Source organism: Lonchura striata, chromosome Z, assembly GCF_046129695.1.
Source record: "Lonchura striata isolate bLonStr1 chromosome Z, bLonStr1.mat, whole genome shotgun sequence".
In the NCBI taxonomy this organism is placed as follows: domain Eukaryota; kingdom Metazoa; phylum Chordata; class Aves; order Passeriformes; family Estrildidae; genus Lonchura; species Lonchura striata.
The window spans coordinates 62,919,790-63,061,112 of NC_134642.1; the positions used below are offsets into that span (position 1 = coordinate 62,919,790).

General features: G+C 46.9%; 4 protein-coding genes across 4 annotated transcripts; all 4 read left to right on the top strand.

Annotated features, from left to right (window-relative positions):
• Positions 1–11,924: 11,924 nt before the first annotated feature.
• Positions 11,925–42,096, top strand: LOC144248280 (3'-5' RNA helicase YTHDC2-like). The gene is made up of 26 exons (XM_077790281.1): positions 11,925–12,099; positions 12,728–12,818; positions 13,192–13,385; positions 14,985–15,184; positions 15,791–15,957; positions 24,751–24,853; positions 26,024–26,180; positions 28,373–28,480; positions 29,570–29,718; positions 30,108–30,243; positions 30,600–30,726; positions 31,686–31,751; positions 32,538–32,722; positions 32,873–32,969; positions 33,046–33,133; positions 33,233–33,313; positions 33,755–33,837; positions 34,771–34,876; positions 35,014–35,133; positions 35,487–35,759; positions 36,253–36,379; positions 36,823–37,028; positions 38,265–38,460; positions 39,568–39,677; positions 41,110–41,399; positions 41,798–42,096. Exons 1-26 carry the CDS (start codon positions 11,925–11,927, stop codon positions 42,066–42,068), a joined length of 3,906 nt encoding a protein of 1,301 aa, XP_077646407.1. The 3' UTR covers positions 42,069–42,096.
• Positions 42,097–44,484: 2,388 nt separating this feature from the next.
• On the top strand, positions 44,485–50,345 carry LOC144248324 (serine/threonine-protein kinase PAK 3-like). Its single transcript, XM_077790407.1, has 9 exons — positions 44,485–44,506; positions 44,673–44,785; positions 47,808–47,855; positions 48,021–48,133; positions 48,323–48,440; positions 49,187–49,286; positions 49,571–49,767; positions 49,864–50,001; positions 50,244–50,345. The coding sequence occupies exons 1-9, from the start codon at positions 44,485–44,487 to the stop codon at positions 50,343–50,345; spliced, it is 951 nt and encodes a 316-aa protein (XP_077646533.1).
• Positions 50,346–51,759: 1,414 nt separating this feature from the next.
• Positions 51,760–59,584, top strand: LOC144248325 (serine/threonine-protein kinase PAK 3-like). The gene is made up of 15 exons (XM_077790408.1): positions 51,760–51,805; positions 52,186–52,299; positions 53,179–53,367; positions 53,801–53,811; positions 54,282–54,319; positions 54,758–54,771; positions 55,923–56,012; positions 56,356–56,419; positions 57,047–57,095; positions 57,260–57,372; positions 57,562–57,679; positions 58,426–58,525; positions 58,810–59,006; positions 59,103–59,240; positions 59,483–59,584. The coding sequence occupies exons 1-15, from the start codon at positions 51,760–51,762 to the stop codon at positions 59,582–59,584; spliced, it is 1,383 nt and encodes a 460-aa protein (XP_077646534.1).
• Positions 59,585–60,998: 1,414 nt separating this feature from the next.
• On the top strand, positions 60,999–68,823 carry LOC144248326 (serine/threonine-protein kinase PAK 3-like). The gene is made up of 15 exons (XM_077790409.1): positions 60,999–61,044; positions 61,425–61,538; positions 62,418–62,606; positions 63,040–63,050; positions 63,521–63,558; positions 63,997–64,010; positions 65,074–65,250; positions 65,594–65,657; positions 66,285–66,333; positions 66,499–66,611; positions 66,801–66,918; positions 67,665–67,764; positions 68,049–68,245; positions 68,342–68,479; positions 68,722–68,823. Exons 1-15 carry the CDS (start codon positions 60,999–61,001, stop codon positions 68,821–68,823), a joined length of 1,470 nt encoding a protein of 489 aa, XP_077646535.1.
• Positions 68,824–141,323: the final 72,500 nt, after the last annotated feature.

The following is a 141,323-nucleotide window of genomic DNA, read 5'->3' on the forward strand; positions in this document are numbered from 1 at the left end:
GTGCCCACTGCTGGATGCAGCCCAGGCAGAAGTGGTGGTGACAAAGCAGTGCACAAGTCACATCCTCTCCGTGCCTGGCACCGAGGTCTGCCAGGAACAGGCTGTGCCCAGCACCAGAGAGGCCTGGCTTGATCCTCTCGGCCGTGACCTCTCACTCAGTAGAGTTCAGGCTGCAGCCAGAGTGGCCCTGCCAATGCCTGAATGGAAGCAGTGAGAGACACAATGTCTGTTGGAATCGTGCTCTTCCCAGCCTTCATTCTGGATTAATTGCTGAATACTATGGATGCCTTGAGGGCACTGAAGGGCTGCAGTTCAGTTCAGTTCAACAGTGATGTGGGAAATGGATTTGTAGAGACAAAGCCCAAGTTCTGGACCATGGCAAGTGAGGACCTGAGAGAGATTGTTTTACAAAGACAGAACTGATCAAAAGGCCTTTTCTTTGATGTCTCAAAAATAAATAGAACTGAAGTAAGGGAAGTGGAAGTGGAAAAGACAGAAAAGTAAGAAATGATGCGTCAGCAGATGATAGGAGAGGTTACAGAAAGGGGGCAGTGGCAATCACCCGGATCAGCAGCCAAAGGTCTGGGGAACTATCAATGTCAGTAAAGCAAGAAATGCCCATTTTCACTGCAGTTAATTTATTAAACAAATATCTCTCAATATAATTTGACATCAGCCTTACTTCCCTAAATGTGTATAAATACATAACTTAATTCATGGGATCATTAATGATCACAGCAGCAAACAGCTGTCTGGTTACAAATGTACCATAATGCTTAAACCCCTGTGTAAGAGAAGGGTGACCTTTTTGTTCGATGCAGCTGCAGATAGTAATTTGTTTCAAGGAAGTTTGTTTTTTACAGCGGTAATAGGCAACAGGCTGTGAATTGCTGATAACACGCATTCCTAAGCTTTTACAGCAGTAGTAGGCAATAGGCTTTGCATTGCTTAACTGATAACACGCATTTCTAAGATAACACGTATACTTGAGACTGTGAGAATCCCCAGATCAAAGGACACCTGTGAGGAAGACAACCAGCCTTCATCCCACGACCACTAGAAGGCAGAAAATGACCACCTAGCAACAGAATGCGACTGCGCAGAAGAAACGAGTGAACTAAGGAAGAAGATAAAAAGAGCGAACTAGGGGATCACAGGCGCGGCAGTTCGGCGGAGCGGTTGCTCCCCTCTGTCGCCGCAGCGCTGCTTTTTACTTTGCTCTCATATACTCTATTAAATGAATTAAATAAATTCTATTAATCGGATCAGATGGCCTCTTGTGCTCACTCATAACAATTTGGTGCCGTGACTCGGATTGCGGATTTGGAGGACCCCTCTCTGGGAGAGGCGCCACAACTCCGCTCTTTCGAGCGGACTCAGACTGGGGGTCTTGTCCTCATCCCGACCGACGAACCCAAAAGCCTTGAGAGGAAAGCAAAAAAAGGGAAGCGGGCCCAAGATACCCCTTAAATTTTGTGCACAAATCCGAACGAAGACGCAGGACGCGTAAGTATAAGGGTTCCGTTCGGGCGGGGTCGGGATCCCGGAGTGTGGCGAGTGTGTGAGTTGCATGAGAGGGGAGCCGGCAGCCGGACTCCCCAAGTGAACGCAGACCCTCAGTAGTGCGGTTCCCAAAGCCCGCGAGGGCCTGGGCCACAAACCAGGGGAAGTGATTGTGATTCTTTGATTATTTGTGTGTGTTAGAAGGCACTCTGGAGGAATGGGGCAGGGGAAGAGTAAATCCCCCTCCCCAGTGGGGGTAAAACTCCCTTCGATTCCTAAGGACAGTCCCCTAGGATTCATGTTGACCAATTGGGAACACTTCCCAAGAACGAGGGGAAAGGATAAAGCAAAAATGATACATTACTGTATAGAAGTGTAAGGAGGGAAGGAAGTTTCCAAAAATACATTCTGGCCCATATTCGGGTCCTCAGAAGAATAGGTTAGACAAGCTCTAAACATCTGGGTGAGCACTAAACAACCCCCTAACCCAGAGGAGAGTGACTATGCTAAGACCTGGGTGAGTCGACCAGAGGTGCTTGTGTTCAAACTTTCCGAAAAACCTAAGGGGAAAAGAAAGGGACGACCAGAGGAACTAATAGTAGCCCCACCCCCTTATGTTCCTCCTGTACCACGAGCACCCCCTCTCCCCTCATCGGATGATGAGTCTGACTCAGATTCTGAACAGCCTGGCCCAGTCACCCGGAGCAGGGCAAAAGGCAAACTGTTTCCCCTGAGGGAAATGCCCATGGGAGGGCCACAACCAGGAATAGGATTCATTTCTGTTCCCTTGAGCTCGGGAGATGTGAGAGATTTCAAGAAGGAGATGGGAAACTTATTAGAAGATCCTTTAGGTGTGGCAGAAAGAGTGGATCAATTTTTGGGCCCCAATATATACACTTAGGAAGAACTGCAGTCCATACTGAATATCCTATTTACGGTTGAAGAAAAGAACATAATTAGGGCAGCTGGGATGCGGGTCTGGGATGCCCAGCCGGCACATGCTCAACACCCAGCTGACACTAAGTGGCCTCTTCAAAATCCTAATTGGAATAACCAAGACCAAGATCATAGGGTCAATATGCGGGACTTCCGAACCATATTAATTAATAGTATTCAGGAATCAGTCCCCAGGGGTCAAAATATCAATAAGGCATTCAATGACAGACAGAGGGAAGATGAAACACCCACTGAGTGGCTAGAGAGGCTGTGAAAGAACTTCCAATTATATTCAGGATTAAGACCGAATGATCCAATGGGGCAGGCAATATTAAAAGTGCATTTTGTATCCAAGTCTTGGGACAATATTAGAAAAAAGATACAAAAGATGGAGGATTGGCAGGATAGGGATTTGGCAGAGCTGCTGCGGGAGGCGCAGAAAGTGTACGTCCGGAGAGAGGAAGAGAGTCAGAAGAGGCAAGTTAAAATGATAGTTGCTGCGGTAAGGGAAAGTAGGAACATAGAGACAGGACAGAAGAAGTCTACTCGAGACAAAGCGGGTAATAAAGAAAGGGGGGGGGAGAACAGAAGAAAAGACTTGTTATTATTGTGGCAAAAAGGGACATTTCAAGAGAGAGTGCAGAGTGCGGCTTAGAGATGAGAAAGAATTCAAGGCCGACTAGGGGGGTCAGGGGCTCTACTTTATGGGGACCCGGAGACATCAAAAAGAGCCCTTGATAAAATTAAAGCTAGGTCCCCAAAGCCAGGAAATAGAATTCTTAGTCGATACAGGGGCGGAAAGATCTACCATTCAATTCCTGCCCCAAGGCTGTACCCTGTCAAAACAGACAGCTATGCTAGTAAGGGCAAAAGGGGAACCGTTTGAAGTACAAATTATTAAAGAGGTAATGGTAGAATCAGAAACTAAAATGGGGGTGGGTGACTTCTTATTAGTCCCTGAAACAGATTACAACCTATTGGGGAGAGATTTAATTGTTGAATTGGGAATTCAAATCGAAGTAGTAGAAAAAGAATTGAAAATCAGGCTTTGCCCTCTACGATTGGAAGATGAAGAGAAAATAAATCCTGACGTATGGTACAATCCGGGAACCGTAGGCAAATTGAATATGACTCCATTCGCGGTAAAGATCAGAAACCCTGAGGTCCCGGTGAGAATAAAACAGTACCCTATTTCACTAGAGGGAAGGAAAGGATTGAAACCCGAAATTGAAAGATTACTAAATAAAGGATTATTGGAACCATGTATGTCGCCTTTTAACACCCCCATACTCCCAGTTAAAAAGGCAGACGGATCCTATCGGCTGGTGCATGACCTTAGGGAAATTAATAAGCGAACCGTGGCTCGGTTCCCAGTAGTGGCAAACCCCTATACCCTTTTGAGTAAATTAGGACCTGAAAACGAGTGGTATAGTGTCATAGACCTGAAAGATGCCTTTTGGGCCTGCCCTCTGGACGAATCCAGTCGAGATTATTTTGCCTTTGAATGGGAAGACCCTGACACGGGGAGGCGACAGCAACTCAGGTGGGCGGTATTACCTCAAGGATTTACGGAATCTCCCAATTTATTCGGGCAAGCCCTAGAACAAATTTTGCAAAATTATAAAACAGACCCAGAGGTAAAGCTAGTTCAGTATGTGGATGATTTGTTAATAGCAGGTAAAAAAGAAGACAAAGTCCGGAAAGAAAGTATCAAACTATTAAATTTCCTGGGACTGAAAAGATTAAAAGTTTCTAAAGCAAAACTACAATTTGTAAAAGAAGAAGTTAGATACCTAGGACATTATTTGAAAAAGGGAGAAAAGAAAATTGATCCAGATAGAGTACAAGCAATCCTATCCCTGCCTTCACCGCAAAATAAACGACAAATTCGTCAGATATTAGGACTTACAGGGTATTATAGGCAGTAGATTGAAAACTATAGCGGAAAGGCAAGATTTCTGTATCAAAAACTTACCCAAGATGGGCACCTTAAGTGGACAGAGGAGGAAAAATCTAAATTCCAAGAATTAAAAGAAACTCTGTTCCATGCTCCAGTCCTAAGCCTCCCAGATTTAAAGAAGCCCTTCTTTTTATTTGTCAATATTACAGATGGGGTAACTTATGGAGTACTTACCCAGGACTGGGCGGGGAAAAAGAAACCTATTGCATATCTATCTAAAATTCTAGACCCTGTAAGTAGGGCATGGCCGGGCTGTTTACAAATAATTGCAGGCTGTGCAGAGTGAGTAGAAGAAACAAAGAAAATCACCTTTAATGCCACTCTGAAGGTGTTAACTCCACATAACATACGGAGTGTGATGCAGCAAAAAGCAGACAAATGGATATCTGATGCCAGGCTCCTAAAGTATGAGGGGATTCTATTAGAAACCCTAATTTCACTTTAGAAACCACCTCATTGCAAAATCCAGCCTCCTTCCTCTTCAGAGAGCCAGAGACTAACCCACTGACTCACGACTGTGTGATCACTATAGAAGAGCAAACTAAAATTAGACCTGACTTAGAAGAAGAGGAGTTAGAGACTAGAAAAAAGCTGTTTGTAGATGGATCATCCAGAATAGTAGAGGGCCAAAGAAAATCAAAGTATGCCATAGTAGGGGGACCTGACCTAGAAGTAATTGAGTCCAGAGCCCTAAAGAAAACATGGTCAGCCCAAGCCTGTGAAATATACGCCATCCTAAGAGCCTTAGAATTATTAAAGGGAAAAGAAGGAACCATTTATACAGACTCTAAATATGGGTACGGAATAGTACATACATTTGAAAAATTATGGGAGGAAAGGGGCCTTGTGAATTCACAAGGAAAGAACCTAGTGCATCAGAGATTAATAGTAGCCCTCCTGAAGGCCTTGAGAGGCCCTGCAAAGATAGCTGTAGTTCATTTAAAAGGGCATCAGCGGGGAATGGATTACCGGAGTAGGGGTAACAACGCGGCAGACCATGAAGCGAAGAAGGCTGCAATTATCAAGGCACTGACCTTGAGCGAGAGAGCCAGGAGGGATCCTACAAATACCCCAGAGAATCCTGGGTTAACCACCCAGGATAAATTTGTATTTACTGTAGAAGAGCGGGAGAAACTTGCAAAATTGGGGATAAAAGAAGAATCGGGGAAGTGGCTGTTAACGGATGGGAGGGAAGTTCTGCCTAGGGCCGTAGCCCAGCAAATGCTTACTAAATTACACCAGAAAACACACTGGGGCGCTCAAGGGCTGGTAGACCGCTTTGCCACCCATTATATGACTGTGGGTCTCCATGATCTAACAAAAAGTATTACTAAGGGTTGCCCAACCTGTTTACGTGTAAATAGGAAGAATTTAAGGAAGCCACCCTTGGGAGGGAGACCCGTGACAAAGAGGCCTTTTACAAATTTACAAGTAGACTTTACAGAGCTTCCCAAAGTGGGGAGGATAAAATATCTTTTAGTTATAATAGATCATCTAACACATTATGTGGAAGCAATCCCCACCGCTAGGGAGACAGCCCGAATGGTGACAAAGGCCCTGCTAGAGGAAATAATACCCAGGTATGGGGTCCCAGAAACAATAGACTCCGATAAAGGCCCCCACTTCACTTCAAAAATAACACAGCTGCTGGCAGAAGCCCTGGGCATAAAATAAGAACAACATACTCCCTGGCACCCCCAGAGTTCCGGGAAGGTAGAAAGAATAAATGAAGAAATTAAAAAACAACTCACTAAATTGGTACTAGAAACTAAGTTATCTTGGATAAAATGTCTGCCACTAGCATTATTAAATATTCAGACTCAACCACGATCAGACATAGGGCTTTCCCCATTTGAAATGTTATATAGGATGCCCTACTCCCTAGAGAAAATTCAATCTAATCCTAATATCACTGACCAAAGTATTAACAAATATTTTAACTGTTTTAATGAAATACAAGAAACAGTTATGGGAAAAGGGGATGTGGGCCCAAAGACCACCATTAGATCTTGTATTACACCAGGTACAACCCGGCGACTGGGTTCTCATCCGAAGCTGGAAGAAAGATTCAATCACCCCAAGGTGGGACGGACCGTATCTGGTTTTAATCACCACTGATTCCGCAGTTCGTACGGCAGAAAAGGGATGGACCCATGCTAGCAGAATAAAGGGGCCAGTGGACCCGACTCGATTCCATGCAACTTCCAGAAAGACGAGCTGGAAGATTGATGGGAAGCCGGGAGATTTGAAGCTAACAGTAAAGAGAACCCTCAAGTAATCTTAATGGACACTGCCAGTTCCGGGGACATTTGGGTCGGGAATGACTGGGGATTGCAAACACAACTGATAGGAGAAACAAAACCCCCAGGATACTGTAAGCATTTAGAAGACTTAGCTCAGCAGCCCTATTATCGGCCCATCCGACTCGAAAGGGAGCAGAGACCTTGAGAAGGGGAGGGTCATGCCAAGCATGAAGATATTAGAATAAAATGTAGCTGGTTAAATTGTGATTGTTTCCCTTTTGCTTGCTTTTCTTGTAAAATTTGTAAAAAGCTGTAGTGGGCTCACTATAGAAAGGGGAGGGCTCCAAAAAGTGTGTGTCAGCGCTGCTGGCTAGAGCAACGCAAGTTAACCTCTGAAATATTGAATTATAAGGTCGCCACTCGGGAATTGACTAAAGAATCTCCCGAGTGGTGGGAAATTTTTGTAAAGGGAATAAACCCTGAATTCCATTGCTACCACTCCAACGAGCTTTCAAGTCCATTTCTTACGGACATAGTCCAGGTCAAGTGTCGCAGGCTAGTCAAGAGACTTAGGTGCGACACCCCACAATTAAATGAGAAAAATTAGAACTCCCGGAGGTCAAAGTGGGAGAGAGGAAATAATCCCGCCCCTAAAGAATATCTCTGCTGTCAAGAAGATGGCCTACCCTATAGCTTATAGCAACCAAGTTGACAGGCGAGACAGAGAGGTAGCTAGTGGGGATGAAAGACCCTCCCAAATCGTAAGAAAAAACCCTGACCACCATAGGCACAAGAATGATGACAATAGAATAAAAAAAAGTAGGAATGTAAAATTAGGTATGATAAGCAACATCCCCTGCAGTGTGTACTACTCAGCCCTAAAGATTCTTACATTTGTGATGATATGCTTTCCTCTCCAAAGTGTTGCTACTGAAACCCATGAACCCTTTAAATGGACAATAAGTAAGTGGGAAAATCATAATACTCATTATAACCTGCAGACTGTGATAACCTCTGGGGCACCAAGCTTTAAAGCTGGAGTATGTAACATAACCAAGAATCCAAGCTGTAGGCGGCTGTTAAATTTGACAAGTTTCTATATGTGCCCTGCTTCAAATTTAGGGAGGTCATATTGCAACCTCCCCGGGCATTACTACTGTGGTTATTGGGGTTGTGAGACAATAGCATCAGCATGGGCCCCAGGAGGAGGGTCGGATAAATACCTAAGGGTAGGATATGGACCAGCTAAATGTGTAAAGCCACAAGAATAGCCATGGACAGGGAAAGATTTACTGAAGAACTGTACTTTCATATACCTCAATGTTACTCATCCAAATGACCCAGGGTGGCTATTGAGAAAGACATGAGGAATTAGGCATTAAATAAAGGGACACAATTTGAGAAACCTAATACTTATTAAGAAAAAACCTATTCCCTATGACCCTGCACCAATTGGACCCAACAAAGTAATAAGTGACATTAAAACTAAAACAATTAACTACACAGAGACAGAGGTTATTACCAGCCATATTAACATAGATAAGTCAAGTGTTCCTAAACCCGAGCATGCCACCTTGTAGAAAATAATGCAAGCCACATTTGGCATTTTAAATTATACATACCCAAATCTAACAGAGGGTTGCTGGCTCTGTTACATGATGAATCCACCCTTTTATGAGGCGATAAGATCCTCTGCCAAAACCAGAAGAATTAATGGGACAAACCCAAGAGAATGTCTGTAGAAACAGAGAAAAAATAGCACCCCAAGAATAACCCTAGCACAAGTAAGAAAAAAAGGAAAATGTGTGAGAAAGGTACCCGCAATAATGCAACACTTGTGTGAGACGACAATCAGCATCAAGAGAAAAGATAAACTAGCAGAATGGCTCCTGCCAGCGCCCAACACCAAATGAGTATATAATACACTCAAAACCACCCCTTGCTTATCCATAAGGCTTTTCAATGAAAGTTCAGATTATTGTATACAGGTGTTAATTGTCCCTCACATATCATATCACCCAAAGGAATATATACTAGAGCATCAAATAACTCCCAAACACCATCTAGTCAAAAGAGAACCACTCACAGTATTAACAGTAGCAGTCTTACTTAATGTGGGTGGAGTTAGAGTAAGAACGGGGGTAGCCTCCCTAGTAAATCAACAACAAGGTATGAAAAATTTACGAATATCTGTAGATAAAGACTTAAGCAAAATCGAAAAAGCCATAGATGGGTTAGTAAAATCAGTCAGATCCCTCTCTAAGGTTGTGTTACAAAATAGACGGGGACTTGATCTATTATTTTTACAACAAGGGGGGCTCTGCGTTGCCTTACGAAAAGAATGTTGCACTTATGCAAACCACACAAAAATTGTGGTTGATACTATGACTGAATTACGCAAACAAATAGAGCAAAGAAAAAAAAAGCAAGAAGCTCAGCAAAACTGGTATGAATCATAGTTTACTCATTCCCCTTAGTTAACAACTCTTTTGTCTACCATTGCAAGACCAGCAATTCTGCTCATCTTAGTGCTAACTTTCGGACCCTGCATCTTTAATAAGCTTATTGCTATAGTAAAAAGTAAGTTAGAGGCCGCTCATTTAATGATAGTAAAATCAAAATATGAATCACTCACTCAAGTAAAAGCCGAAAACTATCTAAAACTTAATAGAAAAGAATTAATGCAGTTCAATGAACAAAAAGAAGGATAAAAGAAAAGGGGGGAAATTGTAAGAGAAGGGTGACCTTTTTGTTCGATGCAGCTGCAGATAGTAATTTGTTTCAAGGAAGTTTGTTTTTTACAGCGGTAATAGGCAACAAGCTGTAAATTGCTGATAACACGCATTCCTAAGCTTTTACAGCGGTAGTAAGCAATAGGCTTTGCATTGCTTAACTGATAACACGCATTTCTAAGATAACACGTATACTTAAGACTGTGAGAATTCCCAGATCAAAAGACACCTGTGAGGAAGACAACCAGCCTTCATCCCACGACCACTAAAAGGCAGAAAACGACCACCTAGCAACAGAATGCGACTGCACAGAAGAAAACGAGTGAACTAAGGAGGAAGATAAAAGAGCGAACTAGGGGATCACAGGCGCGGCAGTTTGGCAGAGCGGTTGCTCCCCTCTGTCGCCGCAGCGCTGCTTTTTACTTTACTCTCATATACTCTATTAAATGAATTAAATAAATTCTATTAATCAGATCAGATGGCCTCTTGTGCTCACTCATAACACCTGCATACTGGAATTCCTTTTTTGTTTGGGTTGTTTGGGGGTTTTGTTTGTTTGTTTGTTTTGGGTTTTTTATGGGTTTTCTGCTTCTTTTTGTTTTTTGGGTTTTTTTTTTATTATTCAAGGAACTGAAAAGATAAATATATCTTGTGCTCTTTCATTAACTTGATCTTGAAGAATTGGCTTACCAGTGATCCTTGCATCATATTTCAACAGCTAGCAAGTCTTACACCACTTAAAATATTTTAAAAATCCCAAACAAACAAAAACCAGAAAGACTAATTATTTTACAGTCAAACCTGACACAGTCTAACACAGTGCATAATAGATACTACTTTTTCACCAACATCCTTTGCAGTTCTTTTTCTCTTAGAACTGGCATATTTTGTGGAACATAAGAGTGTTTACAAGAGATAAAATGTTCTGCAAACTGAAAAGAAGTCAGCAAAAGTGACTCTAGGGAAGGTAAAATAAGAATGCCTAATTGTATTTAAACATGCAGATGTATTTTTTGCGTAAAACTGTGCTGCCTCTTAATTCTTCTTATAAAAAATACATGGGCATTTGACGTATGTTAATACAAGAAAATAATTCTTATTCCAGGGGTTATTTGTTTTGAGTAAACATTAGCCAGAAGGTATTTCTGAGGCCAATCATGAAAGCAGAATTTTTAAATACTTACAGGTTGTTATTTCTAATACGAAAATCCACAGCTAGTAATTTTTACTAGGAGAATACGTATAAAGAATACAATCTCCATGTCTAAGAGCTTGGTCAGGCACAATTCTTTGCTCATTCATATGCTGAGTGCAGACTGCGACTCAGTATTCAGCAGGGCTGCAGCAGGCAGTGCATGCCTGACCACACTCTCCTATTTTTTCACCCTTCTAATAGCATTGGAGAGTCAAAAAAGCAATGAAAAGAGAAGGGCATGTATTAAGGAATTTGTTATGCAGGATGCACTCAGGCTTCACACCATTTAGCCATACAGATGAGCCCTAACCCAACAGTTATCTCTGTGCACTGCTGTATTTACAGGATTGCAAACTGAGAGCAGAATTGAGCCGAGGAATCTTTTTTCAGAATCATGGGGCTTTTTGTCTGTAGGAAGGCAAGCTGATGCTGTTAAGAGGTAGAAACTGTTAAGAGATCTGGGTTCTTAAGTAAAGATGTGACTCTTTCAAATTAGTTATGAACTCTCATTTTTCCTTGTTGATACCAAGGATGATAAGAGGAATGCTCATCTTATTCAGCTGACGTGTTTAATTTTCCCTGTGATGTGCTTTGAGGTGGCAGTACTGAATGTCTCAGGAACAGCTATGAGGAACTAGCATTTTGTACTTTGATTGAAGATACATAGTCAGATACCTGAACTGAAAAACTGAAAAAAAAAATTAAAGTAACCTTAGAACAGATCAATTGTTCCGCTCCAGTGTAATCTCTCAGTGCAGAATTATGCTGAAGTTAGCTTTGTAAAAGCCTTGCTGGAGGTCGCTTAAGAGCTATTTTTCAGCTAGCTACATCAGACAGTGTTTATTTTCTATTTATTTAATTGCCCATTTCAACTGAGGAGTAGTAGCTTATTCTTCTTCCAAGTACTCTCCTTCTGACCTAATGATGTTTCCGAAGCAGCAGCCTTCAGTACCGAGGCCTGTGTCAGGCCCAAGTGGATTTGGTTAAGTTTCTAGCTCGTGTCTTCAGCGTGGAGTCAAAGGACAGCAGGAAAAGCAGGGCAAGTAACACTTTACCGAGCGAGGAGGCTGAGGCCCGAGATGACCCTCGCCGCAGCTACGTTTCACACCATGCCATGAAAGCAGGTAATTTATGACGGGACAGGGAGCAGGGCCGCGTTCTGCCCGCAGCCACACGCGCAGCGCGGTGCTCGGGCAGCCGTGCCCCCCGAGCGGCGGGAAAAGCGCCAATTTCCTCCCGCCGGGGCCGGCTCGGCTGCGGGCGGCTCCAGCCGGCCCCGCCCCGCCCCGGCGGCGCCCCTCGGGCCGAGCGGCTGCGGCCCCGGGTCCGGGCGGTGTCGGGGCCGTGTCGGGGCCATGTCGCGACACAGGCGGGTCCCGCGGCGGCAGCCCGGCGGGGCTGCGGGGGACGGGGCTGCCGCCGCCGCGGTGCGCGCCCGGGCCGAGCCCCTCGGGGCCGCCGGCGTGGACGAGGTGGTGGCAATAGCGGCGCAGCTGGCCCTGGAGCGGTTCCGGAGCGGGGACGAGGCGGGTGCGCGGCACGGCCCGGCCCGGGGGCAGCTGCGGGTGTGGGGAGGGCGCTGGCAGCGGGTCAGGGAGGGGATCCTGCCCCTCTGCCCGGCCCTGGTGAGGCACGGCTGGGGTGCTGTGTCCATCTCTGGGCTTCCCAGCACGGAGACAGGGAGCTGATAGAGCGGGTCTGGCAGAGACCACTGAGATGAGAGGTCTCTCATCAGGAGAGCTGTGGGAGTTGGTCCTGTTTGGCCCAGAGAGGACTGAGAGGGGATCTCACTAATGCATATGAATATCTCCAAGATGAGTCCCAGGAAGGCGGTGCAGGCTTTTTGGTGACAGGACAAGGAGCAATGGCCATAAATTCAAAGAGAAGTTCCACCTGAACATGAGGGAGAGCTTCTTTCCTTTGAGAGTGGCAGAGCACTGAAACTGCTGCCCAGAGAAAGCATTGAATTTCCCCCTCTGGAAACATCCCAAACCCTAGATGTGTTCCTCTGTCACCTGCTCCAGGTGACCCTGCAGGGGGGTTACACTGGGTGGTCTCCCTTCCAATCCTAAGAATTCTGTGGTTCTGTAACATTGAGTTGTCAAGATTACTGCCTGTTGCATTGTTACTGTCTTTTCATTATTATTTATCATTCTAGAGATGGAATTTCCTTCTAGTTTCACTAGTACTGAAAGAGCATTTGTTCACCGGCTCTGTCAGTCTCTTGGACTGGTATCTAAAAGCAAAGGGTGAGTCGGGGTACAGTTTTCAGTTCTTTGGTGCAGATGATAGAATTTCAAGACTAATGATAACCTGATTGATGTTTTCAACATCCTCAACTTGCTACAAGGAATAGTGTTAGAGAAAAAAGTGTAAAAGTAGCTACACATATGAGCATCTTTGTTCATTGCTGTATGCATGCTTGAAAAAGCTTGTGACATGCATTTTGGGACAGCTTGATTTTATACTCTGTGGATTTAATGGCTCCGTTAAAAAAGGTTCTCACTGTGATTTCTGTTTTTTTTTCCAAAGATTTTGCTTAGCATCTCATACCCTGACAGATAAAAGTTAACCTAGAGTAGGTTCCTTTTTCCTAAAATAAGTTTCCCCTCCCCCCGACAGAAAAGGAGCCAATCGATACCTGACTGTAGGGAAGAAGGATGTGTCAGAGGCACACGCAGTCATGACTTGTGACTTGGCTCTCTGTACGAAACACGCCGTTCGGAGCCTAATTCAGCGCTTTCCCGTCACAAATAAGGAACGCGCGGAGCTCCTGCCAAGGACAGAGCGAGGAAGTGCCTGTGCTGTTGAATCTGGTACGTTCAGCATGTGTTCTGATTTGGACTTGTCCATCGACACCACTCGAAACTACCTGCAACCCAGTGACAAAACAAACCTCTTCCTGCTCTGTCCGCTCTGGTGTCCTAACAGACACCTTCAAACAAATGCATTAATTTTCCTTACTTTTAAGGTCTTTTATAACTGGTGCTGTGAGGAACTTGGGAAGTCATATCATGCACATTGAGATGTCCACCTTGTGTTGTGTTAATTTAGAATCTTTGAGCCAGTTCCAGCCAAATCTTTTTGGAAGCACATTTTGAAATGTGGCTTCACAGAAGTAACTATGAGGTGGGGTTGAAGAGTCAGTGTTACTGTGATGCCATAAGAATGCCTATATTAGAAAATGAGGTTGTCTGTTCTGCTTATAGAAATTAATGTCCTTGATAAATCAAAAATTTCAGTTTTTACTTCTTCATCTCTACAAAATAGATTTGGTCCTTAAGAGACTACTGTCCAGACTTCTTCATTTCTTGAATATGGAAGAGTTCACGGAAAGACAAACTTCTGTCGAAATGTTGGGGTTTTTTTTAAAAGCAAGGTTTTCATCTAGATTATTGCTTTAGCAGCTACAAGTGGAAGAGTTGCACTGTGTTTCTGTGTGCAGAGATGGGTGTAGTGAACAGAAAACATTTGTACCGGTATGCCTTGTTTAATTGCATGTTTTTGATACGTGGTGTCTCTTCTTGAAGCGCTTTCTTTGCTGTTATTTCCAATTGTTTTAGTTGTTTAATAGGATTGTTATATGAACCAGAGGGAATCTGTAATAAAAGTACTGAAATGCAATGTCTTAGGAATGTAAGGGATAAGTTAATGAACAGTCTAATATTTGCCTTTCTCTGCATCTCAAGAATGTATTTTTAGTTCTCCTGATCTTTTAGTCTGTTTGTCTTGGTACAACAGAGCTTGAAATTTAGAATATGAATCTGTTAATGGCATTACATATGTATAACTGAGTTTACAGCAAACTTTTCATTCTGCCAGAGAATAATTCTCAAGGAATTATAGAGTAGCACTTGCAATGATGGATGTGAAGTAGCTCCCTCAGAAGATGTGCCTGTTTTTTGGCTACTTATGCACTGCTTTCTAACACATCGCACTGCTGCGTGGGGGCCAGGGCTCTTGATACAGCATGCTTGCATTGGTATGATTTCAGGCAAATGTGTGGAATAGCTTAAAGGTTTAACTCTGTCAGTGTGTATTTCTAGGGGGAACTGCAGGTGTGAAATGTGGGCGCAGATACAAAGGCCACCAAAATACGCCAGGCTGATATTCTCTGGTTTAGTTTGTTTCTCCTTTTGCTCTTTGTAGGCTTTTTTGACTTGGAGCAATGCTCTGGAAGAGTCTGGTTTTCTTCAAAATACCTATGAAAGTAATATCTGTTTTGAAAAATATCTATTGCAAGCACTGCAGGACATGCTATAAATATGACGTCTAAATGTGTGATGGGTTTGTCACTTTACCCACAGGGATGCATAAAAAGCCAGCAATGTTAATTTTTAAGTACAATTTTTGAGCAGTGTTTTTGTGACCTTCCTCTGTGTCTGCATAAATGACCTTTTAACTTGTCTTCACAGAAAAGAAAGAAGTAAACAAGACAAGTGGTCGACTTAATGATGGTATCCCCCAGGTCCCAGGGAAAAGAGGGGAATCAGAGTTTGATTCCTTCAGGCAGTCACTACCAGTTCTTGAAAAACAGGAAGAAATTGTCCAAACCATAAAGGACAATAAAATTGTTTTGATTATAGGAGAGACTGGATCAGGAAAAACGACGCAGGTATGTTGCTTCAATGAAATAAAAACTATAACAGTATTTATTCTAAACTAATGCCAATTGTGTAACATTTGTGATATGGGGTACTTTGATGCTATTTCAAGGCTTTCCTTTTCCTGTGTGATTGAAAATGTTGTTCCAATTTATTTTCTTGCTTTTGAAACACTAAGCCTCTAGATAGGTACTAGAAGCAAAAATGATTCCTTACAATTTTCTGGTAGATACCATTTTTACATTAAAATAATACAAAATATTGAAGGGAAAGTAGCTGTGATGTTTGTATAACCCTTTTTCTTCTAAGGCTAGTTCTGTTCTTAGTATCCAGAGTAATCTATTTTTTGTGTTAAAATGTGAGATTATCTGCAGGGCTTTGGTTTTTTTTTTAGATTTCTCTGAAGAAGGAGGGAGGAACTGTAAGGTTTTTCTTTAAAAAAAACCTAAATAGGTTATACTTAGAAATTTACTTTCTGCTGATTCAGATATGCTTGCTATGATAATTGTAATGAAAAGTCTTTTGCAATGTGCAATATTGATATGCAGTTAATGGTTTCCCTGTGCTAACAAAGCTGTGACTTTCTCAAAAAGCAAATTTGAACCACTTCTTTACAGATCCCTCAATTTATCCTTGATGACTGCTACAAGAATGGAACTCCCTGTCGTGTGTTTTGTACTCAGCCAAGACGTTTAGCAGCTGTTGCAGTGGCTGAAAGAGTGGCAGCAGAAAGAAGAGAGAAGATTGGCCAGACAATTGGTTACCAGATCCGGTTAGAGAGCAGGTACCAATGATATTTCTAAGTGTCGGTTGATCTTGTATTGGTCTTATGAATCTTGTGTACATTGAAACTGCAGCCTCACAGGTGGGATATGTTACTGCAGGTAAGGAATACGTAAGGGTGAAAAGGATGGCTTTCTTCCTGTGTTTTGCAGTTTGATGTAGAAGGCTGTCTTACAGAACTGAATCTCAGGTATTTTCTGTTGATTTCTTCTGCATGGAAATCCTTGTCTGATTTTCAGATCAAGTCTACACTTTCTTCTTTCCCCCCCCCCCCCTCTGCTTTTAACATGTGTGGATTCAAAAGGTCTGCAAGCTTTGAAGGTAGGTGTGAAAACCAGCATGCTGTAACAAATGTTATGTAGTGAGAGTTGATAGGAGCCATAAAAGGGAAAACAAAAAAATTGGAATGTGACTGATGAAGCTGAGCATTATTTATCAGTCTAGTCTGGATTAAATGTATTCTTCTTCAGCTGCTGTGTTTAAAACATGAAGTGATGTAAAAGTAGAGATTTCAGTATCACTTGATGAATTTGTCTGTAAAGCAGAGCATGAATGGATTGTTTGGGGTTTTTACATCTTTGCACCGTGTAGCGAAATGACATTTAAGGGAAAGGCCAGCAGTTGAGATAATGAGTGACCAGAAGATGGCTAAAGGTTGTGTTGCTTGAGTGAACAAAGATAACACATAGCTGGTGAAAATGAATGCACTTGAACAATGAAGCCACAATAAGAATTCAAATATGTGTATGAAAGCTCACAAGGATATTAAGAGATTAGAAGAGCTGGTGAAGATGTGTCACAAGTAAGCTGGATGATTAATATATGGAAGTACTATGCTGGCAGAAGAAGAGCAAACTCAGGTGAAAATGGTAGAATTACTGGAAGCAGTGCAGAAAATCCAGAAAAAATGACGGGAGACAAGTCCATTCTATAATGTCAACAAGTCTCAGTTTATTTCAAGCACACATGTATAGTTATACCTGTTATAATGAAGCTTATGCATATTGCAAAATTTAAGCTCATCATTGGTGTATGAAAAACAGGTCAATCCCGCCTTTGGAGCTTTCTAAGCTTGCTTTGTTTTCCCTTACATTTATCTTTTGCTGAACATTCTACTGTTGGGAACCAGCTTAGCCAAGGACATAAGATATTATTGCTACATCTGCTATTGCTGCACTGTGCAATTTTCAGCTACTGCTTCACTAACTGCATGTAGTCATGTCCTTTCTCACTAAGCCATTCATCCACAAAACTCTCCATATTTCCTCCGTTTTTGTTTTGGACCATTAAGTTAGTTGTCCACATCTTTTGAACCATGCGTTCTACCAGCTTCTGAAGACAGTTAAACAGGCAGGGCAAAATCAGCAAGAGTAGTAAAACAACAATCAAGATTCCTACTACATACATGATAAAAGTTCTTAGCCAAGGACCGATCCCTAAACTTTTAAGCCATTCTTCTATCCCCAGACCATCTTCTTCTTTTAATTGATGAAGGCCCTGTTGTAGTTCTTTAATCTTAGCATGTATTGATACAGAATGATCAGAGAGATTCATGCAACACATTCCTTCAAATTCCTCACATCCATGTCCCTGGGCTAACAACAAAAAATCAATTGCTGCTCTGTTCTGTAGTACAGCATGATTTACACTTTGTACATCCATAGCAAGCATAGCTAAAACCTCTGATGTTTTGTTAAGTTCATCTTTAGTCCAGCATCCCAATTGTTCAGCTAACACCATAGCCTTTCTGGCAGCTTCTCCTGGTAACAGGGTTGCCACTATTACCTGTTTTAGGGTCCCTATACCTGACCCATACTTCTTTGCCCTTTTTGCTTATTTCTTTTTGTCCATAATGTCTCATTGCAGGTGGTGCCTCTGAATCCCCAAATACACACAAATGATTAAGAACAAAGAGCACTTTCATTAATCTTTCCTGAACATCTCCAATCTCTCTATGTTTTTCCAGATATCTCTTCAAAGTTCCATTTGCCTTTCTACAATTGCTTGTCCAGTGGGAGAAGGTGCTATTCCTGTAATGTGCTTAATTCCCCATGATTTTAAAAATCTATTCACGTTGCCACCAATGTATGCAGGACCATTGTCTGTCTTAATCTGCTTTGGCACTCCCATTACTGCAAAACAACTACACAAATGCCTTATAACATGTAATGCTTTTTCTCCAGCTTGAGCTGTTGCCCAGATGTATTTACTATATGTATCTATAGTAACGTGAACATATTTCAAGCGACCAAAACTATTTACATGAGTAACATCCATCTGCCAGAGTTCATTAGATGAAAGACCTCGTGGGTTAACTCCCCATCCCATGCCATGACCCCCATTATGATGACTACAGATAGGACAAGCTCTCACTATAGCAGTGGCATCTGCATGGGATATTCCAAACTCCCGTTGTAACCCTTTTGCGTTCTGATGAAACATAGAACGTGCCTCCCTGGCAAGCATTTGCCCTGATAAAGGAGAAGTTTGAGTCACTGTGACGAGCTTATCTGCCCGGGCATTACCCTCTCCTAAGCCAATTTCCCATTTGTGACTTCTTATATGAATGATAGCATAAGGATGTTCTCGGATTTTTACTGCTTTTTGAAGTTGTATGAACAGTTCAAATAGTCTCTGATTTTGTACTTCCTTGATAGCAGCATCCTCTATTCTTTCCACAACACCAACTACATACAAGGAATCTGTAACAATATTCAAAGGCCCCTTCAGGACTGTTAGAGCCCAAACCACAGCTGCTAACTCCAAGGTCTGAAGGGTATCTGAGTCATTTGCAGTAAGAATTTCATGATTCCAGACTCCCTGCTCCTGCCATGTAATTGCTGCTGTTCTTGACCTCTTCCCTGCATCTGTGTATGCTGTTATTGCACCAGGAATCGGCTCCTTTTCTCTCTGTGGCCGAACCATCCAACTCAATTTTCCAATCCACTGTAATGGAGGATTTTTAATACTTTCAGTTATGACAGCACCTCCTATTCCTAGCAGAGCTTCCTGCAGTTCTTCACTATTAACCAAATACCATTGTAAAGAGTCCTTTTTCATAGGAATCTGTATTAGTTCAAGCTCTCGCCCATCAACCTGCAAAATTCTCTCACGACCTCGTTTTATCAAAGCTGCTAACAGTTCAATTTTTTGAATTAAAGTCTTTGTTTGCTGAAGTGGAGGGGATAGCCATTCCAACACCCTTATCTCCCCCGTTTTTGTTTCTAGCTGGGTTAAAGCTTCCAGCAAATGTTTTTCACCACACCATATAGTGAGATTAAGCGGGATTCCCAGTATTCGCCGATGTACTAGACCCTGAACCACACAGTCTGTAATTTGCTGAAGAGTTCTTTTCTGCTGAGGATTAAGGGTCACTGGTGCTGTTGGGTCTGTGCCCTTCACTAAGGGTCTAAGAGAATCTAACAGTTCATTTGGAAGGCTTTAAGCCATTGTAAATCACCTAGTAATTTCTGAGCATCATTTAAAGTAACAATCTGAGTTTTCAGTTCTAATTTCTGAGGCGTTACCAAGCTTTGAGACAATATCCATCCCAAGTATTTCCAAGGAGGAGATAACTGTATTTTCTCTGGGGCCACAACAAGCTTAAAACGTCCCAGCAAGTTTTGTACATGTTTAACCTGTTGACTCGTAAATGATTTAGGCTGAGCAATCAAAATATCATCCATATAGTGATAAATGATAGCTTGTGGCCACTGTTGCCTCAATGGTTGTAATGCAGAATCTACGTAAAGTTGACATAAAGTAGGGCTGTTACGCATACCCTGAGGCAAAACCGTCCATTCAAATCTTTGATCTGGACCTTCTCTGTTCAGAGCTGGCAAAGTAAATGCAAAGCGCTTTGTATCCCTGTCATGCAAAGCTATTGTAAAAAAGCAATCTTTGAGGTCTATTATCCATAGAGGCCATCCTTCAGGTAGCATTGCTGGATTAGGCAGACCTGGCTGTAGTGCACCCATTGGCTCCATCTGTTTATTAACCTCCCGCAAGTCATGTAACAAGCGGTATTTCCCTGACTTTTTCTTGATTACAAAGATAGGGGTATTCCAAGGACTTGTAGACAATTTCAGATGCCCTTGTTGATATTGTTCAGTGACCAAGGCATGAGCATGTTGCAGACTTTCCCTTTTTAAAGGCCATTGCTTTACCCATATAGGCTCATCACTTTTCCAAATTATGGGAATTGGGAAAGTCCAAGCAATGGCTATTATCCCAAAGGGTGCTCCTTTGTCAGGACAACCCCTAACTGTGTTAAAATGTCTCGCCCAACTAGGCATTGCACCGTAGGTGGTAACTGAACAACAGAAAATATTGCCTTTATGACTTTACCATCTATTGAGACAGTAAGAGGTGGCGAGCGACTTGCAAGAGTTAAACCTCCAACTCCTGTTACTGCTGTAGCAGCTGGCTGTAAGGGCCAATGTGCAGGCCAACACTGTGGTGCAATAATACTTGAATCAGCACCCATGTCCAGCAAACCTGTAAGCATGCATTTTGTCCCTTATACTCCAACAAAACCTCTTTTCTTGGTCTGTCATTCAGATCCAAAGTTAATAGAGTCAAGCCTCCTGTAGATCCAAATCCATCTCCTCCACGGCTTTTCCGTGAGGATACAGCCTTAGTAATTTGCTCCAGAGGAACCAATTGAGCGATCCTTTGTCCTTTATTAATCCGAATAGGAGGAAATGGAGTGTGAACCATAATTATAATTTCACCAGTATAGTCTGCATCAATGCACCAGGCAGCACAAATAATCCAAGCATAGAGGCCGATGATCTTCCCAATAACAAAGCTCCCATTGTCCTGCCCTCTATTATAATAGGTCCATTAACTCCAGTGGGGACCTTCTGCGGCTGTGGTGTCATTAAAGTCACTTCTACTGCGGCTGCCAAGTCCATCCCGAGGCTCCCTCTTGTGGCTGGACGCAAGGTGTCGCTGTTGGAAAGGCTGGAGCAGCTATTTGTGTCGGAGCGCGGCTGCTCTTGTTCGCGCTGTTTCGGGCGTTTCCCGGTCTCCTCTTACAGGCAGCAATGTTATGAGTATCCGATTTGCACTTAGGACACCATACTCCAGCAGCAGAGCATTCTCGCCGAACGTGTCCTGTCCCTCCACATCGGAAACATCTCATACGGCTGCTGTAAACATTTCCCTGGGTTGCTACTGACGCTTGGAGGGGTGCAAGAGCAGCTAACACTTGTGTCTGTGAAGCTTTTGCCTGCTCTTTCAATCCCTCCCCCAGCTCTTTAATAGCCTCAACTAAAAATGCCTGCTGCCCCGTTGGTATAGTAGCCATCCTCTCTAGTGCATCTTCTATAGTCCAATTAGCTCCTAATGTGTTTAACACACTTCTTGTAGAAGCATTACAATTTTGCAAAGCACACTGCTTCAACAATGATCCACGCATAAACTCAGGCACTCCAGCTCTCTTTATTGCTGCCGCTGCCTTATCAATAAACGCTCCAAAAGTCTCATCCCTTCCTTGTTTAATTCCCATATACGCTGGCAAACCTCCTGGGTCTTTCACCTTATCTATAGCCCTTCGAGCTAGTCGCATTGCCTCTCGACACTTCTCAGGTCCTAGCATAGCTTGTGCCTCAGTGTGAAAATATGGTCCTAAGCCCATTAATTCATCTACAGTTACTCCATGAAGGGGATCTCCAGGCTGTCTTTGTATAGCTACAGCTTCATTAACTTCTGCCTGCCAGTGTGCACCAAACAAAAGCCTCTGATGTGTCGAGAAAATCAGCTTAGCAAGACTTCTACAATCTCCTGGTAGCAATATATTAGTACTCCAAACATAATCCAATATCTGCCTAGCCGGTTCACTAGTAACTCCAAATTGACTCACTGTAGCTCGCAACTGTGACAACAACTTCCAATCTAAACGGTGTAATCTGAGCTGTTAACCCTCCGCCTGCCTGCTGCTGAAAAATTACAGGACAAGCCAGTTCTGCTGCTAGTTCCAAAGCCTGCCCATCTCCTTTGTCCAGCTCCTCTCTTGCCAAAGTCGCCCAAACTTCCCTCCGTTCCCTGGCCAGAGCCTCCGTTAGGTCAGACTCTGCCCTAGGGGTCGGCTTACTGACAGACAAACTTTGACAAACTGTCGATTTCTGTTCTGAGGGGGCTGGAGGAGCCGTGGGCTCGCAACGTGACTCTGTTTCCGTGTCCTCAGGCACAGGTCGCAATGGAGGTAACTCCACTGTAGACACAGCAGGTGGCATGGAAACACCAGGCAACCAATCCTCCCCGCTAAAACCTCTATTTTTCTCTAGTGCTGAAGTTCTCTGCCCGGCAGCTTTCTTTTCTGCCTGATGTTATAATAACTCATTGTGAACTACCTTCCACCACTTTCCCAACTTTTTAGCTGTCTTATCATCATCTAAAACTTCCTCCCACAGTTTATCCCCGAACTTACGCCACTCAGACAACTCATGTACTGTATGAGGATTTACAAAGAACCCCTTAGAATACCCATATGTTAATAACCCTGGCAGATCTTTTTGCAAATCAATGCCTTTAATCTGCCTTCTCTGCAAGAATGCAGTAAATAAATCATATGCTGCTTGCCTCTCCATACCTATATTGTCAGCGCTGTTGCAGCCCTCCGAGGTCGTCGGCAGCACATATCGGCCAGGCTTGCCTCTGCAGTCACCTGGGACACGGTGCACTCTATTTCAATTCAGCACTTTTGCCGTCCTGGCTGCATCGGGACCCGAACCCTTTTTCGTCACTCCACCGTGGTGCCTATCACGTCGATCGGGTCACCATTTTGTGGAAAAAATGACGGGAGACAAGTCCATTCTATAATGTCAACAAGTCTCAGTTTATTTCAAGCACACATGTACAGTTATACCCGTTATAATGAAGCTTATGCATATTGCAAAATTTAAGCTCATCATTGGTGTATGAAAAACAGGTCAATCCCGCCTTTGGAGCTTTCTAAGCTTGCTTTGTTTTCCCTTACATTTATCTTTTGCTGAACATTCTACTGTTGGGAACCAGCTTAGCCAAGGACATAAGATATTATTGCTACATCTGCTATTGCTGCACTGTGCAATTTTCAGCTACTGCTTCACTAACTGCATGTAGTCATGTCCTTTCTCACGAAGCCATTCATCCACAAAACTCTCCATAGATATTAGGAGATTAGAAGAGCTGGTGAAGATGTGTCACAAATAAGCTGGATGATTAATATATGGAAGTACTATGCTGGCAGAAGAAGAGCAAAGTCAGGTGAAAATGGTAGAATTACTGGAAGCAGTGCAGAAAATCCAGCTTGAGAAAAATCAATACAATTACTCCAGGGAAACACTGAAAGGGGGAGATAACAATATTTTGAGCTGTGGACAAAAGAAATTTGGAGTGGAGATGTTGAGAGGTGTTTCTAGTAACACAGAAACGTAATTTTTAAGGTTTTCTTAACTGTCCTCCAGAGAAAAGCTTAGAGTACAGTACAGAGGAACTTTTCAGCTCTTTTAGGATGGCAGTAGCAGAGGGAGTAGTGAGAATTGCTGTTGTTATTGGGACAGCTAACTGTGCCCCAGGTATAGAATTGTAACATTTCAGTATTTTCACCTCCTGAAAAACCAGAGGATCAAGCAGATGCCTCTGTGATTTAGTCAGCTGTAATGAATTGTGTCTTCAAGGCAAGGCTGTGGGGAGGCTTCTGTGAGGAGGTGCCAGAAGCCTCTCCCGTGTGTGACAGAGCCGGTGCCAGCCAAGGCAGACCTGCCTCTGGCCAAGGCTGAGCCTATCTGCGATGGTGATAGTGCCTCTGGGACAGTGGGGAATGGGGGAGGAAAACCTGCACAACAGAGGCAGCGGTTCCGGAAGAGCAGTGAAAGCATGTGAGAGAAGCAGCTCTGCACACAGGAAGGTCAGTGCAGGAGGGGAGGAGATTCTCCAGGTGCCAGAGCAGCCCATGGTGCAGCCCATGGTGAGGCAGCTGTGGCCCAGCAGGCCGTGGAGGTCCGTGGTGCAGCAGGGATCCTCCTGTGAAGGATTCTGTGTTGGAGCAGGTAGATGCTTGAAGGAGATTGTGATCCTCTGGGAAGTCTGTGCTGAAACAGGCTCCTGGCAGAAGCTGTGGCCCCAGGGAGGGAGCCACACAGAAGCAGGTTTGCTGTCAGGATTGTGACCCTGTGGGGTCTCACACTGGAGCAAACTGTTCCTGAAGTACTGCACCCTGTGGAAAAGGACCTGTGCTGCAGCAGTTCCTGGAGAACTGCAGCCGATGGGAAGGACCCATATTGGAGAAACTCGTGGAGAGCCCACTTTCCCGTGGGAGAGACCCACATTCTCCTTATCTTTCTCTGGGGCCTGGGAGTCATTTTTTTATGTTTCCTCTCCCTTGCCTGTGGAGAGGACAGATAGAGTGGCTTGGGTAGGCACCTGGCTCATCCCACCACATGTAGACAAGTACAAAGGCTATATCCAAGCACAGGCTGAGGAATTGGAACCTGGTTTTCCACATGGAATTTTCTAGTAAAATGAATGACATGCAGGGTTTCTTCACAGTTTTCTTTTACTTCCTTATTTATTAAAATTGAATCTTATTCTTTCAATTAATACATTGTCCAGAGTTTTGAGATGCAAGCACTACAAATTGTTAGGAAATGTCTGGGAAAAGGCATAGTTTAAAAACAAGTGGTGTGCATTAATCTTTTGAGGAGGGAACTGTAATTTCTCTTCTGGTCAGCAGCTGCATTAATTTTTGATCCATGGAAAGCTTTAAATGGTGCAAACCCCTGAGTTGTCTCTGTGATGTGATCCATAGGGTTTCTCCAAAGACGCTGGTAACATTCTGCACTAATGACATGCTCCTTGGCACGCTGATGGCAGGAGACAGCACTCTCTCCACCGTGACCCATGTTATTGTGGTGAGCATCCTGTGGTCTTTCATGTGGGGTGGAGCAATATGTATTGCTTTGGAAAATGAGGTCTTCATTTGTTTTACTTAAATTTGCTGAGCACTTTAGGTGTTTTTGTTTGGTAGAATCTGAATCAACTTCAAAGACTTTCTGAGTCCTCAGAGTAGAATGCATGTTTTGTGCAGTTTGGTGTTTTTCTGTGTGTTTGCGTTTTTCCTGTAAAAATATCTTATTTTCATGCCAATGGTTAAGTGTGGAATCAGGAGGAGTGGAGAGGGACAGAAGTGTAAATATTTCTGAACTTCCATGGTCAGCAGAAAATCCTTAGGGAGGCTTACCTTGATGTGGTTCAATGTGATTGTGTCAGATTTTCTCTTACCATTTGTTTTAGCAATACAGGTTTTCAGTCCATTTGTTTGCCCAGAGTTTTCTAGATAATGTGGAGTCTAATTGCTAGCAAAGTATTCAGATTGTTCATTTGTGATTATGTCAATATTCCTATGATGGAATTGAATAAGTAAAGGGAACTAGAATGTTTTTGGCAAGACTTAAGTACTGAAGATGAAAAGGTAAGTTTAGGTGCCTGCCTGTTTATCAGAGTTAAAAAAGCATGAGAATGATTTATACATTCTTGATGTCAGCCTACAAACTTTGTATTTTGAGTCCTTGTTTCCTTCATTCATAATATAAATCAAAACAGAAGAATGAAAAAGATGATTAATCAGTTATGTGCCTTAACTTACAGGCTTTGTGTATGACTTGTCTAAGCAATTTGTCTGTTTTTCTGATTATGTGGTGTCATACATTTTTTTAAATGCTTATCAGTGGTGAAGTGAGAATTTATTAAAATAAGATTTGTAGTTTGTGGTGTTTTCTTGAAATTTGGCTTCAAATACAAAATCAGAGAGGTTTCAGATACTCACTTTAGCCTCTAAAGTTAAGGTGCTTACAGCTTCAGCATTGTAATGCACTCAGCGCTGATAAAAACTTTTTGAGGCATTTTTGTTTCTTTATGGATAGTTTTTTTAAAAAAACCTATTACTTAAACTAGACTCACACATATTAAGGCCTCTGTAATGTGCCACCAAAACATGTATTTTTTTTTAGAGAAGTTTGTTTTTGTTAGAAGTTGTGAATCTGTGATGGTTTTTTATCTCTTTTTTTCCCCTTTTGTTACAGGATGAAGTACATGAGAGGGATAGGTTCAGCGACTTCTTGCTAATAAAACTGAGAGATGTGCTGCAAAACCAGAATAATTTAAAACTAATTCTCTCTAGTGCTGCTCTAGATGCAAATCTCTTTATTAGGTATTTTGGAAGCTGCCCAGTAATACATAGTAAGTCTTGATCTTAACTCTTAAGTCTGAGTATACCTGCCCTGAGACTCACAGATCTTACTAAACTGTAGCAAATTATTCTGAGTAAAGGCACATGATTAATACACTGAGAATTCCAGGAATCCTTGTTCTTTCTGTATGCAGGTTTCTTGTTTCTTGACTGTTTGCACCTCATTCAAAGTGAAGTGTTTTAGTCACTGGGAGTTCTGTAAATGCAGGTACATCCTGCCCCCCTCCACTCTTAATTGAAGAAGGAGGAAGAGGTCATTGAAGTTCTGTCTTCATGCTGATACAGGACTTAGGAGCTACATGAGTGTGATATATATCAGTGCATTCCAGTAGGATCTTACTGTTCAGGCTTTTTGAAGGTTGTTACTGGTTACTGGATAAAACACAAATAACTGTACCAGTTCAGTTCAGAAATACAGGCTTAGGCAGATTGAGTTTCACATGAAAAAAGAATCACATGATTCTCTGATTTAAGGAAAATTAGTAGTTGTTCATCTAGGTAAATATTCAGAAAAGACATCCAGTTTCGCTTAGTTTGTTTGCAGACTCAGTTACCTGCAGTTAGACTACATTCAAATGCAAAGAAAAGTTACCATTATTTGCTGGTTTAATTTCATTTGACTGATCTTAAGTAAAGGCAAAATGTAAATGCGTGGGAGATGGGGGGTTTTTGTGGGTTTGCGGTTTTTGCCCCACCCTCTTGGCTTGCAGGTTTTCTGCATGGGTGACCTCCTCTGGCACCTTGCAATCCTCTTACTTTTTCAACAGTAATGTCCAACTTTAATGTGTTTTGAAAGGTAGCTTTTAAGAGAAATGCTTTATCTGGCAATCAGGTAGACTCTCTGCATGTCAGCCTTTTTAAAAAAAAATCTCAATGGTTTTAGGAAATGGGATTGCTTACTGGTTTATTTTAGCAAATGTTTGTGAGGAGGAAACCTTTTTTTCCTTCCTTTTTTTGCAGATGGAACTGTTTAGTTCTCAGTTTTGAATTTTTGCCCAGTTGAATAAGGTTTGCAGCTTGTTGGAGACAGGAATCTGGAAATTACACGTGATTTCATGTTCTCTGAATTTTTTTTGCAAGGGAGTGCCTCAGTTGTGATTGTTGTATGACTTTCCAGTTTAGTCTTTTTGCAGCTTCCTGTTCTTTCAGATCGGTCAATTTGTGTTGGAAAATCTGCTGGCAATCTCTCCCAGTCTTTCCAGTTTACCACAGTGTTTGTGCTGGTTATGTAACAGGCCAATAACAATTCAAAATATGTTTTTTTCCCGTTGTTTTTTTTTTTTTTTTTTTTTTTGTTAATTTAAGAATTAAAAGAAGTAGCTTTTTCTGTTAATGTAATATACAAGGTTTGAGTCTCCTTCAGCAATACAGCTGACAAAATCCTGACCACAGAAACCACATCTTGTAGCTGTGGATCGCTGTAGTACACAGAGTTTGTGATCAGTGTTGGAAGGCTTCCTCTGTGACCAGCTTCTAAAAGTATGTGAATTGTGGATTGTTCTTTCTGAAGGAAATTCCTGAGTGTTCCTGAGTCAGGTTAAGGAACAAGAAATCAAAATGTAGAGATTTTAATCTTCATGCAAAAAGCATCCTGCAATGTTGACAGATAAGGTCTAAAAAACAGTCCTGTTGAAAAAGAAATCAGGATAAATTATCAGAAGGTAAAGGCCACTGGGATGTCTCATCTGTCAAGAAGTATTCAGTAAAGAAAGCTCAGCTTTGCTGAATTAGTAGAGGACATGGATATAAGGCTGCCTTCTCACATGATTCTCATGAAAAGAAAGTAGTTCAGTAGTTCAGTAGTTCAAAGATGTACTGTCTCTGTGTGGAACCTTGCAAAAAGCTGTATTAATTGCTTATTAATTAATTACATTTTTAATCCAGATGGCAGATTTACATGGCAAGTTCTTGTTTGTAAGCCTAAACAAAAACAGCTGTTTTCTTTTTCTCGTTTAAAAAAAAATTGTAGTTAATAACTGTCAATCTTCCGAACATCTCCTGCTGGAACACTTCATAAAATTGAAGAGGTTATGGAGAAACAAGGTGGCATTTGATTTTGGAAATGTTTTGTTTTGTACAGTTTTGAGAAAAATAAACTCCAGTGAAGGTAGTTTTTTAAAAAATTAATTCTGTAAGTGAAGCTGGTGAATATATGATCTTTTACGGATTTTTTCTATTTTAGTCCAAGGGAGACCTTTTGAAGTTAAAGAGATGTTTCTGGAGGACATTTTACGAAGCACTGGGTATACAAACAAAGAGATGGTGAAGTACAAAGAAAAGAAGCAGCAAGGTCAGCGGACTTGTTAATTCTAAGGGTTGGCAATGAGAATCATTGATTGAACAAACAATTAACAGGATTATTTTCTGTTGAAATTCCAGAGTCAGGAGATTAAATGAGTGTAATTTAGATGACAGCAAGTATCTTTAAGCTCTCAATATTTACATTATGGAAATAGTTTATGCAATTAAAGAAAAAAAAAATCACTTTGATTCAGTGGTTGCATTCTGTTTTCACTCAGTTGATAAATGTCATCTTTTTTCTAATTATTATGCTGTAGAGTTATATATAACTGGGGGCTCTGCCCACATGAATACTAAAGAAGCATAGGATGTCTGTACCTTTGGGTGCAAATTAAAGTGCAGCTATTAAAGCAGGCATGATTTTGTACATCTTGCACTAAATGGACAAGGTATTCCCTTCAGTAACATTTTTCACTGCTTTCTTCAGGCATGGATGCATTTTTTTAAGTGTTAACACTCTTGAGCTAAACATCATTGGTTTTAAATTAAGTAGATACTGCTTCAGAAGTTTTCCTGGCAACTGAAAGTAATGATCCCAGTGATTATTTAAAGAAAAAGTAGAAAATGCAAACCCCAAAGCTATAACATTCAATATCCAGTCCTAACTGGATATTGATCACAGTGCTCATCTCTGATCACTGGGGTCAGAAAAGTTCAGTTAGGACACTGGTGTTTTCTGATGTTTCTTCCACTAGTGTAGAAAAGTAAGTTGTTACATGCAGGGACTATATCACTTGTCTTCAGAATTCCATTTGTGGAAAAAGATCTGGCCTGAGATTGTGTAGAAGGTGATTACTTAAGGAAGATACTTTGAATGCAGTAGTTTGGAATAATGGAGGTTTGGGGGGTTAAACAGCAAAGTGTTGGGTTTTACCTTGTTTTTATAGCCCGGGTGCAGTGCACTTTGGGTACCCTTAAACATGTCATTTATGTTGGACTGGTAGGAGCATTCTAGACTAAAAAAAGATGTTGAATGGGTAAAACTTGGTAAAACCTGCTGTGACTAACTTTTTTAGTAGAAGACAATGGATAATAAATATGACTCTAAAACTTTCTTGGGGAATACTTTGCATTCTAGAAGAGAAACAGAAGAACACTCTTGCTGAGTGGTGTTCAGCTCAAGATAACACTAACAAAGGGACATCTCGGAGACAAAAATCGGTTCCAAGGACAAATGAGGAGTACAAACGGTTGGATGATGGCGGTGACACAGTATTTAATCAACTGGTAAGTTTTTTCTTTAGTCGGAAGAGATGTTACAGGTGTTTATATTTGTGTTGTATTACTATCCATTTAAAATCTGTTTTCTAAAGTTCTGTCGAGTCTTTCAGGACATTAACGTATTTTAAAGATTACTTGATGAGGATGAACGGCTCTAGCTGAAGTGTGCTCTTCAGTTCGGGTGGTTGCACACAGCTTTTCCTCAGATCAAATGGCTCGACTGCCATTGTGTTCGTACTTGCGTATGACAAAATCAATGCATGAACTGATACCTGAGTGCTGGGTTTCTGTTGCTGCTGGGAAAAATAACCATTGCAATTCTTTGTGGGTAATGTATGAGAATAAAGACAACTCTTGGAAAAGATTAAACTTTCAATATTGTTTTTTATCTTCAGACTGAAAAAGATGTGAATTGCCTTGAACCGTGGATAGTAAAAGAAATGGATTCCTGTCTTTCTGACATCTGGTTGCATAAAGATATTGATTCGTTTGCTCAGCTGTTAAATCTTATTTTAACTGAAAATGTCAGTGGTAAGTTTCATGTGTTATTACATAAGAAAAAAGCAACCTCAGATGTACTTAGATTTTTATGGCTACTTTTATCTCCAGTTTCAAATGGTGTTAACCTTTGCATTCTGATGCTGACTGAAAAAATGATAGGGCTAGCAGAAATAATGAGTTGTTTAGTTAGTTGTTGTTTTGAAGTATTGACAGAAGTGTGTTTCTAAAACAGTGTAGAATTCATATGAACTAACTTCAGAGATAAAGTGAGGAAACAAATTCTCTTTGGGCTGGAATTTGAAAGCAATATTTGTACTATATTTAGATGAAAAAATAACATTTCTACTGGGTTTGCTGGATTTTTTTTTTTTTTTTTTATTTCTCAGTTGATTATCGGCACAGTGAAACTGGTGCGACTGCTCTGATGATTTCTTCAGGGAGAGGCTTTTTGAGTCAAGTAGAGCAGTTGATCAGCATGGGAGCAAGTATCCACTGCAAATCATCTAATGGCTGGTAAAAACAGAGAAACCAAAAGATAGATTTATTTGTCAATATAGGAGAGAGGAAGAAAATTCTTTATCATCTAAATTAATTTGCTAACTTATCACACTGCTGTAAGAACTATAGATTTTGACAGCCTCAACAATTTCTAACTCCTGATAATCACATTGTTTTCTGTAAATTCTAAATTGAATTCTTAATTACATGGTCTTGATTGTGAGCTATAAACTTTGCTTCAGTAGGTCTTATTTAAGATACTGGTTAGTAGAACAACTGTAATCTACTGAATTGGACCAAAATATTTGGCAATTGCTATTTTCATGGAGTTACACATATCAGAAGATCTTTCTGTTATGTTTCTAAATATATTGTAGCATGTAAAAATATTTGTGAATCTGTAGAAACTCAGGTTTTGTGGTCATGGAGTATGTCTTCATATAAACAGGGAAGTACAGTAAATAATTGTAGTATGGAATGATAAGAATTAGGATTCCAGGGGTCTGATATTTGGTACTAACATTTGAATAACTTGGGGAAGAAATGCAATTTAAAGATAAAAGAGTGAACTGCATAGTGAGAAGGACAGCTTCTGAAAGACATGAAATAGCCAGATGTTATGCCTGGGGTGTGACTTTTTGAGATGACTTCAAGGATACTGCAAACAGGCAGGTCTGATCTCTGCACCATTTTTAAAGGAATGGCACCTTCTTCCTCCTCACTTCCTTGTGCATGTTTGCTCCTGTGTAAAACTGACATTCTATTGTGGTAAAGAACTGTAGTCACCTAAAAGTCAGCTGTTAACACCTATGAAGCACTTTCAAATGGGAAGTTGCAGATCCAGCAATAACAGTACTGATGTCAATACAGAAATGGGTACAAAAGTCTGATGTCAATTGCCTCTCCTGATGTGCTCTTCATATGCATCTTTTGAAGTGAAAAGTCTAATAAAAATACTTGTGCAACTATTTCAGGATGGCTGTGGACTGGGCTAGGCACTTTGGACAGACAGAGGTTGTTCATCTGTTGGAATCCTACAGGTAAGCTGTAACTGTTTTGCAGAATGAGTTGTATATGATATACATAGAGTTGTGATGGGAAATTTGAGATTTGTGTTCTTCTAATCAGAACAGGTTTTAGCTTTTCATGCTCTAAAATCTGGACTTAATAGCAATACCTTTTTTTAAGAATAGGAGTATTTCAAAAAATAAACAGCAAAAAAGTTTGTACTCAATAGCATATTGTTTATGCTTGCACAACTTGCTAATTCTATACTATGTACCATTTTCTTTTCACATGCTTATTTTGGAAACAAATCTGTAATGTGTTTTTATCTATATTTTTTATATGCAATAGGCATATTAAAGAAAATTTGCAGAAGTAATGTGTACACTAGGCCATTCAAGAATGATTTTCTGATTAACTTACAGTTATCATACTTGTGGTAGTGTTTTGTAAAGATTATCTCTACTATAATTTCTTTTAGTGTAGTTTCTGCTAGTGGGAAATTTTTGGAGAAGACGTATCTCTCAAATATTTTTACTTGAACAGATAAACGAGAAGTATCTTTATACTTTCCTTTGCTTATGGTTGTGTTTCAATGAAGTTGAAGAAAACTAAAGTTACCACTAATAAATAAAGTGGCATCCTTCATTGGGTTAACATTGGAATCAGTAAACAGTAATAGTATGGTGATTCCCTTCTGCTACACTTAAACATCAGAATTCAAGACCAATAGTCATGTTGGTCTTGATCTAAGTTTGAGTTGATGGCTCAATGCAAACCCGAAGGGGCAGCCTTGATTCTGGTGTATTTTCCTGTTACAGCGCTTCATTCGGATTTGGAAACATGGATGAAAGTTCCAGTTCCCTGGTCCAAAAGAGTGCTAGTGACCTTAGTGCAGAGGACAGAGAGCTACTGACAGCTTACCATCACAGTTTTGATGATGAAAAAGTGGATCTGGATCTGATAATGCACTTACTTCACAGCATCTGTCATAGTTCTGATGCAGGTAGGTAAATACCTAACCAGTGGTTGTGGATTTGACTTCTGATAATCATGCTCTTTTTTCAGCAATCCACAGACGTTAAAACCTTCTGAGTGCTATTCGGCATGTATTTGAATTTTCTGTTTAACTTTGCAAACCCACTTCCTTTTTTAGGAGCAATTTTAATATTTCTTCCTGGGTATGATGAGATAGTGAGCCTGAGGGACCGCATTGTTTTGGATGACAAGAGATTTTCTGATAATGCTCACAGGTAAAACCTTTAGTTACTGTGGCTTTTCATTGCTTCTTTTAAGGATCCTTAAAATGTTCCTTTTGTCTTGCATTAGATACCAAGTTTTCGTGCTTCATTCAAGTATGCAGACTTTGGACCAGAAGAAAGTGCTTGAAAGTCCACCTTTTGGCATCCGCAAAATTGCAAGTATTAGAGGACTTTTTCCAATGCCACAATGACCTATTTTGCCATTGCTTTTGCAGTTATTATAGTTTTGGTGGTTTTGGGTTTTTTCTTTGCAGATTCTTTCTACTAATATTGCAGAAACCAGCATAACAGTCAATGATGTGGTGTTTGTCATTGACTCAGGCAAGGTGAAAGAGGTAGGACTGCCTTAAATTTTCCTAGTGTGATTCTAAAACACACAGTGTATAAATTTTGGAGAACTTTTTTTTTTTTTTTTATTACTTTACAGTAAAGTGAGAAAAAGCTTTTACTAGCTGAGACCTAGTGCCTGTCAGGCAACAGTCCTTTCTGAAAGGCTTCAACATGCATTTGTTTTAAGACAAATACTGTAAACTATCCGTCTAAAAAACCTTGAAAATCTTGAATTTCAAAAATTGCGGAGCATTGAGATACTAGAAAGGAGATACCCTCATTAATTCACTTGAAATTGAGAAGGTACCTTTGTCTCAGAAGCTGCTGTATATATTACTATTTCATACTTTTTAGAAAACTCCTGTTGGTAATCTAACTAACTAGTAACTTGTATTTCATGTACCCTATTAAGTTTTCAGTTTGTATTCCTTTCTTTGTTTTTCTAGAAGTCTTTTGATGCACTGAGTTGTGCTACAGTGCTAAAAATGGGGTGGATTTCAAAAGCCAGTGCTATCCAGAGAAAAGGCAGGTAATAAATGCCTCATAGCGGTTCCCATTTTGCAGATATGCACAGTCCTTTATGTTTAGAATAAACCACACAACACAGTAATTGTTTCTGGCCTATTCTGGTGTTGTGTTGCATAGAGGCCAACACTGGTTCTCTGCAGACGAGTAGGTGTCAGCATGTATTTCCTTGGAATAATCTCCCAAGTTGTAGAAAAGTGATGCTCAGGCATTTCCCAAAGGTCTGGGTTGTTTTCCCCCCATTAATTTGTTCTCCTTCCTCTTTCTCCCACGTAGCACCCGCAGTCACAATGTCCAGTGGGATGTTTTCACATCATGTCTATGGGCAGAGGACTGCCTATTTCACTTTCTCCAAGCTATCCATGACTTAACAGGCCATGATTATATTCTTCCCAGCACTGTGGGGGAGGGCTCAGAAGTTTATGTAGCAACAAATGCCTGTTTAATCAATCATATTGGCATTAAGCTGCATGTATGCACATAGATGTATATGACTGAGAGAATTTGCTCATTCCTTCCTCATTCGCTCACAAGTTACTTCATCTTTATTCTACCTTTTACTCCAAGCATCACTTCTGTTTAGGGGATGTGAGGGGAAGCAAGAAAGTTTGCAACTGGTTCCTTACAACAATGGATGATTGAGATTTGGACTGGTCTTAGGTTAGCAAAAAACCCACAGCACTTTACATTAGAAAAGCCTTGTTTTTCTTTCTCCAGATTTCTCAGTGTTGGGTTAAAATTACAGTAAAAAATTGCCACACTCTCAAAAATAATTAATGATTAGGAAATTCTCATGTTGCATGTGACCTAACAACACTTTCTTCATGGTAGTGCCTCTTCTTTTCCATTCTGAGTTTCTGTGTCTGTTTGTTGGCTTTTGGTTTTGTTTTTAGAAAGAAATCCTCATTTTCACAACTTCCCATATTTTATTTTCAAGGGCTGGGCGCTGTAAGCCTGGGGTCTGCTTTCGTCTCTTCAGCAGGCTCCGATTTCAGAATATGTTGGAATTTCAATCTCCAGAACTTCTAAGACTGCCGCTTCAGGTGCATGTTCAGTTAGAAACGATAACTTTAAAAAATACAATGTCCTCAAACCATACTACTAATTGCAACAAATCATGTGTTTGGCAGCTGCTTCCAAATCTTGGTAATCTTTTTTTGTTCTGCCTTTTACCTTGCAGGAGATCTGTTTGTACACAAAAATTCTGGCTCCAATTAATTGTCCAATTGTAGACTTTCTTATGAAAGCTCCTGATCCTCCGCCTGCTGTAACTGTGAGAAATGCTGTGCATATGCTTAAGGTCAGAAAAGGAACAGGTTTAGATGGTAATTGTGTTTGATCCCAAATTTGTGGTGTAGCAGTTTACTGACTTCAGTTTGTACTGAAGCTGTTTTTAATTACTTAAGGATGTTTTGAAGTTTTGCTTGTTGTCTGTTTTCATTTTGTGTGTGGGGATGTGTTTTTCCATGTCAAGGGAAGAGAGTGCTTCAAAGTCTTGTCTCTGTTAATAGTCTGACTTGCTTCTTCAGTGTTTGGAAACAAGTCTAGTTAATGTCCATTATTCACATCCTTTTTGCTTTCACTGTAAATTGATTTTGTCCACTGTACCCATCCTCCTCTCCTTTATTTGTTTGTTTGCTTGTTTATGAACAGACCATAGATGCCATGGACCCTTGGGAAGATCTCACTGAGCTTGGTTATCAGCTGACTGAATTACCTGTAGAGCCACACCTCGGTAAAATGGTGTTGTATGCTGTAGTTCTGAAGTGCCTGGATCCTGTTCTGACCATTGCCTGTGCTCTTGCCTGCCAAGACCCTTTTGTGCTGCCCACGCTGGCCTCCCAAAAGCGTGCAGCCGTGCTGTGCAGGAAGCGCTTTGCTGCCGGGACATTCAGTGACCACATGGCCCTGCTCAGGGCTTTCCAGGTAGTCTTTCATTTCAGAAAGTACTAATCACAGCACATCACCCAAGCAAAATGCAGATGTACCAGTTGGATGTAGAGTGGCGGACTGTGATTAAGTCCTCAGAGAAGACTTTCTTTTTGCCTAGTGCCTTTCCTGTGTATTGGACTCATAAATTTGTGAGGGAGCCCTTTTTGTAGTATGTTTTGTTTCAAACCCTAGAAAATTTTGAATGTTTCAACAATGTGCCTCTTTGCATCCTACTACACTGAACTTTGAATCATTATCTTAATGTAATGATCTTTATTTATTGTTTTAATTTGACATAATCATCACTGGAGTGAGCACATAAAGAGAATCTAATTGTTGAACAGAAAAAATAATCTGGTTTGATACATTAACTTTTAGAGTGGGTTTTGCATTCATTTTATTGACATAAATGTAATCTTTAAAAAAACACCTGCAGTTTTTAGTTTAAGTCCTTCAAATTAATAGGCAAATGTAAAAACATTTTCAGGCATGGCAGAAGGCACGCAGTGACGGCTGGGAGAGAGCCTTCTGTGAAAAGAACTTCCTATCCCGAGCCACAATGGAAATCATTACAGGAATGAGAACACAGGTGCTTGGCCAGCTTAGAGCCTCAGGTAGAGAAGTTGGAAACAATTTTAACGTTGTTTTAAAGTCAAGCATATAGAAATTGTAACAAAAATCATGTTCACTGGTGTAATTTTCCTTAATTTGAAATACACTGTCATGCACACATTCATGCAGGGTATGGTGCAGATGAGGAATTGTGGCTGATCAAACTGAAAGCACCCTCATCTCCACATGCCACTGCATTTCATGTTTTAATGAATTATTCCCATAGGAAATGTCTTTATATTGCAGAAAATAGTGGTATCCTGTGTCAGTATGAAACCCCTTATCAGGAAGGATTTCAGTGTAATGGTTTCTTCTTGGTGCTGTTAAGGTTGGCAGTGGTGAAAAATGCAACAAAGAAGTCATTTATTTCACCTTTAGTTTCTGACTCCTTTTGAGAGCCAAACACAAGGTAACATGGCACTGTTTTGTCTCTTTCATTTGTCAGGTTTTGTGAGAGCCAGAGGAGGAGCTGATATTAGAGATGTTAATGCTAACTCTGAGAACTGGGCTGTAATTAAAGGTGCCTTAGTGGCTGGGATGTATCCCAATCTTGTGCATGTAGACAGAGACAGCCTGGTGTTGACGGAACCAAAAGAGAAGAAAGTGCGATTTCATCCTACCTCTGTTCTTGGTCAGTCTCAGTATAAAAAGGTAAAGACACTTTGAATTCATAGTTCAAAAAAAAGGGTACTAAAATCTGTCACGTGTTTTAGAAATGTCTTTTCCTATTTGTCAGTACTTCAAAAGCAGTATAGGCATTTAACACTACAGCTTTAGAAAATACTGTTCTACCCAGCTGATAGAATTGGAGTTGATTCATTTTTCTATCGTTTCAATTAGTCCTTTCTCTAGATGGAAAAGGCAAAAAGGCAAAAAAAACTGCCCTGCTATAAAATTGTTTTAAAGATATAATGATCCCTATTCTTAAAAGCAAGTTTTTCTCTGAAACTTATTTTTAACATTTCTTTTTAAAGCAACATATTTTGTTTTACCATGGTAGGATAATTGATGAATCTGGTTGAATTCTCTCACACTTTTTTATGTGCATGTGCGGCTTTCGGGGGTTTCTCGCCGCTGTCCCCCGTCCCTCCCCGGCCCCCCGGGACCCTCTGGCTAGCTGTCCCCTCTCGGGGCCGGGGTTTTCCGCGGTCCCGCTGCCCTGGGCTCACCAGGCAGTGGCTGGGTTAGCACGGTCCGAGCTGCGGCGCTGCCTCGGTCGCCACTAGGATTCGAGATAAAGAGACCAAGAGAGACCAATGGTATGCTTGTCCAGAGAGATTGTATTGCCTGAAGCATTGCAGGGACCAAAGGCCCCGGGCTATTGCCCAGATACAGTTTTATACAGCAAAATTAAGACTTAAGGTCTAAACAATAGAGACAGTGTCCAGCTTAGGCACATCAGAACCACCCCAAGGGCCAGGTCCAATAGGAACTGCTCAGGGGTGGGGAGAAAGGGGGTTTACAGAGGAATGCTGAAGCGGGACTTTCCTGAAACAATGGAGCATACATAAATGTATCTTTTCCCTCAGTTTCTCATTTCCAAGGCCTTTCTAAAACAAATCCTCCACACTACCATGCCAGCATGATAGCAACATGCATGTATATTTTTATATGTATATAATTGTACATGTATTTAATTCTCAAAATACAGAATCATAGAATGGTTTGTGTTGGAAGGGACCTTAAAGCTTATCTCATTCCAGCCCCTGCCATGGGCAGGGACACCTTCCACTAGTCCAGGTTGCTCAGAGCTCCATCCAGCCTGGCCTTGGGCACTGCCAGGTTGAGGCACCCACAGTGTCTCTGGATAAAATGAGAAATACGTTCAAATTTACATTAATTACAGGTAGAGGGTACAATAGCCTGGTTTTACCTGCTCTTCCACAGATTGCCCCAGCAAATGGACAAGCTGCAGCCATCCAGGCCCTCCCTACAGACTGGCTTATATATGATGAAATGACGAGAGCTCACAAGACAGCAAACATCAGGTGCTGCTCTGTTGTGACACCTGTCACCGTGGCCCTCTTCTGTGGACCAGCCAGACTGCAAAGTAATGCCTTGCAGGCATCTTCATCCTTTCAAGGTACACTGGAGTCTGGATTTGGGATGTTTCCGTTGGTATACATCAGCGTGTGACATGCAGAGCTTATTTTTCAGTAATATTTAATACATATATTGGCTGATTCTGGAAACAGCGCTGTTATAATTCCTGTAGCTATTCAGGAAGAGTTTGTTGGTTCTGTAACAAATCTCTCCATTTTGGGATTCCTTACCTATTCAAGTCCATAAATTACACAGTCGTAGGGTCTCAGAAACTGCAGTATAGTTTGTAAGGAAAGAATGCAGCCACAATATCTAATGAGAACTGTAGTACTGGTACTGAGAAGTGTAGTATGCATGTTCTCTTTCTGCAGACTACTTTATTTGATACATTGAACCAGATTATTCAAACAGAATAATTTAGAAACAATCAGTATGGCAAACAAGTTATGTTGCTTCTAGCTAACACATACATTTTCAAGATATGTTCTACTGATAATTTTTAATTTCAGTTAACTGTACTATTAACTATAAGTAATAGAGAATATATTTACATTTCCTTCTTTTTTTCTCATTTAAATTGAGTCCTGTTGGAATGGAAGCAAAAATAACTGCTTCTAGTTGTCATAGTTTGAATCAAACTAAAAGTCCAACTTATTTCTAAAGCTTTCCTGTCTTGCTTTTAAACTGTGAACCTTAGAGTAGTGCTCATGCTGACTGAATTGCACTTAAGAAAAATAAAGAATCCTAATTAGTAGCCATAGATATTTTTTTTTTCTTACTAGGTCTTTAAATCTGCTGTTTTACTAGGAAATAGAGGCATGTGTGATTTTGCCAACAGCTTTAGGCAAAAGTTGTATAGTGGCCTGTGAAAACTGGTGAAGGTACATGAGTTGGGTCACATCATATCAATCCACATTTTTACATAGTAGGACCTTCAGCAGTCCTGGCTACTTGATTGCTGCTATCTGGAGCAAAGACTTTGCAGTGTATTTGCAGAAAAGAAGAGGTAGTTTTACAAATGTTTACATTTAAAGTCAATTTTAGAAGGAAAAATATTGCTGGTAATACAGTAGTATGCGGGTTTTTGTATAGAAATAATAGTAGAAAAAATATGGAAATTCTGATGAACCTTTTGTCTTTAATTCAGGGGGAGGGGTGTCTAATGATAGCAGCGACAGTGAGATGGAGGACAGGACGTCTGCTGATCTGGCACTGCTGAAGCTGGATGAATGGCTCCATCTTAAACTGGACCCTGAAGTAAGTAAGAAATTACTCCTGGGTTTGCTTCATGTAGAGGAATTGTAAAAAGATGTGAAAAGGTTTTTGTAACATTTGAGTAGCCAAGAATTTTCTCCAAGAATATCATGGTCCATTTGGGTCTCTCCAACTAGGTACTCTGTGATTTAACCTTTACTTCACAAGCTCATTAAGAATTAAACGGCTTCAATCCCCTTTGGCACAGAGTTGTCTGTTGCATAAATTTGTGTATTCAAAATCCAAGTTGCAGTGTTTGATCACCTATCACCCATACCTTTCTCTTCTTTTACCTGTCAGCAGAAAGAAAGAGAATAGTCACCTAAGTCAACAGTGAGAGTGCTCATCCCTCTTCCTCCATATTGGTGTGGGTGTCCTGTCTCTCACAAAAGGGAGCAGGAAAGCCTCAGCAATCCAGATTCTGTTGGGTCTGTTTCAAAAACTTTCTGGGCAATATGATGTTTTATATCTGAGCTTGGCAGTTTTGTCCCTTTCCACAAGTCAGCAGATTCTGAAGAAACTGGCAGACAAAAAATGATGACTGCAAGGGACAGCAAGCTGCAGGTGACAGTGACAGCATAAGGGCCCTTCTGCTCCTTCTGGCCTCCTGTCCTGCCTGCATGGTGCTCCATCAGGCCATAGCACAAGCTGGGATAAGCTAAAATCTGGACAGGAGCTGAGAGAACAGTCACATTGGCATATTGTGTTCTTCTTTCTCTGAGAGGATAACCAAAATCAGATCAAAAAAGGAGCACTTGAAGCTGAAGTTGCTGAGAGAAAGTTGCTGTCAGATTTTGGAAGGATACATTTCAAATCCTCTTTGAAATAGAAGTCTTTATGTCATTGAGGAGCTGTGGCTGCAGTTTATGGGTCATGAAACACACAACTTTACCAACTCTAATAATAATACTCTCTCTCCTAGTCATGTCCAGAAGAGTGATTTTTAAAAATTTATTGTAATGGAAGCGTTTCTAGTAGCAGAATTAGACAATAGTCTTCTGAATTTAGTCATCACATTTGACCAGGTGTCTATGTAAGAAAAATATCACTTAGAGCTCTTTTCCATCAACGATACTGAAGAATGCATGAGTAGAGACTGATTTGAGAGGAAGGGCATAAAGCATGAAAGGATTGAGTTTTCTTGAAAGATAAGAAGGAAAAAAAAAGTCTGTGGAATTACAATACAAAGCTAAGTTTAGTACAGAGCTAAATGAAATGTTTCCAAAATGACCTTGTACCCAAGGAAAAGAAAGCAAATTAACATCATAGTTTAAATATGGATTATTCCCTTTCCCCAAGACCTTAGTCTTGCCTTCAATTCTGGGCTCTGTTTATATTGGAATGCCAGGTGTTGCTTGATAGGGAAAAGACAGGGTTCTCTTACCTGTGTGATCTAATTTTCATCAGTATTTAACAGAATTGGAATTCATTGCAGGCTGCTGGTATGCTGCTGCAGCTCAGGCAGAAGTGGCACAGCTTGTTTCTGCGTCGTATGCGAGCTCCTTCTAAGCTGTGGTCTCAGGTTGATGAAACAACTGTAAGAGCAATTACAGCTGTTCTGAGTGCTGAAGAACAGTCTGCAGGTCTGCAGCAGCCTTCAGGAATTGGCCAGAGACCAAGGCCTGTGACTTGTGAAGAACTTCCTTTGGCATCTACATGGAAGTCAACCAGCAGCAGAAAAATCTCAACAGAAACAGAATTATCTGACTCCTCTCATGCTGAAAAGTAAGATGCTGAGGTCTTCTGCTTACTGTAGGTTGCAGTTTATGTATACGAGTATCACTTAAGTTTCTGCTAGTAATAGGAGGTGAAAACAGTGGAAGTACATTTGGAAGGTGTTATACTGTTGTATGCTGCATTGTAATCCCAAAGAGAAGTATTTCATACCTGGGGCTGCTGTTTGAGAGAGCAGTCAGGAATATTGTCCATGAATTGTGATGTTTGAGAAGTAGCAGAAGAAGTTTAACAGTAGCATTAAAAAGCAATGAATGGTCAGTATGAGTTTTTAGTTAGGTTTAATAGATGTTGTAGTTGCTGTAATACATGTGGTCATGCTGTAGGTGGACAGGTCGATGTAAATTGTTCAGTGACTGCTTGTGAAACTCAAGGTATGTCCTTTGTAGGGTTTCAGTGAAATCTTCTTCTCCTGCACTCCACCAGCCAAAGAAGTACAAAGAAAAAGACATTTTGCTCTCCGGACAATGCTCAGATGACAGATCAGCTCAGTCCTCAGTGAAACCTGCAGACAGCAGTAGCTATTCCAGCCCCTGTGCTACTCCTTCTTCTCCAGTGTCTGGAAAGGTAGAGTTCTCTAACATACTACCCTGCTCTTCCAAAATAATAGAATTTCTTGCTGATATCATTCTGCAGTTAGGTATTTTACTGATAAATTAGGAATCTAACGTAGCTTTTCATTTGTAACACTGCATAATACTTCCTTCTGGAATTTAAAAATCTAGACTAAATATCCTTGTTTCACTAGTTTAATACAGCAAAAATAATTTATGGACTGCTGAGGTAAAGCTATCCAAAGTAGAAAAAATGAGATTTAAAAAAACCCCAAACTTGTTCTAATAAACGTGTAAGTTTTTTTCAACTAAATGAGTATATTATATACATACTTCTGAAGTTTTTGGATTCTGCCTTTTTCTGCATTCATAATAGATTTTCAGTATCAATACTGATTCTGTCTTACCTGCCTTACTATGACTGATTTTTGTGATGGTTATTTTAACAAAGCACACATTTTTAATGAGATTACTGTGACAGTTGTCCCTATATACTTGAATAGTAGACTGCAGTAACATGAAGGAGATCATTCAGAGGAAACTTCATGGACTCATTGGAGGATGTAGTAATTCCTCTTGAATCTTTCAGCTTTTAAATTAAGACAGCGTAAAAGGAAGAAAACATTTTTCCCGAATATAGAAATGCGAGTAGTGTGCTGTAGGCTACACTCTAGGATGATGAATTTTGGTGTCATCTCAAGGTCTGTCAGACTTTAACCAATTCTAATTAATCACTAGGCTTTTTAATCCTATTCTGCTCTACTTGTTTCCTGCCCCTCATGGATGAATTACTGTGGAAGGGGCTAACAGCAGGCCTGTTAGCTAAAGGAGCAAAAAGAAGCTGAGGGGCAAGAAGCTGATAAAGAGCTCTCTCCAAGGCTGCTACCAAGGAGGCTGAGAGAAGAACTGGAGAAAGATAAGGAGAGAACTGCAGCTGGATAAAGCATTTTCAGAAAGTTAACTAAAGTCACTATTACTGTTCACCAGTGGTGTTATGTTGATTTTTTGTGGCCAACAGTTGGGGTAGAAGAAGTATAAACAATTAGAAAGTTTATAAAAGGTCATGTTCGATAATAAAGAGTTGCCATCTGAGACCGCCTGTGGTCTGTGCTTTGTGTGGCGACCGCCTCATGATGCAGTGTATATACCAGTGATAGCTGGTGCCCACCACGTGGAGCCACAGCCTGAGCAGCGTGGTCGGTCTGGAGCCACGCGGGGTCCCAGCGACTGGCAGCCCTGACCCGCTGGGGAGTAGCAGGGGAGGCGGCGCTGGTGCAGCTGAGAGTGGCGGGTGGAAGCCACAGGCAAGTCCTGACCTGATTTTCTCCTATCAACACACCTGGAAGCAGGTGAGGCACCAACTAGTGATAATGGGAAATAAATCTAAAGAGGAAGAGACTATTTTGGCTACATAGAAAGCTGTGTTAAGAAATAAGGGAATTACTACTTCAGACTATGCCCTTTGTAGTATATTGCTGTGGACTAGATCATAGGATTTTGCTACTGATCCTGACACAGCATTTAGTGTTAAAGGTTGGAAAAAAAGTCAGGGACAAGCTGTGGGAAGTCACCTGAGCGGGAGATAAAACTATTGTCAATCTAGTTGTTACTTGGAGATTGCCTTTTGAGGCATTAAAAGAATGGAAAACAGCGGGAACAAGCAGAGTACAAGGTGGATGAAGATTTGGGGTTGATAAAGGAGTCTGATGGGAGGGATGAGTCAGATGGGGCCTCTGATGGGGAACTTGTTGCATACATCCTTGAAGAAAGTGCAGGTGCCCATGGAAGTTACCAGGCAGGCTACCAAAGCTTCCAGGAAAGTTGCCAGAGCTTCTGGGCTGGATGCTGAAGCTTTTGGGAAAGCTGCTAAGGATTCCGGGCAGACTGACAGAGTATCTCCTTCTCAGACTCCTAAGCCTCTTTATCTCACCTGCACAGCAGCTTTCAGCAGTGCCTCTATACACTACACCACTGTGCCAGTTAGCGGAAATGTCTTTGGCAGAGAGACAAACCCAGCTGTCTGCCCCCTGCTCCCCTCTGACGCTGTTGAGGCAGGATGGGAATGAATAGACTTTGTTCAGAAGGCTGAGACTATAACTGATTTATTTCAAAATACATCACTCTTTTATACAGAGCTTTGTGCAGACCAACTCTATTGGTCCTGAAGTGAAAACATCTCAACGTATTGGTGTGCAGTGGATGACATACAGTAGTAAAACCTAATTATAAACAATTTGAACAAGAGAGATAAAGAACTTACATTCTTTCTCAACACTTTCTCAAGCTTCTACCTGGTTAGAAATTTATGGTTTTTCTTTGAATCTAAGACCTACACCCCTCCACTCTAGCCCAGCCATTTGCCCCCCGCCCCCCTCTGAGCTGCATGAACAGTTTGCAAGGTCGTATCCTCCACTGCCAGACAGTGACAGCAAATCAAGTGAAGAGTCACCCGCAGTAACACCTGAGGTGGGGCAGGGAACTGTTGGCAGTTCAGCTTTTAAGTGATCTAGCCCTACTGCCCCATGGACTTTGCCTCCGTGTCAAGTAACTGTGCTTCCATGACAGCCTCAGAAGTTTTGGGAATTTCTTAGGAAGAAAGCAGCTGAATAAAAAAATTGGGACCTAATAGAAAGATTTGGTGCCCCAAAAGTACCTCAGGAGGAGAGTGTTAAGGCAAATGTTGCCTGTGATAATCCTATGGCTTTTCCAGTTTTTAATGCAGTTCTTGGAATAGGGCAGGATGACAGTCATCATGTCTTTGCCTGGAAGGTTGTGCAAGATCTCCAATTGAAAGTGGCTCAGTTTGGTATTAATTCCTCAGAGGTAATGCAATTAATACATGTAATTAATGCAGTATGCTTGTACCTTATGACATCATGCATCTTGCTACAGTTTTATTCCAACCAGTACAGTATGGTGTGTTTCAAGAAACTCAGAGGTGAGTGGCTGAGCACACAGCTTTAACAAATATGCAGCTGCCTCAACACGACTCGTCATGCTGTGGGTGTTGATGCCTTATTGGGCACTGGGCCTTTTGCTAACCCAGATTTACAGGCAAGGTGGGATCCTTCAATTTTGACACAAACTCGGCAAATAGGCATGAGTGCTTTAATTAAAACAATGGAAATGGCAGCTCCAAAACAGAGATATGTTACTATACAACAAGGGATGAGAGAACCATTTTTGCAGTTTGTGGAAAAGCTTGCTGCAGCTATTGAAAAACAGGTAGATAATGAACCTTTGTGACATAGATTGTGTATAGAATTGGTGAAAGAAAGTGCAAACCCAGACTGCAGAACGATTATTGACACCTTACCTGGGGAGCCCACATTGCCTGAAATGGTTACTGCTTGCTCAAAAGTTGGTTCAGTAGAGCATAAAATGGCAGCTCTTGCTGCAGTTCTAAGACCACCACCGAAATGCTGTAATTGTGGACAGCAAGGGCATGTAAGGGCACAGTGTAATACCCAGAAAATAACATCTAAGTCAAATGCAAGCAGCAATGTTATGTGCAATCATTGTGCTAAATTTGGGCACTGTGCACGAGTAAGTATCATGCAAATGGTCAGCTGTTGCAGGGAAATGGGAAGAAGAACACGAAGGGGTGTGTGGGGACACAAATAACCTGACAACCATTAACAGCAATTATGGGCCTTCCCAGCACTGCAAAGCTACCCATTTGCAAACAGTATTCAGGAGCAACAAGTGGGTCCACAGGGATTGATGTACCCACCACCGACACAGTAACTATTTTGACAAAAGAAATCTGCAAAGTGCCCCATGACACCTATGGCCCAATAGGACGTGGATTGAGTGCATTTCTGATAGGGATATCAAGTACTACACTTAAAGGTATTCATATGCATTTAGGACTTATTGATGTTGATTATTTAGGACAGAGTCATGCTATGATATGAATTGATGACTGCCCTATTACTATTCAGGAAGGAACTTGCATCACTCATCTTGTAGCCTTTGTGAGTTTTGTTCCCAATACAGTAAGTACCTCAAGTGTTCCGGACTGAGAAAGTAACGGAGACCCATCCAGAAAAGACATGCATCCTCACAGCCAGTGGATATCATCCAGGGACTGTATCGGTAACAGGTTTGATTGACACTGGAGCAGATGTTACAATAATACTCTCATGACTGCGTTGACCTCAATCGTGGCCTCTCACTCATGCAAGTTTTGGACTTATGGGGTTGGGTGGTTCTACAACAGGTGGCTTGTCAGCCATTGTAATTCATGTGAAACATCCCGATGGCCAACAAGCTAACATCAGACCCTCAGAATTACTGGGATTTTTAATTACTATTATTACAGAATTAGTATGGATTTTTAATAGGAGCCGCTGTGATGCAGGGTGGTGAATGTCCAATTGTAGCCTTGACATGGTTAACAGATAAACCTGTCTGGGTTGATCAGTGGCCCCTTACTACTGAAACGCTTACTGCCCTGCAAGAATTAGTCACAGAACAATTGCAAGTGGGTCATATTGAAGAATCATTCAGACCCTTGAATACCCCTGTTTTTGTAATAAAAAAGAAATCAGGAAAATGGAGACTTTTACATGATTTACAGCACATAAATGCTGTAATGGCAACAATGGGAGCTTTACAACCAGACTTTCCTACACTGACCAAACCTGGCTAAAAGATACATTGAATCAGATATATATCACTAATACTTTCTGAAAGACTAAATATGGTCTGCAATAATTCTAAAGTTCATCAGCTGCTTACATTATTCTTAAAATGTAAAATTGTACTGCTGTCAAAAGTAAGAACCTTCCTCAAACTCCTAAGTAAAAGGTTGTTTGAAACATATTATTTCAAACAAGAAGTGTTTCTCAAATATTTTACAAAACCTAGTGAAAATATTATTTTCTTGCAAAATTTCACATTCCTGTACAGACCCAAGCCAATTGTGCTTAAGCAATAATAATTACTCACACTATTACTGTGTTCTTCTACGCTACAAAGTACATATTATTTAATGTCAGTAACTTCATTTTATAAGCTAAATTAATAGTTTAAGACTTTCCATTAGGAATCAAAGTGTATCTGACAGTATTTCAGAGATTAAAATGTATGAAAATACCACAAATACATAAAATTGCAGTCCTATACAGCATGTGAACATAGTAAAATACAATGATCATGACAGTTACATTTTTCCATTCTAATCTTTTTCTGAAGCTTTGCATGTGTACCAGGTAACTGGGCTGGGCTTGGTGTATCACTGTAGAGCCCCAGGAGCTCTGCTCCCAGTCAGCTGAATGTTAGCACATGGGCACCAGCCCTGGGCAGGGGCCAGTACAGGGCCCCTCCTGCAGGAGAAGGGATCGGGCCCTGCTCTGTAACTTTCATTTTGGCCACTTCTGTGAACAGGTAAGAAAGGTCAAAATGAAACCTTTCCCAGGTATTTCCGTCTGCTTTATCTTTTTGGCGCCAAAACTCTGGGACACAGATGGCCTGGGTGTGTGCTGAGCAATGCAGCCCCCACGAAGTCCTTGGTTTCCCCACAAGTTGCCATGCCTTGTTCCCAGGTGTGCCCAGCTCTGACAGGAGCAAGAGTCTACAGCGCCGTGCCCTGCCCAGCCACTTGGAATCAAGTGGGCATGTGCCTTGGAGATTTGCAGGGGTCCTTGATCTTCATGTGGAAGCTCCGTGTTCCCTGTCCGGCATGGCAGAGGGCTGGTGGGCTGCCGTGCTGCCGGCTGAAGAGACGCCGCAGCCAGGCGTTTTCTAAGGAGTCCAGGCAGCCTAGGGAGATCTCCTGCCTAGGCTTGCTTTCACTGCCAGGGCTATAAAGGGCTTTTTCTGCTGCCCTTTTCTTTCTAAGGGCTTTGGAGCTGTTTATAAAACCCTCGACACCAGCACAGGACAACAGGTAAAGTGTCAATACCCGCGGCAGTTTCTCCCTAAGCTCTGCTGTCTGGCAACAGGGCAGTTTGGCACAGCTCGCTGTGTCATGGCACGAACGCTCTCTCCGTGTTCCCTGTGGTCTCGTGCAGGGAGTGACTTCTCAAGTTAATAGTGGCCAATGTCTTTGTAGGTGGCCATCAAGATAGTGTCTCTTCAGGAGAAGATGTCTGAGGAGCTGGCTGTCAATGAAATCTTGGTGATGAGGGACAGCAGGAATCCCAATATTGTCAGCTACTTAGACAGGTTGGGGTATTCTCACGTCTATGTAGCTTTAGACATCTGCATGTGCACGGGAGGAGTTTGCAGCTGGCTTTCAGTAATCTCTTCTGGCATGTGTAGCTTGGAGAGCAGTTGCAAAAGCCTGGGTCAGGCCCTCAGGTGCCTGAGCCGTGCCCATTCCTCTCTCTCCATGCCGTGGTTTCCTTCTTTCAGCTACCTGGTGGATGCGGAGCTCTGGCTGGTGATGGAGTTCATGGACGGCGGCACGTTGTTTGATGTGCTCCGGGCAGTGTACCTGGAGGAAGGACAGATAGGCGCCGTCTGTCGGGAGGTGAGGCGTCCCGCTTGTGCTTCCCCTGGCCTGCCCAGGATGGTTCTTGTCAGCTGGTGGTTAAGGAGAGCAGAGATTTCTTGGCCCCGGCTTTCTTTTGGCGCTGCTCTCACGACACAGAGCAGAAGAAAGAGCATTAATCTGAAGGGAACTGCCTGCTGGAGTCCCCGCACGCCTTAGGCTCTGTTCTTGCACTCTTCCATGCTGTCCGTCCTCTGGCGCTTGTGCACACTCACTTGTTTCGTTTCCTGGCTTGCTCCTCTCAGCTTTGCCTCTGAATGTTTGTCTGGAGCCTGTCCGTCTGTCCGACATTCCTTGACATTCTAAGCCCGCATGCGGGTGGCAGAATTTCAAGCCGAGGGCGAAGGAGATGTCCTCAGCTTCAAAGCACGGCATTGCAGCCCAGATGGTGAGGGATTCTGAAACAGGTCTAATATGCTGCTTCCTCCTCTGCTGCCACAGGGCTTGCAATGAAATCGTTGCCATGCTGCTTGCCAGCCAAAGGTCACGTGCTTGGTACCAATGGCAGGATGGACTCGTGTGAGCTCAGATGCCTTCGCTTTGAAATATCCAAAGCACTTCTAAGAGTGTTGAAGCAGCAAGCTCTTGCTCTTGACAGCGCCGTGCTAGTGCTCCCTCCTTCAAAATTCCCTAAGAAAGCAGTCAACCTCTTGGAGCCCTTTCCTTTCTTCTGGGATCAAATCAGATGCTGAATGTTAACTTTCCTTCCCTCCTTTCTCTCTCAGTGCCTGCAAGGACTGCATTTCCTTCATTCCCGCCAAGTCATCCACAGGGACATCAAAAGCGGCAACGTTCTCGTGGGCATGGACGGATCTGTCAAGCTGGGTGAGTATCGCCCCTGCTCAGGGGCAGCCTTCCCCGCGTGTGCTGTGGGGCTGCTTTTTGGTGACTGCCACTTCCCCAGAAGCGCTGCTCAGCCAGCGCGTGAATCGTGAGGGTGTTTCTGAAATGGCCAATGCCCTATTTCCCTGGCTCCAGCCACGGGGAAGGCGAGCTCAGCTGCCTTTTCAGCTAGACTGGGCATGGCCTTGGCAGGCTTGGAGTGGGCCATCCTTTAGGCCGGTTTGCCAGCGGTGGCTGGCTTTGACAGGCTTTGTTTTTCTCCTCAGCTGACTTTGGCCTCTGCGCTCAGCTCAGCCCTGAGCGCAGCAAGCGCAGCTCCAGAGTGGGCACTCCCAGCTGGATGGCCCCGGAAGTGGTGAGAGGAGAAGCCTACGGCCCCAAAGTGGACATCTGGTCCCTGGGGATCATGGGGCTGGAAATGGTGGAAGGGGAAGCTCCTTACGAGAGGATGGCCCGTGTCAGGGTAAGGTGCAGCTTAGAAAAGGGGCTCTGTGTGGAGAGAGCTGTTGTGGCTAGGAAAGGAGCAGCTAGAGTGTCCTCTTCCATCCATGTGTTGTAGGTTTTTGAACTGATAGAAACGAACGGGCCCCCGAAACTGCAGAACCCCAGGCACCACTCGGCTCTCCTGCGCGACTTTCTGCGCTGCTGCCTGCAGGCAGACGAGGACAGGCGCTGGTCTGCCCAGGAACTCCTGCAGGTGAGAAAAAGCAAAGGGGCAAAAAGCCCTGCCAGCTGAGGACACCTGCATCCAGGGATCAAGAGGAGTGTGGGCTGCGTGGGTGAGGCAGCTTCCAGGAGAGGAAGGCCCACGGGGAATGTGCTGCCCTCGGTCCTCTTGGTGTGTCTTTTGGGCAGCCAAGGAGTCCTGCTTGGGCCCGTGAGGATGTGCTCGTGGAAAGTAACGGGGGTTCCCTTCTTTTTGGTTTTTCTTCCGGGCAGCATCCGTTTGTGACCTCAGGCGAGCCAGCCTCCAGCCTGGCTGCTCTGGTCACCTCAGCCAAGCAAGTGCTGGAAGACTGGAGAGGAGACGCTTGCGCCTGAGGAGGCCCTTGTGCCGTGCCAGCTCCGAGCAGGGGCAAGGGGATGTGTTGTGTTTGGGCAGAGATTCAGCCATCCCCTGACTTTTTAATAAGGGGCTGTGCTGTAGATAGGAAATGTAATGGTTCCGGAATTTTCTTAGTTTAGCTAGGTTCAACTTAAACCGTTGTTGGGGTTTTTTTTTCATGAAAAGATTAACTTTTAAAACTTAAGGAAATTCAGGCAGAGAATTCAAAGGACTGTAGAATCTAGATAGCTTAGATAGTAGAGGATAGTTTAGCTTAGAATATAGTCTTGTTAATTTAGGTAAGTTCTGAGCTCTCTTTTAAGTAGAAAAGAATGAATTGTCATAATCAGAATTAAGCTGTGAGAGGAAAAGCTGTGATGCAGCAGAAGTGCACTGTGCAGGCGCTACAAGCTGTCAGCCTGATCAGGCCAGCTGCAGGGCAGAATGATAAAGATGCCGAAGTAGTGAGGGGACACTTTGTTTCAGCCAGAGTGGCAATAAAACTCTGACATAGGCCGAGCGTTGGAAGACTCCCTTCCTTGCCATGCTCTAGCTAAGCTGGACAGTCCCTTGCAGAGGCCCAGAGATCACGCTGAGGTAAGCAGCTTTGCTTACCGCAAGTGGGGAAAGCAAGTGCAGGAAAACTGGCGTGCAGACGCCTGCGCCTGAGGAGGCCCTCGTGCCCTGCCAGCTCAGGGGAGGGAAACGGGGATGGATCGTGCATAGGCAGAGCTTCAGCCATCCCCTGAGTTTTACGAGGAGCTCTGCTGTAGATAGGAAATGTAATGTTTTGAGGTTTTCTGAGCTTAGCTGTCTTTAGTTAGGACTAGAGACCATAGAAGGCTTCATTCATGAAGCATTGTTTAGAAAAGAGTAGAGTAGTGTTGATGTAGGGAAGCTCAGAATTATCCCTTAAGGAGAAATGAATGAATTGTCATCAGAAGAATTGAGCTATCCAAGAAGAATGTGGGATTGAGCAGATCTGGAGCAGGCATGTCCCACGAGTTGTCTGCCTGAACTGGCCACCTGGAGGAGGCCACCTGGAGGACAGATTGAGGAAGATGAAGATGGTGAAGTAACCAGGAGATGCTCTGTTCCAGCTCTTGCTTTCAGCATGACTGGCAATAAAACCTCTAAACCCCCCAGAGCCCTGGAGTGTTCCCTTGCGTGTCACGCTGTGCCTAAGCTGGTCAGTGCCTTCCAAGCTGTGCGCTGCGGACGGGCTCTCCCGTTCACGGCTTTGCGCTGCTTCCGAGCGGCCCAAGGCTCTCCCCCTTGCCAGAGTGGCCCTGGCCTGCCCCACACACCTTCCCCGACAGCTGCCCCACACCGCCCCACCTGCCTGGCTGAGATGTTCCCCACCGTGCCCTTGTGTCCCTCCGTGCCAGCTGCCCCTCACGCTGGGTCAGGATGAAGGACCTGGCCTGGCTGTCCCCCGTTTCCTGGCGGTCACTTGGTGCTGAGGAGTAAAGGAGGGTCGAAAGGGCACGTCTTCCTTACGCTTCCCTCTCTTGAACCTCTGGGGCACCAAAGCGCCCTGCTCAAGGGGGCCTGAGGGCCTACACTGGGCTTTCCATGCTACCGTGTCATTCCTCCTTCTCCAAAGCCCTACAATTTGCTGGTTGATGTGAGCGGACTTGGAAATGGGGAAAATGAGATGCTTTCCAATGGAGGCAATCCTTCTGGGTAACTACTGCAGTGTTTCAGCAAGAGAATTTGAAGATAGTGCTGGGCCTTGCATCAATTGCATTGATTTTGAAATGCCACCCTCAGCTTCTGAAGTGTGAGGAGCCCAGGGTAAAGCTCCTTGAAAGACTGGACTGTGCTGTCCACCAGCAGAGGACTTGCGGGTGCGGAGTCACCAGGAAAGCAAGTCTGGCATCCTTGTTCTACAGGTGAACCGAGTTGATTTCCAGAGGAGTTGCGTGCACTTTTCCGCCCTCTCACGCAGTAATTTCTTTCTGCTTTCAAGCTGGCTCCTGGGTCTAGCTGAAGATTTTAACAGAGAGGGGAATGACTACAACTCATTTTCATTGGCATGTGGCTGTGCAAGTGTCCGCCAGGAATCTTACAGGGAGCATGGAGCCTGGGCAAACATCTGTGAGACTGCGGCTTTGGCCTGTTCCAAAGGGCCCTTCCTTGGGCTCGACATCTGCAGGGCGTTGCAGAGCAGTGGGCTGCAGGCTGCTGCCAGAGCTCCAACACAACACAACTGTGGCAGCCCAGGAACCACTGCAGAGCTCCTGTGGTTGTTCTGAGGCTTTCAGTGGCCAGAGAAAGAGCAAGCAGGACAAGAGGAGCTTTGTGTCAAGAGCTAAGCCAGCATCTCCCTGCCACAAAAGGGAGGCCGTGCAGCAAACAGAGTGGGAGAAAAAATCAGCATGCACCGGTGTGCTCAAGAAGCATCTGCACGCTGCAATACTCCTGGAAATTTATTTTCTTTGCTTCTTTTTCCCCCTACATGTCATGGAAGAAGCTGGCTTTTCAGAACCAACTAAGATGCCAGGGAGAAGAAGCACACTTGCTTTCTGTTCTCGCGTGCAGGCTGGGCCGCCGTGTCTTCTGAGTTGCCCTGGGACGCCTTGAGCTCTGGCTTATGGACTGGAAGGACATATTCTGCTGCTTCACGACTGAGCAGAACTTCCCAGGCTTTTCTTTTGCGTCATCTGTACAGAAGGTTTGGTTGCTGGGCACAACAAACCCAGAGCAGCTGCTATTGTGAGGTCAAGGGAGCGGTGCCACGTCACAGTGCCGCGTCACAGCACAGCGATGTCCCCGTGAGCCCGAGGCCTGGTTGTCCAGAGCAGCTTTTCCGCTCGCTCCCTGCAGGAGGATCCTTGCGACCAAGGAGTTCTCAGCAGACGGCCTGCACCCCGAGAGGAGTCTTGCTTTACCCCTTGGGTGGCATTCAGTGTGCGAAGCAGCAGAGCACGGCCAAAATGTTCGGGCAGGTCTGTGCCGCGGTTTGCACCATCTTTACCGTTGCTTATTCTGGATATTACCTGACCCACCTGACTCGTAAGTAAAGGTTTATCCTGGGGCTGGCGTCCCCTGGCTTTTGCTTCGCTCTGCTCCATTCGCCGCGGTAGTGACCGAGTTGATCAGGGAACAAAACTGCCGTTAGGATGCCACCAGTTTGGTAAATCTCCTGCCAGCAGCATCAGCTAAGAAGGGGGTATCTGTACTGGGTGGTAGGTGCAGAGCGTTTGCAATGTAATTTGCAGCCTGCAGCGCTTGCCTTCCCTCCCCGGGACAGCGCGTGGCAGTGGAGTGTGTCATTTCCTCAGCTTGCTGCTTCAACCAAGACAACCTGGAAATTGTAGACTCTGAGGGGAGATGCTCAGAAGTACTTCTCAAAACCCTGTGGCTCTCTCCAGGAGTGAAGGAAAGCCCCTTTTGCTCCAAATGCTGCCATTTAGAGGCCTTGGCTGTGTTCCTTGACCCTTTCTAGGCTGCGCCAAGGTAGCCATTCCCCTGGCGATGCAGCACAAACTCCAGTCCAGTTAGGGTTTGCTGCTGAAGGCAGGAGCTGTTCTGGGGCCGCTGCAGCGGAGAGCTGCCACAGCAAAGGGGCCCTTTGTGGAAGCTTTGCTGTTGTATTGTCTTCCAGCAATTGATGGGAATGGCTTGTGCATGCAATTAAAAAAACGATCTATAAAATACTGGGAAGAGAAGAGGAAAAACTGCTTGAGCTGTTGCATTTCCTTGGCCGTGTTTCTGTTTCTTTCCTGGCAAAAGAGGCCCAAACGTAGACAGCGCCTACTCTAGTGTCCTTGTTTGTTCTCTCGCTTGCTGTGGGAAAGGGCTCTTGCTCCTGGAGGCATGTTGGGAAAGGGAAATGCTCTCCGTTGGGAATGACTTGTGCTGTGGGAGCCCCCAGCAAAAGGCACTTTTCTAAGGGCCTCTGGTTCCTTTTCCCTTGCTCCCTGCAGGTCACCTCACACGTGGATGGAGAAAAGCCTGTGCTTTGGTGAGTGGCAAAGGAACCCCTGACGTTGCTGGCGTGTTAGAACTGTGCAGCAAGCTGTGAGCTTGGCCTGTTGCAGTAGAGTGTAGAGTGCCAGCGTGGGAGGCTGAAGGAAAGGCCAGCTGCCTGGTGGCAGCAGTAGTAGCAAATGGAGCACTGGCTCCTTCCTTATTTTCCCATCAAGAGCCTTTCAAGAGGTGAAAAGCAAATGTGACAGCTCCAAGGTGTCTTGCTGCTTCTAGCCAGCATGGAAGATCAAATGCACAGCAAGAGGCAGTAGCACCTCATGCAGCCATCTTCCTAGGGCTTTCATGACTCAGAATGCCACTTGTATCCAAGTCTATGATTTGCCCTTATTCTGGGTGCTTTCCCAGCGCAGTAGAAAGCAGCTGCTGCAAGGGTTGGCTGTTCCCAGTCTCTCTCACTTCTGTCTGTCTGCAGGGCTCAGCCGCAGGGTCAGCGCCTCGTCTGGCTGGCACTGTTACAGAGGGAGAGGCTGAAGAGGAGCAAAACAGCAGCAAGCCTCCAGCTGCTGTCCCTCCACAGGCTGAACTTGCAGAGCCAGTAAGTGGCATCTGAGGCTGGCACTGCCTTGAGTGCAGGGCCAAGCTTCAAGCCAGGCCTTCAAGCCCGGCCCTTGTTGCTTGCGGCTGAAGATGCTGGGGGCTGTGCGCCTGCCATGACCTAGTGCTGCTTCAGCCAAGCCAGGGAGCCCTGGCCAGTGGGTCCTGAACTTTGACACTTGAGCATCACTTTGCTGGGATGCTGAGAGGGCTCGAGAATGCCTCTTGGCATCAGACAAGAGGCAGCATTCAATGATTCCCAGCGTAGAAATGAGCGCCTTGTGCCCCCTGGCGATGCGGGCCGCCTGTGGCCAGCGGACAGAGCGGTCCAAAGACTCAGCTGACAGCCTTGCAGGATATTTGGGAAACACTGGCCCCTGGAAGGGACAAGCCACACTCCATGGACTACTTAGGTTCAGGCATGATGTAGACTGCGCTTCACTTGCACATGGTCAGAGCAGGATTTGGTGAGGAGAATCCTAGAGGGCTCTGCATTGTAAAGGGCGGGTGGGGCTCAGCAGGGCTGGAATGCAGCCCCGAAGGGCCGCCCCCCTAATGCCTGAAATACAGAGGGGAAATCGGTGAAAGGGATCAGAGAAGGGACACGCTCTGGGCTTCTGCTCAGACAGTTGCATGCCAGCTCCAGGGTGATTTCATTGCCCAGGAAAACACAGGAGGAGGAAGAACCGCAACAAGGCTCTGGAGCCCTGCTCTGATCTCTGTGCGGATCTTTGCAAGCCCATCAATGGCTAGTTCCACTCGTCGTGCAGAAAGGCCAGCACAATGGAGCATGGAAGTGGCCATGAGGGGCTGTATCGAAGTAGCCTTAGTGGTTTTCCCATTGCCTTTGGGAAGGGGACGTCCAAAAGCCCCCAGCTGAGGAGGCCTGGCGGTGGCCGACAGCATCTTCCGAAGGCCTTGCTTTTGCCGTGTGCTCTCCGGGGCGTCTGTGCCAGCCGCCCTTCTGACGGGCAATCCTTTCTGGTCCCAGCTCAAGACAGGCTCTGCCATTCAATGTGCCGCTGGACCGGCATCGCCTGCAGCGGCCAGCTGTCCCCCAGCTGCCGGCACTTCATCCAGCAGCCCAGCCCAGCAGCCCGAGATGAGAGAGGAGCAGGGCCTGAAGACACTGAGTACGTCTGCCGTGTTTCTTGTCTGCCAGAGCAGTGCGTTGTCTGCCTGTCTCGGTGCAGGCTGCGCCAGAAGTTCCTCCTCGGTCTCAGAGGCGCTGAGGCCTCTCTGCAGAAGCTGTTGTTGTGCTTTGAGGCAGCGAGGGAGCGCTCGGGGTGTTCCTGCTGCCTCTGGGGGCACCTGGGCCTGGCTTGGCTCTGCCTGGGCTGCCTTTTGTGGCACGTCGCGAGTGACTGGCCCCTGGGAGCTCTCAAGCTCCTGACAGTGGGCATGCATTTTGGATTGTGTGGGCAGCAAGGCCTCCGGTTGAAAGTGAGCTCCTGGCACTGCTTTTGTCTCTCTCAGGGAGCATTGTGAGTCTGGGCGAGCCAATGAAGAAATACAGGGCATTTGAAGAACTTGGACGAGGGTAAGTGTGACGTCTGCTCCATAGAACAAACTGTGGGCCGGGTCTTCAGCTTGTGCAATATCCAGCGTGAAGTCAGGCCAGTTCCAAACGCGGTCAGCCTCGGGCTTTGCCTCCTGTCACCTCTCAGGACGGCTCAGTCAGAGCAGTCAGGAAGCATCAGCAAAGACAACTTGATGCAAGCGACGCCTTGCTGCAGCAGTGAGGAGCAGGACCTGGAAGATCTCCTGGCCCTGTGTCTGTATGGCCTCCAAGGGCACCTTGCCACTCAAGAGCTGTCTGAGGACAGTTCTTGAAGGCAGTGTTTTCCAAGTTAGTCTTCTCCAGATGTAAGCCCACTTGCACACTTGTGCGCAAAGCCACACAGAGATCGAGCCCCCCTTGCACTGGAATGGAACCAAGTGGGCGTGTGCCTTGGAGATTTGCACGGGTCCTTGGTCTCCATGAGGGAGCTCCGTGTTCCCTGTCCGGCATGGCAGAGGGCTGGTGGGCTGCCGTGCTGCCGGCTGAAGAGACGCTGCAGCCAGGCATTTTCTAAGGAGTCCAGGCAGCCTAGGGAGATCTCCTGCCTAGGCTTGCTTTCACTGCCAGGGCTATAAAGGGCTTTTTCTGCTGCCCTTTTCTTTCTAGGGGCTTTGGAGCTGTTTATAAAGCCCTCGACACCAGCACAGGACAACAGGTAAAGTGTCCATACCCGCGGCAGTTTCTCCCTAAGCTCTGCTGTCTGGCAACAGGGCAGATTGGCACAGCTCGCTGTGTCATGGCACGAGCGCTCGCTCCGTGTTCCTTGAGTCTCGTGCAGGGAGCGACTTCTCAAGTTAATGGTGGCCAATGTCTTTGTAGGTGGCCATCAAGATAATGTCTCTTCAGGAGAAGATGTCTGAGGAGCTGGCTGTCAATGAAATCTTGGTGATGAGGGACAGCAGGAATCCCAATATTGTCAGCTACTTAGACAGGTTGGGGTATTCTCACGTCTATGTAGCTTTAGACATCTGCATGTGCACGGGAGGAGTTTGCAGCTGGCTTTCAGTAATCTCTTCTGGCATGTGTAGCTTGGAGAGCAGTTGCAAAAGCCTGGGTCAGGCCCTCAGGTGCCTGAGCCGTGCCCATTCCTCTCTCTCCATGCCGTGGTTTCCTTCTTTCAGCTACCTGGTGGATGCGGAGCTCTGGCTGGTGATGGAGTTCATGGACGGCGGCACGTTGTTTGATGTGCTCAGGGCAGTGTACCTGGAGGAAGGACAGATAGGCGCCGTCTGTCGGGAGGTGAGGCGTCCCGCTTGTGCTTCCCCTGGCCTGCCCAGGATGGTTCTTGTCAGCTGGTGGTTAAGGAGAGCAGAGATTTCTTGGCCCCGGCTTTCTTTTGGCGCTGCTCTCACGACACAGAGCAGAAGAAAGAGCATTAATCTGAAGGGAACTGCCTGCTGGAGTCCCCGCACGCCTTAGGCTCTGTTCTTGCACTCTTCCATGCTGTCCGTCCTCTGGCGCTCGTGCACACTCACTTGTTTCATTTCCTGGCTTGCTCCTCTCAGCTTTGCCTCTGAATGTTTGTCTGGAGCCTGTCCGTCTGTCCGACATTCCTTGACATTCTAAGCCCGCATGCGGGTGGCAGAATTTCAAGCCGAGGGCAAAGGAGATGTCCTCAGCTTCAAAGCACGGCATTGCAGCCTAGATGGCGAGGGATTCTGAAACAGGTCTAATGTGCTGCTTCCTCCTCTGCTGCCACAGGGCTTGCAATGAAATTGTTGCCATGCTGCTTGCCAGCCAAAGGTCACGTGCTTGGTACCAATGGCAGGATGGACTCGTGCAAGCTCAGATGCCTTCGCTTTGAAATATCCAAAGCACTTCTAAGAGCGTTGAAGCAGCAAGCTCTTGCTCTTGACAGCGCCGTGCTAGTGCTCCCTCCTTCACAATTCCCTGAGAAAGCTGTCAACCTCTTGGAGCCCTTTTCTTTCTTCTGGGATTAAATCAGATGCTGAATGTTAACTTTCCTTCCCTCCTTTCTCTCTCAGTGCCTGCAAGGACTGCATTTCCTTCATTCCCGCCAAGTCATCCACAGGGACATCAAAAGCGGCAACGTTCTCGTGGGCATGGACGGATCTGTCAAGCTGGGTGGGTATCGCCCCTGCTCAGGGGCAGCCTTCCCCGCGTGTGCTGTGGGGCTGCTTTTTGGTGACTGCCACTTCCCCAGAAGCGCTGCTCAGCCAGCGCGTGAATCGTGAGGGTGTTTCTGAAATGGCCAATGCCCTATTTCCCTGGCTCCAGCCACGGGGAAGGCGAGCTCAGCTGCCTTTTCAGCTAGACTGGGCATGGCCTTGGCAGGCTTGGAGTGGGCCATCCTTCAGGCCGGTTTGCCAGCGGTGGCTGGCTTTGACAGGCTTTGTTTTTCTCCTCAGCTGACTTTGGCCTCTGCGCTCAGCTCAGCCCTGAGCGCAGCAAGCGCAGCTCCAGAGTGGGCACTCCCAGCTGGATGGCCCCGGAAGTGGTGAGAGGAGAAGCCTACGGCCCCAAAGTGGACATCTGGTCCCTGGGGATCATGGGGCTGGAAATGGTGGAAGGGGAAGCTCCTTACGAGAGGATGGCCCGTGTCAGGGTAAGGTGCAGCTTAGAAAAGGGGCTCTGTGTGGAGAGAGCTGTTGTGGCTAGGAAAGGAGCAGCTAGAGTGTCCTCTTCCATCCATGTGTTGTAGGTTTTTGAACTGATAGAAACGAACGGGCCCCCGAAACTGCAGAACCCCAGGCACCACTCGGCTCTCCTGCGCGACTTTCTGCGCTGCTGCCTGCAGGCAGACGAGGACAGGCGCTGGTCTGCCCAGGAACTCCTGCAGGTGAGAAAAAGCAAAGGGGCAAAAAGCCCTGCCAGCTGAGGACACCTGCATCCAGGGATCAAGAGGAGTGTGGGCTGCGTGGGTGAGGCAGCTTCCAGGAGAGGAAGGCCCACGGGGAATGTGCTGCCCTCGGTCCTCTTGGTGTGTCTTTTGGGCAGCCAAGGAGTCCTGCTTGGGCCCGTGAGGATGTGCTCGTGGAAAGTAACGGGGGTTCCCTTCTTTTTGGTTTTTCTTCCGGGCAGCATCCGTTTGTGACCTCAGGCGAGCCAGCCTCCAGCCTGGCTGCTCTGGTCACCTCAGCCAAGCAAGTGCTGGAAGACTGGAGAGGAGACGCTTGCGCCTGAGGAGGCCCTTGTGCCGTGCCAGCTCCGAGCAGGGGCAAGGGGATGTGTTGTGTTTGGGCAGAGATTCAGCCATCCCCTGACTTTTTAATAAGGGGCTGTGCTGTAGATAGGAAATGTAATGGTTCCGGAATTTTCTTAGTTTAGCTAGGTTCAACTTAAACCGTTGTTGGGGTTTTTTTTTCATGAAAAGATTAACTTTTAAAACTTAAGGAAATTCAGGCAGAGAATTCAAAGGACTGTAGAATCTAGATAGCTTAGATAGTAGAGGATAGTTTAGCTTAGAATATAGTCTTGTTAATTTAGGTAAGTTCTGAGCTCTCTTTTAAGTAGAAAAGAATGAATTGTCATAATCAGAATTAAGCTGTGAGAGGAAAAGCTGTGATGCAGCAGAAGTGCACTGTGCAGGCGCTACAAGCTGTCAGCCTGATCAGGCCAGCTGCCGGGCAGAATGATAAAGATGCAGAAGTAGTGAGGGGACACTTTGTTTCAGCCAGAGTGGCAATAAAACTCTGACATAGGCCGAGCGTTGGAAGACTCCCTTCCTTGCCATGCTCTAGCTAAGCTGGACAGTCCCTTGCAGAGGCCCAGAGATCACGCTGAGGTAAGCAGCTTTGCTTACCGCAAGTGGGGAAAGCAAGTGCAGGAAAACTGGCGTGCAGACGCCTGCGCCTGAGGAGGCCCTCGTGCCCTGCCAGCTCAGGGGAGGGAAACGGGGATGGATCGTGCATAGGCAGAGCTTCAGCCATCCCCTGAGTTTTACGAGGAGCTCTGCTGTAGATAGGAAATGTAATGTTTTGAGGTTTTCTGAGCTTAGCTGTCTTTAGTTAGGACTAGAGACCATAGAAGGCTTCATTCATGAAGCATTGTTTAGAAAAGAGTAGAGTAGTGTTGATGTAGGGAAGCTCAGAATTATCCCTTAAGGAGAAATGAATGAATTGTCATCAGAAGAATTGAGCTATCCAAGAAGAATGTGGGATTGAGCAGATCTGGAGCAGGCATGTCCCACGAGTTGTCTGCCTGAACTGGCCACCTGGAGGAGGCCACCTGGAGGACAGATTGAGGAAGATGAAGATGGTGAAGTAACCAGGAGATGCTCTGTTCCAGCTCTTGCTTTCAGCATGACTGGCAATAAAACCTCTAAACCCCCCAGAGCCCTGGAGTGTTCCCTTGCGTGTCACGCTGTGCCTAAGCTGGTCAGTGCCTTCCAAGCTGTGCGCTGCGGACGGGCTCTCCCGTTCACGGCTTTGCGCTGCTTCCGAGCGGCCCAAGGCTCTCCCCCTTGCCAGAGTGGCCCTGGCCTGCCCCACACACCTTCCCCGACAGCTGCCCCACACCGCCCCACCTGCCTGGCTGAGATGTTCCCCACCGTGCCCTTGTGTCCCTCCGTGCCAGCTGCCCCTCACGCTGGGTCAGGATGAGGGACCTGGCCTGGCTGTCCCCCGTTTCCTGGCGGTCACTTGGTGCTGAGGAGTAAAGGAGGGTCGAAAGGGCACGTCTTCCTTACGCTTCCCTCTCTTGAACCTCTGGGGCACCAAAGCGCCCTGCTCAAGGGGGCCTGAGGGCCTACACTGGGCTTTCCATGCTACCGTGTCATTCCTCCTTCTCCAAAGCCCTACAATTTGCTGGTTGATGTGAGCGGACTTGGAAATGGGGAAAATGAGATGCTTTCCAATGGAGGCAATCCTTCTGGGTAACTACTGCAGTGTTTCAGCAAGAGAATTTGAAGATAGTGCTGGGCCTTGCATCAATTGCATTGATTTTGAAATGCCACCCTCAGCTTCTGAAGTGTGAGGAGCCCAGGGTAAAGCTCCTTGAAAGACTGGACTGTGCTGTCCACCAGCAGAGGACTTGCGGGTGCGGAGTCACCAGGAAAGCAAGTCTGGCATCCTTGTTCTACAGGTGAACCGAGTTGATTTCCAGAGGAGTTGCGTGCACTTTTCCGCCCTCTCACGCAGTAATTTCTTTCTGCTTTCAAGCTGGCTCCTGGGTCTAGCTGAAGATTTTAACAGAGAGGGGAATGACTACAACTCATTTTCATTGGCATGTGGCTGTGCAAGTGTCCGCCAGGAATCTTACAGGGAGCATGGAGCCTGGGCAAACATCTGTGAGACTGCGGCTTTGGCCTGTTCCAAAGGGCCCTTCCTTGGGCTCGACATCTGCAGGGCGTTGCAGAGCAGTGGGCTGCAGGCTGCTGCCAGAGCTCCAACACAACACAACTGTGGCAGCCCAGGAACCACTGCAGAGCTCCTGTGGTTGTTCTGAGGCTTTCAGTGGCCAGAGAAAGAGCAAGCAGGACAAGAGGAGCTTTGTGTCAAGAGCTAAGCCAGCATCTCCCTGCCACAAAAGGGAGGCCGTGCAGCAAACAGAGTGGGAGAAAAAATCAGCATGCACCGGTGTGCTCAAGAAGCATCTGCACGCTGCAATACTCCTGGAAATTTATTTTCTTTGCTTCTTTTTCCCCCTACATGTCATGGAAGAAGCTGGCTTTTCAGAACCAACTAAGATGCCAGGGAGAAGAAGCACACTTGCTTTCTGTTCTCGCGTGCAGGCTGGGCCGCCGTGTCTTCTGAGTTGCCCTGGGACGCCTTGAGCTCTGGCTTATGGACTGGAAGGACATATTCTGCTGCTTCACGACTGAGCAGAACTTCCCAGGCTTTTCTTTTGCGTCATCTGTACAGAAGGTTTGGTTGCTGGGCACAACAAACCCAGAGCAGCTGCTATTGTGAGGTCAAGGGAGCGGTGCCACGTCACAGTGCCGCGTCACAGCACAGCGATGTCCCCGTGAGCCCGAGGCCTGGTTGTCCAGAGCAGCTTTTCCGCTCGCTCCCTGCAGGAGGATCCTTGCGACCAAGGAGTTCTCAGCAGACGGCCTGCACCCCGAGAGGAGTCTTGCTTTACCCCTTGGGTGGCATTCAGTGTGCGAAGCAGCAGAGCATGGCCAAAATGTTCGGGCAGGTCTGTGCCGCGGTTTGCACCATCTTTACCGTTGCTTATTCTGGATATTACCTGACCCACCTGACTCGTAAGTAAAGGTTTATCCTGGGGCTGGCGTCCCCTGGCTTTTGCTTCGCTCTGCTCTATATGCCGCGGTAGTGACCGAGTTGATCAGGGAACAAAACTGCCGTTAGGATGCCACCAGTTTGGTAAATCTCCTGCCAGCAGCATCAGCTAAGAAGGGGGTATCTGTACTGGGTGGTAGGTGCAGAGCGTTTGCAATGTAATTTGCAGCCTGCAGCGCTTGCCTTCCCTCCCCGGGACAGCGCGTGGCAGTGGAGTGTGTCATTTCCTCAGCTTGCTGCTTCAACCAAGACAACCTGGAAATTGTAGACTCTGAGGGGAGATGCTCAGAAGTACTTCTCAAAACCCTGTGGCTCTCTCCAGGAGTGAAGGAAAGCCCCTTTTGCTCCAAATGCTGCCATTTAGAGGCCTTGGCTGTGTGCCTTGACCCTTTCTAGGCTGCGCCAAGGTAGCCATTCTCCTGGCGATGCAGCACAAACTCCAGTCCAGTTAGGGTTTGCTGCTGAAGGCAGGAGCTGTTCTGGGGCCGCTGCAGCGGAGAGCTGCCACAGCAAAGGGGCCCTTTGTGGAAGCTTTGCTGTTGTATTGTCTTCCAGCAATTGATGGGAATGGCTTGTGCATGCAATTAAAAAAACGATCTATAAAATACTGGGAAGAGAAGAGGAAAAACTGCTTGAGCTGTTGCATTTCCTTGGCCGTGTTTCTGTTTCTTTCCTGGCAAAAGAGGCCCAAACGTAGACAGCGCCTACTCTAGTGTCCTTGTTTGTTCTCTCGCTTGCTGTGGGAAAGGGCTCTTGCTCCTGGAGGCATGTTGGGAAAGGGAAATGCTCTCCGTTGGGAATGACTTGTGCTGTGGGAGCCCCCAGCAAAAGGCACTTTTCTAAGGGCCTCTGGTTCCTTTTCCCTTGCTCCCTGCAGGTCACCTCACACGTGGATGGAGAAAAGCCTGTGCTTTGGTGAGTGGCAAAGGAACCCCTGACGTTGCTGGCGTGTTAGAACTGTGCAGCAAGCTGTGAGCTTGGCCTGTTGCAGTAGAGTGTAGAGTGCCAGCGTGGGAGGCTGAAGGAAAGGCCAGCTGCCTGGTGGCAGCAGTAGTAGCAAAGGGAGCACTGGCTCCTTCCTTATTTTCCCATCAAGAGCCTTTCAAGAGGTGAAAAGCAAATGTGACAGCTCCAAGGTGTCTTGCTGCTTCTAGCCAGCATGGAAGATCAAATGCACAGCAAGAGGCAGTAGCACCTCATGCAGCCATCTTCCTAGGGCTTTCATGACTCAGAATGCCACTTGTATCCAAGTCTATGATTTGCCCTTATTCTGGGTGCTTTCCCAGCGCAGTAGAAAGCAGCTGCTGCAAGGGTTGGCTGTTCCCAGTCTCTCTCACTTCTGTCTGTCTGCAGGGCTCAGCCGCAGGGTCAGCGCCTCGTCTGGCTGGCACTGTTACAGAGGGAGAGGCTGAAGAGGAGCAAAACAGCAGCAAGCTTCCAGCTGCTGTCCCTCCACAGGCTGAACTTGCAGAGCCAGTAAGTGGCATCTGAGGCTGGCACTGCCTTGGGTGCAGGGCCAAGCTTCAAGCCAGGCCTTCAAGCCCAGCCCTTGTTGCTTGCGGCTGAAGATGCTGGGGGCTGTGTGCCTGCCATGACCTAGTGCTGCTTCAGCCAAGCCAGGGAGCCCTGGCCAATGGGTCCTGAACTTTGACACTTGAGCATCACTTTGCTGGGATGCTGAGAGGGCTCGAGAATGCCTCTTGGCATCAGACAAGAGGCAGCATTCAATGATTCCCAGCGTAGAAATGAGCCCCTTGTGCCCCCTGGCGATGCGGGCCACCTGTGGCCAGCGGACAGAGAGGTCCAAAGACTCAGCTGACAGCCTTGCAGGATATTTGGGAAACACTGGCCCCTGGAAGGGACAAGCCACACTCCATGGACTACTTAGGTTCAGGCATGATGTAGACTGCGCTTCACTTGCACATGGTCAGAGCAGGGTTTGGTGAGGAGAATCCTAGAGGGCTCTGCATTGTAAAGGGCGGGTGGGGCTCAGCAGGGCTGGAATGCAGCCCCGAAGGGCCGCCCCCTAATGCCTGAAATACAGAGGGGAAATCGGTGAAAGGGATCAGAGAAGGGACACGCTCTGGGCTTCTGCTCAGACAGTTGCATGCCAGCTCCAGGGTGATTTCATTGCCCAGGAAAACACAGGAGGAGGAAGAACCGCAACAAGGCTCTGGAGCCCTGCTCTGATCTCTCTGCGGATCTTTGCAAGCCCATCAATGGCTAGTTCCACTTGTCGTGCAGAAAGGCCAGCACGATGGAGCATGGAAGTGGCCATGAGGGGCTGTATCGAAGTAGCCTTAGTGGTTTTCCCATTGCCTTTGGGAAGGGGACGTCCAAAAGCCCCCAGCTGAGGAGGCCTGGCGGTGGCCGACAGCATCTTCCGAAGGCCTTGCTTTTGCCGTGTGCTCTCCGGGGCATCTGTGCCAGCCGCCCTTCTGACGGGCAATCCTTTCTGGTCCCAGCTCAAGACAGGCTCTGCCATTCAACGTGCCGCTGGACCGGCATCGCCTTCAGCGGCCAGCTGTCCCCCAGCTGCCGGCACTTCATCCAGCAGCCCAGCCCAGCAGCCCGAAATGAGAGAGGAGCAGGGCCTGAAGACACTGAGTACGTCTGCCGTGTTTCTTGTCTGCCAGAGCAGTGCGTTGTCTGCCTGTCTCGGTGCAGGCTGCGCCAGAAGTTCCTCCTCGGTCTCAGAGGCGCTGAGGCCTCTCTGCAGAAGCTGTTGTTGTGCTTTGAGGCAGCGAGGGAGCGCTCGGGGTGTTCCTGCTGCCTCTGGGGGCACCTGGGCCTGGCTTGGCTCTGCCTGGGCTGCCTTTTGTGGCACGTCGCGAGTGACTGGCCCCTGGGAGCTCTCAAGCTCCTGACAGTGGGCATGCATTTTGGATTGTGTGGGCAGCAAGGCCTCCGGTTGAAAGTGAGCTCCTGGCACTGCTTTTGTCTCTCTCAGGGAGCATTGTGAGTCTGGGCGAGCCAATGAAGAAATACAGGGCATTTGAAGAACTTGGACGAGGGTAAGTGTGACGTCTGCTCCATAGAACAAACTGTGGGCCGGGTCTTCAGCTTGTGCAATATCCAGCGTGAAGTCAGGCCAGTTCCAAACGCGGTCAGCCTCGGGCTTTGCCTCCTGTCACCTCTCAGGACGGCTCAGTCAGAGCAGTCAGGAAGCATCAGCAAAGACAACTTGATGCAAGCGACGCCTTGCTGCAGCAGTGAGGAGCAGGACCTGGAAGATCTCCTGGCCCTGTGTCTGTATGGCCTCCAAGGGCACCTTGCCACTCAAGAGCTGTCTGAGGACAGTTCTTGAAGGCAGTGTTTTCAAAGTTAGTCTTCTCCAGATGTAAGCCCACTTGCACACTTGTGCGCAAAGCCACACAGAGATCGAGCCCCCCTTGCACTGGAATGGAACCAAGTGGGCGTGTGCCTTGGAGATTTGCACGGGTCCTTGGTCTCCATGAGGGAGCTCCGTGTTCCCTGTCCGGCATGGCAGAGGGCTGGTGGGCTGCCGTGCTGCCAGCTGAAGAGACGCTGCAGGCAGGCATTTTCTAAGGAGTCCAGGCAGCCTAGGGAGATCTCCTGCCTAGGCTTGCTTTCACTGCCAGGGCTATAAAGGGCTTTTTCTGCTGCCCTTTTCTTTCTAGGGGCTTTGGAGCTGTTTATAAAGCCCTCGACACCAGCACAGGACAACAGGTAAAGTGTCAATACCCGCGAGCAGTTTCTCCCTAAGCTCTGCTGTCTGGCAACAGGGCAGTTTGGCACAGCTCGCTGTGTCATGGCACGAGCGCTCGCTCCGTGTTCCTTGAGTCTCGTGCAGGGAGCGACTTCTCAAGTTAATGGTGGCCAATGTCTTTGTAGGTGGCCATCAAGATAATGTCTCTTCAGGAGAAGATGTCTGAGGAGCTGGCTGTCAATGAAATCTTGGTGATGAGGGACAGCAGGAATCCCAATATTGTCAGCTACTTAGACAGGTTGGGGTATTCTCACGTCTATGTAGCTTTAGACATCTGCATGTGCACGGGAGGAGTTTGCAGCTGGCTTTCAGTAATCTCTTCTGGCATGTGTAGCTTGGAGAGCAGTTGCAAAAGCCTGGGTCAGGCCCTCGGGTGCCTGAGCCGTGCCCATTCCTCTCTCTCCATGCCGTGGTTTCCTTCTTTCAGCTACCTGGTGGATGCGGAGCTCTGGCTGGTGATGGAGTTCATGGACGGCGGCACGTTGTTCGATGTGCTCCGGGCAGTGTACCTGGAGGAAGGACAGATAGGCGCCGTCTGTCGGGAGGTGAGGCGTCCCGCTTGTGCTTCCCCTGGCCTGCCCAGGATGGTTCTTGTCAGCTGGTGGTTAAGGAGAGCAGAGATTTCTTGGCCCCGGCTTTCTTTTGGCGCTGCTCTCACGACACAGAGCAGAAGAAAGAGCATTAATCTGAAGGGAACTGCCTGCTGGAGTCCCCGCACGCCTTAGGCTCTGTTCTTGCACTCTTCCATGCTGTCCGTCCTCTGGAGCTTGTGCACACTCACTTGTTTCATTTCCTGGCTTGCTCCTCTCAGCTTTGCCTCTGAATGTTTGTCTGGAGCCTGTCCGTCTGTCTGACATTCCTTGACATTCTAAGCCCGCATGCGGGTGGCAGAATTTCAAGCCGAGGGCAAAGGAGATGTCCTCAGCTTCAAAGCACGGCATTGCAGCCCAGATGGCGAGGGATTCTGAAACAGGTCTAATGTGCTGCTTCCTCCTCTGCTGCCACAGGGCTTGCAATGAAATCGTTGCCATGCTGCTTGCCAGCCAAAGGTCACGTGCTTGGTACCAATGGCAGGATGGACTCGTGCAAGCTCAGATGCCTTCGCTTTGAAATATCCAAAGCACTTCTAAGAGTGTTGAAGCAGCAAGCTCTTGCTCTTGACAGCGCTGTGCTAGTGCTCCCTCCTTCACAATTCCCTGAGAAAGCAGTCAACCTCTTGGAGCCCTTTCCTTTCTTCTGGGATCAAATCAGATGCTGAATGTTAACTTTCCTTCCCTCCTTTCTCTCTCAGTGCCTGCAAGGACTGCATTTCCTTCATTCCCGCCAAGTCATCCACAGGGACATCAAAAGCGGCAACGTTCTCGTGGGCATGGACGGATCTGTCAAGCTGGGTGGGTATCGCCCCTGCTCAGGGGCAGCCTTCCCCGCGTGTGCTGTGGGGCTGCTTTTTGGTGACTGCCACTTCCCCAGAAGCGCTGCTCAGCCAGCACGTGAATCGTGAGGGTGTTTCTGAAATGGCCAATGCCCTATTTCCCTGGCTCCAGCCACGGGGAAGGCGAGCTCAGCTGCCTTTTCAGCTAGACTGGGCATGGCCTTGGCAGGCTTGGAGTGGGCCATCCTTTAGGCCGGTTTGCCAGCGGTGGCTGGCTTTGACAGGCTTTGTTTTTCTCCTCAGCTGACTTTGGCCTCTGCGCTCAGCTCAGCCCTGAGCGCAGCAAGCGCAGCTCCAGAGTGGGCACTCCCAGCTGGATGGCCCCGGAAGTGGTGAGAGGAGAAGCCTACGGCCCCAAAGTGGACATCTGGTCCCTGGGGATCATGGGGCTGGAAATGGTGGAAGGGGAAGCTCCTTACGAGAGGATGGCCCGTGTCAGGGTAAGGTGCAACTTAGAAAAGGGGCTCTGTGTGGAGAGAGCTGTTGTGGCTAGGAAAGGAGCAGCTAGAGTGTCCTCTTCCATCCATGTGTTGTAGGTTTTTGAACTGATAGAAATGAACGGGCCCCCGAAACTGCAGAACCCCAGGCACCACTCGGCTCTCCTGCGCGACTTTCTGCGCTGCTGCCTGCAGGCAGACGAGGACAGGCGCTGGTCTGCCCAGGAACTCCTGCAGGTGAGAAAAAGCAAAGGGGCAAAAAGCCCTGCCAGCTGAGGACACCTGCATCCAGGGATCAAGAGGAGTGTGGGCTGCGTGGGTGAGGCAGCTTCCAGGAGAGGAAGGCCCACGGGGAATGTGCTGCCCTCGGTCCTCTTGGTGTGTCTTTTGGGCAGCCAAGGAGTCCTGCTTGGGCCCGTGAGGATGTGCTCGTGGAAAGTAACGGGGGTTCCCTTCTTTTTGGTTTTTCTTCCGGGCAGCATCCGTTTGTGACCTCAGGCGAGCCAGCCTCCAGCCTGGCTGCTCTGGTCACCTCAGCCAAGCAAGTGCTGGAAGACTGGAGAGGAGACGCTTGCGCCTGAGGAGGCCCTTGTGCCGTGCCAGCTCCGAGCAGGGGCAAGGGGATGTGTTGTGTTTGGGCAGAGATTCAGCCATCCCCTGACTTTTTAATAAGGGGCTGTGCTGTAGATAGGAAATGTAATGGTTCCGGAATTTTCTTAGTTTAGCTAGGTTCAACTTAAACCGTTGTTGGGGTTTTTTTTTCATGAAAAGATTAACTTTTAAAACTTAAGGAAATTCAGGCAGAGAATTCAAAGGACTGTAGAATCTAGATAGCTTAGATAGTAGAGGATAGTTTAGCTTAGAATATAGTCTTGTTAATTTAGGTAAGTTCTGAGCTCTCTTTTAAGTAGAAAAGAATGAATTGTCATAATCAGAATTAAGCTGTGAGAGGAAAAGCTGTGATGCAGCAGAAGTGCACTGTGCAGGCGCTACAAGCTGTCAGCCTGATCAGGCCAGCTGCCGGGCAGAATGATAAAGATGCAGAAGTAGTGAGGGGACACTTTGTTTCAGCCAGAGTGGCAATAAAACTCTGACATAGGCCGAGCGTTGGAAGACTCCCTTCCTTGCCATGCTCTAGCTAAGCTGGACAGTCCCTTGCAGAGGCCCAGAGATCACGCTGAGGTAAGCAGCTTTGCTTACCGCAAGTGGGGAAAGCAAGTGCAGGAAAACTGGCGTGCAGACGCCTGCGCCTGAGGAGGCCCTCGTGCCCTGCCAGCTCAGGGGAGGGAAACGGGGATGGATCGTGCATAGGCAGAGCTTCAGCCATCCCCTGAGTTTTACGAGGAGCTCTGCTGTAGATAGGAAATGTAATGTTTTGAGGTTTTCTGAGCTTAGCTGTCTTTAGTTAGGACTAGAGACCATAGAAGGCTTCATTCATGAAGCATTGTTTAGAAAAGAGTAGAGTAGTGTTGATGTAGGGAAGCTCAGAATTATCCCTTAAGGAGAAATGAATGAATTGTCATCAGAAGAATTGAGCTATCCAAGAAGAATGTGGGATTGAGCAGATCTGGAGCAGGCATGTCCCACGAGTTGTCTGCCTGAACTGGCCACCTGGAGGAGGCCACCTGGAGGACAGATTGAGGAAGATGAAGATGGTGAAGTAACCAGGAGATGCTCTGTTCCAGCTCTTGCTTTCAGCATGACTGGCAATAAAACCTCTAAACCCCCCAGAGCCCTGGAGTGTTCCCTTGCGTGTCACGCTGTGCCTAAGCTGGTCAGTGCCTTCCAAGCTGTGCGCTGCGGACGGGCTCTCCCGTTCACGGCTTTGCGCTGCTTCCGAGCGGCCCAAGGCTCTCCCCCTTGCCAGAGTGGCCCTGGCCTGCCCCACACACCTTCCCCGACAGCTGCCCCACACCGCCCCACCTGCCTGGCTGAGATGTTCCCCACCGTGCCCTTGTGTCCCTCCGTGCCAGCTGCCCCTCACGCTGGGTCAGGATGAGGGACCTGGCCTGGCTGTCCCCCGTTTCCTGGCGGTCACTTGGTGCTGAGGAGTAAAGGAGGGTCGAAAGGGCACGTCTTCCTTACGCTTCCCTCTCTTGAACCTCTGGGGCACCAAAGCGCCCTGCTCAAGGGGGCCTGAGGGCCTACACTGGGCTTTCCATGCTACCGTGTCATTCCTCCTTCTCCAAAGCCCTACAATTTGCTGGTTGATGTGAGCGGACTTGGAAATGGGGAAAATGAGATGCTTTCCAATGGAGGCAATCCTTCTGGGTAACTACTGCAGTGTTTCAGCAAGAGAATTTGAAGATAGTGCTGGGCCTTGCATCAATTGCATTGATTTTGAAATGCCACCCTCAGCTTCTGAAGTGTGAGGAGCCCAGGGTAAAGCTCCTTGAAAGACTGGACTGTGCTGTCCACCAGCAGAGGACTTGCGGGTGCGGAGTCACCAGGAAAGCAAGTCTGGCATCCTTGTTCTACAGGTGAACCGAGTTGATTTCCAGAGGAGTTGCGTGCACTTTTCCGCCCTCTCACGCAGTAATTTCTTTCTGCTTTCAAGCTGGCTCCTGGGTCTAGCTGAAGATTTTAACAGAGAGGGGAATGACTACAACTCATTTTCATTGGCATGTGGCTGTGCAAGTGTCCGCCAGGAATCTTACAGGGAGCATGGAGCCTGGGCAAACATCTGTGAGACTGCGGCTTTGGCCTGTTCCAAAGGGCCCTTCCTTGGGCTCGACATCTGCAGGGCGTTGCAGAGCAGTGGGCTGCAGGCTGCTGCCAGAGCTCCAACACAACACAACTGTGGCAGCCCAGGAACCACTGCAGAGCTCCTGTGGTTGTTCTGAGGCTTTCAGTGGCCAGAGAAAGAGCAAGCAGGACAAGAGGAGCTTTGTGTCAAGAGCTAAGCCAGCATCTCCCTGCCACAAAAGGGAGGCCGTGCAGCAAACAGAGTGGGAGAAAAAATCAGCATGCACCGGTGTGCTCAAGAAGCATCTGCACGCTGCAATACTCCTGGAAATTTATTTTCTTTGCTTCTTTTTCCCCCTACATGTCATGGAAGAAGCTGGCTTTTCAGAACCAACTAAGATGCCAGGGAGAAGAAGCACACTTGCTTTCTGTTCTCGCGTGCAGGCTGGGCCGCCGTGTCTTCTGAGTTGCCCTGGGACGCCTTGAGCTCTGGCTTATGGACTGGAAGGACATATTCTGCTGCTTCACGACTGAGCAGAACTTCCCAGGCTTTTCTTTTGCGTCATCTGTACAGAAGGTTTGGTTGCTGGGCACAACAAACCCAGAGCAGCTGCTATTGTGAGGTCAAGGGAGCGGTGCCACGTCACAGTGCCGCGTCACAGCACAGCGATGTCCCCGTGAGCCCGAGGCCTGGTTGTCCAGAGCAGCTTTTCCGCTCGCTCCCTGCAGGAGGATCCTTGCGACCAAGGAGTTCTCAGCAGACGGCCTGCACCCCGAGAGGAGTCTTGCTTTACCCCTTGGGTGGCATTCAGTGTGCGAAGCAGCAGAGCATGGCCAAAATGTTCGGGCAGGTCTGTGCCGCGGTTTGCACCATCTTTACCGTTGCTTATTCTGGATATTACCTGACCCACCTGACTCGTAAGTAAAGGTTTATCCTGGGGCTGGCGTCCCCTGGCTTTTGCTTCGCTCTGCTCTATATGCCGCGGTAGTGACCGAGTTGATCAGGGAACAAAACTGCCGTTAGGATGCCACCAGTTTGGTAAATCTCCTGCCAGCAGCATCAGCTAAGAAGGGGGTATCTGTACTGGGTGGTAGGTGCAGAGCGTTTGCAATGTAATTTGCAGCCTGCAGCGCTTGCCTTCCCTCCCCGGGACAGCGCGTGGCAGTGGAGTGTGTCATTTCCTCAGCTTGCTGCTTCAACCAAGACAACCTGGAAATTGTAGACTCTGAGGGGAGATGCTCAGAAGTACTTCTCAAAACCCTGTGGCTCTCTCCAGGAGTGAAGGAAAGCCCCTTTTGCTCCAAATGCTGCCATTTAGAGGCCTTGGCTGTGTGCCTTGACCCTTTCTAGGCTGCGCCAAGGTAGCCATTCTCCTGGCGATGCAGCACAAACTCCAGTCCAGTTAGGGTTTGCTGCTGAAGGCAGGAGCTGTTCTGGGGCCGCTGCAGCGGAGAGCTGCCACAGCAAAGGGGCCCTTTGTGGAAGCTTTGCTGTTGTATTGTCTTCCAGCAATTGATGGGAATGGCTTGTGCATGCAATTAAAAAAACGATCTATAAAATACTGGGAAGAGAAGAGGAAAAACTGCTTGAGCTGTTGCATTTCCTTGGCCGTGTTTCTGTTTCTTTCCTGGCAAAAGAGGCCCAAACGTAGACAGCGCCTACTCTAGTGTCCTTGTTTGTTCTCTCGCTTGCTGTGGGAAAGGGCTCTTGCTCCTGGAGGCATGTTGGGAAAGGGAAATGCTCTCCGTTGGGAATGACTTGTGCTGTGGGAGCCCCCAGCAAAAGGCACTTTTCTAAGGGCCTCTGGTTCCTTTTCCCTTGCTCCCTGCAGGTCACCTCACACGTGGATGGAGAAAAGCCTGTGCTTTGGTGAGTGGCAAAGGAACCCCTGACGTTGCTGGCGTGTTAGAACTGTGCAGCAAGCTGTGAGCTTGGCCTGTTGCAGTAGAGTGTAGAGTGCCAGCGTGGGAGGCTGAAGGAAAGGCCAGCTGCCTGGTGGCAGCAGTAGTAGCAAAGGGAGCACTGGCTCCTTCCTTATTTTCCCATCAAGAGCCTTTCAAGAGGTGAAAAGCAAATGTGACAGCTCCAAGGTGTCTTGCTGCTTCTAGCCAGCATGGAAGATCAAATGCACAGCAAGAGGCAGTAGCACCTCATGCAGCCATCTTCCTAGGGCTTTCATGACTCAGAATGCCACTTGTATCCAAGTCTATGATTTGCCCTTATTCTGGGTGCTTTCCCAGCGCAGTAGAAAGCAGCTGCTGCAAGGGTTGGCTGTTCCCAGTCTCTCTCACTTCTGTCTGTCTGCAGGGCTCAGCCGCAGGGTCAGCGCCTCGTCTGGCTGGCACTGTTACAGAGGGAGAGGCTGAAGAGGAGCAAAACAGCAGCAAGCTTCCAGCTGCTGTCCCTCCACAGGCTGAACTTGCAGAGCCAGTAAGTGGCATCTGAGGCTGGCACTGCCTTGGGTGCAGGGCCAAGCTTCAAGCCAGGCCTTCAAGCCCAGCCCTTGTTGCTTGCGGCTGAAGATGCTGGGGGCTGTGTGCCTGCCATGACCTAGTGCTGCTTCAGCCAAGCCAGGGAGCCCTGGCCAATGGGTCCTGAACTTTGACACTTGAGCATCACTTTGCTGGGATGCTGAGAGGGCTCGAGAATGCCTCTTGGCATCAGACAAGAGGCAGCATTCAATGATTCCCAGCGTAGAAATGAGCCCCTTGTGCCCCCTGGCGATGCGGGCCACCTGTGGCCAGCGGACAGAGAGGTCCAAAGACTCAGCTGACAGCCTTGCAGGATATTTGGGAAACACTGGCCCCTGGAAGGGACAAGCCACACTCCATGGACTACTTAGGTTCAGGCATGATGTAGACTGCGCTTCACTTGCACATGGTCAGAGCAGGGTTTGGTGAGGAGAATCCTAGAGGGCTCTGCATTGTAAAGGGCGGGTGGGGCTCAGCAGGGCTGGAATGCAGCCCCGAAGGGCCGCCCCCTAATGCCTGAAATACAGAGGGGAAATCGGTGAAAGGGATCAGAGAAGGGACACGCTCTGGGCTTCTGCTCAGACAGTTGCATGCCAGCTCCAGGGTGATTTCATTGCCCAGGAAAACACAGGAGGAGGAAGAACCGCAACAAGGCTCTGGAGCCCTGCTCTGATCTCTCTGCGGATCTTTGCAAGCCCATCAATGGCTAGTTCCACTTGTCGTGCAGAAAGGCCAGCACGATGGAGCATGGAAGTGGCCATGAGGGGCTGTATCGAAGTAGCCTTAGTGGTTTTCCCATTGCCTTTGGGAAGGGGATGTCCGAAAGCCCCCAGCTGAGGAGGCCTGGCGGTGGCCGACAGCATCTTCCGAAGGCCTTGCTTTTGCCGTGTGCTCTCCGGGGCATCTGTGCCAGCCGCCCTTCTGACGGGCAATCCTTTCTGGTCCCAGCTCAAGACAGGCTCTGCCATTCAACGTGCCGCTGGACCGGCATCGCCTTCAGCGGCCAGCTGTCCCCCAGCTGCCGGCACTTCATCCAGCAGCCCAGCCCAGCAGCCCGAAATGAGAGAGGAGCAGGGCCTGAAGACACTGAGTACGTCTGCCGTGTTTCTTGTCTGCCAGAGCAGTGCGTTGTCTGCCTGTCTCGGTGCAGGCTGCGCCAGAAGTTCCTCCTCGGTCTCAGAGGCGCTGAGGCCTCTCTGCAGAAGCTGTTGTTGTGCTTTGAGGCAGCGAGGGAGCGCTCGGGGTGTTCCTGCTGCCTCTGGGGGCACCTGGGCCTGGCTTGGCTCTGCCTGGGCTGCCTTTTGTGGCACGTCGCGAGTGACTGGCCCCTGGGAGCTCTCAAGCTCCTGACAGTGGGCATGCATTTTGGATTGTGTGGGCAGCAAGGCCTCCGGTTGAAAGTGAGCTCCTGGCACTGCTTTTGTCTCTCTCAGGGAGCATTGTGAGTCTGGGCGAGCCAATGAAGAAATACAGGGCATTTGAAGAACTTGGACGAGGGTAAGTGTGACGTCTGCTCCATAGAACAAACTGTGGGCCGGGTCTTCAGCTTGTGCAATATCCAGCGTGAAGTCAGGCCAGTTCCAAACGCGGTCAGCCTCGGGCTTTGCCTCCTGTCACCTCTCAGGACGGCTCAGTCAGAGCAGTCAGGAAGCATCAGCAAAGACAACTTGATGCAAGCGACGCCTTGCTGCAGCAGTGAGGAGCAGGACCTGGAAGATCTCCTGGCCCTGTGTCTGTATGGCCTCCAAGGGCACCTTGCCACTCAAGAGCTGTCTGAGGACAGTTCTTGAAGGCAGTGTTTTCAAAGTTAGTCTTCTCCAGATGTAAGCCCACTTGCACACTTGTGCGCAAAGCCACACAGAGATCGAGCCCCCCTTGCACTGGAATGGAACCAAGTGGGCGTGTGCCTTGGAGATTTGCACGGGTCCTTGGTCTCCATGAGGGAGCTCCGTGTTCCCTGTCCGGCATGGCAGAGGGCTGGTGGGCTGCCGTGCTGCCAGCTGAAGAGACGCTGCAGGCAGGCATTTTCTAAGGAGTCCAGGCAGCCTAGGGAGATCTCCTGCCTAGGCTTGCTTTCACTGCCAGGGCTATAAAGGGCTTTTTCTGCTGCCCTTTTCTTTCTAGGGGCTTTGGAGCTGTTTATAAAGCCCTCGACACCAGCACAGGACAACAGGTAAAGTGTCAATACCCGCGAGCAGTTTCTCCCTAAGCTCTGCTGTCTGGCAACAGGGCAGTTTGGCACAGCTCGCTGTGTCATGGCACGAGCGCTCGCTCCGTGTTCCTTGAGTCTCGTGCAGGGAGCGACTTCTCAAGTTAATGGTGGCCAATGTCTTTGTAGGTGGCCATCAAGATAATGTCTCTTCAGGAGAAGATGTCTGAGGAGCTGGCTGTCAATGAAATCTTGGTGATGAGGGACAGCAGGAATCCCAATATTGTCAGCTACTTAGACAGGTTGGGGTATTCTCACGTCTATGTAGCTTTAGACATCTGCATGTGCACGGGAGGAGTTTGCAGCTGGCTTTCAGTAATCTCTTCTGGCATGTGTAGCTTGGAGAGCAGTTGCAAAAGCCTGGGTCAGGCCCTCGGGTGCCTGAGCCGTGCCCATTCCTCTCTCTCCATGCCGTGGTTTCCTTCTTTCAGCTACCTGGTGGATGCGGAGCTCTGGCTGGTGATGGAGTTCATGGACGGCGGCACGTTGTTCGATGTGCTCCGGGCAGTGTACCTGGAGGAAGGACAGATAGGCGCCGTCTGTCGGGAGGTGAGGCGTCCCGCTTGTGCTTCCCCTGGCCTGCCCAGGATGGTTCTTGTCAGCTGGTGGTTAAGGAGAGCAGAGATTTCTTGGCCCCGGCTTTCTTTTGGCGCTGCTCTCACGACACAGAGCAGAAGAAAGAGCATTAATCTGAAGGGAACTGCCTGCTGGAGTCCCCGCACGCCTTAGGCTCTGTTCTTGCACTCTTCCATGCTGTCCGTCCTCTGGAGCTTGTGCACACTCACTTGTTTCATTTCCTGGCTTGCTCCTCTCAGCTTTGCCTCTGAATGTTTGTCTGGAGCCTGTCCGTCTGTCTGACATTCCTTGACATTCTAAGCCCGCATGCGGGTGGCAGAATTTCAAGCCGAGGGCAAAGGAGATGTCCTCAGCTTCAAAGCACGGCATTGCAGCCCAGATGGCGAGGGATTCTGAAACAGGTCTAATGTGCTGCTTCCTCCTCTGCTGCCACAGGGCTTGCAATGAAATCGTTGCCATGCTGCTTGCCAGCCAAAGGTCACGTGCTTGGTACCAATGGCAGGATGGACTCGTGCAAGCTCAGATGCCTTCGCTTTGAAATATCCAAAGCACTTCTAAGAGTGTTGAAGCAGCAAGCTCTTGCTCTTGACAGCGCTGTGCTAGTGCTCCCTCCTTCACAATTCCCTGAGAAAGCAGTCAACCTCTTGGAGCCCTTTCCTTTCTTCTGGGATCAAATCAGATGCTGAATGTTAACTTTCCTTCCCTCCTTTCTCTCTCAGTGCCTGCAAGGACTGCATTTCCTTCATTCCCGCCAAGTCATCCACAGGGACATCAAAAGCGGCAACGTTCTCGTGGGCATGGACGGATCTGTCAAGCTGGGTGGGTATCGCCCCTGCTCAGGGGCAGCCTTCCCCGCGTGTGCTGTGGGGCTGCTTTTTGGTGACTGCCACTTCCCCAGAAGCGCTGCTCAGCCAGCACGTGAATCGTGAGGGTGTTTCTGAAATGGCCAATGCCCTATTTCCCTGGCTCCAGCCACGGGGAAGGCGAGCTCAGCTGCCTTTTCAGCTAGACTGGGCATGGCCTTGGCAGGCTTGGAGTGGGCCATCCTTTAGGCCGGTTTGCCAGCGGTGGCTGGCTTTGACAGGCTTTGTTTTTCTCCTCAGCTGACTTTGGCCTCTGCGCTCAGCTCAGCCCTGAGCGCAGCAAGTGCAGCTCCAGAGTGGGCACTCCCAGCTGGATGGCCCCGGAAGTGGTGAGAGGAGAAGCCTACGGCCCCAAAGTGGACATCTGGTCCCTGGGGATCATGGGGCTGGAAATGGTGGAAGGGGAAGCTCCTTACGAGAGGATGGCCCGTGTCAGGGTAAGGTGCAACTTAGAAAAGGGGCTCTGTGTGGAGAGAGCTGTTGTGGCTAGGAAAGGAGCAGCTAGAGTGTCCTCTTCCATCCATGTGTTGTAGGTTTTTGAACTGATAGAAATGAACGGGCCCCCGAAACTGCAGAACCCCAGGCACCACTCGGCTCTCCTGCGCGACTTTCTGCGCTGCTGCCTGCAGGCAGACGAGGACAGGCGCTGGTCTGCCCAGGAACTCCTGCAGGTGAGAAAAAGCAAAGGGGCAAAAAGCCCTGCCAGCTGAGGACACCTGCATCCAGGGATCAAGAGGAGTGTGGGCTGCGTGGGTGAGGCAGCTTCCAGGAGAGGAAGGCCCACGGGGAATGTGCTGCCCTCGGTCCTCTTGGTGTGTCTTTTGGGCAGCCAAGGAGTCCTGCTTGGGCCCGTGAGGATGTGCTCGTGGAAAGTAACGGGGGTTCCCTTCTTTTTGGTTTTTCTTCCGGGCAGCATCCGTTTGTGACCTCAGGCGAGCCAGCCTCCAGCCTGGCTGCTCTGGTCACCTCAGCCAAGCAAGTGCTGGAAGACTGGAGAGGAGACGCTTGCGCCTGAGGAGGCCCTTGTGCCGTGCCAGCTCCGAGCAGGGGCAAGGGGATGTGTTGTGTTTGGGCAGAGATTCAGCCATCCCCTGACTTTTTAATAAGGGGCTGTGCTGTAGATAGGAAATGTAATGGTTCCGGAATTTTCTTAGTTTAGCTAGGTTCAACTTAAACCGTTGTTGGGGTTTTTTTTTCATGAAAAGATTAACTTTTAAAACTTAAGGAAATTCAGGCAGAGAATTCAAAGGACTGTAGAATCTAGATAGCTTAGATAGTAGAGGATAGTTTAGCTTAGAATATAGTCTTGTTAATTTAGGTAAGTTCTGAGCTCTCTTTTAAGTAGAAAAGAATGAATTGTCATAATCAGAATTAAGCTGTGAGAGGAAAAGCTGTGATGCAGCAGAAGTGCACTGTGCAGGCGCTACAAGCTGTCAGCCTGATCAGGCCAGCTGCCGGGCAGAATGATAAAGATGCCGAAGTAGTGAGGGGACACTTTGTTTCAGCCAGAGTGGCAATAAAACTCTGACATAGGCCGAGCGTTGGAAGACTCCCTTCCTTGCCATGCTCTAGCTAAGCTGGACAGTCCCTTGCAGAGGCCCAGAGATCACGCTGAGGTAAGCAGCTTTGCTTACCGCAAGTGGGGAAAGCAAGTGCAGGAAAACTGGCGTGCAGACGCCTGCGCCTGAGGAGGCCCTCGTGCCCTGCCAGCTCAGGGGAGGGAAACGGGGATGGATCGTGCATAGGCAGAGCTTCAGCCATCCCCTGAGTTTTACGAGGAGCTCTGCTGTAGATAGGAAATGTAATGTTTTGAGGTTTTCTGAGCTTAGCTGTCTTTAGTTAGGACTAGAGACCATAGAAGGCTTCATTCATGAAGCATTGTTTAGAAAAGAGTAGAGTAGTGTTGATGTAGGGAAGCTCAGAATTATCCCTTAAGGAGAAATGAATGAATTGTCATCAGAAGAATTGAGCTATCCAAGAAGAATGTGGGATTGAGCAGATCTGGAGCAGGCATGTCCCACGAGTTGTCTGCCTGAACTGGCCACCTGGAGGAGGCCACCTGGAGGACAGATTGAGGTAGATGAAGATGGTGAAGTAACCAGGAGATGCTCTGTTCCAGCTCTTGCTTTCAGCATGACTGGCAATAAAACCTCTAAACCCCCCAGAGCCCTGGAGTGTTCCCTTGCGTGTCACGCTGTGCCTAAGCTGGTCAGTGCCTTCCAAGCTGTGCGCTGCGGACGGGCTCTCCCGTTCACGGCTTTGCGCTGCTTCCGAGCGGCCCAAGGCTCTCCCCCTTGCCAGAGTGGCCCTGGCCTGCCCCACACACCTTCCCCGACAGCTGTCCCACACCGCCCCACCTGACTGGCAGAGTGTGGGAACTCATAATATCTCTCAGACATTTTTAGAGATTCTAGGCCATGGTCAGATGCAGTCTGGACCCCGGCAGGCAGCTGGATTTAGCTGTGATTTCGAGTTTGAACCATGGAATGAATTACGAACTTTGAAGGTGGAACAAGCAGTCACAAAATGCTAGATAGTATAGTAAATGCAGTCACAAAGTAGAGAGAAAAATTTTTTGGTAGTGTACAGGGGGGTTGTAGTGCATGTACAGGGGGTTTTTTTCTTTGTACATGGGAGTCAGAAGTTCTAAGATGGAGGAAAGTGGGCTGAACCCATCCTTCTTCTTTCTTCTTCCTTACCTCCATGTTCTTGGTGATGTTGGCACTCACAGATTGGTTTAGAATAGAGAAACACTTGGCAACGTAGGTAATAGGTATTGGGGAATAATTGTAAACATGTTATACGTAATATGTCTTATAAAAGATAGCAGCAGCCCTGGGTGGGGGGAGAGGAGAAGAAGACACCAGACAGTGAGGGTGTCAGGAGTGTGTGCCTCTCTGCCTGGGCCGCTGACCAAAGGGCCGCAGCTCGAGGACCTCATCTGTTAGATAACTAGCAATAAATCATCTTGAGAACGAACAAGAAGAGGCTGCAGAGTTTTTCTTTGGGAACACGGGTTGGAGGAGAAGCTTTACCACCACACGAGACCCCAGACCAAATCTGGGGTTCTCACATCTGGCTTCCCTGGGTGGGCACCAGCAAGAAGACTGAAAAGAAACATCAAACAACATCCAGCCTGCATCAGCGGAGAAGAAAAATAAAAAGAAGGGCAGAGCACACACTCGCCGTAAATTCCAAGAAGAGAGGGAGCGGACAGCTCGAGATAAGAACCTGACCTTCACCGAAACAACTCGCCTCGGGGACTTTCCAGGGAGGAGACGACCCAGAAGTGTGCCTGGGATCTCTCACCTGTGACCTGCTGGACGGTAATCAGTGCCATCTCCGGACTGACCTCGGGCCAACACAGCTTTTGGTGAGAACGGTCAAAATTAAGAACATGGGGGGGGGAATTCTCCCAAGAGGAAAAAGAAATAGTATCTGCCTTCCAGGGCATCATCTCTGCCCATCCGGTGGAGATTGCTCAAAAGGAGCTGAAAGATTTATTATTATGGGTGAGGTGTAACTTCCCACACTCAGATCCAGATTTATTGTATGAGCCAAATTTTTGGCAGGAAATTAATAAGAAATTATATTATCAGGCTATAAAAATAATTAGCTTGCCGCAAAACTTTTATCATCAGCAAAAACAGTTTTAGAGACACTCTCACAACACGGCAGCTCAAGCCAGGCAGCTACGGCTCCTGGTGAAAAACGGGGGGGGGACAGTCCGGCCAGCAGCTTGGGACAGCCCCTCTCAACACAGACAGAGGGCAGGCAGGATTGCTTCCTGTGGAAAATCAGGGAGATGATACCCCATTGCATCCCGTGTCCCAGGGTTCTCACTGTTCCTCAGTTTCCCAAGAGTCCCTAAGCTCCTCCGATGCAGAAATTCCCCAGACGGAGGCGGGCGAGCCAGGCACAGCCGCGACCCTCAGTGGGGGGAAGGCATTGCCCGAGTCCAAACCCACGGTGGGGGCAGCGGCGGCGGCAGCAGCCCCAGTGGAGGAGGGTGCGAACGTGAGCGCAGAGCAGGGGGAGGAGGGAGAGGAAAGTGCCTCCACATCTGCGCAGGCTGGGAGTTCAAAACAGCCCGCACAGAAAGCGAGGCCGGGGAGAGCGGCGGGGGCGGGATGGATCGGGGCGAAAGCGGGGGGTGCGAGTGCGACGGTGGTACGCTCGGAGCGCCTGGTGACGCGTTCAATGTCGAGAATCCGTGAGGCCGCAGAAGCGGCCGCCCAAAGGGCGCGGGAACTTCGCTCCCTGACCGCGGCAGCCAGGGCTGCCGAGGAAGCGGCAGAGGGACAGCGGGAGGCGTTCCTCGCTGCAGCTCAGGCGGCGGGCATGCGCGTGAAGGTCGAGCAGAACCCGACAGCCACGGGTGAAGGGGATTTCTCACATTTCAAACGCGTGGAACAGGCACACAGGGGGCGGAGCCGACGCGCGCGGGCTGTGGGTGCTGGCATGGAGCCAGGAGATGGGCAAAGTGAGACGGAGACATCGGGGCTGGAATGGGAACAGGAGGGTGGATACGTCAGCCTTGGGGGAGATGGCAGTGGCTCTGATTCGGAGGCGGTGCGGGGCGGAGCGTGGCCAAAGCATAGCCTGGGTTGGAGAAGGAGTGTTCACTCCCCTGAGATGAGGCAGGCAGGGATGGGGCGTGGCCAGGAGGTAAACATTCCTCAGGGCACCGTTCCATCACAGTTCCCATGGCAACAGACGGCCCAAGCTCACGGCCAATCCCTGTCTGCTTCTGACATGACCAAATTAGAACAGTTGTTACAACAAGAGTCAGTTTCATCAACTGCAGGGATTGCAAACGTGAATCAGTTATTAGGAGAAATGCTCAAAGGTTTATCGGGAATTAGTGCGGGATTTGCAAATGTAAATCAGTTGACAGAAGAGGTGTTAAAATGTTTGTCAAAAGTGCAGATTGAAGAGCAAAGTGCGGTTCCGACCTCAGCTGGTCAGGCGGCAGCGCCATCTAGCGGCGGAACCACAACATTGCAACAGGCTTCGCAGAACTTGTCGGGTCGAGGCACTGCGCCACCCAGTGGTGGGACTGTGACATTGCAGGACTTTTTTCCAGTCTCTTAGAAGAAAAAATCCAGGGTGAAAAAAGTCACATCTGCACAGCAGCAGGAACCTCCACTGACACCGGAACAGTGCGGGACTCAGGACACTTCTGCTGAGGCGCAGCAACGGGAGGAAACGACACGCATCACCGCTTCGGAGGGTGTCCCAGCTTGGACAATTCCAAAATCAAGGTCTGCCAAACTTTCGGGGCAGGGAGAGTCAATTCTAATATCAAAGGGGGTTGTTGAATTTCTTTTACGATATTTAAGCACAGCCTTGGAGTCACAGCCAGAACTGTTGGTTCATCTTCCAAAAATTTTCCAAATAATGCAAGGCAGTCGTGTGTTCTCCTCCACAGCAGATGCTTCACTTTTCTCCAGAGGCTTCCACCCTTCATCTTCGCAGATGCTGCAGACGCCATTGGTATCGGTGAGTGCTGCTGCACCAGAACTGCAGCCACAGCACATGACTCCACTCTACAGGCAAGTACCCACTGAATTTACAGCTTTGCAGAGCGCAAAAGTGGACTGGCAGGACATTCGAGCAGAGTTGGAGAAAGAGAAAGGTTTATTGCAGGGCTCGGGAAATATAATGATGCCAGTGAACTATGACTCTCAGGGCCAAAACCCGAGATGGGAACGCCTGGACCATGGAGCAATCAAAGATTTAGCTAAGGCCATTCGGGACAATGGGTTGTCATCACCATATTTCAAGCAAATGTTAAAAAGTATTTTTGGAATGTATGACTTAACACCGTATGATCTTAAATATCTTGCGACATCAGTTCTTACAGACACCCAAGCTCTCATGTGGCAGAAGGCGCGGAGGAGATCCCTGGAGGAGCTGAGAGCCAGATACCAGGGCAGGCTGAATGCGAAACTCACCGTGGTGCAGCTTGCTGGTGATCCTCCTGAGGACGATCCAACTCCACAGGCGGTGAGGCTCCCGCGTCACGTGCTCAGTGACATCAAAGAGGCAGCATGGAGGGCGATTCTTCAAATTGCTCCAGCGGGGGTCCAGGACACAATCTACACCGAGATCAAACAAGGTCCTGCAGAGCCATTTTCTTCATTCGTGGATCGTCTTTCTCAGGCGGTGGAGCGGCAGGTGAGCGAGGAGGGAGCAAAACCACACCTGATCAAAAGCCTCGCATTCTCCAATGCCAATCCGGAGTGCAGACGGATCATCAGCATGATGCCGCACCAGGCCACCTTGGCAGACATGATCGAGTCGTGCAGCAAGGTGGGGACACCACAACATGTTGCTTCCATCATGGAGGAACACTTGGGGGATCAAATTGAAAAACGTGTTAGGGAAGTTCTTGCAAATTATACAAAGAGCAACCCTAATGCAGAGAGACGGTGCTTTGGGGGTGGGGCACAAGGACATATTAAAAGGAACTGCCCACAACTTTCAAAGCCCAACAAGCCACCAGACCTTTGCCCTCGGTGCAGGAGAGGGAAACATCTCGCAAGTGAGTGTCACTCACAGACAGATGTGGATGGGAAACTTCTTCCTATTCCGGGAAACGGGAAAAAGAGCGTGAATCAACGCCAGCGCGCTCAGACACAAATCCTGGCAGTGACACAAAACCAGCAGGGACAATCCTCAGGGAGCAACAAACAGAACCCCTCAGCAGAGCAATCTCCAAAATCCCCAGCGACCCAGACTTGGTACCACCCGGATTCCAATGCGTCCTGGCAACCTCCAAATTGACGTGTCTTTTGGACAATAGCCATGCAGTGATACCTACAGGTGTCACAGGGACTTCTTGGAAAAGGCAGGATTTTTTAATAATGGCCAGGGACAGGAGCAGTATCCTTGGACTTGTTGTTTATCCATCTTTGATTTCAGCAAACCATAATGAGGAGTTGATGGTCACGGCAAAAGCCTTGCGACCACCTCTGACAATTCCACAAAACACACCGATTGCTCGAGCTATGGCTTTGCCATCTCATCCAGAAAGGCAAGCCATGCCGGTGTTCAACAAACGGGACTCTTTTCCTGGTGATCAAGCAGAAGTGCATGCATCTTGGGTGAAACATTTGAGCCGGGATCGTCCCATTGTTATTTGTCAGTTGACTTGTAACGAGAAGACAATTGCTATTACAGGGATGCTTGACACAGGAGCGGATGTTACAGTTATTTCATACATTTTTTGGCCTCGGGAATGGGACTTGGTTGCACCTTTGGGTTCTCTCACAGGCATAGGGGGGAGTTCCCTGTGCATGCAAAGTGAGAACGCAATTGTTGTCACAGGTCCGGGAAAAAAGACAGCAGTTGTCCGTCCTTTCATTGTGCAAAAGCCCATCACAGTATGGGGAAGGGACCTTTTGGCACAATGGGGACTGAAATTAGAATTGGATTTTTGACAGGGGTCACTGTGGCACTCGCCACTTTGAAACTGACCTGGAAAACAAATGATCCTGTTTGGGTGGATCAGTGGCCCCTGGAGCAGAAAAAATTGAGTGCATTGAAAAAGTTGGTCCAAGAACAGCTGCAGAAGGGACACATCAAACCAACAAACATCCCATGGAATTCCCCAGTGTTTGTCATTCACAAGAAAACTTCAGGGTCTTGGAGACTGCTTCATGATCTCAGGAAAATCAACGAGGTCATTGAGGACATGGGGCCACTGCAGCTTGGGCTTCCATCTCTCTCGATGATCCCGAGGGACTGGTCGCTTGTGATCATTGATCTCAAAGACTGTTTTTTCAGCATTCCACTTCATCCAGATGATGCTCCACGCTTTGCATTTTCTGTCCCAAGCATCAACAGAGAAGAACCTTTGCAGAGATACCACTGGACGGTTCTTCCTCAGGGACTCAAAAACTCTCCAAGCATTTGCCAATGGTACGTGGCCCAAGCTTTGCATCCAGCACGAGAGAAACATCCAAAACCAAAAATTATCCATTATATGGATGATTTGCTCATTGCAGCACCAACAAAACAGGAGGTGCAAGAAGTTCGTGACTGTGTGATTGCGCAGGTGCAAAAAGCAGGACTGGAAATTAGTACACCAAAAATACAGGAAATTGCACCTTGGAAATACCTAGGGTGGAAGATCACGAAACAAACAATAAGGCCACAGAAACTGGAAATCAACACAAAGGTCACCAATCTCCAGGATTTGCAACAGCTTTTGGGAGAGATCAACTGGATGACACCGATCCTGGGAATTACCAATGACGACATCTCGTCGTTGCTCGATCTTTTGAGAGGGGACAATAACATCAAATCTCCCAGAACTCTGACGCCTGAAGCAAAAAGGGATCTTGAAAAGATCACAGACATGATTCAGCAGAAACAAGCACATCGCTTTGTAGAATCATTGCCTTTTCATTTAGCAGTGTTGGGGGAAACAGCACAGTTATATGGGTTGATTTTTCAATGGGATTTGTCTCAAGTGGACCCTCTTTTGTTGATAGAGTGGGTTTTCTTAGCTTACAGGCCCTCAAAAACAATTCTCACGGATTTAGAAATGGTAGCACAGATTATTATTAAGGCGAGAACCAGGTTGCTGACAATGTCAGGCAGAGATTTCTCAGTTATTCATGTTCCTTTGAAAAAAGTATATTTTGAATGGGCGATGCAGAAATCACAGGATTTTGCAATAGCTTTGTTAGGTTATCCAGGAATTTGTACTGTTCATTTTCCAGCTCACAGGATGCTGAATGCGAAAGTAAGTCTCAGAGAAAAGCCAAAAATAAGCCAGGAACCAGTGGATGGGGTGACAGTGTTCACCGATGGTTCAGGAGAAACTCACAAATCAGTAGTTACATGGCAAAATTCAAAAACAGGGGAGTGGGAATCAGACATAAAAATGGTACAGGGTTCACCACAAATTGTGGAATTGGCAGCAGTTGTCAGGGTTTTTCAATTGTTTCAGGAACCTCTCAATCTGGTCACAGATTCAGCATATGTTGCAAATGTGGTCAAACGGTTGGAGGGGTCACTTTTGAAACACACTGACAATGAAATTTTATATTCATATCTGTCATGCATGAGGACAATTTTGGAAAATAGAGAACACAAATATTTTGTTACACATATCAGGGCACACTCATCACTCCCAGGGTTCTTAGCAGAGGGAAATGCTCAAGCAGACAGACTGACAATGACCATATCTCAGACATTGCCGGATATTTTTGAGCAGGCAAAATTGAGCCATGCATTTTTCCATCAGAATGCACAGGCATTGATGGAATCCTTTAGCCTCTCCAAAAGTCAGGCGAGGGAGATCATCAATGCTTGTCCAGACTGTCAGCTTGTGCAGCCTCCTGCGTCTACAGGAGCTGTCAATCCAAGGGGATTGCAGAGTCTTCAGCTCTGGCAGGCTGATGTCACAAAATACCCATCTTTTGGGAGGCTCAAAAATATCCATGTTTCAGTAGACACATTTTCAGGGGCGATTTTTGCATCATTACATACAGGGGAAACCGCAGAACATGCCTGCAGACACATTTTGCAAGCTTTTGCATCACTCGGGGTGCCACAAGAAATAAAAACAGATAATGGTCCAACTTATACAGGCAAAATGCTTGACAAATTTTTGAAAAAATGGGGAGTGAAACACATTTTTGGTATTCCTTATTCTCCCTCAGGTCAAGCAATCATTGAAAGAACACATCACACCCTGAAATCCCTTTTGGATAAACAGAAAAGGGGAGAGGCAGGCTCAACACCTTATATGCGGCTGAACAAAGCTCTGTATGTATTGAATTTTTTAAATGGTTCTTTCTCAGAGCCCACACCACCAATTGTTAGGCATTTTACAAACAGTACACAAGCAAAGTTAAGGGAAAATCCTTTGGTTTTGATCAGAAATCCGGAATCAGGACAAATTGAAGATCCATTTACATTAATAACTTGGGGCAAGGGTTTCGCTTGTGTTTCCACCGAGCGAGGACCAAAGTGGGTGTCGGCGAGGCACGTGAAACCTTTCCGGGTGCAGACGCAGGTGGATGCAGACCCGAGGAGCAAAGAAGAGAGCACGCAGACGGAGGCAGACAAGGACGCTGCAGACGTCTCGTCAGACAACAATTGATTATTCAGAGACTTGGGGTTTTTCGGGGAATTAAGTGTCATTTGAACATTGCTGCATTGCAGGGTTTTTCACAAAGGTTGGGGACATGGACATGGAGTTCAGACAGGTAGTGTTCATGTGTCTCATTCTCTTGTCCGTTGCTTTGGACAATGAGACAGACTTTCCCATGAAACAACCAAGGGAAAATGTGTGGGAAACTTTGGCAAAGGCAGCGGGTCTAGACAGTATTTGTCTGACTCATTCAAAGCCAGGGAAACCATTTTCAACATGTTTGGTAGGTGTGCCAGTGAAGGAGTGGCCGATTCCAAAAAATATCCCTCCAAAGGTTTTAAAAACCTTTTCAGATCCTATGGAAGGGTGGCATGTTTGGACACCATACCTTCCTGTGGCTCACCTGGAACCTCCAGAGCTAGATATTTTTGGGTCAACAAAAATAAAATATTGCATCAAATTTGATCCAGTGGGAGTGGCAAAGACAGATAATCATACAATAGATGTCACTCCAAATCAATCTTTTTATAAAAATGCATCATCTTGGTGCAATTACACCAAGGTGACAAGCAAAGCATCCCTTCAACACCCAGTCACTTTACCGAAGGGAGTGTTTTTGATTTGCGGGGACAGAGTTTGGCCTGCTATCCCTGCAAAAATCAAGGGCGGTCCATGCAGCATTGGGGAGCTCTCATTGATAGCACCTGATTTGAAAACTTTAAAGGAACAGACACGCAGGGAAAAAAGATCCCTTGATCAATATAGTCCGAATTGTGATGATGATGTCTATACCTGGGACAAGGCTCGGAGAATTGCAGTTGCAATTTTCTCACCCCAAACAGCATCGGGGGTGGCCTTGACACAATTGGACCACATAGCTTGCTGGTTGAGCAAACACAGTCGTGCCATTTCGTCTGCACTGAGTGACATGTTAACAGACATCAGCAGTGCAAGACAGGCAGTGCTTCAAAACAGGGCGGCAATTGATTATTTGCTGCTGTCACATGGGCACGGATGTGAAGAATTTGAGGGGATGTGCTGCATGAACTTGTCAGATCATTCAAAATCCATTCATGAAAATATAAAACAAATAGAAAGTAGTATCACCAAGCTGAAAAAAGTAACAGGGTCCTGGTGGGATGATTTCTTTAACCCTTTTGATCTCTCACCAGTGTGGAAAGAAATTTTGAAAGTAATATCTTATATTCTTATAGGGCTTGTAGTTCTTCTGCTTGTCATGCCATGCATTTTCATGTGTATTTGAAGGGCCTTGAACAAAGTGGCAAAGCAGGTGTTTTTGGTTCAAACAGGGAGGGGAGATGTGGGAACTCAAAATGTCTCTCAAACATTTTTAGAGGTTCCAGGCCAATGTCAGAGGCAGTCTGGACCCTGGCAGTCAGCTGGAATTAGCTGTGATTTCCAGTTTGAACCATGGAATGAATTACCAACTTTAAAGGTGGAACAAGCAGTCACAACGTGTTAGATAGTATAGTAAATGTACTCACAAAGTAGAGGGGAACAATTTTTGGTAGTGTACAGGGGGGTTTTAGTGCATGTACAGGGGGGTTTTTACTTTGTACATGGGGGTCAGAAGTTCTAAGATGGAGGAAAGTGGGCTGAACACATCCTTCTTCTTTCTTCTTCCTTACCTCCATGTTCTTGGTGATGTTGGCAATCACAGATTGGTTTAGAATAGAGAAACACTTGGCAACGTAGGTAATAGGTATTGGGGAATAATTGTAAACATGCTATACGTAATATATCTTATAAAAGATAGCAGCAGCCCTGGGCGGGGGGAGAGGAGAAGAAGACACCAGACAGTGAGGGTGTCACGAGTGTGTGCCTCTCTGCCTGGGCCGCTGACCAAAGGGCTGCAGCCCGAGAACTTAATCTGTTAGATAACTAGCAATAAAACATCTTGAGACCGAACAAGAAGAGACTGCGGAGTTTTCCTTTGGGAACACGGGTTGGAGGAGAAGCTCTACCACCACACGAGAACCCCAGCCAAACCCGGGGTTCTCACAAAAGGGGAAATGCATCTAAATTTATTAGGATAACCAGTTACTTTGCAAATAGACTGATAGAGAAACTTAGCAATTTTTGCTGGAGAATGGTTGCAGGAGAGGGGTCATGGATTAATGGAACAGTTATTCATTGATACCACTGTTTAAGACCCCAGAATCAGAATCAGCCTGTGTCTGGCCTGGGAACAAAACTTGGGAAACAGGCTCTGTGTCTAGGCCTGGGAAACTGTACAAGGTCTCTCTAGGCCTGGGAAATAGAGCAAGTTCGGAATGAGATAATAAGGACAGGCATAGCCTCAAAGATATGCTCTGTCCTTGGAAGGCATGACTTAGCAATGAGTACTTGGCTTGGAGAACTTAGCTACAGCTGTAACCACCCGTAGGAGAAGTAAAACAAAGACCTTTGTAAACTTGACCAATGAGAGCTGTTGCTGACTTTGCTTGTAGCAAACCCTATATAAACTGACAGGATTTTTGAATAAAAGAAGCTTGCTTATCAATCATACTGACTGTGCTTGTCTTCCCTCTGCCCGCGTAATCACCACTTGTCCATTCTTTGTACAGAACAATCTTTTAAACGTTTTTAACTTAATGTGAACATGATACATTCCTAACCTTCATATTGCAACATATTTTCTAATTACATGATTCTGTAAGCCCTTGTAGACCATGTGCAATTTCTACAGGAGGTCGTCGTCAGCCTCTGGTGGTCGTTTTGGTTGAAGGCTCAGAAGGCTTCCTCGGGCTTCAGCTGTTTTACCTCTGTTTCTGCACATGCTCTACAAGATTGTCTGCTCAAATAGCCACTGGTGAGACTTTTGCAGTTAGCTGCTTCTGCTAAATTTGCTGATTTCTAGAAAGTGCTTCATTCCCATCCCCGGGTACAAAGTAACTACTTCTTTCTGCACAGCTTTTAGCCTAGCTCAAGCATTATCTCATTGCCTCGGCACCTAAAAGAAGGTAGGGAGGAGGGGGCAAACCAGTGAGAGTGATTGGTCACTATCTTGTTACCCAGGTATCAATTCTTAGATTAACTAAGGGCTATTCTTGTCCATAAAGTACGTGTGGGAATACCACAAGGACAGAGGAAACGCATGGATTTGGAGCGCTGGGGTTGGCACCAAAGTCCTGCTCTTGAGAGGGGTGCAGGGACACAGGGAATGTCAGAGGACAATGAGAGACGGGAACATGAGGCCATAATGGGCCAGGCATGATCCTGCACAGGATGGCAGCAAAGAAACTTCCTCACCATGGCTCTGGCACTCCAGGGCACCCCAGAAAGGGCCGAGGAGTCCTATGTGTAACCAGGAGGGAAGACTGACATCACTGTGGGTCCCAGCATTCGCCAGTCCCTTGCTGGCCATTCAGTGCACACTGGGGACGCTGGGCATGTGTGGGACATGGGGATGGGGTGCACAAAGTTAAAGGGGGACCCCAAAGTGGAAGGAGTGGAAGCCAAAATCGCTGGGTGGAGATGCCCAAAAAGGAGGTGTGGTATCCCAAAATGAACGGAGGACACCAGAAAATTGGGGCAATCCCCCAAAAGGACACACAAAACTGTTCCCTCCCTCCATTACTTACCAACAAGAACTATCTACCAACTGCGATAATCACATCAGGACCATTTATTCCATAACCAGCTAAGAACAGGACTGAAGAGTAGTTTTGTAGAGTAGGATTGTAGAGTAGGATTATAGTTTAGGATTGAAAATAAAGCTTCTGAAACTTTAACTTGCCTGGAAGATTCCCTTTTTTTCACCCTGGGAATACACTCAGCATTTCCTTCTGAGTTGTCAGCTGTCTCTTAAAGCTACAAAGTGACATTTCTTGGTGTCTTTGGTACGGTTTGAAAGTGGGGATGGCTCTTCTTCATTCATGCCCTCCAGACTACACTGCCCTTGGCATATGGGCCACTGGCCCCACTTGGCACATCTGTGGCATTCTAGATGCAGGCAGAACCAAAGCAGAAGTGGTGCAGCCGCAGACATCTCTGTGATGTCGCTTCAATCCTATGAGCTCATACAGCTTTTTGTGATGTCACAATGACATCACTGTGATGCCACAGAGCTGCCTGCGATGTTGCATGGACATCCCTATGATGTCATACTGACTTCTCTGTGATTTCACACAGCTGATGTCACACTGACCTCTTGGTGACATCACACAGCTGTCTGTGATGTCACATGGACATCACTGTGAAATCACACAACCTCCTGTTATGTCACACAGACATCTCTGTGATGTCACACAGCTCTCAGCGCTGTCACATCCACATTTCTGTGACGTCAGGATGACATATCTGTGATGTCACACAGCTGTCTGTGATGTCACACTGACATTTTTGATGTCACAATGACATAATTGTGATGTCACACAGCAGTCTGTGATGTAACCCTGACATCTCTGTAACATCACACAGCTCTCTGTGAAGTCACCCTGACATCTCTGTGATGTCACACAGCTGTCTGTGATGCCACGCAGCTCTCTGGCATGTCACAATGACAACACTTTGATGTCACACAGCTGTCTGTGATGACGTACTGACATTTCTGGGACATCACACAGCTCTCTGTGATGTGACACTGACATCTCTGTGATGTCACACAGCTCTCTTTGATGTCACAATGACATATGTCTGATGTCACACCGATTTTTGTGACATCACAATGACATCACTGTGATGTCACACAGCTGTCTGTGACGTCACACTGACATCTGTCTGATGTCACACAGATTTTTGTGATGTCACAATGACATCACTGTGGCATCACACTGCTGTCTGTGAGGTCACAGAGACATCTCCCTGATGTCACCCTTACATCTCTGTGATGTCACACAGACATCTCTGTGATGTCTCATAGACATCTCTCTGATGTCACTTCGACCGCATGAGGTCACACAGCTTTTTGTGGTGTCACACGGACATCTCTGTGATGTCACGCTTACATTTCTCTGACATCACACAGCTCTCTGTGGTGTCACAATAACATCTCTGTGATGTCACACAGCTGTCTGTGATGTCACACTGACATCTGTCTGATGTCACACAGATTTTTGTGATGTCACAATGACATCGGTGTGATGCCACACTGCTGTCGGTGATGTCACACAGACATCTCCCTGATGTCACCCTTACATCTCTGTGATAGCATACAGCTGTCTGTGATTTCACACTGATATCTCTGCAATGACACAGAACTCTCCATGATGTCACCTGGATATCTATGTGACATCACAAAACCTCCTGCGATGTCACACAGACGTCTGTGTGATGCCACATATCTCTCTCTGATGTCACATTGACATCTCCGTGATGTCACACAGCCATCTCTCTGATGTCTCAGACACATCTCTTTGATGTCACTTTGACCCCATGAGGTCACGCAGCTTTTTGTGGTGTCACATGGACATCTCTGTGATGTCACGCTTACATCTCTCTGACATCACACAGACATCTCTCTAACATCACACAGCTCTCTGTGATGTCACAATGACATCTCTGTGATGTCACTCAGCTGTCTGTGATGTCACCCTTACATCGCTGTGACGTCACACAGCTCTCTGTGATGTCACACAGACATCTCTGGGATGTCACAATGACATCACTGTGATGTCACACAGCTGTCTGTGATGTCACATAGACATCTCTTTGAGGTCACACTGACATCTCTGTGATATCACACAGACATCTCTGTGATGTAACTTTGACCCTATGAGGTCACACAACTTTTTGTGGTTTCACACTCACATCTCTGTTGTGGGAACTTAAAATGTCTCTCAGACATTTTTAGAGGTTCCTGGCCTTGGTCAGAAGCATTCCAGACCCCAGCAGGCAGCTGGAAACAACTATGATTTCATGTTTGAGCCATGGAATGAATTACCAGCTTTGAAGGTGGAACAAGCAGTCACAAAGGGTTAGATAGTATAGTAAAAGTAGTTACAAAACAGAGGGGAAAATTGTTTAGTATTGTACAAGGTGGTTTTAGCACCTGTACAGGGGGGTTTTTACTTTGTACATGGGAGTCAGAAATTCTAAGATGGAGGAAAGTGGGGTCATCCTGTCCTTCCTCCTTCTTCTTCCTTGCCTCCATGTTCATGGTGATGTTGGCATTCACAGATTGGTTTAGAGTAGAAAAGCACTTGGTAATATTGGTGGTAGGTATTGGGGAATAATTGTAAACATGTTATATGTAATATATCTTATAAAAGATAGCAGCAGCCCTGGGTGGGGGAGAGAGAAGAAGAAGACACTGGACAGTGAGGGTGTCAGTGTGTGTGTGTCTCTGCTGCGGCCGCTGATCAAACAGCCGCAGCTCGCGAACACAATCTGTTAGATAACTCGCAATAAACTGCCTTGAGACTGAACAACAAGAGCCTGCGGAATTTTTCTTTGGAAGCACGGGTTGGAGGAGAGACTTTACCACAACACGAGACCCCAAACCAAACCCGGGCTTCTCACAGGGGATCAGAAAATTCTTTCGGGGTTTGGCTCATTCTCTCTTATTTTCTACATTACTCAGAATTCTCCCCATTTGGGTCTACTTCTGGATTAGGAGTCTCATCAGCTCCTCTGGACATCTTAGCCCTCAGTTTAGAGAAGCTGTAGACTGTATAGAGGAAGCTTACTAGATTAAATATGAGGAAAGTGGTTTCTTTAACATTCAGGGAAAACTGACCAATTTCAAAAAGAGACATAACAGATTCAGAGAAGAAGGAAAGGAAAGGCTGGAAAGCTTCATCCCCTGTTTTTCCTCTAATCAACTGGGTGTAATTTCTAATAAACCCCCAAAACATGCTACTGGAACTGGGACCTAGGGTAGGATGAAGAAACTATAAACCAAATATATCTTGGACAGACTTCAGTACTCTTGTTAACAATTGTGCAACTTCTTTATTGCTAAAGTTCAATACTAAATTCTGTAATCTTAGATTAACTAATCCTATGTTTTTAACAAATAATCATCTACTCAATCCTAACTTGAAGAATCCTAAAAACGTAATCTTCTTTTAAAATAAAACAGCTTGAGTTCATAGATGTTTCCTTGCTGAAGCAGACGACTGGTGCCAGGACTCCACTTGTTGCCTGCCAAATTCAGATACTCATTGCTAAATGTGGGACAGCTTTTTGTGGAGGTACTGGCATCTGCTCTTCATCTCAGAGTAGCTGGGGCTACCCTAGGAAGAAGAAATAAAAAAAAAAAAAAGATTCAGTCATGTCAACATTTCTGCAGAGTTTAGAATTTCCTGACCTTTTCTTTAAAATAGCCTTGAGGCAGACTCAGAGGCTACCAAGCCAGGCCAGTCTGATTTTATTCATGTAAAGCAGTAAGAACACTCTCAGACTGACTTTGGAGCCTTCTGGGAAGTTTGCAAACTGAGGCTGTTCTTTTACAACAAACTCTAGACAAGTCTGAAACCACAACAACAACCCAAAGCCCAGCAGCTGATAAAGAGGGCAAAACTCATTCATGCTTAAAGCCACTGAAGGGACTCAAACCTTCTCCCTCAAATCAATAGGTGTGAGGTCAAGCTCATGATAGAAATCCAAGATGAAGTGGCAATGAGAATAATACTGTCACACCAAAGCTTCTGCTCTTCTGGGCCTGAAGATCTGGTTCTCTTTGGAATGACAAAAACTCATTCCACATGGGAATAAACACTTCAAACCATCCTGAGATAAATATTTACAAGCAATAAATCTTTACCAGGTTAAAATTCAGTATAAGAAGAGACAACAACAAATGCCAGGGATGCATCCCAGGCCAGATGCACCTGACTGGTGGGCAGGACATGTTAGAAGAGAAAACTACAGATGCCTTTCAACATTTTGAGAGGTTCCTGAGAAGCAGTAGCTTGGACTACTGGCCTCTGCCCAGTGACATTAGCTAGCAAGAGCCCTAGCACAGGCCTCACTGCACTGCTCCCCTGCAGGGCCAGGCTTGCCCTCAGCCTTCCACAGAGCATCCCTGGCTGCATCCAGTGCGAGCCAGAGCCCTGCCTGCTCCAAAGGCCACAGCTGCCCCACAGCCCCAGAGCTGCAGGGGCCTGACTGCCCTTGCCAACATCACTGCTCTGAGACAAGCTGGGCGCAATTTCCAGTGTTTTATACCACACACACACACACACAGACACACACAGTTCTCCCTCCCCTCCTGCACTGCAAATGCAATGAGGGGATGCAGCACCACTGCTGCAGCTGAGCCTGTGCAACTGCACTGCAGGAAGGGAGGGCCTATGCGGGCCTAACCCACCTCGGTGTTCATCTCAGCACTTCTCCCCGCCTGGCCCATCTCCTCCTTTAGCTTTCTATCCCTCTAGTTCACATTTACTATTAAATAATGTCTGTACTAGTGACTCTGGAATAGAGTCTTTCTTGCACCTTAATTCATGCAGAGGCTTCCCTTAATCATCAAATCTTTATTCCATCATTATCCACACTGGAGTTAGGAAAAGCTGCACACTGATACCTTCATTGAGATCCAAGGGACACTACTGCTTCAGCCTCCCAAATTCTCTTCACATCTTTTTTCACATGGTAGTCTTCAGCACATGATTGCTGTCATTGTAGAACTTCTTAAACCCAAAAGCTGCAGGGGAAATGGAGACGACATTAGGAGACAGGTAAGAAGTAGAATGGGATGTCAAAGCCAGCAGCCAGGAAGAAGAGCGGCCACCAGGTGCTGGCTGGAGGTAACTGAGCTACTGCTCAATCCTCTGCTTCTTGCTCATCACAGGTCTGCTCAAGACAGAACCCCGTTTCTACAACAATAACAAAACAATTCATTACTCTCTGACCCAGATCAAGTTTTGCTCCATTCTAAAAAAGCAGGATTTGTGAACTAGCAATGGTTGAAAACACATGTTTGTTTTTTTTTTAAATAAAAATAGCTGTCAAATATTGGAAGACCTCCAGGTAAATATCTGCTCTATTGCATTCCTAGTTTCTCATCTTAGGACTTAGCAAGTCCTTCTCCAGGTCTACTGTTAAAAGGCTTTGGGAGGTAGCTCCCACTCCCTTCAGCATCTCCAGCAAAGCCTCCCTCAAAGAGGATGTCCTGTAAGTTTTATCTAGGTCCCAATTTCTGCTTGCACACACCAGGAAAATACTCAGCTTTTGCTGTCAAACTCCCACATGACTTACTGAAGAGGCATCTGGTTGTTTTAGAGTTTTATGTGTTAAAAATAAGATTAGTGCTTCGCTATTAGAATACAGGAGTGCAGGGTGTGATGACTGGTTGTGAATTCTCATCAGGATGAACAAAGACAGCAGCCACATGTCAGGAAACTCTTGTGCTTTTAGGTACAGTAGTCTAAAATCCAGCAGGCTACCTGCTGTGCAGACTCAAAAGCTGTTGGCGAACAAACCCTTAAATTTGCACAAGAGAGTTTCACAAGTGCTTACCAATAAGCCCTCACTGCTGCTCAGTGCCCTTCAATCATCTCTCAGCTCCTCCCAAGGACCTTCTCAAAGCTTCTGACTCACAAGCCACAGCACATGGCCACAAGCTCCCCACACCCACTGCAAACTTCTGAACTGAGCATGGAGTAGAACAGGACAGCCGTGTGTGCCCAGGCAGAGTGAGGGAGGAGCGAAACAGAGACAGAGGAGGGACTGAGGGAATATGACCATTCTGTAGATCCTGTGTTGGTGCAGCCACGTGGATAGTGCAGGGCTGGAGTCAGCAATGAGGGTGACAGAGAGACAGAGGGACAAGAGGGCGAGAGGGCCCCATCTGCCCAGCCCTGGGGCAGCCTCTTATGTACAGGAGATTTTTCCTGCAGAGCCAGCCTTTTGAGGCCTCCTCCAGGGAATGAGTTGAGGTGGGGACTGAGCTCAAGTCTTCAGGCAGAGGAGAAATTTGGCTCAGGACAGTGCTGCTCCACCCCTGCAGGATCCTCTCTTCTCACCACAGCCTTTCTGTCACAGCACTTGGAATGTCTGAAGCAAAACATGCTTAGGCCTGCTCCTGCACATTCACATCACAGCTTTTATACCACCAGCAAGTCTGCTGAAACTTTACACAGAGTACAGAATATTAAAAATGCACAAAATACCTGAGCAGGTCTTGCTGGAGCGTTTCTCTCCGAAGGCCCTGGAGATGTTGCTTGGCTGCTGCTGGTGGGGCTCTGAGATGGAGCTGTTTTTCTGTAAGGATGGTCCAATATTTCAAGTTACAAGGCCTAAATATCAACTGTTATAGTCCTTTCCTTGCAGAGCTTCAGTGCCAGGACTCAAGGAAACAGCATGAAGCTGAGTTGAAGGAGCTTTAGGCAGGATATCAGGAAAACATGCGTGCCCCAGAGGGTGCTTGAGCACTGCAGCAGGCTCCCCAGGCCAGTGGTCACTGCAGCAAGGCTTCAGGAAGTGTTTGGACAGCACTCTTGGGCACCTGGTGTGATTCTGTGCAGGGCCAGGATCCTGGCAGGTCCCTGCTACCTCAGCATATTCTAAGAACCTAGGCTTCATTTCCCAGGGCTTTCTTCTAAAAAGGCTCTTTTCCTTCCCCAATAGACTGAACTTACCTAGAAAGTATTAACTTCAACTTCGCTCTATCGTTTTTACTGTAGCCAGCCCAATCAGTCTGAAGGGTTTGAAACAGATGTTCCTTCAGACTGAAGGAATTATCCTTTGCATTCAGCTCAGCAACCTACAGGCACACATTTCAGAAAAGAAATGTTCATTACATCTATGTGCAAACTACAGAAATCTAAAAGGGCTACTTCAGTTGGGATGGCAAAACATGGCTCTCATGGTATTGTGAATGTCCTCAGGGTGAAAAATCCCTGCCACTGCCCTGGGCAAACACAGCAACAAACGTCACAGCTTCAGGGAATCAGTTCCTTAAAGTCACTGTAGGATCAACTAAAAGTGTGTCCATGTTGAATTTGCGTCCTTTGACTAGGTTCCAAAATGCTTTTTCCTAGCTAAAGTGAAAATATTCCTATCTGATATAATAATGCTTGCATTATTCAGGAAAATGCTATGCAGATGGGGAATATTTAAAAAGGAAGGAAGGAAGGAAGGAAGGAAGGATCTCCTGCATCTTTCAATGGGTGTGCATTTTATGAAAGCCTATGAGAAAGAAATCCCAGTGGAACTTGACTCGAAGGACTATTGGCAAAGTCTCTAATTTCAACTGGTGGAGAAGTAGTAAATTATGAATAGTAGAATAGCATGATGGAAGAAGCACTGGCACAAGTTCCACCATCTCACCTCCTGAAGGATTTTTCCAAGGGAATCCTTGTCCTTTTGCCGGACTCCATCTCTCTGCAGCCGAGCAAGTAACTCTGGCTCCTTGTAATCCCTCAGAGCAAGTAAATGAATCACCCTGTCCCTGTAGGGCCGGCCGCAAACAGCAGTGCAACCGCTCCAGTCAATGTCTGCAAGTCTCACAGTCATCATCCTCCTCTTCTCAGGCACAGGAGCTGAATTGCTTTGTTGGGCTCCTCTGACCTCTGCTTTTTCTCCTAAAGTGAGGGAAAACCAGAAACAAATAGTTCAAATGGGAGGTTTGGAGAAGGAAAGGAAGTTGATTCAAAAGGATGTACCAAGACTTTTGAGCCTCTGTTCAGTATTTACAGATCTCCAAGAATCTACACAGTGAAGCATTAAACAGAAACAGTCATTAAAAGCTGGTAAAGAAGTGATACTGAATGGGAAGTTTTTATGAAAAATATTTCATGCATGAAGCTTTTATGTGATTTCCCCTGTTCGTAAGCTCAAGCATTGAGCTATGTCTAGAATGACATGGACAGTGGGATTAAGTGCACTCTCAGCAAGTTTGCAAAAACCAAAGGCATGGGATGCCATCTGGAAGGACCGGGAAGTGGGGCCTTTGGAACCTCATCAGATTCAACAAAGCCAAGTGCAAAGTGCTGCATCTTTGGGTTTGGGACATTCCCTGACACCAAGAGAGGCTTAGAGATGAAGGTGGGGAGGACTTGGAGGTGCTGGTAGATGGGAGGCTAGATATGACTAAAAAACCATACAGATATCCAGTAAAAAATGAAATGGAAGCATATCTAAAAGTGGTCCATCAGTTTAATACCCTTCATGCTGGGATCGTGTGGCTCCTTCTGTTCTTGGCTCCTGCACTCTCTGCTCATCTCTTTGGCTTTGCTCATGGCAAGCATTTTATCAAAATCAAAGGATGGGATTTTTTCACCCTGTCTAACTCTGTTTTCTCACCTTTGGAGCTAGAAATCTTCCCCTGCACCCTGACAGGCACTGGGATTCCAGATGGTGTCCGAAATTTATCTTTCTCTTGTAGCTCATGCGTGGAGGTGGAAATGGAGCTGACACTTGGGGGGAGGTTCAAAGTTGAGCAGGATGTGGAAGGCAGGTCCAAGGAAGAAGGACAGCGGCCACCAGCTGCTGGCTCGATATCACAGGGCTCTTGGTCAATCCTCTGCTTCTTGATCCTCACAGGATTGATAAAGGCAGAAGCCAGAGGCCGTTTCTGCAAAGATGATCCCAATTAGTTTTGCTCTGAAAAAGCAGCATTTCTGACCTGGCAATGGTTGAACACACACCTTTCTTACCTAAAATGGCCTGTCATACAAGGAGGTGCTGCAGCTAAATATGTTCTCTATTTCATTCCTACTTTCTCACCTGAGTATTCAGCAAGTCATCCCCCAGCTCTGTAGCTAAATGGCTTTGGGAGAGAGACATTCCCTTCAGCACCTCTATCAATCTCGTTCCCTGTTTCTGCTTAGACACCCCAGGAACACACTCAACTCCTGCTGTCACACACCCACACAATTCACAAAGCAACCCCAAGAAGCCGCCGGTACCGTGCTGATCACAGCGTGTTCAGTGCAGAGATGATAACAACAGAGAGAAGCCCCAGTCTGACTGCAGGTCCCATTCCTGCTGTTCTCCAGAGGAAACCCTGGATCACAGCCTCTTCCCTACTGAGCACACGCTGCTCCCACCTGTGCACAGCAGCATCTCAGAGCAGCACTGACAGACACAGCTCTGTGCCCGCCTGCTGACAGAAATTCTGTAGGCATGGAGGTAGGACATAAGAGGATGCTGGGCCCTGCAGTATTTCCTGCTCTGGCTGGGAAAAGAGCTAGGGAAAACCAGAGCTGTTTAAAGACAATTCTTTAAGGTATAGAAAATATACCTTTCATGCAGTGTTTTCCAAGATTCTTTCTGAACTTTTTCCTTGCCCTCTTGTATTGATTTTAAGCCTGACAAGTCCAAGGTATTCCCTGATGATTCAGAGTCCCCTCCTCACACATGGGATAGCCTGAACCAAAATGGGAGCCTAAAAGCTGCTTAGGACAGAAAAACAAGTTTCCTACAAATGCCTCAGTACTGGAATTTGTCTTTATGCTAGACTTCAATAAGATTTCTCTTCAAACAGTAGCACTGGCATTACCGTGCATGATTTAGGTACTAGAGCTGCCATATCATCAACAACCCTGCACAGACACAGCTAGGTACCAAAAAATATGTCCACATCTTGTCCTTAGCAGAGTTCCCTACCCACTGTGACAAACAAGTCATGTGTGCAGCTTGTTGCAGGCTTTGACATTGTAACCATCAGGAAAAGTATACAGGAATCCCAGTAGAAGTATACACTTGCAAGTTTATATACTATAGAGACAGCACTACTGCTTGGACACCAAGAGCAAGCGGGAGAAAACATCATCTATGGTAGAGAATGCTTAAAACTTCACAAAATACCTGAGCAGTTCTAGGTGGAGTATTTCTTTCAGAAGGTCCCAGAGACAGTGACTGGCTGGTGCTGGTGACATTTGGAGCTGGAGCTGTTTTTCTGTAAGGATGGTCCAACATTTCAGGTTACAAGGCAAAAATAACAGTCATCATTTTTACCTCACAGCGAAAACAGACCTTCATTTCCCAGAGGGCTTTTTTGAAATGGTTGTTGTCCTGACTGAACTTACTGAAAAAGAGTCACCTCCAATGTCTTTCTATCTCCTTCACTGTAGCCAGGCCAATCAACCTGAATCTCTTTGAAGAAACGTTCCTTCAGACTGAAAGAATTCTCATTTGCATCCAGGTTGGCTACCTACAGGCAGACATTTAAAACATCAATATTCATTACACCTGAAGGCAGACTACAGATGTAAAACTGGTAGTACAAAGCTAAAGCAAAGCTGAAAAGAAAATCATGCACCAGTTTTCCAGGATTTTTGTTTGATGTTAAGAACAAAGCAGCTGTCATGTAAGAAGCAACAATATTAAACACACGTGGTCCATTTGGGCTGTAGAAATTTGGATGCAAGTAAATGCCAAACTGCTGCAAGCACGGAGGAAATGGACGCTATGAAAACCTCTCCCTGCACCAGGGATCCAGGTTTTTTGGTTTTTACACAGCTTTGGGAACCAAGGTACACTATGCCAGAACTCTCAGTCTTCACCATTTGAAATACATGGAGAGACCAGGTTTTTCCTTCTGTTTTCATTTTCTTTTTTTGAGTAGGACCTGAGGAACGTCATCTCCATGAGCAAGTCCATATTTTTCCAGCCTCAGGAGGACACCTGCTGCCCTCTTCTTTCACCCAGCTACATTGCCATGGCAGAACACAGCCTGGACCTGTAAGGGGCATGATTTCATCATCCTGTGAAGCACCACAGGATGTTGGCATTTGTCTCTGCAAACAGAACTGCTTTTCTTCCTCAAGTGTCTGCTCAGAGGAAACTACAGCTTCCTATGGAACGCTTATAGGAGATAACCTACCCTAGAGCTACACTTCAACAGCTTAACAGTAACAAAGATACCCAGAATCAGGAATTCACTTTTTAAAAGCAGAACTAAGGCTGTGTTGGAAGAGAAGGAAGGCTGTGAGTATAAGAGCTCAGCAAGTTCTCCCTACTGGTTTTTCATGTATAGAAAAAAACAACACCACCTCCCTGTGAAGCTAAGAAAAACGTCAATAACAGTTCTTCAGGATGTAGTGCTGTTCACGCAGCCCTTTCGGAATGCAAACCAGTATCTTCAGGCAGTTCACACTGCAAACAAGAAACTACTCCTTCAAAATCTCCTTAAACATGAACAAGAATAAACAGAAAGGAGAATTTTTTTCATCTCTTACCCTCTAAGGAGCTGAGCTTTGAAATGTTATCATCACTTTTTTCATAGCTAAAAAGGAAATATTGCTACTTGATATATTAATGCTTGCATAATTCAGCAACAGCCTACATTGAGAATATTGAAAAAGGGGAATATTGAAAAAGGAAGGAAACAGCCCGTGCATCCTTCAGTCCAAGTCAATCATATGAATGGCTGTAATAAAGAAATACCAGAGGCAGTAAAATGACAAATGGAATATTATGAGAAATAACAGGTGCCAAGGAAGCTGAAGACTCAATGCACACAACAGCAAAGAAACTCTGTGCTCAAAGTTAGGCCACCACCTTTATCATGTAGGATTTGCCTGGAACACCATTCCCTTGAAGGCAATCCCCACAGATCCAAGTAGAAGGAAATACCATTGAGAGACCACCAAATCCGTTCAAATGATATACTGCCCTATACAGCTACCAAAATTCTCTCCTCTGAAACTTGCCCCAGGTATTTTAAGGACCTCAGCTAAGTGTTTTGCCTAGCTGAGAGTTTCACCCTGTGAAGTTACTTTATGAAGCAATGTAACAGTGCAAGGAAAAGAGGGAGGATTAAAATAAGGCATGAGAAGCAACAACATTACAAAGAATTTATCATTGCCAGCTATTCTAGAAAAACAACAACAAGGCCTCCAAAGTTTTGAAGATTTCTTTCTTTTTGTCACATGGACTTGCAGTTGGGTGGAAACTGGGTAAAGTTGATGGGAAAATATAAACAAGGAGCATTTCCTAAGCCTGTCATTGGTTTCTAATTGAAACCCTAAAGTAAGGCTGCTAAGAGTTAGCATTGCTGGCAGCAGCTCCAGGATCTCACCTCCTGAAGGATCTTTCCAAGGGATTCCTTGTCCTTTTCCACAACTCCCTCTCTCTCTAAGCAGGCAAGTAGCTCTGACTTCTTGTAATTCTTCAGAGCCAGTAAATGAACCACCCTGTCTCTGATGGGTCGCTGAGAAACAGTACTGAAAAGTCTCCGGATGTATTTTGCAGGGTTCATGGGCATCGTTCTCTTCCTCTCAGGCACAAGATCTGGAGAGCTGTGTGGTGCTCTCCTGAGCTCTGCTATTTTCACTTCAGTAAAGAAAAAACAGAAAACAAATTGTCAAATGGGGAGCGGGAGGAAGCAAGGCAGTTGATTCAAAAGGATGTACCAACACTGTTGAAACGCTCTTTCTTCAGAATTTATAGATCATTACAAATCAAGATAGGAAAGCATTGGGAAGAAACAGTCATTAAAAAGACCATGTAAAGGAGTGATACTGGAAGGGAGGTATTTATGAAAAACTCTTTATATGCACAGTGGTTTTCATATGATTTCTCCATTTTGTAAGCTTAAGCACTGAGCTATGCCAAGAGTTATATGGACAGTGGGATTAAATGCACCTTTAGAATGCTTTTACTATCCTTTTACTCTGGAATTTTATGATTTCTCCTTGGAAGATACGGTCGTAGATGTGAGAAGGAAGGACGTTATACGTGATAGGTAATAGCTTGTCCCACACGCTTCTCTCTTGTCCCAGAGCACAAAACCAGCATCGGTGTCTGCCCCAGCTCCCTCTGCTCCTGGAGAAGAAGAGGAGCAAATTGAGCAGTATGACTGTGAGTCTCCATCAGTGGTCAGAGCAGAGCCTGAATCTTCTGAGCCAGTAAGTGCCAGTGTGGGTGGTGCTGTCTTTAGTGCAAGGCAGAGCTGCAAGTTTCTGACCAGCCAGCACTTGCATGTTGCTTGCTGAGGATGCCGAGTGCTGCAATCCTGTGGGACGTAGCCATTTCCTGCAGGCAGTGGCCTCCAGCTAGAAATTGGCCTTTGACCTGTCACTTTGAGGCACTGAAGGTCTGGGGGCTCTGGCTGAGCTTCTGGCTGCTCGGCTCAGGGAAGGTCGATCTCTGGGCTTCTGCAGCGTCGTGGACAAGGGCACACATGGCAGTGCTGCAGATGGCAGGGCTTTTTTTGTCTGTTTTCCCTTTGTGGAAAGGTGCGTTTGGTTTGTGGAAGTGTTCTGCAGTTTTCTGGAGCACTTCTTCACTTGTACAGTCTCTTTTGTCTTTTGCTAAGCTGGAAGAAGGTGATTGTGTTTTCCAGGAATCTGTGAGGCCCCATTCTTTTCCAAGCTGTCTGTATTCCTTTTTAATCTGTTCTTTCCCTTTCCTCACAGTCAGTCGCTCTTGTCTGAGAGGGATAAGCTGTTGTCTCTGACTGCTATATTCTGTTTGACTTGAGGTGCCTGTGTTGATATCTCACCAGGCAGCCTCCAAAGACCTCCAAGGACACACTGGCCGTGAAGATCACCAAATTTGTCCTGGATCACTGGAACTTCCCCCTCCTCGAAAAGTGCTGCTGTTTCAGCACATCTGCACGGGCTCTGGTCCCAATCCTCGCTCTGCAGTAGCATTACTTAAAGGAACCTATGATGTGGAACCTGTGAACTCAATCTCAGCCTTTGGTGATCTCCTTCTTCTCAGCTCCTTCATCTCCCTCCACGTGGCTTCTGAGAACCAGGAGACTGAGGAGCAGTACCTGCGTATGCTCTGTACGTCTGGTGTATTTCTTGTCTGAGGGTCAGTGGATTGTGTGCAGGTGTCAGCAGAGCTGTACCTAATGTTCCTCCTGAGTTTGGTGTCACAGGGCCATTTAGGACTCCCCAGAGGAAGTGCTGTGCTCCGAGGCAGCGAGAGAGAGAGCTCTGGGTGCTCCTGCTGCCTCTGAAGACAGCTTGGACTGGCCTGGGTTTGCCTGAGCTTCCCTCTCGGCTAAAGGCTGAAGCAGGGATTTTTCTTGCATCAGCAGAAGGCTAGGCAAGTTCTGCATGCTAGTGGCCAAACCAAAGAGAATTTTTAGCTTCCTAATTTCCCCTTAGACTCCTGAGTTCCAACCAGTCATCAGAGCAAAAAATCTTCACAAAAATTTACTGGGTTTAAAGTTTTGTCTTTTTGGTTGGGGATTTTTTTTTTAGGGGGCTGGTGGTTTGGAGCTTTTTGCTTTTTCCCTCTTTATTTTTTTATGGGGTTGTTTTTTTGGTTTTCGTTTTGATGGGTTTTTTGGTTTTCTTTGTTTCTTTATAGGGTTTTTTTTTTTGGTGGAGTTGGTTTATCTCCATCCTGAAGGAGCCCTTCTGCCCCACATGTCTTATTGATGCCATTTTTATGACATTTTTACGTTGCCACTACTACATATGCAGTTTCTTTTCATGAGAATGCTATATTTTTGTCAATAAAAACTACTGTGGAAGAATATCAGGTTACAGGAGAAATAGAGAGCAGGAGGTGTTACCCGTGTGCCCCCAAAGAAAAAAGCAGATACTTTTATAACAATCTGTATTTCATATCCTAGTTTTATGCTTCTAAAGATGTGTCCAAGAGAAACACATCGAAGTGGCGCGATCAGATAAATCTGTACTGCAGGCATTTCTCAGGAGACAGCCTCCAGCCCATCCATGGTATATTCCTCAGATCCACGGCACTTTGTCGTACCTTCCCCACTCTTTCCCATGACTCTTAGAATCCTACCCATTGGCCTGAGCCCTGCTCAGATCTAGGAAAACACATCAAGTCCTCTGGGATTCTGCAGCACAGCCCAATGAATCTGCTTCTTGCCCGTAACAGCTGCCAGTGCTGAACTCTCAGATAAGACCTGGTGGGGCTGAGAGCAGAGCCCAGTGGATTCTGTGTCTACCATCACCTGTTGGGACAAAAAGGGCATTGATCTGCACCTCGGTGTGTCTGATCTCAAAGCCCATCCTGTTGTGGCATGAATGGGGGCAAAAGTTTGTACGGGGCCCAGGCTGCCTGTGGCTTCTTCCCATTGCTTGTCAGTACTCATGCTTGGGCTTTGCCAGCCTTGTTGTGGTCGCTGCCCTGTCCCTGAGGGCTGGTGGGACAGGGCTGGAGCCTTCCTTAGCCCCAAGATGGGTGTCTGTGAGCTCAGCCTGCTCATGAAGGGTGAGGGTCCCGATGCTGAAAGCACTGTCGACATTGGTTATAGCATGAACTGCTCTGGATTACAGTTGGAAAGGCATTGTTTGGGCAATGTTTTGGCTGAAAGCTGGAGAAGATGTGCTCCTCTCCTGGGAATGCATCTCCCTGTGCTTTGTTTCCTGTCAAGAGAACTCTTCCAAGGGCTCTACACAATCAGTCTCTGTGCCAGCCATCTGTACTGCAGGGCTGCCTGTCCTGTTGATGTTGTTGCTGTTGTTGCAACTAGCTGACTGCCTCCAGACACTGGGGCTGCTTTTTGTATCTCCTGGAAGCTGGGATCTCTGCTTTAAAGTGAGCATCTTGCATTTTGTTTCCCTCAGGGAAAATGGTGAACGTGGAAAATCCCAAGATGAAATACACTGAAATGGAATATATTGGCAAGGGGTGAGTCCAGCCACACTTACTTCTACACAACCATGGGCCAGGGGTTCTTCTGGTATATCACTGGTATATCAGGAGTTCCACTGGAATATCTATCCAGTGTGAAGTCAGGTCAGCTGCAAACATGTTCAGACACTGGAGATAGATTGTCCTATCTCTTCAGTGCTGCTCAGAACTTGTGAGGGTGCTCAGAAGGCATTGTCAGAGACATCTCCATGCTGCCAAAGTCTGCCTACATCAAGGAGCAGGACCTGGAAGATCTCCTTGTCTCTCAAGTGTGGGACAGCTCTGTGTTAATTTCTTCAGTATTTTTGTATGTCTCAAAACCACACTGCCACACTAATGAATAAAGAAGAATGTTGCTTGCCTGAAAGGGCAACCTAGCCCCTCTCAAAGCTGTGAGATAACAGTTCCCAGGAGCGTTTCATTCAATCCATGGTTCTTGGAAGGAAATGCTCCATGCTCAGAATAGGAACCACAGAGTTTAGAAACTCAAACCTAAGATGAAAGAATAAATTCCCTTTAGGAGCTGAGGCAGTAAACGCCAGCGCTTCTGCAACCGGCCCAGGTACTGCCCATGCACTTGAGAGGAAAATGCATCATCTGCCTTCTGGCAGAGCCCTCCTGCATCCTGCAGGTTTTAGGCATTTACAGCAGAGATCTCCTGTGTGGGCCAGCTTTCACTCTAAGAAATAAACAGCTTCTCCTTTCTCTGCTTCTGTTTTGTTTCTAGGCATTTTGGATCTGTGGTTAGAGCACTCAACCAAGCCACAGGAGGAGAGGTAAATGCCAACATCCCCTGCAGACTCTGCTGCACTCAAGAGCTTTCCCCTCTGGTGGGAGCAGCTGTGGCTGGAGCTTTGGGCTGAGTTGTGCTGAAGAGGCAAACGAAACCACCCTGCAAAATACATTGGGGACAGTCTTTGTCCTTCTCAGCTGCCAGAAGGAAGTCACACAGGGCAGCAGTTCATTTCAGAGAAGGATGTGCTCACTCGCTCTCAATTGCTAAAACAAAGGTGGTGCCTTAGAGCATCTCACTGCTCTTTGGGGCTACAGCTTCAGAGTCCTGAATTCTCACTTCTGGTTGCCAGCAAATACATCTGAAAGTTACTGGTAGTTCTTTAGCCACCTGCTGTGCTGCACTTGGGAACTGCACATAGGGAGAGATCTAAGAGGCGTCCCTAGAAACTCGAAGCCCTGCCCATAGCCCAAGATGTAGGCACAGAGTATTAAGGCATGGATTACTTCTTCTGAATCCCATACAAAGCAGCAGGGAGTGGGCTCAGAGGTTTGTGGGTGATAGTTGAGACACCAGTGTCACCAAGTGTTCACGGCAAAACCTCAGTGGCCACGTGCCCTGTAACTGGCCCCCAAGGGAGTGGAGAAATGGGCTATTGCAATGTCACTTCCTAATTACTGCAATGCCTAATCACAAGGCAGTTTGGCACAGCTCAACTGTGTCATTGCAAAATCACTTGCTCGATGTGCCTTGTGGCCTTGTGCCACCAGCTTCTCAAGTTACTGATTTTCAGTGTCATTTTAGGTGGCCATAAAGAAAATAAGCCTTAAGGGACGGCAGAGGAAGCAACTAACCGTTAATGAAATCACAATCATGAAGAAGCATAGGAGTCCCAGTGTTGTGAATTATTTAGACAGGTGAGTGGTCATGGTCTTATCCTGTGAATATGCATGTACATACTGCAAACATGAGAGGTTAAAAATCCACTTTGGTCACTTCTAGAAAGTAGAACTGTTAATTATAATGTATTAATATTTCTCTACTCATCTCCAATGGAAGAGAAGAGAGTGCATCTTGTCTGCATGAGTCTTCCCTGGCACACGTAGTTTGAAAATTATTCCAAAATTATTCAAAACCAGGATCAGCTGTATCATACGAAGTTAATACTTTCTAAGTTCACTGCCTCCACATTCTTTTGGAATTGATTTTTTAAAGTTTCTTCAATGCTGAATGATGAACCATCCTAAAGTGGATTTCCCTTGGATTGTTGCCCCTCCTTTTCTTTGCTATGCATGTCAGGAAGACTAGGTGCTTATTTCCAGAAACACCACGCGTGACAGGCTTTTGATCTGGGCTCTTACTAAACCACACTTTTCACTTGCTGGCCATCTAAGACATCTCCTTTTTCACAGCTGTGCCTTTCTCCCTGAGACTGCACAGATTGCAAACAAAGCACAGCCAGGAGGGAATGTCTATTCCTTTTATTCTGTCCTTGTCACAAAGGGCCTTGGAAACAAGAAGCCCGGAATCAAAAAATCAACCTAGCCATACATGTTTATCTTCACGCCCTTGTTTCTTTCCTTCAGCCACCTTCTGGGTGAGGAACTCTGGCTGGTCATGGAGTACATGGATGGAGGCGCTCTGAGCGATGTCATCAGGAAGACCTTCCTGACTGAAATCGAGATAGCAGTCATCAGTCGGGAGGTCAGCAAGCCCACCTGTGCTTCCAAGGGTTTGGGCAGGATTATCTGGGAAACAGGGGCTCAGAACAGGAGAGGTTTCATGTGCCAAACTTTGCTTCTGCGTTGCTGGTATGCTATGGGCACGTAAAAGCATCTCCAGTGAAATGCCTGGAGTGCCCCTGCACTCACTCTACTCAGTTCTTGTACTCTTATCTCCTGCTGTTGTATTCTCACTCTGCCTCTTGTGTTTGCTGTTCTCCATCTTGCCTCCCTAAACTTTTGCCTGTCTTCACTGCATTCCTTACTTGTAGAAGCAAGGTGCTGGTAGCAGGATTTGAAATGAACAGCAAAGGAAAAAAAAAAGACTCATTTCTCTCAGTCCTCAGCTAAAAAGGATACTAGTGCAGCCAAAATGCTCTTTGCTTCTGAGCACATCCACTGCAGCAGCAGTCATCTTGGCTGGTTTGCAGGGGACAGTCTACAACAGCAGGTGCTGTTGCTCTTTCAAAAGCTGACATGCCTTTCCTTAGAAAGGTCCTGCTCTGCAAGTGTTGGAGCAGCAACTCTTCCTCTCAATGGCACTGTGTTCTGCCATTACTCGCCATTCCCCTGGGGAATGGGAACCTTTTAGAGTCTCTGTTTCCTTTCTGGTTTGATGAAATCACTGGGATTTGCCCTCCTGGTTCTGTTGACTCTCTCAGTGCCTGCAAGGATTGGCTTTTCTTCACTCAAACCAAGTGATCCACAGAGATGTGAAGAGTGACAACATCCTTCTCAGAACCGACGGCTCTGTCAAGCTGGGTCAGTATATTCCTGGTCAGGTGCAGCGTTCAGGGATGTGGGGTGAGGGACTGCTTTGAGTGGCTGCCAGCTCCCCAGGAATGGTGCTGGTGGCAGTGCAGGGACCCCCTGCTCTGAGCTGATGACACGGTTGCAAGGTGCACAGAGGTATGACAAGGAACAAGCAGTCAAGAGTGGTGTTGCTCTGTGTGTGTCCATTGCAGAGGGAGGGAGCAACAAGTCTAAAGCTTCCATAGAACAAAAGCCACTGCTGAAGGCAGTATACAAAATGTGGGGATTTGGCTAAAATCCTGAGGAAACAGAGCAGGGACAGTTTTCCAGGAGATTCAACATCACATTCTCAAAGTTCTACTGGGCAATTCTTTTGCTTGGTTTCCTAATTGCACAGAATTCAAATTAAAGCAGTATTCTGCTTTCCCCTCAGCTGATTTTGGCATCTCTGTTGAGCTCAGCCCTGGGAAGAATAGACCGTCCTCGGTGGCCGGGACTCCTTGGTGGATGGCGCCTGAAGTGGTGATGGGTCAACCATATGGCCCCAAAGTGGACATATGGTCTTTTGGAATTGTGGGGATCGAAATGATAGAACGGAAAGTTCCCTACTGGAGCCGAAGTCCTGCCACGGTAAGGAGCAAATACTCACTGATCCCGCTTGTCTTTCTCACCTGCCCTGTGTTCTGCATGCCATTGGACAAAATCCCATTGCCATCTGCTGGAACTACTGCCACCAAGGTCCCGTCCTAAAAATGTCCCTGCAACACATCAGCATCTGCTGTAGTTTTGGTTGCATCAGTGTGGAACTCAAGCTATACCACATGCAAACAAACCCCATGCTCAGGCAACACTTTCCTTTGGGTTGTAAGTGGTTCCAGTTCTTTGGTCTGTGCAGATGGCCACAATAAAAGGAAACAAGCATCTTAGAATTGGTGCTATACTTCCAGAAATGAAGGAAAGAAAGCCAAACCTAACAGAGTTTCTAAAAGAGTGGTTTTAGTGAGGAACTGCATCCCCTGTGCAGTTTCTGCCCACTGAGAAACATGCCTGGAACCTGGACATGAGGCTGCAAAGGCCACAGAGTCTCTTCTGCTTCTTGTGCAGTGTTGCTGAAACACTTAGTGACTGTGTTTCTCTCATAGCCCAAGCCATCTTCTCCACATCACCAAGCCGGAGCCTGGTGAGAGGGAGAGCCTGCCAAAACCTCCTGTTTGTTTCCTGGCATTTTCTGGGATGGGCCTTCCATTCATGCATTGACTTGTGTAGCTAAATGAGCAGAGGGTGTCCGCAGGGATGGCACCTCTCCATCTTCAGAGCAGGAAAAGTTTTTCTGTTGCTGCGTAAGGGAAGCTGAAATTTTCAGGCTGCTGAGAGACAGAGCTGCAGGTGGCTCCTGTGTGCCCAAGCAGGCATTTTCATCCCCATACATTTGTGCATGCACCTTAATGTGTCTGTGTTGAATATGAGATTATAAATGTTTGTTTCCTTACCTGGGGATTAACTGATGGATTTCCTTCCTCTTCTTCCAATTACCATTGTTTTCAAGAACAGGGCAAAAAACTTGATGAGTCTTGTTGTATGGCAACTGGGCTGAAGGGACCCACAAGCACTGCAGAGATGCCTTTCATGTCCTAATTCTTGGAAAGAGTTAACATAGCAAAGTCCCCCTTCCAAAAAGGCTGCCAAGCTGGTGTGAATCCTCAGAGAAGCAAATGTGCTTTTGCTGATGTAGTTCCCAACTAACTAGGTCAGTCAATGAAATTGGCTGCCAAGGCAAGATCTGCGGGATGGTGGAAAACCTGTGGCTGCATCAGAGTTTGGTTTTTTATTGGTAAAGGAAAGTCATCTCTGGGTCTCTGCCAGGGCAGAAACTGCCACTGAAGAAGAGAGGTTAAACAATTGGTCCTGGGAGGGCAGTTACAGATGGGAAAGAAGCAGGTGGAGCCTTGTGTTTCCTGTTTCTCCAGACTAAATTCCTGATAGCCACAGCAGGGACACCACAGCTGCAGCAGCCCAAGCTCCTCTCGGCTTGGCTGCGTGACTTCCTGAGCTGCTGCCTGCAGAGAGACGAGGAGCGGCGCTGGTCTGCCAACGAGCTGCTGCAGGTAAAATGCCAAGGGGCTGAGGTGAAACAGTGTGCGAGGGATGGGCTCCTCCTCCACCAACGTCCGAGGCATCAGATGAGCCCCCTTCCTCCTCACCACCACTCTTGGTGCTCTTCAAATGAAAATGCTGACGAGTGCTAGACTGGGCTGGGCTGGCAGGGCTCTGTAATGTCCTTTGGTCCAAGTGTCCTGCAATGAGCAGGGACATCTTTAGAGAGATCAGGTTGCTCAGAGCCCTGTCCCACCTGACCTGGAATGGTTCCAGGGATGGGGCACCTACAAGCTCTTGGGACAGCCTGTGCCAGGGTGGCACCCTGCTCTGAGTAAACAAGGTCTTCCTTAGACCTACTCTGATTAGATCCCTTTGTGTTTGAAACTATTTGCCCACATTCTATTGTAACTGGCCCTGTTAAAAACGGTGTCCCCCACTTTCTTCAAAGCCACTCTGAAATCTTGCAAAGTGGCAATAAAGTTTCCCTGAGGCCTGTTCTTCACAAAACTGAATACTTCCACCTCTCTCTGCAGAAGATAGGACAGGTGTTCTATTTTCTGACTCTTTCTATTGCCCTGTTTTTTAATTTGGTGGTGTATTCTGTTTTACCTAACAGCAAAAGAATTGACGTAGAGCATTGTAGAGAGACATGAAATGGTGGTGGAGGAAGCCAGGGCTGCCAGTCCTGGCAGAGCACTCTGGAGAGATTTGGCTGTGGGCAGGAGGGGCTGTGAGGGACTCACTCTGAGCCTCTGAGGGGCCCTGGTTTGTGTCCCCCACCCCACCCTTAGAGGTTTCTGGCACACAAACAGGGACAGCTGAGAGGAACTTGTCCCAGCCCCATCTGCTGCCTGGCACACTCAGGCAGAGGGGAACTGGCCCAGGCTGACTGCCAGGTTGTGTGGCAGAGAGGGAACTGCAGGACCTAGCGCCACTCGGGTGGCCCTTGCTGGGAAGGAAGGTGCCATGCAGCACAGGAGGGGCAGGGCATGGAAAGGCAGACACTGCTCTGTGTGCCTGTGGAAATTAGCACAAGACAGGGACCTATGGGAGTCATTGGAGCTTCTTGAAAGGAAGAAACCCCAGGGACAGAAAGCACCATTTCTAGAGCACTGGCAGGGCAAAAACCCCAGCAAGGTGGAGAAACCAGAATAAATGGATGAGTGGGATTCTGGGCCGGGTTTGCCTGTGATGCCAAGATCCTGCACATGACAATAGAGGAGCAGGTGGTCGCATTGTTTTCCTTTCTGCGTCTTTCTAGGAACTAGAGGAATCCTGATGGAGTATGTGAGGCACTGAGCTTGGAAGGTCATGGTTCACTGTTCTTTGTTGTTTTTTTTTTCCTTTGGACAGCATCCATTTGTAACATCAGCCAAGCCAGTGTCCATCCTGGCACCACTCATCACCGTTCTCAAGAGGATGCAGCAGAGAAGAGTGTAACAACCAAGTCAAGATGTCATCACCACAAGGAATTTTGAGCATTGGAGGATTATAGGAGGAGGATTGTTGATAAGGTTTTATAGAATAGGATTGTAGAGGAGGATTGTAGAGTAGGATTGTTGAAGAGTTTTGTGGAATAGGATTGTAGAGTAAGATTGTTGAAGAGTTTTGTGGAATAGGATTGTAGAGGAGCATTGTGGAGTAGGATTGTTGAAGAGTTTTGTAGAATAGGACTGCAGAGTAGGATTGTTGAAGAGTTTTGTGGAATAGGATTGTGGAGTAGGATTGTATAGTAGGATTGTTGAAGAGTTTTGTAGAATAGGATTGTAGAATATGATTGTGACTGAGGCTTGGTAGAGTAGGATTGTTGAAGAGTTTTGTAGAATAAGATTGTAAACAAGGATTTTCATTAAATAAAGCTTCTGAAAAATAAACTCACTTGGAAGTCTGTCCTCTTTCTGACCCCTTCAGAAAAGTCAACATTTCCTTCTGAATTACCAGCTGGTTTTTATGGGTGTTAAGTCACACTTATGGCTTCTTTTGTATGGTTTTTAAGTAGGGGAAGGCTCTTCTTCATTCATCCTTTCCAGACCACACTGTCTTGGGAATATGGCCAACTAGGCAGCTTTTGGCCAGCTGTAGTATTTCTAGTTGAGGCAGAAAGGGCAATGGCATTTGCAGGAAAAAGCAAAGGGCAAGTGGTGCAGCCAAAATATCCTGTGCAGATGCAGGCCTTCAGCTGTGACTCAAGAGCATTTGGGTGCCTGCCACTTGGATTTGTATCGTGAAGGGCAATGTCTTTGGCTGGAGGAGAGCCTCGCTCAGCGGAGAAAGCAGAAAGATCAGAGAGGTGCTCTGAAAGGTCTCCTGCGGTGCAGAGCTGTCAGCGAGTGTGAGCTGAGAGCGGGCCCGGCCCTGCCCGGCGTGGAGCCGCAGCAGAGCCCTGGCAGAGCCCGGAGCAGCCTGAGCCTCGGCAGGGCCAGGCTGCAAGGAGGCCCTGGTAGCTGCAGGAGGCACAGCCCGGCCCTGCGTGCCTCTTGCTGGCAGCGGGCGCATCCTCCGCTCTCAGAGCCCAAGCGCAGCCGGCTGCTCCCGAGGGCAAGCGGAGCCCTGCTGGGCACAGCCCAGCCTGGAGGCATTGGCCCTCTGGAGTCTGCCCGAGGAGAGAAAGGCCAAGGGCAGCCGAGGCCCGCTGGCCTGGCTCAGCATTCCCACTCTTGTGCCGCTGCCCTGCGACTCCTGGCAAAGGTCAGCAGTGTGTGCAGCACCCTGGGCACCGGGGCAGGGAGCCGGGCTGCTCGGCAGGCTGGAGCACAGGGCAGCGTCCTTCGGGCACGGCACTTGTGCCAGGGGACCCGAGGCCAGCGGGAGGCAGGGACAGCTTGTCAGCTCACGGCTGCAGGAGCCAGTGCCTCACACAGCTCTGGGAGGCAGCGCCTGCGATCCTGCAGCTCTGCACTGAGCCACAGCAAAGCTGGGAGCTGCAGAGTGCTCTGCAGAAATATTCAGGGCCGGCAGGCCAGCCTGCTTTGTGCTCTCTGGCACACAGCAAGCGTTGTGCCACACCGCAGCTCGGAGCTGCTGGGAGAGAGGTGTTAGAGATAAACTCTTAGGTACATTTAAATGGAGACAAAGTCATTAAAGCAAAAGAGAACCTTCTTAGCAGAAGGCTCCTCTTGAAGCCAATAGCAGGTTTCTGAATATAGCAGGAATTGGATTAAACCTAAAAGTCTGCCACCGCTATGACTGAAATACCAATTTGCATGTTTTCTTATTTCGGAATCAAAATATGACCATGGCTTTTAATGTTGGGTTTTTTGCAGCTAAGAGTTCAGATGCAATAATCACAGAACTCAGGTCATTTGAGATTACAGAAAGGTTAAAACCTATGCATGGGAAGGTAATAACAGGAATTTCTAACTAATAACAAATGGATTGTCCTGCAGCCTTGAGGTCATATCCTTCTACCCTTCCCAAATGAAAACCTATTCACTGAAGACCCATCATCATCCCAAAACCATGTTTAAATTAATTGGACCTGTTGATTAGCCCATGTAAATTAGATCTTTCCCTTTTATTTTCACTGACAAACTCTGATTCAATGTCAAATTATCAATCTTTCAAGGAAAAAATATACCATGCAGAATAAAACCCAGGGCAGAGGCTTCTATACATAGTATAGAAAGATGGGGAGACCCGCTGTGTACCACAGGGAAACTTGGTCTTAAGTGAGAACTGGGTGTAAGATTTCATGGTGTGCAGATGGAAATAGAATAAGGGGTGGAGAATGTCCTGGGTTGTAAGATAAGCTTAATTTTTCATAAAAACTTCCCATTCAGTATCACTTCTTTACCAGCTTTTAATGACTGTTTCTGTTTAATGCTTCACTGTGTAGATTCTTGGAGATCTGTAAATACTGAACAGAGGCTCAAAAGTCTTGGTACATCCTTTTGAATCAACTTCCTTTCCTTCTCCAAACCTCCCATTTGAACTATTTGTTTCTGGTTTTCCCTCACTTTAGGAGAAAAAGCAGAGGTCAGAGGAGCCCAACAAAGCAATTCAGCTCCTGTGCCTGAGAAGAGGAGGATGATGACTGTGAGACTTGCAGACATTGACTGGAGCAGTTGCACTGCTGTTTACGGCCGGCCCTACGGGGACAGGGTGATTCATTTACTTGCTCTGAGGGATTACAAGGAGCCAGAGTTACTTGCTCAGCTGCAGAGAGATGGAGTCCGGCAAAAGGACAAGGATTCCCTTGGAAAAATCCTTCAGGAGGTGAGATGGTGGAACTTGTGCCAGTGCTTCTTCCATCATGCTATTCTACTATTCATAATTTACTACTTCTCCACCAGTTGAAATTAGAGACTTTGCCAATAGTCCTTCGAGTCAAGTTCCACTGGGATTTCTTTTGCATAGGCTTTCATAAAATGCACACCCATTGAAAGATGCAGGAGATCCTTCCTTCCTTCCTTCCTTCCTTCCTTCCTTCCTTCCTTCCTTCCTTCCTTCCTTCCTTCCTTCCTTCCTTCCTTCCTTCCTTCCTTCCTTCCTTCCTTCCTTCCTTCCTTCCTTCCTTCCTTCCTTCCTTCCTTCCTTCCTTCCTTCCTTCCTTCCTTCCTTCCTTCCTTCCTTCCTTCCTTCCTTCCTTCCTTCCTTCCTTCCTTCCTTCCTTCCTTCCTTCCTTCCTTCCTTCCTTCCTTCCTTCCTTCCTTCCTTCCTTCCTTCCTTCCTTCCTTCCTTCCTTCCTTCCTTCCTTCCTTCCTTCCTTCCTTCCTTTTTAAATATTCCCCATCTGCATAGCATTTTCCTGAATAATGCAAGCATTATTATATCAGATAGGAATATTTCCACTTTAGCTAGGAAAAAGCATTTTGGAACCTAGTCAAAGGACTCAAATTCAACATGGACACACTTTTAGTTGATCCTACAGTGACTTTAAGGAACGGATTCCCTGAAGCTGTGACGTTTGTTGCTGTGTTTGCCCAGGGCAGTGGCAGGGATTTTTCACCCTGAGGACATTCACAATACCATGAGAGCCATGTTTTGCCATCCCAACTGAAGTAGCCCTTTTAGATTTCTGTAGTTTGCACATAGATGTAATGAACATTTCTTTTCTGAAATGTGTTCCTGTAGGTTGCTGAGCTGAATGCAAAGGATAATTCCTTCAGTCTGAAGGAACATCTGTTTCAAACCCTTCAGACTGATTGGGCTGGCTACAGTAAAAACGATAGAGCGAAGTTGAAGTTAATACTTTCTAGGTAAGTTCAGTCTATTGGGGAAGGAAAAGAGCCTTTTTAGAAGAAAGCCCTGGGAAATGAAGCCTAGGTTCTTAGAATATGTGAGGTAGCAGGGACCTGCCAGGATCCTGGCCCTGCACAGAATCACACCAGGTGCCCAAGAGTGCTGTCCAAACCCTTCCTGAAGCCTTGCTGCAGTGACCACTGGCCTGGGGAGCCTGCTGCAGTGCTCAAGCACCCTCTTCTGGGGCACGCATGTTTTCCTGATATCCTGCCTAAAGCTCCTTCAACTCAGCTTCATGCTGTTTCCTTGAGTCCTGGCACTGAAGCTCTGCAAGGAAAGGACTATGACAGTTGATATTTAGGCCTTGTAACTTGAAATATTGGACCATCCTTACAGGAAAACAGCTCCATCTCAGAGCCCCACCAGCAGCAGCCAAGCAACATCTCCAGGGCCTTCGGAGAGAGATGCTCCAGCAAGACCTGCTCAGGTATTTTGTGCATTTTTAATATTCTGTACTCTGTGTAAAGTTTCAGCAGACTTGCTGGTGGTATAAAAGCTGTGATGTGAATGTGCAGGAGCAGGCCTAAGCATGTTTTGCCTCAGACATTCCAAGTGCTGTGACAGAAAGGCTGTGGTGAGAAGAGAGGATCCTGCAGGGGTGGAGCAGCACTGTCCTGAGCCAAATTTCTCCTCTGCCTGAAGACTTGAGCTCAGTCCCCACCTCAACTCATTCCCTGGAGGAGGCCTCAAAAGGCTGGCTCTGCAGGAAAAATCTCCTGTACATAAGAGGCTGCCCCAGGGCAGGGCAGATGGGGTCCTCTCGCCCTCTTGTCCCTCTGTCTCTCTGTCACCCTCATTGCTGACTCCAGCCCTGCACTATCCACGTGGCTGCACCAACACAGGATCTACAGAATGGTAATATTCCCTCAGTCCCTCCTCTGTCTCTGTTTCGCTCCTCCCTCACTCTGCCTGGGCACACACGGCTGTCCTGTTCTACTCCATGCTCAGTTCAGAAGTTTGCAGTGGGTGTGGGGAGCTTGTGGCCATGTGCTGTGGCTTGTGAGTCAGCAGCTTTGAGAAGGTCCTTGGGAGGAGCTGAGAGATGATTGAAGGGCACTGAGCAGCAGTGAGGGCTTATTGGTAAGCACTTGTGAAACTCTCTTGTGCAAATTTAAGGGTTTGTTCGCCAACAGCTTTTGAGTCTGCGCAGCAGGTAGCCTGCTGGACTTTAGACTACTATACCTAAAAGCACAAGAGTTTCCTGACATGTGGCTGCTGTCTTTGTTCATCCTGATGAGAATTCACAACCAGTCATCACACCCTGCACTCCTGTATTCTAATAGCGAAGCACTAATCTCATTTTTAACACATAAAACTCTATAACAGCCAGGTGCCTCTTCATTAACTCATGTGGGAGTTTGACAGCAAAAGCTGAGTATTTTCCTGGTGTGTGCAAGCAGAAATTGGGACCTAGACAAAACTTACAGGACATCCCCTTTAAGGGAGGCTTTGCTGGAGATGCTGAAGGGAGTGGGAGCTACCTCCCAAAGCCTTTTAACAGTAGACCTGGAGAAGGACTTGTTAAGTCCTAAGATGAGAAACTAGGAATGCAATAGAGCAGATATTTACCTGGAGGTCTTCCAATATTCGACAGCTATTTTTATTTTAAAGAAAAACATGTGTTTTCAACCATTGCTAGTTCACAAATCCTGTGTTTTTAGAATGGAGCAAAACCTGATCTGGGTCAGAGAGTAATGAATTGTTTTGTTATTGTTGTAGAAACGGGGTTCTGTCTTGAGCAGACCTGTGATGAGCAAGAAGCAGAGGATTGAGCAGTAGCTCAGTTACCTCCAGCCAGCACCTGGTGGCCGCTCTTCTTCCTGGCTGCTGGCTTTGACATCCCATTCTACTTCTTACCTGTCTCCTAATGTCGTCTCCATTTCCCCTGCAGCTTTTGGGTTTAAGAAGTTCTACAATGACAGCAATCATGTGCTGAAGACTACCATGTGAAAAAAGATGTGAAGAGAATTTGGGAGGCTGAAGCAGTAGTGTCCCTTGGATCTCAATGAAGGTATCAGTGTGCAGTTTTTCCTAACTCCAGTATGGATAATGATGGAGTAAAGATTTGATGATTAAGGGAAGCCTCTGCATGAATTAAGGTGCAAGAAAGACTCTATTCCAGAGTCACTACTACAGACATTATTTAATAGTAAATGTGAACTAGAGGGATAGAAAGCTAAAGGAGGAGATGAACACCGAGGTGGGTTAGGCCCGCATAGGCCCTCCCTTCCTGCAGTGCAGTTGCACAGGCTCAGCTGCAGCAGTGGTGCTGCATCCCCTCATTGCATTTGCAGTGCAGGAGGGGAGGGAGAACTGTGTGTGTCTGTGTGTGTGTGTGTGGTATAAAACACTGGAAATTGCGCCCAGCTTGTCTCAGAGCAGTGATGTTGGCAAGGGCAGTCAGGCCCCTGCAGCTCTGGGGCTGTGGGGCAGCTGTGGCCTTTGGAGCAGGCAGGGCTCTGGCTCGCACTGGATGCAGCCAGGGATGCTCTGTGGAAGGCTGAGGGCAAGCCTGGCCCTGCAGGGGAGCAGTGCAGTGAGGCCTGTGCTAGGGCTCTTGCTAGCTAATGTCACTGGGCAGAGGCCAGTAGTCCAAGCTACTGCTTCTCAGGAACCTCTCAAAATGTTGAAAGGCATCTGTAGTTTTCTCTTCTAACATGTCCTGCCCACCAGTCAGGTGCATCTGGCCTGGGATGCATCCCTGGCATTTGTTGTTGTCTCTTCTTATACTGAATTTTAACCTGGTAAAGATTTATTGCTTGTAAATATTTATCTCAGGATGGTTTGAAGTGTTTCTTCCCATGTGGAATGAGTTTTTGTCATTCCAAAGAGAACCAGATCTTCAGGCCCAGAAGAGCAGAAGCTTTGGTGTGACAGTATTATTCTCATTGCCACTTCATCTTGGATTTGTATCATGAGCTTGATAAACCTCACATCTGTTGATTTGAGGGAGAAGGTTTGAGTCCCTTCAGTGGCTTTAAGCATGAATGAGTTTTGCCCTCTTTAGCAGCTGCTGGGCTTTGGGTTGTTATTGTGGTTTCAGACTTGTCTAGAGTTTGTTGTAAAAGAACAGCCTCAGTTTGCAAACTTCCCAGAAGGCTCCAAAGTCAGTCTGAGAGTGTTTTTACTGCTTTACATGAATAAAACCAGACTGGCCTGGCTTGGTAACCTCTGAGTCTGCCTTAAGGCTATTTTAAAGAAAAGGTCAGGAAATTCTAAACTCTGCAGAAATGTTGACATGACTGAATCTTTTTTTTTTTTTTTATTTCTTCTTCCTAGGGTAGCCCCAGCTACTCTGAGATGAAGAGCAGATGCCAGTACCTCCACAAAAAGCTGTCCCACATTTAGCAATGAGTATCTGAATTTGGCAGGCAGCAAGTGGAGTCCTGGCACCAGTCGTCTGCTTCAGCAAGGAAACATCTATGAACTCAAGCTGTTTTATTTTAAAAGAAGATTACGTTTTTAGGATTCTTCAAGTTAGGATTGAGTAGATGATTATTTGTTAAAAACATAGGATTAGTTAGTCTAAGATTACAGAATTTAGTATTGAACTTTAGCAATAAAGAAGTTGCACAATTGTTAACAAGAGTACTGAAGTCTGTCCAAGATATATTTGGTTTATAGTTTCTTCATCCTACCCTAGGTCCCAGTTCCAATAGCATGTTTTGGGGGTTTATTAGAAATGACACCCAGTTGATTAGAGGAAAAACAGGGGATGAAGCTTTCCAGCCTTTCCTTTCCTTCTTCTCTGAATCTGTTATTTCCCTTTTTGAAAATGGTCAGTTTTCCCTGAATGTTAAAGAAACCACTTTCCTCATATTTAATCTAGTAAGCTTCCTCTATACAGTCTACAGCTTCTCTAAACTGAGGGCTAAAATGTCCAGAGGAGCTGATGAGACTCCTAATCCAGAAGTAGACCCAAATGGGGAGAATTCTGAGTAATGTAGAAAATAAGAGAGAATGAGCCAAAGCCCGAAAGAATTTTCTGATCCCCTGTGAGAAGCCCGGGTTTGGTTTGGGGTCTCATGTCGTGGTAAAGTCTCTCCTCCAACCCGTGCTTCCAAAGAAAAATTCCGCAGGCTCTTTTTGTTCAGTCTCAAGGCAGTTTATTGCGAGTTATCTAACAGATTGTGTTCGCGGGCTGCGGCTGTTTGATCAGCGGCCCCGGCAGAGACACACACACACACTGACACCCTCACTGTCCAGTGTCTTCTTCTTCTCTCTCCCCCACCCAAGGCTGCTTCTATCTTTTATATTATGTATAACATGTTTACAATTATTCCCCAATACCTACTACCAATATTACCAAGTGCTTTTCTACTCTAAACCAATCTGTGAATGCCAACATCACCATGAACATGGAGGCAAGGAAGAAGAAGGAGGAAGGACAGGATGACCCCACTTTCCTCCATCTTAGAACTTCTGACTCCCATGTACAAAGTAAAAACCCCCCTGTACAGGTGCTAAAACCCCCCTGTACAATACTAAAACATTTTCCCCTCTGTTTTGTAACTACTTTTACTATACTATCTAACCCTTTGTGACTGCTTGTTCCACCTTCAAAGCTGGTAATTCATTCCATGGCTCAAACTCGAAATCACAGCTGTTTCCAGCTGCCTGCTGGGGTCTAGAATGCTTCTGACCAAGGCCTGGAACCTCTAAAAATGTCTGAGAGACATTTTAAGTTCCCACAACAGAGATGTGAGTGTGAAACCACAAAAAGTTGTGTGACCTCATAGGGTCAAAGTTACATCACAGAGATGTCTGTGTGATATCACAGAGATGTCAGTGTGACCTCAAAGAGATGTCTGTGTGACATCACAGACAGCTGTGTGACATCACAGTTATGTCATTGTGACATCCCAGAGATGTCTATGTGACATCCCGGAGATGTCTGTGTGACATCACAGAGAGCTGTGTGACATCACAGTGATGTCATTGTGACATCCCAGAGATGTCTGTGGGACATCACAGAGAGCTGTGTGATGTCAGAGAGATGTAAGCGTGACATCACAGAGATGTCCATGTGACACCACAAAAAGCTGTGTGACCTCATGGGGTCAAAGTGACATCAAAGAGATGTCTCTGAGACATCAGAGAGATGGCTGTGTGACATCACAGAGATGTCAGTGTGACATCAGAGAGCGATGTGTGGCATCACACAGACGTCTGTGTGACATAACAGGAGGTTGTGTGATGTCACATAGATATCCAGGTGACATCATGGAGAGTTCTGTGTCATTGCAGAGATATCAGTGTGAAATCACAGACAGCTGTATGCCATCACAGAGATGTTATTGTGATATCACAGAGAGCTGTGTGATGTCAGAGAAATGTAAGCGTGACATCACAGAGATGTCCGTGTGACACCACAAAAAGCTGTGTGACCTCATGCGGTCGAAGTGACATCAGAGAGATGTCTATGAGACATCACAGAGATGTCTGTGTGACATCACAGAGATGTAAGGGTGACATCAGGGAGATGTCTGTGTGACCTCACAGACAGCAGTGTGATGCCACAGTGATGTCATTGTGACATCACAAAAATCTGTGTGACATCAGACAGATGTCAGTGTGACGTCACAGACAGCTGTGTGACATCACAGGGATGTCCATGTGACACCACAAAAAGCTGGGTGGCCTCATGGGGTGGAAATGACATCACAGTGATGTCTGTGCGACATCACATGCAGCTGTGTGCCATCACAGTGATGTCATTGTGATGTCACAAAAATCGGTGTGACATCAGACATATGTCATTGTGACACCAAAGAGGGCTGTGTGACATCACAGAGATGTCAGTGTCACATCACAGAGAGCTTTGTGATGTCACAGAAATGTCAGTACGTCATCACAGACAGCTGTGTGACATCAAAGTGTTGTCATTGTGACATGCCAGAGAGCTGCGTGGCATCACAGACAGCTGTGTGACATCACAGAGATGTCAGGGTGATTTCACAGACAGCTGTGTGACATCACAGAGATGACTTTGTGACACCAAAAAAAGATTTTTTACCTCATGGAGTCAAAGTGACATCACAGAGATGTCTGTGTGACATCCCAGAAATGTCAGTGTGACATCACAGACAGCTGTTTGACATCACTCTGATGTTAGTGTAACATCGCAGATATGTCTGTGTGACATCACAGAGAGCTGCGTGATGTCACAGAGATGTCAGGGTTACATCACAGACTGCTGTGTGACATCACAATGATGTCATTGTGACATCAAAAATGTCAGTGTGACATCACAGACAGCTGTGTGATATCACAGATATGTCATCCTGACGTCACAGAAATGTGGATGTGACAGCGCTGAGAGCTGTGTGACATCACAGAGATGTCTGTGTGACATAACAGGAGGTTGTGTGATTTCACAGTGATGTCCATGTGACATCACAGACAGCTGTGTGATGTCACCAAGAGGTCAGTGTGACATCACAGACAGCTGTGTGAAATCACAGAGAAGTCAGTATGACATCATAGGGATGTCCATGCAACATCGCAGGCAGCTCTGTGGCATCACAGTGATGTCATTGTGACATCACAAAATCTGTGTGAGCTCATAGGATTGAAGTGACATCACAGAGATGTCTGTGGCTGCACCACTTCTGCTTTGGTTCTGCCTGCATCTAGAATGCCACAGATGTGCCAAGTGGGGCCCGTGGCCCATATGCCAAGGGCAGTGTAGTCTGGAGGGCATGAATGAAGAAGAGCCATCCCCACTTTCAAACCGTACCAAAGACACCAAGAAATGTCACTTTGTAGCTTTAAGAGACAGCTGACAACTCAGAAGGAAATGCTGAGTGTATTCACAGGGTGAAAAAAAAGGGAATCTTCCAGGCAAGTTAAAGTTTCAGAAGCTTTATTTTCAATCCTAAACTATAATCCTACTCTACAATCCTACTCTACAAAACTACTCTTCAGTCCTGTTCTTAGCTGGTTATGGAATAAATGGTCCTGATGTGATTATCGCAGTTGGTAGATAGTTCTTGTTGGTAAGTAATGGAGGGAGGGAACAGCTTTGTGTGTCCTTTTGGGGGATTGCCCCAATTTTCTGGTGTCCTCCGTTCATTTTGGGATACCACACCTCCTTTTTGGGCATCTCCACCCAGCGATTTTGGCTTCCACTCCTTCCACTTTGGGGTCCCCCTTTAACTTTGTGCACCCCATCCCCATGTCCCACACATGCCCAGCGTCCCCAGTGTGCACTGAATGGCCAGCAAGGGACTGGCGAATGCTGGGACCCACAGTGATGTCAGTCTTCCCTCCTGGTTACACATAGGACTCCTCGGCCCTTTCTGGGGTGCCCTGGAATGCCAGAGCCATGGTGAGGAAGTTTCTTTGCTGCCATCCTGTGCAGGATCATGCCTGGCCCATTATGGCCTCATGTCCCCATCTCTCATTGTCCTCTGACATTCCCTGTGTCCCTGCACCCCTCTCAAGAGCAGGACTTTGGTGCCAACCCCAGCGCTCCAAATCCATGCGTTTCCTCTGTCCTTGTGGTACTTTATGGACAAGAATAGCCCTTAGTTAATCTAAGAATTGATACCTGGGTAACAAGATAGTGACCAATCACTCTCACTGGTTTGCCCCCTCCTCCCTACCTTCTTTTAGGTGCCGAGGCAATGAGATAATGCTTGAGCTAGGCTAAAAGCTGTGCAGAAAGAAGTAGTTACTTTGTACCCAGGGATGGGAATGAAGCACTTTCTAGAAATCAGCAAATTTAGCAGAACAAGCTAACTGCAAAAGACTCACCAGTGGCTATTTGAGCAGACAATCTTGTAGAGCATGTGCAGAAACAGAGGTAAAACAGCTGAAGCCCGAGGAAGCCTTCTGAGCCTTCAACCAAAACGACCACCAGAGGCTGATTATGACCTCTTGTAGAAATTGCACATGGTCTACAAGGGCTTACAGAATCATGTAATTAGAAAATATGTTGCAATATGAAGGTTAGGAATGTATCATGTTCACATTAAGTTAAAAACGTTTAAAAGATTGTTCTGTACAAAGAATGGACAAGTGGTGATTACGCGGGCAGAGGGAAGACAAGCACAGTCAGTATGATTGATAAGCAAGCTTCTTTTATTCAAAAATCCTGTCAGTTTATATAGGGTTTGCTACAGTCAAAGTCAGCAACAGCTCTCATTGGTCAAGTTTACAAAGGTCTTTGTTTTACTTCTCCTACGGGTGGTTACAGCTGTAGCTAAGTTCTCCAAGCCAAGTACTCATTGCTAAGTCATGCCTTCCAAGGACAGAGCATATCTTTGAGGCTATGCCTGTCCTTATTATCTCATTCTGAACTTGCTCTATTTCCCAGGCCTAGAGAGACCTTGTACAGTTTCCCAGGCCTAGACACAGAGCCTGTTTCCCAAGTTTTGTTCCCAGGCCAGACACAGGCTGATTCTGATTCTAGGGTCTAAACACTGGTATCAATGAATAACTGTTCCATTGATCCATGACCCCTCTCCTGCAACCATTCTCCAACAAAAATTACTAAGTTTCTCTATCAGTCTATTTGCAAAGTAACTGGTAATCCTAATAAATTTAGATACATTTCCCCTTTGATTACAAATTAAGCATTGCACCTTCAAGGCATATCCAGGGATGCACAGGTGACACTGCACTCATTGTCTCAAACAAGGTGAGCGCAAACATAGAAATCCCCCCCGACACTTCAACATGTAAGCTGTTATCCAACAGCACAAACACCTTCTCTCCTAAACCAAATCAGTGCTTCTGTGTTTGCTTTCATGAACTTAGAATGCACTTTTCAGGACTTTGAAAACAAGCAGTGTCTTTGGATTTGAAAATGTCACCAATATTAAGAAAGTCTGTGTTGCAGCAAAGTTGCCTTCTGGCTGATGTAGGAAGCTAGCAGGAGCTGTCACACAGGGATTGGCAACACTATGTATAGAAGCCTCTGCCCTGGGTTTTACTCTGCATGGTATATTTTTTCCTTGAAAGATTGATAATTTGACATTGAATCAGAGTTTGTCAGTGAAAATAAAAGGGAAAGATCTAATTTACATGGACTAATCAACAGGTCCAATTAATTTAAACATGGTTTTGAGATGATGATGGGTCTTCGGTGAATAGGTTTTCATTTGGGAAGGGTAGGAGGATATGACCTCAAGGCTGCAGGACAATCCATTTGTTATTAGTTAGAAATTTCTGTTATTACCTTCCCATGCATAGTTTTTAACCTTTCTGTAATCTCAAATGACCTGAGTTCTGTGATTATTGCATCTGAACTCTTAGCTGCAAAAAACCCAACATTAAAAGCCATGGTCATATTTTGATTCCGAAATAAGAAAACATGCAAATTGGTATTTCAGTCATAGCAGTGGCAGACTTTTAGGTTTAATCCAATTCCTGCTCTATTCAGAAACATGCTATTGGCTTCAAGAGGAGCCTTCTGCTAAGAAGAAGGTTCTCTTTTGCTTTAATGACTTTGTCTCCATTTAAATGTACCTAAGAGTTTATCTCTAACACCTCTCTCCCAGCAGCTCCGAGCTGCGGTGTGGCACAGCGCTTGCTGTGTGCCAGAGAGCACAAAGCAGGCTGGCCTGCCGGCCCTGAATATTTCTGCAGAGCACTCTGCAGCTCCCAGCTTTGCTGTGGCTCAGTGCAGAGCTGCAGGATCGCAGGCGCTGCCTCCCAGAGCTGTGTGAGGCACTGGCTCCTGCAGCCGTGAGCTGACAAGCTGTCCCTGCCTCCCGCTGGCCTCGGGTCCCCTGGCACAAGTGCCGTGCCCGAAGGACGCTGCCCTGTGCTCCAGCCTGCCGAGCAGCCCGGCTCCCTGCCCTGGTGCCCAGGGTGCTGCACACACTGCTGACCTTTGCCAGGAGTCGCAGGGCAGCGGCACAAGAGTGGGAATGCTGAGCCAGGCCAGCGGGCCTCGGCTGCCCTTGGCCTTTCTCTCCTCGGGCAGACTCCAGAGGGCCAATGCCTCCAGGCTGGGCTGTGCCCAGCAGGGCTCCGCTTGCCCTCGGGAGCAGCCGGCTGCGCTTGGGCTCTGAGAGCGGAGGATGCGCCCGCTGCCAGCAAGAGGCACGCAGGGCCGGGCTGTGCCTCCTGCAGCTACCAGGGCCTCCTTGCAGCCTGGCCCTGCCGAGGCTCAGGCTGCTCCGGGCTCTGCCAGGGCTCTGCTGCGGCTCCACGCCGGGCAGGGCCGGGCCCGCTCTCAGCTCACACTCGCTGACAGCTCTGCACCGCAGGAGACCTTTCAGAGCACCTCTCTGATCTTTCTGCTTTCTCCGCTGAGCGAGGCTCTCCTCCAGCCAAAGACATTGCCCTTCACGATACAAATCCAAGTGGCAGGCACCCAAATGCTCTTGAGTCACAGCTGAAGGCCTGCATCTGCACAGGATATTTTGGCTGCACCACTTGCCCTTTGCTTTTTCCTGCAAATGCCATTGCCCTTTCTGCCTCAACTAGAAATACTACAGCTGGCCAAAAGCTGCCTAGTTGGCCATATTCCCAAGACAGTGTGGTCTGGAAAGGATGAATGAAGAAGAGCCTTCCCCTACTTAAAAACCATACAAAAGAAGCCATAAGTGTGACTTAACACCCATAAAAACCAGCTGGTAATTCAGAAGGAAATGTTGACTTTTCTGAAGGGGTCAGAAAGAGGACAGACTTCCAAGTGAGTTTATTTTTCAGAAGCTTTATTTAATGAAAATCCTTGTTTACAATCTTATTCTACAAAACTCTTCAACAATCCTACTCTACCAAGCCTCAGTCACAATCATATTCTACAATCCTATTCTACAAAACTCTTCAACAATCCTACTATACAATCCTACTCCACAATCCTATTCCACAAAACTCTTCAACAATCCTACTCTACAGTCCTATTCTACAAAACTCTTCAACAATCCTACTCCACAATGCTCCTCTACAATCCTATTCCACAAAACTCTTCAACAATCTTACTCTACAATCCTATTCCACAAAACTCTTCAACAATCCTACTCTACAATCCTCCTCTACAATCCTATTCTATAAAACCTTATAAACAATCCTCCTCCTATAATCCTCCAATGCTCAAAATTCCTTGTGGTGATGACATCTTGACTTGGTTGTTACACTCTTCTCTGCTGCATCCTCTTGAGAACGGTGATGAGTGGTGCCAGGATGGACACTGGCTTGGCTGATGTTACAAATGGATGCTGTCCAAAGGAAAAAAAAAACAACAAAGAACAGTGAACCATGACCTTCCAAGCTCAGTGCCTCACATACTCCATCAGGATTCCTCTAGTTCCTAGAAATACCCAGAAAGGAAAACAATGCGACCACCTGCTCCTCAATTGTCATGTGCAGGATCTTGGCATCACAGGCAAACCCGGCCCAGAATCCCACTCATCCATTTATTCTGGTTTCTCCACCTTGCTGGGGTTTTTGCCCTGCCAGTGCTCTAGAAATGGTGCTTTCTGTCCCTGGGGTTTCTTCCTTTCAAGAAGCTCCAATGACTCCCATAGGTCCCTGTCTTGTGCTAATTTCCACAGGCACACAGAGCAGTGTCTGCCTTTCCATGCCCTGCCCCTCCTGTGCTGCATGGCACCTTCGTTCCCAGCAGGGCCAGCCGAGTGGCGCTGGGTCCTGCAGTTCCCTCTCTGCCACACAACCTGGCAGTCAGCCTGGGCCAGTTCCCCTCTGCCTGAGTGTGCCAGGCAGCAGATGGGGCTGGGACAAGTTCCTCTCAGCTGTCCCTGTTTGTGTGCCAGAAACCTCTAAGGGCGGGGTGGGGGGCACAAGCCAGGGCCCCTCAGAGTCTCACAGTGAGTCCCTCACAGCCCCTCCTGCCCACAGCCAAATCTCTCCAGAGTGCTCTGCCAGGACTGGCAGCCCTGGCTTCCTCCACCACCATTTCATGTCTCTCTACAATGCTCTACGTCAATTCTTTTGCTGTTAGGTAAAACAGAATACACCACCAAATTAAAAAACAGGGCAACAAAAAGAGTCAGAAAATAGAACACCTGTCCTATCTTCTGCAGAGAGAGGTGGAAGTATTCAGTTTTGTGAAGAACGGGCCTCAGGGAGACTTTATTGCCACTTTGCAAGATTTCAGAGTGGCTTTGAAGAAAGTGGGGGACACCGTTTTTAACAGGGCCAGTTACAATAGAATGTGGGCAAATAGTTTCAAACACAAAGGGGATCTAATTAGAGTAGGTCTAAGGAAAACCTTGTTTACTCAGAGCAGGGTGCCACCCTGGCACAGGCTGTCCCAAGAGCTTGTATGTGCCCCATCCCTGGAACCATTCTAGGTCAGGTGGGACAGGGCTCTGAGCAACCTGATGTCTCTAAAGATGTCCCTGCTCATTGCAGGACACTTGGACCAAAGGACATTACGGAGCCCTGCCAGCCCAGCCCAGTCTAGCACTCCTCAGCATTTTCATTTGAAGAGCACCAAGAGTGGAGGTGAGGAGGAAGGGGGCTCATCTGATGCCTCGGACCTTGGTGGAGGAGGAGCCCATCCCTTGCACACTGTTTCACCTCAGCCCCTTGGCATTTTACCTGCAGCAGCTCGTTGGCAGACCAGCGCCGCTCCTCGTCTCTCTGCAGGCAGCAGCTCAGGAAGTCACGCAGCCAAGCCGAGAGGAGCTTGGGCTGCCGCAGCTGTGGTGTCCCTGCTGTGGCTATCAGGAATTTAGTCTGGAGAAACAGGAAACACAAGGCTCCACCTGCTTCTTTCCCATCTGTAACTGCTGTCCCAGAACCCATTGTTTAACCTCTCTTCTTCAGTGGCAGTTTCTGCCCTGGCAGAGACCCAGAGATGACTTTCCTTTACCAACAAAAAACCAAACTCTGATGCAGCCACAGCTTTTCCACCATCCCGCAGATCTTGCCTTGGCAGCCAATTTCATTGACTGACCTAGTTAGTTGGGAACTACATCAGCAAAAGCACATTTGCTTCTCTGAGGATTCACACCAGCTTGGCAGCCTTTGTGGAAGGGGGACTTTTCTATACTAAATAATTCCAAGGATTAGGACATGAAAGGCATCTCTGCAGTGCTTGTGGGTCCCTTCAGCCCAGTTGCCATACAACAAGACTCATCAAGTTTTTTGCCCTGTTCTTGAAAACAATGGTAATTGGAAGAAGAGGAAGGAAATCCATCAGTTAATCCCCAGGTAAGGAAACAAACATTTATAATCTCATATTCAACACAGACACATTAAGGTGCATGCACAAATGTATGGGGATGAAAATGCCTGCTTGGGCACACAGGAGCCACCTGCAGCTCTGTCTCTCAGCAGCCTGAAAATTTCAGCTTCCCTTACGCAGCAACAGAAAAACTTTTCCTGCTCTGAAGATGGAGAGGTGCCATCCCTGCGGACACCCTCTGCTCATTTAGCTACACAAGTCAATGCATGAATGGAAGGCCCATCCCAGAAAATGCCAGGAAACAAACAGGAGGTTTTGGCAGGCTCTCCCTCTCACCAGGCTCCGGCTTGGTGATGTGGAGAAGATGGCTTGGGCTATGAGAGAAACACAGTCACTAAGTGTTTCAGCAACACCGCACAAGAAGCAGAAGAGACTCTGTGGCCTTTGCAGCCTCATGTCCAGGTTCCAGGCATGTTTCTCAGTGGGCAGAAACTGCACAGGGGATGCAGTTCCTCACTAAAACCACTCTTTTAGAAACTCTGTTAGGTTTGGCTTTCTTTCCTTCATTTCTGGAAGTATAGCACCAATTCTAAGATGCTTGTTTCCTTTTATCGTGGCCATCTGCACAGACCAAAGAACTGGAACCACTTACAACCCAAAGGAAAGTGTTGCCTGAGCATGGGGTTTGTTTACATGTGGTATAGCTTGAGTTCCACACTGATGCAACCAAAACTACAGCAGATGCTGATGTGTTGCAGGGACATTTTAAGGAGGGGACCTTGGTGGCAGTAGTTCCAGCAGATGGCAATGGGATTTTGTCCAATGGCATGCAGAACACAGGGCAGGTGAGAAAGACAAGCGGGATCAGTGAGTATTTGCTCCTTACCGTGGCAGGACTTCGGCTCCAGTAGGGAACTTTCCGTTCTATCATTTCGATCCCCACAATTCCAAAAGACCATATGTCCACTTTGGGGCCATATGGTTGACGCATCACCACTTCAGGCGCCATCCACCAAGGAGTTCCGGCCACCGAGGATGGTCTATTCTTCCCAGGGCTGAGCTCAACAGAGATGCCAAAATCAGCTGAGGGGAAAGCAGAATACTGCTTTTATTTGAATTCTGTGCAATTAGGAAACCAAGCAAAAGAATTGCCCAGTAGAACTTTGAGAATGTGATGTTGAATCTCCTGGACAACTGTCCCTGCTCTGTTTCCTCAGGATTTTAGCCAAATCCCCACATTTTGTATACTGCCTTCAGCAGTGGCTTTTGTTCTATGGAAGCTTTAGACTTGTTGCTCCCTCCCTCTGCAATGGACACACATAGAGCAACACCACTCTTGACTGCTTGTTCCTTGTCATACCTCTGTGCACCTTGCAACCGTGTCATCAGCTCAGAGCGGGGGGTCCCTGCACTGCCACCAGCACCATTCCTGGGGAGCTGGCAGCCACTCAAAGCAGTCCCTCACCCCACATCCCTGAACGCTGCACCTGACCAGGAATATACTGACCCAGCTTGACAGAGCCGTCAGTTCTGAGAAGGATGTTGTCGCTCTTCACATCTCTGTGGATCACTTGGTTTGAGTGAAGAAAAGCCAATCCTTGCAGGCACTGAGAGAGTCAACAGAACCAGGAGGGCAAAACCCAGTGATTTCATCACACCAGAAAGGAAACAGAGACTCTAAAAGGTTCCCATTCCCCAGGGGAATGGCGAGTAATGGCAGAACACAGTGCCATTGAGAGGAAGAGTTGCTGCTCCAACACTTGCAGAGCAGGACCTTTCTAAGGAAAGGCATGTCAGCTTTTGAAAGAGCAACAGCACCTGCTGTTGTAGACTGTCCCCTGCAAACCAGCCAGGATGACTGCTGCTGCAGTGGATGTGCTCAGAAGCAAAGAGCATTTTGGCTGCACTAGTATCCTTTTTAGCTGAGGACTGAGAGAAATGAGTCTCTTTTTTTTCCTTTGCTGTTCATTTCAAATCCTGCTACCAGCACCTTGCTTCTACAAGTAAGGAATGCAGTGAAGACAGGCAAAAGTTTAGGGAGGCAAGATGGAGAACAGCAAACACAAGAGGCAGAGTGAGAATACAACAGCAGGAGATAAGAGTACAAGAACTGAGTAGAGTGAGTGCAGGGGCACTCCAGGCATTTCACTGGAGATGCTTTTACGTGCCCATAGCATACCAGCAACGCAGAAGCAAAGTTTGGCACATGAAACCTCTCCTGTTCTGAGCCCCTGTTTCCCAGATAATCCTGCCCAAACCCTTGGAAGCACAGGTGGGCTTGCTGACCTCCCGACTGATGACTGCTATCTCGATTTCAGTCAGGAAGGTCTTCCTGATGACATCGCTCAGAGCGCCTCCATCCATGTACTCCATGACCAGCCAGAGTTCCTCACCCAGAAGGTGGCTGAAGGAAAGAAACAAGGGCGTGAAGATAAACATGTATGGCTAGGTTGATTTTTTGATTCCGGGCTTCTTGTTTCCAAGGCCCTTTGTGACAAGGACAGAATAAAAGGAATAGACATTCCCTCCTGGCTGTGCTTTGTTTGCAATCTCTGCAGTCTCAGGGAGAAAGGCACAGCTGTGAAAAAGGAGATGTCTTAGATGGCCAGCAAGTGAAAAGTGTGGTTTAGTAAGAGCCCAGATCAAAAGCCTGTCACGCGTGGTGTTTCTGGAAATAAGCACCTAGTCTTCCTGACATGCATAGCAAAGAAAAGGAGGGGCAACAATCCAAGGGAAATCCACTTTAGGATGGTTCATCATTCAGCATTGAGGAAACTTAAAAAAATCAATCCCAAAAGAATGTGGAGGCAGTGAACTTAGAAAGTATTAACTTCGTACGATACAGCTGATCCTGGTTTTGAATAATTTTGGAATAATTTTCAAACTACGTGTGCCAGGGAAGACTCATGCAGACAAGATGCACTCTCTTCTCATCCATTGCAGATGAGTAGAGAAATATTAATACATTATAATTAACAGTTCTACTTTCTAGAAGTGACCAAAGTGGATTTTTAACCTCTCATGTTTGCAGTATGTACATGCATATTCACAGGATAAGACCATGACCACTCACCTGTCTAAATAATTCACAACACTGGGACTCCTATGCTTCTTCATGATTGTGATTTCATTAACGGTTAGTTGCTTCCTCTGCTGCCCCTTAAGGCTTATTTTCTTTATGGCCACCTAAAATGACACTGAAAATCAGTAACTTGAGAAGCTGGTGGCACAAGGCCACAAGGCACATGGAGCAAGTGATTTTGCAATGACACAGTTGAGCTGTGCCAAACTGCCTTGTGATTAGGCATTGCAGTAATTAGGAAGTGACATTGCAATAGCCCATTTCTCCACTCCCTTGGGGGCCAGTTACAGGGCACGTGGCCACTGAGGTTTTGCCGTGAACACTTGGTGACACTGGTGTCTCAACTATCACCCACAAACCTCTGAGCCCACTCCCTGCTGCTTTGTATGGGATTCAGAAGAAGTAATCCATGCCTTAATACTCTGTGCCTACATCTTGGGCTATGGGCAGGGCTTCGAGTTTCTAGGGACGCCTCTTAGATCTCTCCCTATGTGCAGTTCCCAAGTGCAGCACAGCAGGTGGCTAAAGAACTACCAGTAACTTTCAGATGTATTTGCTGGCAACCAGAAGTGAGAATTCAGGACTCTGAAGCTGTAGCCCCAAAGAGCAGTGAGATGCTCTAAGGCACCACCTTTGTTTTAGCAATTGAGAGCGAGTGAGCACATCCTTCTCTGAAATGAACTGCTGCCCTGCGTGACTTCCTTCTGGCAGCTGAGAAGGACAAAGACTGTCCCCAATGTATTTTGCAGGCTGGTACCAGTCTGTGTTTCTTGTGCGTCTTCAGCACAGCTCGACCCAAACCTCCGGCCACAGCTGCTCCCACCAGAGAGGAAAGGCCTTGAGTGCAGCAGAGTCTGCGGGGGATGTTGACATTTACCTCTCCTCCTGTGGCTTGGTTGAGTGCTCTAACCACAGATCCAAAATGCCTAGAAACAAAACAGAAGCAGAGAAAGGAGAAGCTGTTTATTTCTTAGAGTGAAAGCTGGCCCACACAGGAGATCTCTGCTGTAAATGCCTAAAACCTGCAGGATGCAGGAGGGCTCTGCCAGAAGGCAGATGATGCATTTTCCTCTCAAGTGCATGGGCAGTGCCTGGGCCGGTTGCAGAAGCGCTGGGGTTTACTGCCTCAGCTCCTAAAGGGAATTTATTCTTTCATCTTAGGTTTGAGTTTCTAAACTCTGTGGTTCCTATTCTGAGCATGGAGCATTTCCTTCCAAGAAGCATGGATTGAATGAAATGCTCCTGGGAACTGTTATCTCACAGCTTTGAGAGGGGCTAGGTTGCCCTTTCAGGCAAGCAACATTCTTCTTTATTCATTAGTGTGGCAGTGTGGTTTTGAGACATACAAAAATACTGAAGAAATTAACACAGAGCTGTCCCACACTTGAGAGACAAGGAGATCTTCCAGGTCCTGCTCCTTGATGTAGGCAGACTTTGGCAGCATGGACATGTCTCTGACAATGCCTTCTGAGCACCCTCACAAGTTCTGAGCAGCACTGAAGAGATAGGACAATCTATCTCCAGTGTCTGAACATGTTTGCAGCTGACCTGACTTCACACTGGATACATATTCCATTGGAACTCCTGATATACCAGTGATATACCAGAAGAACACCTGGCCCATGGTTGTGTAGAAGTAAGTGTGGCTGGACTCACCCCTTGCCAATATATTCCATTTCAGTGTATTTCATCTTGGGATTTTCCACGTTCACCATTTTCCCTGAGGGAAACAAAATGCAAGATGCTCACTTTAAAGCAGAGATCCCAGCTTCCAGGAGATACAAAAGGCAGCCCCAGTGTCTGGAGGCAGTCAGCTAGTTGCAACAACAGCAACAACATCAACAGGACAGACAGCCCTGCAGTGCAGATGGCTGGCACAGAGACTGATTGTGTAGAGCCCTTGGAAGAGTTCTCTTGACAGGAAACAAAGCACAGGGAGATGCATTCCCAGGAGAGGAGCACATCTTCTCCAGCTTTCAGCCAAAACATTGCCCAAACAATGCCTTTCCAACTGTAATCCAGAGCAGTTCATGCTATAACCAATGTCGACAGTGCTTTCAGCATCGGGACCCTCACCCTTCATGAGCAGGCTGAGCTCACAGACACCCATCTTGGGGCTAAGGAAGGCTCCAGCCCTGTCCCACCAGCCCTCAGGGACAGGGCAGCGACCACAACAAGGCTGGCAAAGCCCAAGCATGAGTACTGACAAGCAATGGGAAGAAGCCACAGGCAGCCTGGGCCCCGTACAAACTTTTGCCCCCATTCATGCCACAACAGGATGGGCTTTGAGATCAGACACACCGAGGTGCAGATCAATGCCCTTTTTGTCCCAACAGGTGATGGTAGACACAGAATCCACTGGGCTCTGCTCTCAGCCCCACCAGGTCTTATCTGAGAGTTCAGCACTGGCAGCTGTTACGGGCAAGAAGCAGATTCATTGGGCTGTGCTGCAGAATCCCAGAGGACTTGATGTGTTTTCCTAGAGACGGATCTGAGCAGGGCTCGGGCCAATGGGTAGGATTCTAAGAGTCATGGGAAAGAGTGGGGAAGGTACGACAAAGTGCCATGGATCTGAGGAATATACCATGGATGGGCTGGAGGCTGTCTCCTGAGAAATGCAGTACAGACTTATCTGATCACGCCACTTCGATGTGTTTCTCTTGGACACATCTTTAGAAGCATAAAACTAGGATATGAAATACAGATTGCTATAAAAGTATCTGTTTTTTTCTTTGGGGGCACACGGGAAACACCTCCTGCTCTCTATTTCTCCTGTAACCTGATATTCTTTCACAGTAGTTTTTATTGACAAAAATATAGCATTCTCATGAAAAGAAACTGTATATGTAGTAGTGGCAATGTAAAAATGTCATAAAAATGGCATCAATCAGACATGTGGGGCAGAAGGGCTCCTTCAGGATGGAGATAAACCAACTCCACCAACACAAACCCCTACAAAGAAACAAACAAAACCAAAAAACCCAGCAAAAAGAAAACCAAAAAAACAACCCCATAAAAAAATAAAGACGGAAAAAGCAAATAACCCCAAACCACCAGCCCCCTAAAAAAAAATCCCCAACCAAAAAGACAAAAGTCCAAAACCAGTAAATTTCTGTGAAGATTTTTTGCTCTGATGACTGGTTGGAAGTCAGGAGTCTAAGGGGAATTTAGGAAGCTAAAAATTCTCTTTGGTTTGGCCACTATCATGCAGAACTTGCCTAGCCTTCTGCTGATGCAAGAAAAATCCCTGCTTCAGCCTTTAGCCGAGAGGGAAGCTCAGGCAAACCCAGGCCAGTCCAAGCTGTCTTCAGAGGCAGCAGGAGCACCCAGAGCTCTCTCTCGCTGCCTCGGAGCACAGCACTTCCTCTGGGGAGTCCTAAATGGCCCTGTGACACCAAACTCAGGAGGAACATTAGGTACAGCTCTGCTGACACCTGCACACAATCCACTGACCCTCAGACAAGAAATACACCAGACGTACAGAGCATACGCAGGTACTGCTCCTCAGTCTCCTGGTTCTCAGAAGCCACGTGGAGGGAGATGAAGGAGCTGAGAAGAAGGAGATCACCAAAGGCTGAGATCGAGTTCACAGGTTCCACATCATAGGTTCCTTTAAGTAATGCTGCTGCAGAGCGAGGATTGGGACCAGAGCCCGTGCGGATGTGCTGAAACTGCAGCACTTTTCGAGGAGGGGGAAGTTCCAGTGGTCCAGGACAAATTTGGTGATCTTCACGGCCAGTGTATCCTTGGAGTTCTTTGGAGGCTGCCTGGTGAGATATCAACACAGGCACCTCAAGTCAAACAGAATATAGCAGTCAGAGACAACAGCTTATCCCTCTCAGACAAGAGTGACTGACTGTGAGGAAAGGGAAAGAACAGATTAAAAAGGAATACAGACAGCTTGGAAAAGAATGGGGCCTCACAGATTCCTGGAAAACACAATCATCTTCTTCCAGCTTAGCAAAAGACAAAAGAGACTGTACAAGTGAAGAAGTGCTCCAGAAAACTGCAGAACACTTCCACAAACCAAACACACTTTTCCACAAAGGGAAAACAGACAAAAAAAGCCCTGCCATCTGCAGCACTGCCACGTGTGCCCTTGGCCATGACGCTGCAGAAGCCCAGAGATCGACCTTCCCTGAGCCGAGCAGCCAGAAGCTCAGCCAGAGTCCCCAGAGCTTCAGTGCCTCAAAGTGACAGGTCAAAGGCCAATTTCTAGCTGGAGGCCACTGCCTGCAGGAAATGGCTACGTCCCACAGGATTGCAGCACTCGGCATCCTCAGCAAGCAACACGCAAGTACTGGCTGGTCAGAAACTTGCAGCTCTGCCTTGCACTAAAGACAGCACCACCCACAACTGGCACTTACTGTCTTGGATCGATCGGGCACAGCTGCAGGCTTGTGCTCATCTTGCTCCTTTTGCTCCTTTTTGGCTCCTTCTCCAGGAGCAGAGGGAGCCGGGGCAGAGACCGCTGTTCCTTCTGCCATCTGCGACAAGAGAGAAGCAGGAGGGACAGGCCGTTACCTCTCATTTATGACCTCGTTTCTCCTCAGATCCACAACCACCTTTTCAAAGGAGAAATCCTCAACTTTGTTAGCAATGGGATTCTAAGTCACTCCAACCAGATGAAAATGGGCCAACTCAACAGAACTCTATTTGATGCACTCAGTGAATTTGATAGTCCTCCCTGGCTGCCATCAGCAAGCAATGGTGCCCCTGCACAACAATGGAGCTTTGAGCTCTTTTATTTATTGCCCTGAAATGGAAAAGGAGGAAATAGCCAGCAAGGCCATTGCTATTGCTGCAGCATATATGGAAAAGTCAAACTGGATCAGAATGCCATCCAGTGCGTGAAAAGGGCAGGAACGTTTGTGCAGAAGCATCTGTGCTTGTTGTAAAAGAGAGAAAATGGGCAGGGCTTCACCTCCTAGCAAACCAACAAGCCACAAGACAAAAGCGTCCCCTCCTCAGGTGGCTAAAGCACTTGGGGGCAGTGAGGGCATGTTTGGCAGGGGAACAGCCCTGGTGGTGAGCACTGTCACATATGGATCTATGGAAGTGTGCCTGAATGTGACTCAGGAGGCTCCCGTTGTCCAGGCTGAAACCCCTCCCTAGCTCTCGTGTCCTTCTCTGCACACGCTCCAGCCCCTCAAGGACTTTCTGCTTCAGAGGGGCCAACAAGTGGACACACACTCCCAGCTCTGGCCGCAGCGCTGCCCAGCCCAGGGGGACAGTCACTGCCCTGCTCCTGCTGCCCCACTGCTGCTGACACAGGCCAGGATGCCCTTGGCCTTCTTGGCTACCTGGCCAGGCACTGGCCCACATTCAGCTGCTCTTGACTGGCACCACTGGGTCCTTTTAGCCTGCTCAGGTCCCTCAACACAAAATTGCCCCTTTGACTTCAAATACAGCATCCCCGGTTCCAAGATGTCCTGCCTCTTCTCAGCCAAACAAGACAGCAGTCAAGGACTTGCAGCTTGACCCCCACCCTAGGCCCTAATGCCATTTCCAAAGCTGCAGGCTTCATCGCAAAAGGCGTCCACAGAAACTTGCCGCTTCTACTTTCTGCCACACAAGAAGTCTTCCCAACGAGGCACTTGGTTTCTTTGGCCACACTCAACAAGAATGGCACCCACAGATTCCTAGACAACTCAATCATCTCCTTGCAGCTTAGCAAAAGCCAAAAGAGACTGTACAAGTGAAGAAGTGCTCCAGAAGACTGCAGAACACTTCCACAAACCAAACACACCTTTCCACAAAGGGAAAACAGACAAAAAAAGCCCTGCCATCTGCAGCACTGCCACGTGTGCCCTTGGCCATGACGCTGCAGAAGCCCAGAGATCGACCTTCCCTGAGCCCAGCAGCCAGAAGCTCAGCCAGAGTCCCCAGACCTTCAGTGCCTCAAAGTGACAGGTCAAAGGCCAATTTCTAGCTGGAGGCCACTGCCTGCAGGAAATGGCTACGTCCCACAGGATTGCAGCACTTGGCATCCTCAGCAAGCAACATGCAAGTGCTGGCTGGTCAGAAACTTGCAGCTCTGCCTTGCACTAAAGACAGCACCACCCACAACTGGCACTTACTGTCTTGGATCGATCGGACACAGCTGCAGGCTTGTGCTCATCTTGCTCCTTTTGCTCCTTTTTGGCTCCTTCTCCAGGAGCAGAGGAAGCCGGGGCAGAGACCGCTGTTCCTTCTGCCATCTGCGGCAAGAGAGAAGCAGGAGGGACAGGCCGTTACCTCTCATTTATGACCTCGTTTCTCCTCAGATCCACAACCACCTTTTCAAAGGAGAAATCCTCAACTTTGTTAGCAATGGGATTCTAAGTCACTCCAACCAGATGAAAATGGGCCAACTCAACAGAACTCTATTTGATGCACTCAGTGAATTTGATAGTCCTCCCTGGCTGCCATCAGCAAGCAATGGTGCCCCTGCACAACAATGGAGCTTTGAGCTCTTTTATTTATTGCCCTGAAATGGAAAAGGAGGAAATAGCCAGCAAGGCCATTGCTATTGCTGCAGCATATATGGAAAAGTCAAACTGGATCAGAATGCCATCCAGTGCGTGAAAAGGGCAGGAACGTTTGTGCAGAAGCATCTGTGCTTGTTGTAAAAGAGAGAAAATGGGCAGGGCTTCACCTCCTAGCAAACCAACAAGCCACAAGACAAAAGCGTCCCCTCCTCAGGTGGCTAAAGCACTTGGGGGCAGTGAGGGCATGTTTGGCAGGGGAACAGCCCTGGTGGTGAGCACTGTCACATATGGATCTATGGAAGTGTGCCTGAATGTGACTCAGGAGGCTCCCGTTGTCCAGGCTGAAACCCCTCCCTAGCTCTCGTGTCCTTCTCTGCACACGCTCCAGCCCCTCAAGGACTTTTTGCTTCAGAGGGGCCAACAAGTGGACACACACTCCCAGCTCTGGCCGCAGCGCTGCCCAGCCCAGGGGGACGGTCACTGCCCTGCTCCTGCTGCCCCACTGCTGCTGACACAGGCCAGGATGCCCTTGGCCTTCTTGGCTACCTGGCCAGGCACTGGCCCACATTCAGCTGCTCTTGACTGGCACCACTGGGTCCTTTTAGCCTACTCAGGTCCCTCAACACAAAATTGCCCCTTTGACTTCAAATACAGCATCCCCGGTTCCAAGATGTCCTGCCTCTTCTCAGCCAAACAAGACAGCAGTCAAGGACTTGCAGCTTCACCCGCGCCTCCAGGCTCCAATGCACTTTCCAAAGCTGCACACTACCCCTAAAAATGCATCTACAGAACCTTGCTACTTGAGCTCTTTGCCTCACAACAGGGCTTCACAACTACACACTTTGTTTCTGTGGCCACAGGTCTTGTTCCCCACAGATTCATGGACAATACACTCGTCTCCTTCCATCTTATCAAAAGTCACAAGACAGCTGGGCCACACACTTTGTAGAACTGAATAAATTCTCAAGAAAGCTGAAGAGCAATTTCACCAGCCAAACACATGTTTCTACAAGAGAAAGCAAACAAAGCAAACAAATGAAGCTCCAGCACTACCTCATGTGTCCTTGGCAACAGCACTTCAAAAACCAAGAGACAGAGCTTCACTGAGCCGAGCAGACAGACGCTCACCCTGAGGCAAACAGGCTTTGGTGCCTCAACATGACAGGTCCAAGGCCAATTTCTGGATGGTGGTCACTGCCTGCAGGAAATCGCTGGGTCCTGGCAGGACTCCAGCACTCAGCATCCTCAGCCAAGCAGCAGCAAGAGCTGGCTGGTCAGAAACTTGCAACTCTGCCTTGCACTAAAGACAGCACCACCCACAACTGGAACTTACTGGCTCAGAAAATTCAGGCTCTGCTCTGACCACTGATGGAGCCTTGCAGTCATACTCCTCAATTTGCTCCTCTTTGGCTTCTTCTCCAGGAGCAGCGGGAGCCGGGGCAGACTCTGCTGTTGCCTCTGTCATCTGTGGCAATAGAGAA

Coding starts and splice junctions, on each gene's coding strand:
- LOC144248280 (XM_077790281.1), top strand. CDS start 11,925: ATGTCGCGACACAGGCGGGTCCCGCGGCGGCAGCCCGGCGGGGCTGCG. Junction 13,386..14,984: donor TGCCTGTGCTGTTGAATCTG/GTACGTTCAGCA, acceptor TTGTCTTCACAG/AAAAGAAAGAAGTAAACAAG. Junction 29,719..30,107: donor ACACAGTATTTAATCAACTG/GTAAGTTTTTTC, acceptor TTTTATCTTCAG/ACTGAAAAAGATGTGAATTG.
- LOC144248324 (XM_077790407.1), top strand. CDS start 44,485: ATGGACTTTGCCTCCGTGTCAA. Junction 47,856..48,020: donor ACACCAGCACAGGACAACAG/GTAAAGTGTCAA, acceptor ATGTCTTTGTAG/GTGGCCATCAAGATAGTGTC. Junction 49,287..49,570: donor GGACGGATCTGTCAAGCTGG/GTGAGTATCGCC, acceptor TTTTCTCCTCAG/CTGACTTTGGCCTCTGCGCT.
- LOC144248325 (XM_077790408.1), top strand. CDS start 51,760: ATGAAGGACCTGGCCTGGCTGTCCCCCGTTTCCTGGCGGTCACTTG. Junction 56,420..57,046: donor TTTGAAGAACTTGGACGAGG/GTAAGTGTGACG, acceptor TTTTCTTTCTAG/GGGCTTTGGAGCTGTTTATA. Junction 59,241..59,482: donor CTGCCCAGGAACTCCTGCAG/GTGAGAAAAAGC, acceptor TCTTCCGGGCAG/CATCCGTTTGTGACCTCAGG.
- LOC144248326 (XM_077790409.1), top strand. CDS start 60,999: ATGAGGGACCTGGCCTGGCTGTCCCCCGTTTCCTGGCGGTCACTTG. Junction 65,251..65,593: donor GCAGGGCCTGAAGACACTGA/GTACGTCTGCCG, acceptor TGTCTCTCTCAG/GGAGCATTGTGAGTCTGGGC. Junction 68,480..68,721: donor CTGCCCAGGAACTCCTGCAG/GTGAGAAAAAGC, acceptor TCTTCCGGGCAG/CATCCGTTTGTGACCTCAGG.